The following is a 144,179-nucleotide window of genomic DNA, read 5'->3' as shown; positions in this document are numbered from 1 at the left end:
CTACACTTAGCCTGCCCTTACCACAATGGAATGGCTGAAAATGTAAACAGTTTAGGTCTAAGGCAAAGTTGAGATGAACCTTCTCTGGACTTCAAAATGAGGACCAAGGCAAAGTTGAGACGAACCTTCTCTGGACTTCAAAATGAGGACCAAGGCAAAGTTGAGACGAACCTTCTCTGGACTTCAAAATGAGGACCACAGAAACTCAGATAAATCAAACCGCTAATAATCCTATGCTTAAAAAAAGATTAGGAATGGGGGGAAACAGCATAGCTGCCCTGAGAGAGGAGCATAAGTGATAGGTCTTGTTGTACTACAACAGTTTGTGAGCACTTTGAATTTAAGGTCAAAGTTCGACTCATCCTCAACCAATTGCTGGCCATAATACTGAAAAGCTTTGACTGGATTTGTCGTCCTCAAGTGAATCCGCGAGCATACAGACACACATCCATACATCTGTGTCAGATTCCCTTTTGTCTGCTCACTGATGAATCCTGATGTGACGTTTCACCCATAGCGTCCATGGCTGTGTTGATGAGGACCTATGCTCTGAGACCTGGGGAGACAAGAAGAGTGACAACACAAATTAATCAAAATGTACTGGGATCAAAGCCGTGTTTTTTTTCCATGTTCAAGTGGGGCTCAACAAGGTCAAGAACAAAATAAAATGTAGCTTTATAACATAATTGTGGACACTATTTGAATCTATGACCGAACCAATAAAACATGCTTATCAAATGCTTATCAAAATGATTTGACATTAAAAGATTCTGTTTTTTTTTAATGAAGGCTTGAATGTATGATGTAATCCTATACTCAAATTGGCTTAAGGGAAGGCAGGCCCACCGGTGGGCGGACGGACCTCTGACATCACGCTCATGTCACCATGACTTAGCCATAACCATATAAGGAAGCCATAACCATATAAGGAGTTCACAATGCAGCGGGGCGGACCTCTGACATCACGCTCATGTCACCATGACTCAGCCGTCACCATGACTCAGGAGTCAAATATGGAGTGCGTTGTCTAACCTCAACAAATCAGTCAGCCCCATATATGGGCATAAATGGGGGTATACCCATATATATATATATATATATATATATATAGGCATATACTGATGACATCATGGATCTCCATATATGGGCATAAAGATACATGGACTGTCAGATACAGAGCTCTCCATATATGGGCATAAAATGGACATGGACTGACAGATACGCTGTCTAACCTCAATGTGTCGTCATGGCATCAGGCGCAAACAAATCAGTCAGCTCCATGGGCACAAAAGGGGGCATGCCTATATATGGGCATATACTGATGACATCAGGGATCTCAATATATGGGCATAAAAGGGACCAGGACTGACAGATACAGAGATCTCCATATATGGGCATATCAGTCAGATTGGTGGTGCGCAGTAGGTGTGAGAGCTAGTGGCTCGAACTCTAGTAATAAAACAAATCAAGTAACGTCTGCCTATGTGTAAGTATAATATACTGACAGACTCTTTCAAGCTGGAGCCAGGATCCTATAAAAGTGTCTGCTCTACTTACAAAATCCTTAATTTGAATAAATTGATTCATCTCATTAAATGGTTTGCCGACACTAAATGTAAAGAAATTAATATTCCGTCTGAAGTCGAGCTGCATCTCTTTACCTTTCTCACATGTCCCGCTCTGCTTCTCCTGGGCGAAGTTCAGTCGGTTCTGCTCCACTGCGGTGCCGTTGGACTCGGGGCTGCTGCTACGAGACGGGCTGCCATCCTCGTTCTGGTAGGCCAGGTCCAGGTGCTGCAGGGCCAGCTTCATGTGCCTCCGCCTCTCCAGCTCTCGTGACGAGGGCTCGTCCCCGAACGACTCGCGGCCAGAATCCGCGAGGTTGTCCTGGAAGGCAATTTTCCCCGACGGGTCCTTCTTTAAGGCCGTGTTGTAACCCGGAGGTGCGGAGGGCTGCCGGCAGACCGACGGCCTCTGGCTGGGCAGGACTGTGTGACGTGGGGTCGGGGGACGAGGGCGCGGTTTGCAGAAGCAGTCACGGATGCCGCTATAACCCAGGTGCAGTATTTCAAGCGCCGTGAACAGCAGACAGAGGGCGCTGACACCGTACATGATGAGCAGAAAGATCGTTTTCTCGGTGGGGCGTGATACAAAGCAGTCCACCGTGTGCGGGCACGGTGAGCGCGTGCACACGTACGACGGTGCCACCTCCAGGCCGTACAGGATGTACTGGCCAAACAGGAAGAGGGCCTCAAACGCGGCCCGCGACAGCAGCGAGAACACGTATACCTTCATGAGGCCGTCGCGCTTGATTTGCCGCCGCCCATCATGCTTCTTGCGCGGCTTCTCCGGTGCCTCCTTCTTCTCTGGCTCGATCTCCTCCAGGATCATGGGATCCTCTTCGCCGTTGTCCTCCGCCTCCTCGTAGTCGCGGTTGGTGCCGCGGCTCACCATGGGCATCTTCTTCCGCGGCCGGTACTCGTCGTCCTCCATGCGGGCGATCTTGTGCATGGCGAAGCCCAGGTACATGATGGTGGGCGTGGTTATCATGATCACCTGGAACACCCAGAAGCGGATGTGCGAGAGGGGTGCAAAGGCATCGTAGCACACGTTTTCACAACCGGGCTGGTTCGTGTTGCAGACAAATTTACTCTGTTCATCATAGTAGATGGATTCCCCACCGACCGCTGTCAGCACGATGCGGAAGACGATGAGGAGAGTGAGCCAGACTTTTCCCACGAAGGTGGAGTGGTTGGAGATCTCGTCCAGCAGACGCGTTAAGAAGCTCCAACTCATTGTGGCTGTGGTTTGACAGGATGAGGCCTCTCAGATCTGCTTGGATAAAAAGAGAGACAACTTTAAGAAACTAGTGGTACATGTTGAAGCTTGATGATGCAGAACACATAGTTGAAGTTGTGATGAGCAGTCAGGATAAGCCTGGGCAATGTGGCCAAGATAATTTAAAAAGAGTTGTTATGCACATCCACCTTGGTCGCTGGTGCGGGACTGAACATGAACATATGAAAATAAAATAAAATAAATATGCTGCTCCAAATGGTTTATTGTGCAACGGTTACCTTTTATTTATTTCCAATATGACCAAGATATCATATTTTTCATATTTGGTGCGACGGTGTAATGCGAATTATGCGACGGGTATTGTAAAAATGCATAGTTTTGTGTGAATTCACAAGCAGAATAAATCCACTATCACTGTCAATAAACTAATAAGAATGCCCCAAAAGGTGCTTTGACAAACACAGTAAACACAGGATTTAATAAAATAATAATTCTAAGACCAGAAACTAAATATCCCTCAGTAGAGCATGCAAGTCCACTTTAATTTTATTATTTTTACTCTGAGCTCATTGAAATTGGAAATTATATCCACTAGGTGGAGACATGGTCCTGCACAGGATTCTATAAAGCTGTTCAACATCTGCCAGATTAGATAGCTAGGTGGCATGACTGGGGGCGCAGAGGTCCACTGGCGGGATTTGAATAGCTGCCAAAGATAGAGCATACAACCATGCGAGGAATGTCATCGAACAGCTGTAAAATCATGGCGTGTTCTCACAAAAGCATTTTGGCTTATCCCTCAAGAAAATATTTAACCGCCTGGAGTCTTACTTGGAAATTATCAGGGAATGTTCTCTAGAACCAGGCAAAGAATTGTGAGAAGTAGCCTACTATATTGCAAACCAGAACACACAAATCCCAGTCAGGTACCATTAAATACCCAGACTAATCACCCAATATGCTCAATGACAGCTCATGTATCCTTAAGTATGTTTCGAATTCTTGACAACTGTGAATTTATGAAGTACATGTAGTCAAGACAACTTTTCCATACTCTAAATCAATGTTCTATATTTTTGTCCAGACCTAGGTAGGAAGGATTCCTGGATTCCTGTTTGTGTGTTAACCACAACCACATAATACACAAGTGATGTTCTATTGCTGGGATGTGCAATAAAATGAGTCGTTGTAATAATCCAAGTCATAGGGCGTATGGAGGACTTGACAAATGGGAACGTTTTACAGGCATTTTAGGGTGGCCATTGCGGTTTCACACCATCTGTGTTTAACGTCTACTCTTGCTAATATCAAAGCAGTAATTGTAGAACTATGCTTCCACAGACTTGTGCCAAACAGATTGTGTGGGACAACGGGGAAATTGCATCACATCTTACAAATATGGAAGTGTCCAGTGATTAATCAGACCAATCAGTTTAGTAAATGTAGTCGATTTAAAAAAATCTATTCAAAATAATCCACCTTGATTCGATTGATCAAAATGTATAGAATAGTAGTTGCAGCCCTACAATAAAACAACAATTAGTAGCTTATTAGAATAGAAACAGGTTTTTCAGATTGCTGTTCATGGCCCTCACTTTGTCCTCACAGAAGTCCACATTCTCAATAACTCAAGTTGATGAACACTTGGAACGCAAGCGAATAATTAACTAAATACAAGTTCAAAACAGTAAGGGAAAAGGTGAGAGTAAAGCACCCCTGTCCCTCCCTTAACAGGTATAGTAAGGGATGTATTGAACTAAGGCACTGACAGCACCTGTGAATTGCGTAAGTGTAATTGTATGTGAAACCAGTACACTGCCTTACATGTCCTTAGCAAAGGTTAAAATGAAAAGCCCTTCAAATAATACTGCAGCAATTAAGTTCTAGTCACTAAGTGCTGCCTAATGAATGGCTTACTTTATTAAGGCAGACTTGCAGAGGAATATCACTTTCTTGATTGGTTAAGTGGCTACTCTATCAGATTTGTATATAATGGCTTATTGATTTTAAGTCTGTGGATGGCCACGGTTAAGACTTCATGCCAACAACACCATCATCGTAGTGAATCAAAGTACAAAACAACAATGTAAGCTATACCCATTTAACCTAGGCCTATACGATATATTGTCCTCAAGTGCTATCTGCACTTTACATTCTGTTGTAAATATTCTGTGACGGTATGTAAGGAATAGTATACTGCAGTGGTTCTCAGTCTTTTGAATTTCAAGGACCCCCCCAGTTTTATATTGCCCCCCATTTCTAAAAGATTATGGGACCCTTAGCGGTCCATTACAACTCAAGTTACAGACCTGTAATGGTCCATTTGGTTGGTAACCATCAATCATTAACTGGGGATCCCCCTCAAAAGGACTCCTTATGGTCCCTAAACCCCACGTTGAGGACCGCTGTTATAGTGGCCTGCATCTGATTCACTTTCCCCCCTAAACAACAGACATGATTGTGATTTGACGTTCCCTGGCTAGCTGACACAGGAACCACCTGTGTGTCTTTTTTTGTGGCACAAAAAGGAGGCTTTCTGCCTCTGCAGTGATGCTGCTTCGCTGCTCAACACCTGGAAGCCACAGAGCTCAACAGCAGCAACAGTTCTCACAGGTTAGTAGGATGAGATATGCTTCAGTTGTTCTCCAACAAGAGCCTGTGGTTCCGAGTTGCACATGCTGCCAGAGGCAGTGTGTGCAACTCGGAACCACAGGTTCACCAACCAACTACTCAACTCAAGTATTTTTGTTATTAAAAAAATAGATAGTTTAGAGTCACTACACCATGCTGGTAATTTCACCCAAACTATGGTCGACAGAATGCCCAGTAAATCATAAATGGGCCAAATGCCTCAAATGTAAATGTTAAATAAATATCACGCTGCAGGAAATGTGGGGGAGGAATATAATCCAACAGCCTACTCAGACATTAATGCAGCCCAACAGTCAGGCATTGCCTCAAGCAAAGACCCACTGATAGGCTAACACAGAAGTGCCATGAGAAAAGTAGTCCACAGACAAGCTTCTTATCGCGGCGTGCGTGCGTGAGAGAGACACTGTGGTTTGAGAGCCCCCCTCAACCTGTCTGAGGCATCAAAATCAGCAACATTTGTATGTAGAATAGTTTCCCACTTGCATCCATACTAGACAGTGATTGTACCTGAATATTAGCACTCAAATGGTGAAAACAGATGTATCCAATTGAGGCAATTTAATTAAATAAATACTGACACATTGCACTTCAAACATCATCACTGTGATGATTGGTGGACATATTGCACATTGTTCTCTAAAAAAACAAAACAAGACGGTAATTTTGAATGAGACCTAAACATACAAGAAACTGATATGACTTGTTTGGGTGTTTTGATGTCCTATCTTCAATGGGCTCTGGCCTCTCTTTTATCAGAGGCACTTCTAAAACAAACCCCAGAAATATGTAAAGCTGGACTAGGGAAAGGGCTGGCAGCCAGTCACAACACTCTTAACCCCCCCTCCAGAACAGAGAGGCTTTGTGGCCCTCACATCTGGGAGACTAGTTAGTCTACCACTGCTCGTGCTCGTCTGGTCTGCTCCATCCCAGGCCATCAGGCATCCAGGGAGGGGGATGATCACGACCACAATATCAGTCCTACTTGGGAGCGATTTATGCAACAGTTTCTAAATGTATTTGGGATGTAGTTATGTAAAAGAGGAAAAAAGTGGGGAGGGAGATTAATATGATCTCAGAGCGATGATAAAATAAAAAAAATAGGCCCACTCAAACAAGACGTTTCTCTAAATATCACTCGAGATAAATAACGGGATTAAAAGACTGGACAAAGAAAAATGGGCTGAAGAGAGAAAAGTAGGTATAGGCTAGAAGAAAAACAAACCTGGTTTCTAAAGCAGGTTTTTAAAGACAATAATCAGCTCATGATACAAAAAAAAAGGTAGCTAGGCTATGATCCACTACTTTTGCCCAAAGGGAACCCAAAAGGCTGAGGAGAGCCCCACGGTACCATGCGATGGAAAAGCACCATTTAAAGAATGCAAATCATCCGTTCCGCTTAATTGGCCATAAAGTGCTGAACAACAGCCCTGATGCACCTAGAAGAATGTGAGCAGTTCAACATTAACAGCGTATATAGACTCGAAGACTGTGATCATAGTTTATAAACAGACTCTGGGTCTGATTTCCCCCGGAAAAACAGATTAACCCCCATGCATGCGTTTAGTCTCTCCTCCATCGCCATGGGGTGACATAGCTAGCCTACTAACCGTTTACACATTATATGTAAATATAAGCATCAATGAATAAGATTCAATTGGCCTAATGATTGCTTTTTTAATAAGATATCGTTGATTGAACCACGCGCGGACACGCATGCTTAGTGGCTCCGCGCGGCGCGCCTTGCATTTAAAGTTAGCATTTTAAACTAGCCCCGTTTGGAACCTCACTCGCCACGATAGCTTCTAGGTCAGGTCCCGCTTCGTAGGCTGCCGGCAGAGTGCGACGCCGGGCCAATACGGTTGATGCTTACCTTTTTACGCAAATCGTATCCAAAAAGTAAAAGGTATTCCCCCATGCTCTCAGGTGTTTTAAATGTTAGCGGTGAAGATTTTTTTACCAACGGGTTAAAACAAGCGTTTAAATAGCTTTTTTTGTCAGCCTGTGCCATATTTTCCCGATGCAACCTTAACGGGAGCAATACTGCCCATGCGCACGGGGGTTGACTGGCCACAGGCTGACTAAATAAGCAATTTAAACGCTTGTTTCAACCCGTCGGTAAAAATGTCTTGACCGCTAAAATGTAAACATCTGAGAGCAGAGGAAAATACCTTTACTTTTTGGATACGCTGTGCGGAAAAAGCTAAGAATCGACTATATTTGCCACCGTTCGCCAGTGTCGCGCTCTGCCGGGGACCCTACGCAGCGGGACCTGCATCGCGGAGCTACAGCGGAGGTAGAGGTTCCGATCGGAGCTACATTTAACCCTGCGTTTTGCACAGGTTTCGGCCCCGAGAACCACCACGTCGGCACGACTTCCAACACTGTGGAACAGAATTGTAGCCTCGAACACTGCAGATTTAAGTTAGAAACGGAGCTACCGTTGATTTAGCAAGCAGAGATATCCCGTTAATGCGATCCTGTGTGATGCTTGCTGGCTGGGCTTTGTTTGGGAGCTGGTCTGATCATTTACCTTCAAGTAGAATGTGTAGTTCCTTCCTCTCTGCTCCAAAAAAGTCCCCCTTAATCTCTTAATATAGTTTCGTTTATTTCCCTCCGATCGTCTTGAAAACAAAAAAAAAAGAGCACCCCTCTGTTCGTCAAGCCATTCAGTTTTGATGAGAGGCTCCTCGTCTGTCTGGCTGCTGATCCAAGTCTCGGGGTAGTTATAATGCGGGGTGAGGACAAAGAGTCTTCCCAAACCCAGCTCCCCCCCTTTTCTCTCCTCCCCGTTTCGAGCGAGTACCCCACCCCCGATCTTCGGATCAACTTCAACAACATTCCTCATGCAGTCCTCCTTTCTTTGCCAGCCTCTTTTTGTTCATTTCTATCTTTTACCATTGGTGTAAAGTAAACTAAGTACATTTACTCAAGTACTGTACTTTCTGGAGTATTTCCAATACTTTTACTTCTACTCCACTACATCTCAGAGGCAAATGTTATTTAATTTTTTACTCCACTACAATTATTTGAAAACTGTTATTTTTGTATTTATTATTTAATCACTTCCAATTTCACTATCCTGTATGAATTCTCTCTCCTGATTGTTTATGCTAATCAAGAGCTAGAGAGATGAGGAGACCCCTGTTACACACACACACACACACACACACACACACACACACACACACACACACACACACACACACACACACGCACAGGTTTTAAGTACCACTATACTATGAAATAAAGTTTGTCATTACTTTTTACTTTTAACCATATTTAAATTAGTTGCTGTTAGCTAGTTCATTGTTTGAAGGCTTTGCGTGGTTGTGAAATATTATTATATTAATTATTATTTTTTATAGCTGTCCCTTTTGTCTATTCAATGGATTTATACTGTATGCTAAAGTTTATGCATTTCTATATAGGCTTTGTGTAGCAAAAGCAGGTCACTGAATTCTTTAGGTGGTTTCAGAGAGTTATGAGGTTCTATACATGCATACAGTATGATATTAAAAAGAAAATGCACTATTCAATAGTAGTTTCTAAAGCAAGTATACTACGTTACTTTAACTCAAGTAAAAACTTGACTGAGCAACTTCCACTTGTAGTGGAAAATACTAATATTTGACCAGGAGTATTTTGACTAAATAATGGGACTTGTACACCAGTCCACCATTGATTAAAACTATTACATTTGTGTGACAAAAAAATTACATCACCAACAATCTACAAGGATACTTGTTTTTATAATCAGGTATATGGCATGTTGTCCTTAACATTTAGCTTGCTTAAGTTACCCTTCCTTTCAACAAATCAGGACACACAGACTGTCACAAAAAGAGTCTGTGTGCTTTGTCTGTCTCTAAACTGTTCGGCAGCACCTCTGTCACTGCTTTGTCTTTGTAGGTGTGAAACAACACACCCTTCACTGAAAGTGCCACCGTGGGCGCCTTCTTCCTGCCCAGGCGGACATTCGGAAGTTGTTGCTATTTGAGACCCTTCCTCCTCACACACTTTCCTTGGTAGCATCAGTGTGCAGGGGTTTTTATATATACTTTTCCTCAGTCCTCCATGGCTTATCCATTGTTTTCAATACGGTTACAGTAGTGGTCCAGTGCAGTGGACATTTCCAGACAGTAGTGGCCACGCTCCAGAGGATGTGTGCGCACTTGAATGGATTGTTGCTCTGTGATTCATGTCCTTTCTTTAAGAAGCAAAAGCTGCACCAGTAGGGTCATGAATTAATTGGCACGCTTCCCGAATGAATCATGCCCACTTGATAGTCTGAACTCAGAGAGTGGAGATGCTAAATTGCAGATACCTAGTGTGTAAATGTGAGCTATTTAGCATTGACACCGTGATATTTGTCTCTACTGGAATTCCAGTAGACTTAAACTTTAACTTTGCACTTTTACTTAGCTCTTTGTCGTAACAATTTGTGCAGTTTGTTGGTTGGTGGCAGTGTGTATGTACTGTATGTGTACATTATGTCATTGTATTTTGATACTGTTATGTGTCCAAGATAAATTCCCTTATGAATGTCTTTAAATATATCTTATCTTTACTCTATGAAATGCTGGCAAGCAAATCTGTCAACATGTTACACATGGCTTGTGAAATGACTTAGGGTTAGATGACCACGTTTTGCTTCATCCTCTTTGATATCTAGCCAAGGCTTCTGCCAGCTTATACAAGCTCCTCTAATTGTTTAATATTGGTTGTAAACAGGAGATCAGTGGAGGAATGTGATGCCCTTCCCCCTCTCCTTGGGGATGAGGGAACCTCCATTGTGAGCCACAAGTGTGCTTTCATTCATGGTTTAATATGGGGTGCCCTGGTTAACCACAGCACACTCCAACCCCTAGTTCTCTACAGAGACATACTATAGGCTATAGATTCGGAGTTCTGAACTACAAAAAACGTGTGTTCTTTTTGCCTCAGTCATTTCTGCATCATCTCGCCTAATGTCTGTTGGCCTGCATTTCCTCACATGAAAGAGATAGAACCGTGCCAAAAATGACCATGTGAGTGATGACTTGACTTACTCACATTTGTTACACATTTCCTGGTTTCCCCGCGGTGGCTGAAGATTGTGACTGCCAAGCTGGTAGACTCCAAAGATACAACAAATCCAATCCAAACCAGCTTAATATGAAAAAATATTAAAACAATTATAATCAATTAAAAATATGTAAGAAAAAAAAGGTTGTATAATACGAACAGAATCATCCTTTGGAAAAAGTTTTTAAATTGTTTTGACTTGAGGACTGCTGAGTCACAATGAGCCTATAAGGCCTTATTATGAAAGTTTGATATTATTACTACTGATACTGTTTATCAATTTATGTCTGAGCAAGTTGATAATGCTTATGCGCCTCATTTTTTTGCTCCTAATATTAAAAAAAAAATTAAACCTATATAAATGTCATACATTTTTCTTTTTTTCCTTTTCTTTTCAACAAGGTGAAAGGGCTTTGCTCAAGAGTTGCCTGTATAATGTGGCATAGAACCTGACCCACAGTGAATCATCCCCTCGTGATGTTTGCCTAACTGTCACACAAAGAGAGTTACCCTACAACTGGTTTGTGCCTGAATGCTTGTGCAAGGAGAAACATCACATTTCCTCTTCAGGCAGCCTTGGTCAGCTTTTTTCCTCTGTGAAAGTTTTGTAATGAATGAGAATGTTATGAATAAAAGGAGAAATGGTGACCAGACACATCTAGACTATCTCTGATATGTGTGATAACAGAACAAGGAATCAACTTGTTTCATGAACATATGACACACATATGTGTGTGAACATGCGTGTGTACATGTGTGTGCACATTCATGTGGCCCGAGATCATATTTAGCTCTTGCATTACAAATCAGGAAAGTGGATGCTTGGCACGTACAGTATTCTGGCTGGTTCCAATCTTTCCTGAGGTAGTCTCCTTGCCAACACACAGGAGTATGTGCAGGGGCTACAATAATTATCTTGAATGGAATTTTGTACAAGGTTCACTTGGCAGCAGTCCAAAATTACTAGTCAATTCATAGCAGTTGGCCAGGGTGGGATTTGTCTTGCAGATTGATTGTTGTGAAATTCTTCTATAAACAGCGAGAATAACACTCAGGATTTTACTACCACCAACTTGTTTTCTCTTTATATTCTCTAGATTTAATCCTCCTATATTGTTCATCGGAACCTCTGCGGACATGATAAGTCCAGATGAATGTAGGAACTCGTTAAATTCTCTTAGAATGTCTTTCATTATGTCAGGTAGCAAATATTAGTCGCACCTGTAAACCTTCTGGCAATTACACCCAAGGACATTTCAGAGTAATTAAGTTTAGCAGTAAATTTAGCCCACCCTGTTACGTTTTCATTCACTGTAGGCTACTACGGGAAAGTTGAGTTTGCTGCCAGCAAAGCTAATGTTTTCCATCTGTGTATTGTTTAGTAGTGTATCATGAACAGTGCCTCGAAGTTCATGGCACAGTTCAGAATCACTTTAATGTCCAATTCTAATAGATGTGAAGGAATCTGACTAGTGACAAAGGTGCAGTGACAAGACCCATTTTTATAGTATATATCACTACTGACACATGGTGCAAGGACCATGGGACCTCAACATAAAATACCATGCACTGTCACTGTGGCCTACAACTGGCAGTACATCTATCACTCTACATTTACACAGTAAACATCCCGTTCAATATACAATATAATGTATAGATAAAAGAGCTTGTAACACAGGAAAACAAATCTGCCATAAGGTGTTGCTATGGTTTACAGTGAAAACCACAACTTTGGACAGATTTAAGTGCAGTGTACTGCTGTTTGTTTAAATACGACAACAAATCATCTTAGTCAATAAAGAAAAACACATGGCCCTGTAAAGCCCTATGTTTCCAGATCAGCGTGTGTTCATTAGTGGATCTGAAACCCATATAGTTTGCTTGCTTTCTCAAACGCCAGTATTCTGCACATCAGACCAAATGTTTGTTATGTCTGGTGAGAACTGTCACTAAAGATTGATATTCAATACCGCTGAAGCGCCCTTGAGCAAGGCATTGAACCCCCAACTACTCTACTCTAAGTGGCCACTGTGTTTGTACTGGCCAGTGGGCAGCTACCAGGTTTTAATGTGTGTGTGTGTGTGTGTGTGTGTGTGTGTGTGTGTGTGTGTGTGTGTGTGTGTGTGTGTGTGTGTGTGTGTGTGTGTGTGTGTGTGTGTGTGTGTGTGTGTGTGTGTGTGTGAAGCAGGGTGTTGCCGAAAAAGATAACTCAAATCTCAGCATACCTACCCTCGGTAAATTAAGATAAAATAATAATAATAAAAGTTCATTTTTTTATATACAGGGTAATGACATTCAGAATCTTGTGCCTGTCATGCACCATATTTGCCCCTTTCCTTCCTGGAGTATAGTATTATAGTTTACTAATATGTTAACGGCTACCCTCTTGCTGCAACAACTGACAAAAAAATGCGCCACTTTCCTTCCCGCCAGTACCCCTATGCTCTGGGACAGTGGTTGACCAGGCTTAAAGGGGGATGGGGAGGCTTAATTTGCTAGGTCACCTTATTTAGCATGGGGGAGGGGGACTGCTTCTCAGTAGTGGGGTGTGTGTGCACATGCGCTTTTGTGTCGTTGCTGCACAATTGGGTATACGGGGCAATCTCATTTTTCAATCATCCCTGAATAGTATTGTGGTAGGGAGCGCTTTCTATCGGGTCTAGATACTATTGGGCAACCAAGTCCAGGTCCTTGGTGCTTGTGTCATGCCCCCCCCCCCCCCCCCCCCCCCCTCCGGGGAACAAAACACCAGTCAGTCTTTAGTGGTATGGTCGGGTTACAGTCTCAAACACTGCACGTGGGGCACAAAAGAACCCCCAGTGCTTTTAGGGAGGAGGGGCGCAGAGTAACCATGGAAACAGACAGCCTTACCCCTGGAACAGATGGTGGGGGGTGGTGAGGGTATCGGGGGTTGAGTGCGTAGCGATGGTAATTATCACATACAGGTTTCCCTCCTAAACAACAGTTCCTGTGTGTCTGTGACAACAGACTGGGGTTGGGAGGATATAGGTTAATTGACGGGAATTTAATTGAGTGTTCTTAGGTGATTAATCAAGTTCTTTATTCACTTATTCAAGTTCTGCCAGCTAGATAAACATATCATATTGATACATTGAGCACTTTGTTAAGATATGATCAATGAGCTCTGTTCTTCAATAATGCATTACATTGATTGTGATGGTTTTTGTTGGGATCTATTGGCTGATTTGCATCTAAAGTAAGCCACTTTTGGCTTTGTGCATTTTTAATGAATAGATGTAATCACATCATTTGTCTCTGTGTTTGCAGAATTATATACTCTGAACCTTCACTGACTTTTCAGATCTTTAGACATTCCCGACCTACTCATAATCCCCCTTTTTTCTATAGTTTTTTTTTACCTTTGAACTATTTCTTCCCCCCTAATAAAGTTATTTTCATTCTGTTTCTGTAAAGCGACTTTGAGCACCTAGAAAAGTGCTATATACATTGTATATGTATTATTATTATCATAAGATCTACAGAAACCAGGATCAATTTCAGTCGTGAAGGACAATAAATGTACAGGAATTTGTTTTCCTTTCTGACTTTGGTACAGTGATGCATCGACACCTTCAAAAGTTCTATACTGTACATACTGAGTCAAGGGCAACCGATAGAGTAAGGACAAAAGATAGGGGTCCAATGTTTAATTCTTCAGAGTGCAAAAGCAAATAATGTGTGTACATGGAACAAAAGAACAAAGGCAGAGCTATGCACAAAGAAGAAAGAGGACACTTCAAGGCACAGGAAACTTGTGGTTATTAAAGATGACCTCGCTTGGTGCCCTGCTGCCCCCACTGCTAACAACACACACCTCTTTTTCAGGGTGGAAATGTCATATGCCATAGCACTTCCATCCCCCTTTAAACTTTTAAAATTGTTTGAGAAAATGATAATCAATGTTAAACTCACTTAGTACATGAGGAGTTATAGGCTATATAAGGAATTGTCAAGATGTGAAAGAACAGAATGTTCCAAAAACATTTCACGTATTTAATTAAAAATCAGGTTGAAGAAGTTGAGGAAACATGTTATTGCGGTTAAATTGGACAACTTTCTGGCAGTCAATCCTTGTTACCATAAATTAACAACAAAATATTCACCTACTCTAAACATGGTGAAGTATTCACCTTGTCATTCTGTTATTCCCTGAAAGCAGTTTCTAGCTCACATCACTGACATAAACAACAAAAAAATATGGTCCCAGTGAACCACTTAATTCCTGTGACACCAATGTGGGAGTATTATGTTCTGTTCTGCAATTCCCCTGACCACGTGCACGCTATCTCTCCACACTCTCCATGTGTGGCTCAAAAGCAACAGCTGCTTGCATCTGGAGTCAAGGTTTCAAAACTCACTTCTCCATTGCTCTGGGTCAAATTACATACATTTAATTAAATGTAGTCAGTTACTGAAATTACATGAAAATTTGTGTCACTAGTAACGTAGTCCCTACGTAGACACATTTTGGATTACGGTACTGCAAAATCAAACAAAAAAAGTGAGTTACACAAATATTGTGTTGTTTGTTTAAATAATAAAAAAAAATGTCAATGCAAATAAAGCAAATCTATCCGCAAGTATTGCAAGGATAAACAATAGAATAGAGTGTGTTAAAAATGGCCATGCCATGGCCTCTTCACTCCATGACATTGTTTACAGGTGAAAAGGGTTGCTGTGTGGTGGTGCCACCTCTTCAGTGGTAAACCCCCCACATCCTATCACAATCACTGACCCATCAGAGCTTTCCTCTATAGTAAATCTATTGGGGGATGTGAAGTGCACGGCGAGAGTTCAAAATCTGTCGGACGGACGGTTCTTGAGATACGTGAACATTTATCAGACGGAAGTAGATTAACGATTTACAAATTCCTTCGGAAGTATGTAAGTCATGGTTTAAAGTCATCCCCAGCTGGGTTTGCCTACAGGGGTAAATAAGTTAAGCATTAGCCTACATGATTTGACATTATGCTGGACTGCTGCAGATAACAGGAACTAATAATTTAATTAAATTAAATTCACAATTCATTGACTTCAAGTTATAGGGAGATATAGTTTACAGAAAACAAAATGTTGAATTGAATTAATATCATGTTGCCATTAAGCCACATGATATAATTATAATGATTTGTAAATGTGCTTACAATGTAAACTTGGTCAAATGTGTTTGTTACTATATTAAAAATACATTAACTAATGGTTCATGATTTCAATAAGGGTACCAACAATTCTACTGAACTCTTGGCTAAGACATTGGCTTGTTGCACTCACTGTAAGAAGCAATTCTGGTCAAGTAATTGCCTTGAACGTGAGCATAAATGCCTTTACTTCACGGTTTAGCAGACTCCTCCATCTTTTTGTCATTAACACACTGCTCTGGTGATGTCAGCATGACTGTGCCCAGCAGAGCCATAAATGCGTCACAGACTTGGCAGCCATGTTGACAGAGGTTGGGTAGTGACGAATTATGGATTGACTAAAAGTGCGTGGATCACCATTGATTCAGCAAGTACTGCTCTGTGGGATGATGGGAAAAATGAAATACTCTGCCACTCGGGGCAGAGGAGAGGGTGATTTGTGACCATGTGCAGTGAAATTTAAGAGATAGGTTATCATTCAGCCAGAGCCAGAGTGAAAAGCCTGTATTGGAAAAAGCTGATTGGACAATTTAAACAACACCAGTGGACATTGTTTGAGTTTGTCCCGGGCACAGGTACAGTATGCTTACTGTGGAGCACCACAGGCTGGTTTGCGATTCAGTGCCTTGCTCAAGGGCAGGTATAGCTCCACTGATCTCGTCCAACCCAGATTCGGCACAAACATGGGGTTAAATTTGTTCTACTGCTATGCCACCAAAATGTGGATTGCCCTACCAACAGACATTAAAAAGTGTGACTGACTCCTTACCCTCCTTCAAAACCGCCATAAAAGAGCATCTGCAATTTTTAACTGGTCCAAGTAAAGTCCTAGCCTGGCATTGCCATACTGATAACGTGGATTCACTCACAAGTTCCTCCTCCACGGTATCGTGAGAGTGAATCCTCGTTATGAGTCTGGCCAATGTCAGGCTAGTAAAGTCCAAGCCTAACACCAGAAATTACCCTCTCACCCCCCCCCAACTGTTTACTGTACACGTTTTATTGCTACTAGCAATGATGATGTCCTGTACATCATTACATATTATTGTCTCCATTTAAATGTCTCCACAAATTGAATACACAGTACCACAATGGAAACAAGGGCTTTTTGTGTTAACCTTTTAGCACCATTGTATAATCGTACCACTGTACTATTTGCAAACTGTTGATAAAGTATTCAATCAAAGCTCACAATAGTTGGTGCTGAGAGTAGACCATGTGATCACGGTCAACATGTGAAATACGCCCTCCTGTTATAGCGATGTGATATAAGGAAATCAAAGTCACAGAAGGTTATGACTAAACATGCCAGCTATCAACAGAACAAACTCACATATGAATGCACTCAGTGCCAGGGACTGAATCAACAGCCTTGTAGCGGTGCGTGAGCATCTATGACAAGGTCAACCTGCCAGCCGAGATCTCAGCTGTGTTAACTCTAGTAGCTTAAGGGGAAACAACAGATCTGTCGTTATTTCCCCACAGTCAAACCAATGACTCTGTGTCAATCTAAATGATGCACTGACTGGGGTCAACAGTGAAAGTGCAAGTGCATGCACTGACCTTTCACCCTGATATTTGGACAATTCCATGTAGTAGTAATTGAGGGCATTGCAAAGAAGTATCCAGTTTCAAAACACTGTGAGCATGGTGAAGGGAAGCACTATTGTGACTGTGAGCATGTGTGAGTGTGTGTGCGTGTGCGTAGAGTTATTTACTCCATCTGGATCAGCTCTCTCGTGTCTAAACGGTGATGTCACTATAACACAACCCCTCCACCCCATGTGGCCTCCAGAGGCTTCTTGGTAAACCATAAAATTACAGTTCAGGTAAAAGTTGATTTGAGGGTCGCAAAATTAGCCATACATTTACTTTGATGAATTTGCACCAGCGTGACTACTAGCTGCCCTATGACTAACAGTACTGTATGAGTCCCATTTTTCTTGTATATCTGGTAAGATGACCCATCCAAACCACAGCATCTGTATATGGGAATATTGTTTCCATCTGCTGGAGGATGTGGTGGGTTATAGTGTGGTGTTTGAGCGGACAGTTGGGATCTGCACGTGCCGATTTGAAGCCAAGGCTGACAAGGCTGGAATGAATGAAACCAGATAAGACTCAATGTCGTGATGTTATCAAGTCATGATACATACCTCCCTGTACTTCTCTACTGACTACAAGAGACTGGGTTGTTGGTTCTGAACAAGAGTTAAAAAATAAAAATAAAAAGTTTTATAACATGTGGACATGTTATAAAAGGCGATCATTCAGGACAAATAGCAGATCTACAAGCTCACAATTCGTCACATCGTGGCATGTTGTGAGCTTGTAGATCGGCTATTTTTTATCATAGATAGATAGATAGATAGATAGATAGATAGATAGATAGATAGATAGATAGATAGATAGATAGATAGACCTTTATTGATCAGAAGAGTTTTGATATAGAGAGAAAATAGAAGAGGGTGGTGTCATAGATGTGGACAGTAGTCTAAAGAGTAAAAGGAGGAATATACAATCTAACCACGGCGAAAACAATTTATTTTAAGCAGTTGCCTTAGCAGGCCACTATGATGGCATTGAAAACCCAGTAGTCCTAGTGCAAATAGCATCAGAGTCATTAATCCAAGGACAAGGAGGCACGCCTGGTAGTGGAGCATCCAGTGGTATCATAGCATCATGGCTTGAATTTGGTCAAATCTGTCAAGCATAAGAAGGCTGGACTGTGAATGTTCCAAAATTCTATATATTCATTTACAAAATTGTTACCTGAAGTTCATTATGAAATAGCTGAAAAATGTGACTTTTTTATTCTTTATTTGTTTTTTTTAAACAATTGGTCTTTTGTCAATAACATAATAACATCCCATAATAAATTTCAGTGGACATTAGTTTTGGAATGAAACCATACAAACATTTTATTACTTCAATACAAAAACGTATTCTTATATCGAGTTCCATGCCAAACAAGAACAGCATGACTTTGAGTATGGGCAGGAATGTGAGATGAGGTTTATAGATGCTTTATTTATGGCATGTCTGACCTTGTTTTCAGCCTATTGTCTAAGGTTGACAGGCGAATACTTCCAAAAGGAGGTCTGACTCTGCTCTTTTAGACTCGACTCATAGTTAAGTTTTATGCCCTGACAACAGAAACTGCACGGCAACAGATGGACAGTGCTGTGTATGCTGATTGGCTGGGCAACCTTCTCTGACCTCAGCATAAGAGTTTTTGTCACTGGACAATTATATCAATGTTGGCTGCTCCAGCTGCTTCAAAAGTATAATTGCCACCTGTCACCACTTTTTAAAGATTCAGAGTTAATTGTGGATGGTGTTCAAGCTATCACTGATGAAAAAGTGAATAGACTGAACAAAAGTTTTTATATTGGGTTGAACAAAAGGCTTGACTTGAGTGTGAAGTCTGCACATTTATAGATGTGCTGGAAATGAAACAAAACAAAACGACCTCAGACAAACATGTCTGGAGGCGACCAAAACAGTTAAAATCAACCAAACAATCAGTTAAGCTATATCGACAACAACAATCAAACTGCAGGAAACAGACCTTGGCATTTGGCTGCTATCACCATGCCTGCTGCAGACCACAGCACATTCCATCAGATCCATCTCAACTTGGTCTAGACTTGCCCCGTTACTGAAGTGCAGAAACATAACATGATAATGTGATTGCCGTCTCATTTATTTATACGGTTGAAAGGTTAGAGCTGACAACGTCTCATGGGAATTTTTGAGGTATTTGAGGCAGGTCACAGAGTTTTGAAGATAAATGTGTATGACATTACAATTATATAACATTTTGCAGATACCAAAAGAATGACCCAGAATGACAAAAATGCAATACTGACTTATCGGAAATGTGATAGGTTTCATCAGTTGATAGTAACATGGCAAAATAAGGAATCTATTATTTAGAAAAAGGTTTGCCGGTCTGAAAGAACATATTATTTATGTTACTTGTTTGACACTTTCTTGGATTTTAACCACACTGCTAACTGTTCATTCTGTCAGTTCCATTTAAATTACACATGTTATGTGCTTTGCTGACATGGAATTCAGAGGGATTTATGATTTAACAGTTGAATCACTTTAAATTCCTAAGCATTATGGTGAAAGTCCTAGTGATCACAAAACACAAAAGTGCCATGCAAAGAAATAATGGCCTAGATTAAAATGTTTTGGATTTATGTACTTTTCCCCCACCAAAATACTGTATAAGAGACTTTCCCACTCACCTGCCCGCAATGTGACGCGTTGTGAGCTTGTAGATCAGCTATCTTCAGTGCATGGCACTGTCATTCCACAAAGTATAAATTGGGCTTTTAAAGGGCTGCTCTGCGTTTCATCACCAATTAAGATAGGCTGGGGCTAGTCAGTGCATGTTACCACAATACACCCTGTGCACTCTTCAGGTCTCTGTATGTTTTATTCTCTTGTGATCCCTCCCACACACGCAGGGTTATCACAGACACTCAAATGGTGGGAAAACGTGTTGGTAAGTCTGGAATTTCTGCTAACCACTTAGAGCTAAGTGGTTACTGGTTAGCAGTTAGAGTTAGCTCTTTGACGCACTTATGGGGTCATATAGCTAACTTCCTTTCAAAAGTATCTTGCAATCCAACAAATCATACTGGCAGTTGAACTTCTAAGTCCACTTGACATTGGCCTGTTGATGACCACGTCTAAAAACCACGTTAATGGCCCCTAGCCCCCTAAAATGTACTTTGTTAAGCATTGTTTCAGCCTCTTAATATTCACAAATGAGTAGGAAGACTAGGCTTAAATCATGGTCCATGCAAGTATGTGAATGCAGACGTGTCAAGCTACTCAAAATCGATTTTTAATGCATCGTTGTGTTCTGGAATGTGTCCCCTGAAAATCAATATGCAACACAAGCGTGAGTGGCAGTCTGAGCGCTGCAGCTAGAGGGGTGCTGGGTTCACTTCTGCTCAAAACCTTATATGACCAGTTTGACAATGCTCTAGCTGAACTAGTGAACATGGTTGTATGTATTTCATTTATTTATGACACCTCTTCATTCTGACAGGAATACAATTGAAAATGCTATGAATGAACTGGCACAGATTTATGTTTGTTTACTACTGAGGTCATAGAAATGCTCTGATTAGCTCTATATCGCCCCCTTGAGGACTGACGTATGTTACCTCCACCTTGTGTGGACTATGTTTCAGGCCTTAACATCTAATGTTTTCCATAACAACATGATCTGCCTTGTGAATACAGAAGGTTCAACAGGATTTCACAGTAAGGCCAAAACAAAAAACCAAAGGCCTGGACCAAGACAATCAAAACCATCTGGACAACCTTTAAAATGTGTCTGCATGAGCCTCTGTCGAAAGCCATACATCTTGGTGGGGCCCTATAGGAGGTCAATGGAATGTCCTGTCTGAATGCTGTGTACAAGGGTTTCTTGTTTACCTGGAGCATGTTCTCTTATCTGGGGGGCATGCCCTGATAGGACTGCAAACTCTGAGCACAAACATCCGGTGTGCAAAACAGATTTATTGCCACATCACAATGCATGAAAATGCATTAACCCGATTTGTCAGGATTGCCCACCAAGGTGTTCTCCGAGGTATACTGATAGGTACGAATACAAGAATGCTCGCCCCAAAACACGCTCGGCCTAGGTCAAATCCGGCGACCTCGGAACGGTCGCCACCAGGTATTCCTAAACGTACCCTCAGTAAAACTATGCCTAAACCTGACCTTATTCCTAAAAATACTCTCAGTAAAACTATGCCAAAACCTAACCTTATTCCTAAACGTAACCTCAGTAAAACTATGCCAAAACCTAACCTTATTCCTAAACGTAACCTCAGTAAAACTATGCCAAAACCTAACCGTAACCTCAGTAAAACTATGGATCACCCTAAACTTATTCCTAACCTTATCCTCAGTAAAACGAATACAAGACTACAAGAACCGCTGGGGGCGAGCGGTCTGCAAAATAAATTACGTTGAGTGTGTTTTGGGGCGAGCGTACCATAGGTGCGTCCCAGGTGAGTCCTGATAGGGAGTCTCCCAGCTAACCTCCCCCATTTACAAAATAATGTTGTCTACATATATTTTTTTTAAGGTTACATCACATTACACACTGTGGCTGGAGAGTCACTGGGAGAAAGTCTATTTTTCAACCTACAGATTCCCCGAGTGTTATTCAGTATGTCCTCCCAACCTTTTCTTATCTCCAAGGAGAAAAGCCTGGTAACGACTTAATGCAGAGTGTGTCTATAGGGCAGGACTTATGTTGTATTCTTTGACCAATCACAACACAGGTTTCATGCAGGGGTACTAGAAAACAGATCTGCAAAGCATCAACGTAACTTCCTGGGGTGGTACTTCCAGTTAGACACTCTCAGTAGCAGGTCTCGCCCAGGATGAGGTTAGTCCATCTATCACTGGCTTGCCATAATCTCTTCATAGACTGCATGACGGGGGTGGGTGGAATCTTGCAATCTGTTTTGTCAGTTTGTCTGCCTAATGCCTTTCAAACTGCCCACCACCCATATGCCTCTGTACCTTTCAAGCCCATTAATCTCCAGGAGTTTTTTGTTTTGTTTTTAGCTGTGCTCACACTGCATGCTAATATAAGCCACAGGTCAGTTTGTCTAAACTCTTCAAGCACAAACCAAGAATTGGACACAGCTTATCACAGCTCCCCACAACCTCAGCTGAACTGGTGCCCCATAACATTATCATGGTCAAGAACAGATATCCTCTCCTTCTAGCCTTCACTTTTGAGCATGTGTGGCTCCAACCTCTAGTTGGACCTGCGTTATGCTTACAGCTGTGTATGGTTCCAGGAGGGAGGACAGCATATTGAAGAAGCATTATTAATATTTGGTTTATGCCCATCGGTCTAGTAAATGCCTCTGCTGTCTTCCATACCCCGGTAAACTACATGAACTATGTGATATGCTGGATCGATTCATCTCCGTTTACCTGGATGACATCCTCATCTACTCCCGAATCAGCCCACGCAGTGCCCTCTAGGACTCCTCTCCCAACTGTAAGTCTCCTTGTTTCCGACGGGGGGGCCCAGTTGTAGCCAAGTTTGAGGAGGGATTCAGCTCATTGCTAGGGGTGTCTGCCAGTTTGTTTTCTGGGTTTCACCCACAGTCAAATGGGCAGACTACCTGCCACTCAGAGTGGTGAAGTGCAAGTTGGCCTCCGACATGTGTTGGACTGTTTGAGGTGGAGAGGTAGTTTCCACCTTGGCATGCAGTCCTGAGGGCACTCAGGACTGCATGCCAAGGTGCAGTCCGACCTTCTGATACTGGGCCTGGCAGCCACCCAGGAGTTGTCCAAGGAACTCACAGTTTGGCCAATCTTTTCTGGTTATTGCTTTCGCGTGTTTGCTACACTTGCCAAAAGGTTCACGCCAGTCAAAGTCTTCAAGTTATCAGTCAGCCATCTTAGTTTACTCAAGCTGTAAGACAGCTGTCAGCCTTCTTAAGTTCAGCCATAGTCTTTAGTTTGGTTGTGGTTGTTTCCCCTGTGGTCCGTGTGGAGGCCAGTTATAAGCTTATGAAGTACTGTTGGCTTTAATGTTTGTTATTCTCCTTGTAATCGGTCAATAAATAACCACATGCATATTAAAATACAGCTTGCACTTTGGTTCAAACAACACCTTGCACTTCAACAAACAGTAAGTCCAGTGAAGAAACACAATATCAGGCGTTCCCAAAGTTGACCAAACCTTTTCAGCTTGAGACACAAAAGAGACATTTTGTGTCTCCCTGGGTCCCAAACATTCAAAAATACATTATGAATAGTTTACTTAAGTGCCGCATCACAATACATTGTGGTCTTGTCGGGGCAGCAGCGTAGGATGGGAACCGCGAGGTTCCCAGTTCGCTCCCCCAGAGTTAGTGTCGAAGAGTCCTTGAGCAAGACACTGAACCCCTAATTGCTCCCGATAAGCAGGTTGGTGCCTTGCATGGTTTCCTCCGCCACCGGTGTATGAATGTGTGTGTGAATGGGTGAATGTAATGCACAATCTACTGTATGTAAAGCGCTTTGGATAAAAGCGCTATATAAATGCACCATTTACCATTTTGTAGATCGGCTATTTTCGGCTATATTTTCGGCTATAGTCCCGGGGGGGGGGGGGACTGCAATAGGTTATACTCAATGTGTCACACTCCAGTTATTGCATGATCATTTTAAGAATTTAGCTGATCTATTGTATAGGAATTTACAATAATCCAACAGGAGACAAGACTAAACATGCATTCCTAGAGTGCATGTTTACAATTGACAAGAAATATCTGCTCATTTATGAGAGGTTGTCATCTGATTATTTCCATTAAGCTGATAATGTCCCAATAGTTAAAAGGCTCTTGTCACAAAACTAGAATAATGTTTGAGACAAGATAGTTTGAAAGATCAATAATTGATAATAATGATGTGATTATCGTATGATCATCCAAAATCAGCCTTGTGGATATGTTATTATAATGCAGTATAGAATGACTTGAGAACAACTGCTGAAAAGGAGTTGTTCTTCCTACATCACATCTGTCTGTTTACTCATGGCGGCTCTGTTGTTTTGGCGAATGGAAGAAAAATGAAGGATGTCACAGCTGTGGAGCCAGTTCCACAAGAGCTCCAACTGTCCAAACAAGAACCCACCTTCTCACGCGACGAGACATGAACACAGTGGACCCTGTATGTGAGCTCTCTATCTATCTATTCATCTACACAATACATTAAATTAATACATTAATTTAATTCTGAGTGTGTAAAAATTGACTCAAACTGATGGGTCCATTGGGTAAATTTTTTACAGTTGTACCTATATATTTCGTTACCGGGGTCCCCCAGGAGTCTATACTTAGTTGGCCCCTCCTCTTTTCCCTCTAAATCGCTTGCTGAAAATGGCAGATCTACAAGTCCACAACGCAAATGCAGCGCATTGTGAGCTTGTCGATCTGCTATTGACATGCCCAGAATAGGGCCGCTGTGGTAATGAATTTGGATATCTATTTATGTTCATCCATGTCATGTATTTGTGTCTTATTAATTACATATTAGACCAGATCAGAATGTTTGAATGTTTGTAAACAAATGTTTTTTTCTGGGTAGAATGTCTATGGATATTTACACAATATAAAAGAAAGAGTCCAGAACATTAGCTATGTCTAGTTTGTCGACCTATGGACCTTTAGAACAAAATTATACATTTCAAATGGTCAATAACAACATCACAAATGTCCTGTTCTTCCAGAAATAATATAATAATTAATTATACTTCTCCAAAGTGACGCTGCCAGCATTATCTACCCGGAATTGTTTTTTAGGTTGCGGTGATGTCATGATGATTCAGTCTATATATAATAATAATACTACAATATAAATGCAATAAAAAAGCTTGAAAAGTTGATTACAGCAAAACCTTGCATACTTTTTTCCAAAGACTGTTGTAGATTTATGATGTGAGACTAACAGAAACAGCTGTTTCCCTTCCACCCCAAATCATCAGCCCTTCACATATTCTCTATGGTCAAGCTGAGTCATTTGCTGCATCTCAGGCCTATTGCTGCAGTCAAAAATATATAATACAATTAAATAAAAGCATAACCAATCAAATTGAATTTGTTTGGAAAATAAATATAACTTAATTTCGAGTTGTCTTTACTATTTTACAGTAAATCTCAGTTGTGTCACAACTAACAACTTACACAGTCCGTATTTTGTTTTCTTCCACCTCCAACAGCTATCCTAAGTAACGGATACAGAAAATGAATATAATTTCCATAACTGAAAGACAGAGGCCCACTTTATAAAACAAACAAAATGTAGGATCAGCAGGTGGCTGAAGAACCGTTTCAGTTCAGGGGGCAGTTAGGGGTTAAGTGTCTTGCTCAGGGACACCTCGCCAGGAGGCAAACCGGTGACCCTCTGATTAAAAGTCATGCCTCTCCAATGGAAATACATAGAAATTGAGGAGGCAAGGCAAGTTGTCAGGGTCACAGCCTCAGCCCCCCTCCAGTGTGTCCTGTTGTCGCCCCATACCTTTCCTTTCCCCTCTCCAGTTTTGCCTAGATTCCCCTCTGCCACTCTCCTGCAGTGCCCTGCACTACCTGCCCTGATTGCCCTGATCGGACTCACCTCACCTAGCTGTGCCCAGTTAGCTTATACGAGCTCCAGAGACTTAAAGGGGTAGTTCACCCCCAAAATAACTTTTTTTCTATGTATTCCTCACCACCTGGAGCCTTGAATTCATAGATATTTTTTTGTTTTTGTCACATTCCTAAGCCAATAATTTGATTATAATAAATGTGTCCCCATTGATTCCGGTAGGAGACACAAATGCATTTGTGTCTCCTACCGGAATCAATGGGGCTAAATTTATTATAATCAAATAATAAAGGAAGGAATGCGACGAAAACAAAAAAATATCCATGAATTCAAGGCTCCATGGGGTGAGTAATCCATAGAAAAAAAGTTATTTTGGGGGTGAACTACCCCTTTAACCCATTAAGACCGGGAAAGTATGTCATTTTTAAGACTTCTTTGGCTATTCAAAAATAGCAGATATACAAGCTCATGTGCCGTGCTATGAGCTTGTAGATCTGCTATTTTGGAAAAAATCATGAAAATGTGTGCAAATCTTTGAATATATATGTTTTAAAGAAAACATGTAACTCAAGTCTTTGCTTCGTGGGTGGGGGTGGGGGTGTGTGTCCTGTGTCCCTGGAACAACATATTTTGAGATGGGGGGTCCGCATCTGCATCACAAGGTCCCCCAAAATGATGTGTTTGGCCACCGACCCCCATCAAAATATGTTGTTCCAGGGACCCCCCCAGAAGCAAAGACTTGAGTAATTTCTTTTTTTCAAAAACAATATATGTATTCAAAGATTTGCAGAAATGTTCAAGAATTTTCTAAAATAGCAGATCTACAAGCTCGTATATTTGCTATTTTTGAATAGCCAAAGTATAAAATAATGGTTATAGCTATAAAATCTAAAATGACACAGCTGCGTTCCCGGATCGAGTGGCCATGAGAGATCACTGCCATGAGTGTTTATTCCTTGCTGGATCATTGTCTTGGTTTTGTTTGTCAGAGTTTACTCTAGTTCTAGTTAAGAGTTCAGTGTTCTTGTATTGTTAGTCTAGTGTTGTGATTGTAGTGTGTGAGGTTGTGAACTTTGTGCGACCGTGTTCTATGTTCTGTACCGTTAAGTATTTTCAGTAAAGTCTTTGTTAAATGTCCTTTTTACCTCCTGGTTTGGGGTTTTGAGTTCCTGCTTTTGGGTACTGCCTTTAAGTTCGAGAGTCATTCCTGAGTCCTGACACAAGTTTATTTGTATAGCACATTTCAACAACAACAAGGCAATTCAATGTGCTTTACATAAAACATTAAGTATAAGACAGAGAGCATCAAGGGAGTTGCAATAAAACAACAGTAGCAGACCTGTCCCAGACGACCTGAGAGGTCTTGATGGTTCATGACGATATCACAAGATCAGAAATATATTTGGGCCCTAAACCATATGCTTTATTAACCAACAGTAGTATTTTGAAATCAATTCTTGGAGAAGAATTCTCCCAAGTGAACCGAAGATGGAAATAAAGAAGCTTAGTCCAGGACATATGCAGTGAAAAAAAGACCTCTAGAATGACTGACTCTATAATTATGTGACTCATAGTGACTCAATTCATCTCCTATTTAAAGAGACAGCCTCCCAACTACTCTCACTTGCACACTTACAGTTTGCCAAACATGTTTCCAAGTGCTCCGATCGATCATCCAATGTTGGAGCAGAGAGATCTTAAATTGTGAACAGGGCTCATGGATGTACTAGTTTGCCAGGCAGGATCACTTATACACTGAATAAATACTTAACGTCTTCTCACTCAGAGCTGTCATGTGAAAAACGTTGCTGTGGATGGAGAATATCCTTCATGACTTGGATGTAAACTAATAAGTGCTTCTCTGACATCTACTACAGTGGTTCACAACCTTTTTTCCTTGGAGCCCCCTTATCGCTCGCACGCACGCACACACTTTATTTTTTCAGACATGTTTACTAATTGAGCCCTATATGGGTCTATTTTGACGAATAGCGAAAATAGCGGATATACAATATAATGACATACCCAAAATAGGGATGCCTCATGCCAGGTTGAAAGTTGTTAAAATGTGTAATAATATTATGATCGTGCTTCACATTGATGTTACATCGTGGGAGTTAGCCATGTTAAAGTTAACATTCACAGAACGCAGTCTTCATAGTCGGGAACCACTGACAGCTAGCGCGGGACCAGACGAATCTGCCAGTGCAAAAAGAAAATTGCCCTCTGTGATCTGGGTCTGGCCCCGCTCCATTGTGAATTCATTTCCTCCTCCCGAAGTCTGGGGTGACCAATCAGGGCCCAGTATTCAAATATGGGAGACTGTAATTGGTAGTTGGTTCGCGTCCCAGAGCCAGGAGAAAAAAACTTCCTCATAGAAGCACCAGACTCATATCCACGCAGTGATATAGTCTGTCCACGCGAGGCTAACCTGACAGCAGCCATACATTATGATACAGTACATTGATCCAACAGACAGCAGGCATACCTTTCTCATGTTTAGAAAGCAGTGGTTCTCAAAGTGGGGTCCAGGGAACCTCAGCGTTTTTTTTTTAGGTGGTTCCAAATGGACCCTTATACAGCTCTCGCAGTACACAGATGGAACCAAATGGACCCTCCATCTGTACATTCTCTGAGTTACGGGGGTCTTTGAAATTTGAAAGTTTTGAGAACCGCCGCTATAAAGTAATGATGCTTTTCCTCAACTGTTCCGTCTGTCTTTATACCTCCATTTTGCAATGTGGATTTTAGTACACCCTGTCACGGAAATTTACTCTTGGTTATGTAATAGCAGCCTCAAGTGATTGCACAACAATCTGTTTTTGTTTTGGGGTGCAGGGATATGGATACCCCTGTCTTTTTGTGTGTCTGTGGTGTGCGACTGTGCGTGCGTGCATGCACGTGTGCGTACGTGCGTGCGTGAGAGAGAGAGAGAGAGTTAGGGAGCAGCAGGGAGAAATGGCAAGGTTAGGCTACTATTCTTTGTCTGTGCAGCGGTGCTGTACACCGCATCCTATTAAGGCCTTTAATTGAGAGACAAAGACATCGGTATCGCGCGCAACAATTCCGAGTGTAATGCCTCTAACCATGACTCGAAGTGAATAGGTGGCAATGAAATACACATAGGCTACACCACACGTCAACAGTGTCCAGCTGAATACATTGAGACATCAGAATTGCAACCAAATGGTTGATGAGTCACCAGTGTGTGACGTGAGACAGGCAACTTTGAATGACTCTTCCATTCACCGAATACAATCAGTGCGATCTCCTACGGTTTCACTGTGCAAACCTTCATGCTAACTTCCGTGTTATTATGAAGCTGTCAATATGTTTCTCTGCCAGCACAAATAATAATAATAATAATAATGATAATAATCCTTACACCCTGTTCTGGCCATGTCATAGCCTAATAGGTGAACAATTGGGGGAAAATAGGCAAACATTTGGCGAAAATAGCAGATCGACAAGCTCACAACGTTTCTGACATACAACGAAGTAGGGTTCAAGTGGTTAAAGCAATTCAGAATCCTGCAGTATATGACCAATGTGTATTTATGAAGGGAATGAGCCACGCTCAATGAGCCACAAGGAACCTGATATGTTGTTGACTGAATCCCATAGTTCTTTGTTGTGTGGCCCGTTTCTTTCTAGTTGTTTCCCCATCTCCTCAGGCAGTGTTACTGCTCAGAAATTACGTGCATGGCCTACCTTTTGAGAAAGAAAGACTAATCTCAACCCAATACCACCTTGCCAATACATTTGTCCTCGACTGCTGCCTCACAGTACCCAGCCTTATAATTTTGGCATCTTTTCAAAAGATGCTGAAACTTTAGGATGTAGTTTCGGTTAAGGGGTAAAAAAATAAGAGGGGGGGGGTAAAGTGTTTTAAAGGGCAGCCTGAGAAACTAGATAGAAAACGACTTTGACAGCTGGAGGGGGAAATGATTCCGTAACAATGAAGGCCCTTGTCTTCGTGTCATAGTACCAGTGGTAGGAGAGATATAGCGTAAGGTCAAAGGCACCGGGTCATTACAGAGATTTTTCCACTTGTGTCACAGTGTGGTAAAAGGGACTGAGATGGAAACCAGCAGGATCCATGAGAGAGCCCATACAGAAAAGAGCCGTATTATACAACATTTAACAGACTATGGTGCATTCACATTCAAATAGTACATAGTGTAAAACTAAGTGGAAGCATATGTCATAGAAGCAAAAAATATGCTCTTGAAGGAAAGAGACTTAAATATCACTTGCAAAATCTGATCAAATAAAAGTTAAATTAAGCACTTTGCGCCCTCAGAAAACGTCAAAGTTGTATTTGTTGCATTTGCCATTGTAACTGGGACATCCTCTTTCAGAATATATACTACTAGAGGTTCGGGCCGCCATGCGGCCCTCACACCTACGTCGCACTGCTGATCTAACTGGTATGCCCATATATGGAGATCTCTGTATCTTGTGCCTTTAATGCCCATATATGGAGATCCCTGATGTCATCGTCAGTATATGTATTGTTCCGCGGTTGTTGCCGCTGCCGGAGAATGCACTCGCTCCTTCTGCCCTCATTGGCGGAACCCTCTAATACAAGCAAGGCTCTGGCCTATACAAATATTATTTGTAATAAGGCTATTTTCAAATTGATGCACAGTGCATCAGATTTGCACGAACCCACCTACTGTAACACAATGAAGCTCAGTTGAGGAATGCTGAAATTCCGCTGCTCAGGGTGGATTACACCTTCTCAATCTCATTCCACCTGTATCGTTCCCAGGGGGAAATAAACACCTTACCTAGAATGAGACTCCACCCCTCACACAGTCTCGCCTAGATGTTTTGAGTAGTTGTGTAAAAGGCCACATGTGAGTTACTTTCCTGACACCTGAGACATGAGGTTTAATGCATCATCTTGCTACAGTAAACCTGTTTTACCTTTGTTTGCTGAACCTGATATAGGAGTGATCTGAAGCCCTTAGCATGAGACAAAAGGGAACAGCCCTGGTACAACACAGTCACACCAGCCAGAAATTCCCTGTAAATCCCACGTAAAATGTTGAGTTACGTAACCGCAGTAGCAGTGTCTAGATTTTCCGGAACCACAGGAGTCAGTGCATAGTGAATGTTTTCACATATTAGACACACCTTTAGTGAAGTGTATTTTGCAATGCACATGGTTCACAGTTCCATTCTGAAATGTCATATTTTTTCTAGATCTTGAGTTCTTTAGTGGTCATTGAAGATTTCGGATAGTGTTCAATATGTATTGTGATACTTCCTGGGCCACAGGGCTGTCGACACACTCCACTCCACTAAACCCACTCACCACGTCAAATCTTCAAACCAAATGACAAACAAAAATACATTTGTCTATTGCAAATCCTCTGCCATGCCGCTATAATCCTAGTCTTTCACAACATTGTATACAATTGCTAGCGTGTCTTAAAACTCTTCACTTATAATTTGAGTGATGAGGCAACACCTGGTGCAATTCAAATGGTACAAGTTCATAGAGAAGTATTTGTTATTGCAGTGCAGTTGTAATGTAACAACCTATATTATTCATGAACTTATAGATTTGTGTGGACTAGTGGTATTATTAAGTTGTTACATAACACACACAAATCACTCTGTATGTTTGGGCACGCACTGGGAGTGGCCGGAACTATTTCAAGGGTGTGTATACACGGTAAAATCCCGAGAGTGTCAAAATTGACCCAAATGGACCCTATTCCACTGTTGACTGTTGTGAATGGGCCCAGTGAAGTGGAGGAGGGACTGTAGCAGAAACAGAGAGTTCACATTCCAAGTAAAGGGTCACTGTGTGTTAAAGAAACCTGGGGATTCTGTGCCTTTCTCAGCCACACAGCTACCCCTCTGTGTGGGCGAAACATTCACCTCTACTGTGAGAGTCAATGGATCCCTCCTGTTCTATGAGGAAAAAAAACAAGCATGTTATTTTAGACTTGACTTAGATGTTTAAAAATACGTTAACTGGCAGTGTGGTAGACCTTGACTAAATCTACTTTCGGTCATAGGGACTTGGTTTTGGACTGTACTCACTGTGGTTAGAGTTTTTGGGAATCATATGTAATGGGAACCTTGAAGTTAAACCAAATGTCTCTGGCTCCTCATGCAATGACCAATAGAGAAGCTTTCAAATGAATTTACAAACTCTGGATGGGGGTGTGCCATTGTGCCACAACAATTTAAGATAGATGAAGGGTTCCTGTATGCTCCCAAAGCTGACACAAACCTGATTATAGAGCACTTGAGGCCTATTAAGGCTTGTAAATTAAATGTCAGCTACTGTACATGGAGATATAATCATCTGCATTTTGCTTCACTCCTTCCAAATAAACCTGAGGCACCACATAAAAGCAAGATAGAACAAAAGGGAGGCTGTCTGTGTTTCCTCAGCCCTGTGTTCCATCCAGCCTTCCATCAACCCTATCTTCCCTCAACCCTATGTTCCCTCAGCCCTATTTTCCATCATGCTTTAGGCATAATTTTGCTTCTTGGGCAGGAACCACATGCTAACGCACAGGGAACCCTTTCGCTCACCACGTCGACTTCATGTGGAAACTGTGCAATTTCCAAATAGATTATAACTGATTCCCACTGTATCGGTATGCAACTCAGTCTGCACTGAGTCGACAGTATGGTCATCACACCACTTGGTGTGGGTACTCACTCAGCCTGGTTTTCAATGCCAACATTTTAAATGAGTCGACATGGTCTGCAGGCTGGCTCTGATACTGAGGGAACATAGGACCTAAACTAACCCCACTGTGGTTACGTCCACAGATTCACCCAACAAAGGTTGTGACGTTTGGGTATGATCTCAGGTATTAGTTTGCCTAAATCCTGCAAAAAATAATAGTGAAATGAGGAACACTTCTTACTTTCATTTTCTATCTTACTTTGCCTAAACAGCATGCAAACAGGAGCACTTCTTTCATTGGGTTTCTATTCATGCGCTCTGGCATGCATTAATCTGTAACATTTTGTGCTCGTAAACATATAGGCATTGACAGTGGTCAAACTCGTAGCGTAGCAAATGTTGACTTGAATTATAAATTGAAAGTGGCACATTGTCTGCTTATGAGGAACAGACCTTGGTGAACCCATGACTCTGCTTTTACTCTGTCTGTCTGTCTGTCTGTCTGTCTCTCTTTCTTGCTCTCTCGGAACTCAAAATGAGTGCCATTCATTTTCTTTAATTCATTCATATCTTTAGACTGTTGTTAATGCTGAACTATAGCGTCTTGCATTTTAGTTATTACATTTATTACTTTTTTGGCATGTATCCCATTTAAATACACACTAGACCATACCCGGTGAAGGGCGCAGACGAAAGTAGTTGCAAACTTGGGGTTATTGCACGTCCTGTAGCGCGGTCCCCCCGCGGGTCCCCCCGCGGCACCCCCCGCGGTCACCCCTCCCCACGGGCAACCCCCCCCCCCCCCCACGGGCAACCCCCCACACACCCCCCCGTCGCGGAACCCCCCGGGTCCCGTCGCAAACACACACACACACGCAACGTTTAGTGCGAGTCGTCTCGTGCGCGCACACGCACACACAGAGCCAGCGTGTGCGCACACACACACGGGCAACAGTGTGTCGCGGCTGGATTGGATGTGACGCATGCGCAGTTTGATCGGGCACAGACCAAGACACGACCCACCGAAGACGGACGGACAGACAGAGGTTACTGAAATTATAGGAGGATAAACACAGTAGGAAAAGTAGGAAGATGGGCATGTTTGATGCTTAGCTCAAGGGAGGCCCACTGTCTCAGACATCGCAAACTCCCGCTGTAGTTAATTTGAGTGGTTCGGGATAGTCTCGTTGTAACAGGTGACGCTATACAGTATCAGAACAGTTTCACAGGTGATATCTTCTCAAGTTTGCTGCCTCGCTGGCTGTCAGGAAATGATCTAATAACAAATACATTAGAAATACCTTGTATACTTCAAAACGTACCAATCTCCATGCAAAACAATTTGAGAATTAAAAAAAGAAAACGGGTAATGATAAGTATTGTGTCACCAACACTCAAGGTTGAGATGTGTGCTTTAGAATTATGGCCTAATTTGGGATGGGAAAAATAGTTCATGAGGGGACATACTGCATAGCTGAGGGAAAATAGTGCCTAATTTGGAAGGTGTTGAGAGGATATAGGCCTGACCCCAAACAGGGATCAGAAAGGGCCCAAGGAGTTGAAACGGAAAACAAGCGTGAGCAGAAATTTTAGGACACAATATATAGATGAGCTCTGGACTATGCTGATCAAAGAGAATGGTTTATAAGCATTTTAACTGCCAGCTGTTGTCTATAAAGGAATTAATTACCAAAGAAGTGGAGAAAATGTACAAATGTATAGTAAATGATATGAAACCAAAGGATGTTCTCTACAAAACAGATTAACTTTAAAGAAAGTGACAAACAACAAAGACGCAACTACTTTTGGATAACTGCGACTATAGAGAAAATCCATAAATGATAAATCATATAACCTTGCTTTGGTACACCCACACATCTGGCCAGGGATCCACACTAAAAGGCAACATAGTAACTAACGGTTACATAACATAACATAGCATTGCACCATAACTATTGTGGAAGGGAGCTAGAAGAGAGATTTGAATCCCAGTTCAATCCCAGTGACTTTACAGACTGGGCTGGGCCAAACACACAGTGAGTCAGCATGTGTCTGACAGAAGAACTCAGTGGTGTAAAGTAACTAGTACATGTACTCAAGTACTGTACTTAAGTACAATTTTTTTCTTGACTTGAGTATTTTCGATTTTCAATACTTCATACGGCCATTACATCTCAGAGGGAAATATTGTACTTTTTACACCACTACAATTATTTGAAGACTTTTCTAGTTACTTTGTAGATTTAGTTTATTATTACAAAACATACATTAACCACTTAAGCACTATTTAAACTTTGGCTATTTGAAAATAGCCGATCTACAAGCTCACAACGCGTTGCGATGCGACACGTTGTGAACTTGTAGATCTGCTATTTTCAAAATATTTATACACATTTTGAACTAGTGAAATGGGACATTCTGCACGGGTACTTTACTTTTACTACATTAAGTACATTACTCAAGTAAATTGTGAACACCAAACTTTTACTTATAACAGAGAATTTTGTACATTGCAGTATTGATACTTTTACATAAGTAAAAAATGTGCACCACTGAATCCCAGGGACTTTACGACTGGGCTGGGCCAAACACATACTGTACACCATGAGTCAGCATGTATCTGACAGTAGGACTCATTACAACATGCAGCAGCAGGCCGCTTCAGGGGAGGCGGACATAATATTATGATTACTGGAAACTTGTTAACATGATTTGTTATCACTCCTCCGTATCCATGTCATTCACGATAAGTTTATAATTGCACGCACACACGCACGCACACGCACACGCACACACACACACACACACACACACACACACAGACGCACAAGCACACACACGCACACAAGCACGCACACGCATGCACACACAAGCACACGCACAAGCACACGCACGCACTCGTATGAGTGTACAATTACAAATACTAGACTGATTCCCATTGGGAACGCATGCCCCTCCAGTTATGCATACCCGTTGTGCCCATTGAAGTATTTCTGATCCTATTTCTCAGCACTTTCTCAATCAGTAATTTTAGTTTTCCAAGGGCATATTCCAAGAGCTAGAACATGATCACCTGATACCGGTGAACATCAGTTTGAAGCAAAGCCAATGAGAGCCATCAGGTGCACGTTGACACCCAATCCAGATGCTTGTGTCGTGTGGCCATACTACCAAGTTAGCCCGGACTCATAACATTGAGAGCCATGTATCTTTGATATGATTATATATATATAAAACTTTTTTTTTAAAGCATTTCAGAAAACCTGGCTTCAAATAATTAAAGCTTGAAATGAGTTTTTTTTTCCCCCACTTGAAAACAACAACGTGAGGCAATGAGGATTTTATCTGCTTCACTGAGCACTGCTCTGACAGTTTGGCCGTGACTGCCAAGCGTTTGAGTCAGTGTTCAGGTCATGGGTTGGCTTTTTAAAGGCACAGTTGCATGGTGTCTTGGTCTCTGGTATCTGAGACAGGAAACTCTGGCCTCCTCGATGGCCAACTGTCTTTCTGTAATCTATCTCAAAACACACTTGTGTTTGTAGCTAAATGTGACATTTTAGCTATGGAGTAATGTGTTCGATGTCCCTTAATTTGATATTTTTGGTTGGATGTTGACTCAAATAATCGAATGCCTGAGGTTAACTCTGAATGTTTTGGTAGGAATGTTGTCATTCTTGGAAAAGTGGATTTCATAATATTTAGCCACTTAATATACCTCGTCATTCCTCCTGTTACAGACAGCAAAAGCTTATGTAAAAGACAATGTAATGTATGTTAATCTGTTGCACAGGGAAATTCTAGTCTGGTTACTAAGTTGCTATCTTTTCTTTCAACCTGAGCTAACATTTACTTCTTTTAAGATAACTAGCTGTGTCCATTTACACAGACATTGGTTGTGCACTTTTTGTATAGGCTATCCTTTGTTTCCAGAAACTTTAAGAGAATATTGTGAAACACTTTAGTATGTTGGTCACCTCTCTGGCACCAAGAACCTGGCATTTGCTCTTGCAAAGTCAAATACACAGAGAGAGACGTAAGAAGGTGGAAGGTTCCCAGTTTGATTCCCGGCTTCCCCTGGCTTAGTGTCGATCTCGAAGTGTCCTTGTGCAAGATAACAGCTCCCGATAAGCAGTTGATGCCTTGCATGGTTTCCTCCATTGTCGGTGTGTGAATGGGTAAATGTAGCCTACTGCACATTGTAAAATGCTTTGGAAAAAGGTGCTATATGCATCATCAATATATTGTCCCAGGATACAGCTTAATGAATGGTTTCCATATGCTTAATTTATACATTGTCATACAATGGTGTCACACAGCAAACGTTTTCTATTTTCAGCATGCAACATTGTTGAAACAAGTATAAATCAGGCTTCATGCTATCTTATTTTACTTTGCGGGACACAGCTTAGCATATAGACAAGCAGATCTACAAGCTCACAAATCTTGTAGATCGGCTATTTAATGCAGAGCCAAAACAGAAAATACACTAGTATAAAGCCCTGAGGGACTCCAGTCAACCAAATAGGGTTTAAGTGGTTAAATATGTGGAGTTACAAAATGAACAGAATATTAGCAAACACAAGAGTGTACCGAACATTTAGAAGAAACAGAGGCGACGTGGCTTCCCTGTGCAAACTGTAGATATGTATAGAAAGTAAATAGGTGTCAGTTTGTGAACAGAGCGCCAATGATGCGTGAGATGAGCTGTGATTGGCATAGCTGTTTCAGCTGAGCTGTGGTTCACTGTAATCTGTCTATTATTGTGGGGACATACAGACATGGCCTACAGTTATAAAGACAGACAGACAGACAGACAGACAGACAGACAGACAGACAGACAGACCAAACCTGTTCCAGACCACTGGGCCCTTCAGCGCCACACCATAAACAATTCTGAGCTTTGAGCATTACTGAATTTCTATATCTTAAGATCTTTAACTGTAAACGACCGAGAATAACAGATTTTTAACTGACAGATGACAAGCGACACAGACACAATGAGGTCTAGATGAGACTTTTGTCTGTGGCTGGCTGCACAGATACTGACAACCAGAAGTGTGCTGCGTACTTTGGCTACTGTTTGCTCATCAAACTGCACACCCTGCACCCAAGGAAATGCCCTGTAGATCCCTGTGGTGTGTCTACAAGCTAATCTCCGGGCCAGCGGGCAGACAAAAGCAAAAGCAAACACTGCAGCCTGGATTGAGGGTCAGGGTGGTCCACTTCAAACAGACAGTAGAGTAAACAAATATACTCCTTTGTGCCATGCCTTTCCATTAACTAATGCACTGGACGCAACGTAGTAAACGGAATTAAACTAGGAGGATGGTCTACAGTACGTGCAAGTCTAATTGGAATATTCAATGCACATATCATTTCAGGTGATTATATGGGTGCTGTCCTTTGCGGATGTCTGATTTAATTATGCCTAAATGAAACCTCCGATGTACAGTATGTCTATAGGCTTTAACTTTATTCAAGCCAATAGTTAGTCACCTTTTAGACTTTTTTGTTCCACAAGGGGAAATTCCTTTGCACAGCACTGAACTTTATTAGACAATAACAATGCAGACTCATGCAGGCCTGTTCAGCACCTGTTGTTTAAGGCCTCTATGAGAGCAGGTACCAAGCCATGAATGTTCTGTACCAGCAGGGCATAAGGGCTGTGTAGGCCTATCATGATCTGACAAACAATAATAATATTAGTATATAATTTTGTCAAGAAGAGGAAAGAATGCATTCATGGAAAAAGTAGTTATAGTATACCTTTGTCCTTCCTTACACGCTTTACTTTATTTGATATTTGTAATGACGGCGGTCTGGAAATTAAATCTCATTATACTTAACCTACGTAACCAGGTGAAGTTTTAATGTGTCATGTATTTTGTTCCTTCTGGTGTCTATGTGTGGTTGTGTCTGTGTCATTGACACCAACTGACTAATTGCTTGTGTCATTGATTGCAGGTGTTTGTGGGTGTGGTACAGTGCTCTTTGAAACCAGAGAGTTTTGGTTGCTGCTGATCATGTTTCTTATTTATTGTCTCCGCCAGGCCGAAGGCGTGGCCTAGATGTTTTGCACCCTGTCCGTCTGTCCGTCCATCTGTGAACAGTTAATCTCCGGCACTGTTGTCCCGATCGACATGAAACTGTGCACACATACTCCCTGGATAACCCTTTTTCACATAAGCCTGTTATAGTGCCAAATATCACGCAAACCGGTACACATTATCTCTATAGTCAGGTGATCAACATGGATCTGTCCGATTTTTCATATTCCATCCTTATTGGCGAATTCCGAACATTGCTGTCGCACAATAATCTACCTGACCTGGCGGAGACCTGTGCTCCGAGAAGCACTTTTCCTAGTTTAATCGTGTAACTTTGAAACCCAATGATTAATTCGATTGTTGGTTTTAGGCCTCCTTTTAGGCCATATCTAATTGAAGATTGCAGTAATTCTGTAACCCCTGTTCGGCCATTTGGTCACATACTGTTGCACATATTGTAACTCATACAGGATAAGAGAAGGAGACAAAGTGGCACAAATATAAACTTTATGGACCACTTGAGTATGGCACGCACAAAGAGACAGTTTATTGAGCAGACTAATGACAAGGCGCAGCCATTTTATGTGAGCTATCAGTCATGGTGATTTATAGCCGCTACTGTTGACCCCTTCACCTATACAAAACATTCTTTGTAAGGTTTCAGGCCATTACCAGGGTAGTTACATGTACAATACAAGCTTTGTCATGCCTGTTTCTGAAATAGGGAATCCAAAATGTCTAATCACTTGACTTAAGTGATAGTTACATATATACTGTGTTTAGGCCTATGACTACAGGTCACCTGAGAAGTCTGTGTATTTTTTCCAAAATGTGAATAAGCAGAGAATAAAACTAAAAGTATGATTTGGAACATGGTCTGAAATAATGCAAAGTATACATGATGTGAACATGCAAGGGTATACATTAACCTAAACTGACCCTTCAATTTATTGTTCATGCCATAATGACTGACTATCCACTGAGTTTTGTAGCAATTTGTAGCAACTGTAGAAATATTAGGCCTTAAAGGGATACTTCACTTTCGGGCCGGGGACACATTTAAAAAAAATATTAAAAATAAATGAAAAAAGTTATGGAAAATTCATGGCCCCCTCACACATTAGTAGGACACTCTAATGCGTGAGGGGGCCATGAATTTTCCATAACTTTTTTCATTTATTTTTAATATTTTTTTTAAATGTGTCCCCGGCCCTAAAGTGAAGTATCCCTTTAAATGTCAAATGTTCAAATCATGTATACTTTAGGTATACTTTAACCTATATAAATGCCAATTTAACATTGAGGTGCCCATACTTCTCAGGTGCCCACTCTTCCGGTTACCGGCCTGGATATGCACAGTTCTTTTGCCCTGTGTGGGAGGTCCTGCTGTCATGTTCTGTGTGTCAGAATGTCCTGCATCTATATGAAGGACTTTTTGTAGACTTTTTTTTTGAAGGCTTAATATTGTACTTAACATTTCTCTTACTTAAAGGCATACTAGGTAACGTTTTCAACAAAACTAAAGTTAAATTGTATATCTTTTGTGAGTGGCAAAAGTTTCACAACACCCACTCCATGAATTTCACCCCCGGAAGCCTTTTATTTATATATTTTATATTGAACGTGGACTGGGGGGACTTTCCCGGGGAAATGACGTCATCTGGCCGGAAAACGGAGGTGGAAATGCACTGGTTTCCTGTTTGGCCAGGAACTACCGCAACGGTTTCCTGTTTGGCCAGGAACTATCGCGCTAATAACAAAAAGGAACCTCACGCTGATTTTAAGAGAATGTAGGATTAGAAGATCGAAAAAGAACAGAAAAAGAAAGCACAGCTCATGGTAACTAATGCTCCACTGGCTAAGAGAAACGATCCGTAGATAGTATAAAACAATTAAAAGATCGCTTTTTGAAACGCTTCCGGCTTCCGGTGAAAACGAATGGAATTCTGGGTAATCGAGGACCACGGAAATTGTATGCAGTGACGGTAGTGACCAGCAGAGGTTGCTAAAAATCGTTAGTTGTGAATTTGCATTGTACAACTTTAACATTTCTCTTCTTACTAAACTAAACCTACAAAAACATTTACTAATACCTATAATTTATTTTCGTTTTTCATTGTGAATTAGCAACATACAGCAGTTAATAACATTTATCTTGCTCTATAAATAAATGTATTACCCAAAGGATAGCCCCACGATGAGAGGATGACATTCTGGCTAGACTGTGATGATTACAGCGGTTTAAATGTTTCTGCGTCACTATGACAAGGAGACATTCTTGTACAACAGAGCCAACCAAATATTCCACTTCTGTTTTGTGGGGAAATTCAAAACTACAAAATAGAGGATGAAGTTGGTCAAAAATGGACTTCAGTCTCATGCTTTCCTTTAGAAAGAAATTTCATTTGTTTGGATTTTGTGTCATGAATCCTTTTGCAAAAACACTTTGTTGGAAAGTGTGGATATCTTGCATTGGATCAGTCTCCTGGTAAGTGTTTCTGATTCTAATGAAAAGGGGAGAACGAATGACTGGGGTTGCGGGTTAGGGCAGAGAATGACCTTTACCTGGTCTTTTTGGCTTGAACTTGCAGCCCACAGGTCTATGAAAAGAAAATGACAACAGGCCTGTTCTCTTTAACCACTTAAAACCTTAGTGTACTTAGTTGCATGTCAAATAATGAAAATAGCATTGAGCTTGTAGATGTAGAGCGACCATTTTCCATGTGTCACGTTATTTTCGTACTATCAAGTGTAAATTATGCTTTATTGTCAAGTAGAAGGCAGGCAGCGGCTCTGGGACACTAGATTCATTAAGGAGCCTTCTGGAAGGACAAATTCAATGCAACATCTGTGATGGGAGGTGCCGATTTGACAGCCTCTCAGTAAACCCTACTTTTCTCTAACATCAGAAAGGAAAGCAATGAAGTAGCCTGCCTTTTGAGACTATAGTCTAGTATCACGAGTGGTGTGTGCATGAGTAATATAGTCTAGTGAAGTCACTATAGGTGAATCACACTCATCGCCTTCCCTGGTTTATTGTCTGCTCCCATAGACATTCAAGTTTCATCCATGTCTAAAACAGTGACAAAAGGAGTGAGTGAGAGACAGAAACAGAGAGAGACAGAGCCTGGAAGATAAATTACTAATCTGACCTGAAAATGTTTGATGAAAAGATGATATACTACATAAGATGATATATCACGACTCTCGAGTCAGATACGTTGACGTTTTATCTAATTTGTGCTGTTTTTTTTTAACAAACATGTGTATTTATTGTGTTCATAACTATGTTTTTATTGTCCATAATTTGTGTGATGCACTTTGCAACTTTCCTTGAGAAATACAGTACATATTCACTTATAATCAAACCTGTGACTGCTGCCCTCTGGTGGGCAAATATTGAAAATACTGTCATGAACATTGCATGAAAGGTGAGAAATCACAGTTTGAGAGCTGTATTGAGACTATGAAATGTTTAATAATACTAAAAATAATGATATATAATAATACATTATTATTATCATCATTACATTGATCTTACCAAATAGGTTCACAGATTGTCCTTGACCATAGATTTCTCTTAATAAAACTTTGTGTGCTTTCATAATTTACATACTTTCAGATTAGTTTGCTTATTTATTCAGTTTAAAAGCAGTCTCAGGGCAAGTCTTATTTAAGTGCCAAAAATGTAATAATATAAAAAATTAACAAATGCAACACTGTAAAAAAAAAAGAAGAAGCGTTCATCCAATGAGAGTGGGATCAGACGATGAAACTGAAAAACAACGAACTATAAGGGTTCTCCTTATTATAAGAAGGTTAGAGAAGCTTATTATCGGTATCGGCCGAGAACGCAGGAGTCTGTCTCCATTTCAATGTGCTAGACCCCTGGGAGATGGATTGCTGAGGTGGAGCGCAAGTTGCGCAACACCTACCATCAGCGCCCATACAGTACTTACCACACAACTTGCCAAACCTAAGCTGTGCTACTCATACGCTGAGTGTGCTCTAGGCTAGCAAGTAGCAACTGAGCTACTCAGACACAAACACAAATGATCCTCCTAATGCTTCATTTGTTCTGTCGCCGGAAACGGCAAGCTCACAACGCTGTGTGCAACACCGTCATACGACAAAGGCCTGATTCTTTTGCCACAGGTCTCTCAGTAAGTTCAAACATACATACGTAGATTGAGGAGGGGCCAGCCTGATGAATCAAGCCATTCACTTGCCTCCACCATAACGTAGCCTACTTTTGCGTACTCACTCACACTCACATCTGGTGATAAAAATGTCATAATGTGCACACGGACATTAACACATACATATATTCTTTTATAGGAGAGGAAGACTTAAGCCCTACAGGGTTTCCTTCCTTACAGTACATAGTCTCTATTCTGTTTCATAGTACATGCTGTACTATTCCATTGCAAATCGGACAATAACGTCTCAGAACGTACCAGTAACTTGTAAGCTGATTGTATGACGTTCTGTATAGTAGTGTGCATATCTGTCTGTCTCTTATATGTCATCATGATTTGTGTGCGTGGCGTGGGGATCTCATTTTAAACAAGCTTAGTGCTTTATGAGCCTTCCAGTTCAGTAGACCTTGTATTGTGAATTTGTACTTATACTGTTGTTCTCATGTCTGACTAAATAAAGTACATCAAACAATCAATCAGGATGCTGAGCATGTTTCAAGATGTGTGATTGTGTGACTGTGTGGTAGAGCACCATGTGGTTAAAACGTATGTCTATATATGTCTATCTGATCCTTCAAGCAGGTGAAAATCAACACTAAAACCTATTGCATAGTAACCTCCTACTTGACTTCACATAGCCATTCACATACTGTTTACTGTTGCCTAAACAAAGACTGGCTCGCGAGGCTTAATGTTGCCAAACATCTAACTACAAAAGGCCATATTCATCTCATGATTTGCAGCCTATTAAGCTCTTCAAATGGGACCAAAACGTAGGCATATGCCAAGATTGTCTAGCCAAGGCTGAGACAATCATCAAGGACACCACAATCTTTTCACACTGCTTCTCTGACCACAGCCAGGCAAGAGATAGCAGAAGCCATGACACCTGACTTCTGAACAGTTTTTAGTTTTACCTATAGCAACCATCAGGCTGCTGAATAAGCACTAAGACTTGTCGCCATGTGGTAGGTAGTCCCATAGCCATGCATATGAAGAGTGTGATTTTATACCCAATGCGCTTTTTATATTTGACTTTTAACCATGCACATGACACTGCGATTTTATAACCCAGCAGATATTTTTTATGCATTCTTTTGTGTTCCTTCGTCTCTTTTCTATTCTCTCTTCACTTTTAAATTCTTCCTTTAACGGCAACTTGAGAGCTCACATAAAGAAACATTTCACACACTCTATCACATTATAACCGTGTGATGTGAAAATAAATGAGTTTGACTTTTGAAAGCAGATAAGATGGTGATCACAACCTGGATCAGCTAAGCCTCCGAAAAGGGCGTGGTTGAGCTATGCTACGCTTCTGGGGTGTAGCTTTAGTTCAATTTCTGAGGATGAAAAACACTTGTTCTCACGGCTCTCTACAGATCATATCTGTGGGTTAGCAAACATCCTGTGTAACAATAATTGATAACATTGCTCTGCTCTTCTGCACATATCTTAACCAACAAGATTTCCTGTGACCACATTTGTCTCATATAAAGTGGCTCGCTTTTGATTCCATCAGTATTCATTTCAAGAAAAGAGGAGACATAACCTTTACTTCATTCATTTATCAGAATACTCCAGGTAATCATTTGTTTCTATTAGAATACGGCATAGAGGATATAGTAGATATGGAGTACACATATTATAATGTTACTCCTGGAATTACAAATGATATATTCCATATATTATCATCTATAATGCATTTATTAAGATACATGATGCTTTGCAGAACAAGCGTGTTTTGTCAGCCCTCAGTGGTACCAAAATACTAATAGGCTAGTACCATTAACATAATATCTACTGTTATTAATTATACTGCTGTTACTACTGCTACATTCAATATTGCATTTATTTTATTCTAAGGAAGTTTCTGCCAATGGGCTCGGAGGAATACGAGTTTGACTACTTCATCTTCGATGAACCGTCCAATGCGACCTATTCACCTGCAGGGGAATTGTATGCCCCCTGTGACCTGTCCATTTGGGGTTTGAGCAGCTTGGCCCTGATGATCACCTACATTGTGGTGTTTGTCCTCAGCATGCTAGGAAACAGTCTGGTTGTGTATGTGGTCTGCTACATGGGGGAACGTAGAACCTCCACAGATATCTACCTGATGCACCTGGCTCTGGCTGACCTCCTATTCTGCCTAACACTCCCTTTCTGGGCCGTCGATGTTCGCTCTGGCTGGATTTTCGGCAACGTCCTATGCAAGCTCCTGACAGGCCTCCAGGAAGCTTCGATCTACGGGGGTGTCTTTTTGCTGGCTTGCATCAGCGTGGACCGCTACTTTGCTATCGTGAAAGCAACACGGTTCCTGTCTTCAAGGCGTCATTTGGTGGGACTGGTTTGTGGCGTGGTATGGCTGGTGGCTGGCATGCTCTCCTTGCCAGTGGCACTTCAGAGGGAGGTCATGTCGGAGCCGGAGGGGCATCAGAAATGCTATGAAAACCTCACTGGTGCAAGCAACGATCGGTGGCGAATTAGTGTGCGTGTCATGCGTCACACGCTGGGTTTCTTCCTGCCGCTGGTGGTGATGGTTTTCTGCTACGGCAACACGGTGGGAGCACTGCTTCACGCGCGCAACATGCAAAAGCAGAAGGCTATGCGTGTCATTCTAGTGGTGGTGCTGGCGTTTGTTCTGTGCTGGCTCCCACACAACATCACCGTCCTGATAGACACGCTCATGCGGGGAGGATCACTTGGGTTGGAGTCGTGCGACATTCAGAACAAAGTAGACGTGGTCCTGCATGTGACACAGGTGGTGGCCTTCACACATTGTGCGGTGAACCCTGTGCTGTATGCCTTCGTCGGCCAGAAATTCCGGAACCAGCTGCTGGTGGCTCTCTGCAAACATGGCCTGATCAGCAAGAGGCTACTGATGGCTTATAAGAAGGGCTCTGTGGGGAGCACAGGAAGCCTCAGGTCTAGGAACACATCTGTTACACTGTAAATGACCAGTTAGTTGATGGGCATCTTTTGCTTGTACATTAGGCTATCCATTGCGCAACCCTAGCTTTTGTTGCATATTAAATATATGAATCACTATGTTGATTCATTGTTCTGAACTGGTTTTGCACTGGCGTGTGGAATTGTGACAAAATGTGCAAAATAATTAAAAGAAAGGAATGAGTTGCACACTTGTTATCTTAATTAAAAAATATATGTATATATGGTTTCGTTTGCTTATCCTTCACTGGAGGTCTTCCTATAAGTGTGCGGCACATTCTTTTAGTTTCTGACTTTTGCTGTGGCCACTGGCCAGCATCTCATCAACACAGGCTGTGTGCCCTGCCTCCTCCTTTAGAAGGTTAAATAGCAATTATGCTGATCTGGTTTTTGTTTTTGTAAACATGTAGCATTCAAGATTCACGATATCTTGTGTATGTATTATGAGTACAATAATAAACAATAACAAAGAAAATTATGATCAATAAAAGAATATCAGCAATAGTAATACAGGATAAAGTTTGTACATTGCTTCTAGCACAATTGAGGTACTTGAAGGTGCTGTGTTCAAGGTTCCTACTCCGGAAGTTGTAAAAATATATTTGTATGTTCTTCTAGAAAACTAAGAGAATGTGAAATTGCCATGTGAGCATTTTTTTGTCAAATGTGAATTAATTATCGAGATATAATTAACTGGTAGTTAAAATACCATATAAATTCCTCCATAACCTTTCTGTACATACGTACTTCTGCAAACATGAGTTCATGTCACTCAGGTCATTTATCACTGTGGAAAACAGTTTTTTGTCTTTCTTTTCGAGCAATAATCAGATTACTTTACTCTCAAATCAAGGAAGTGGTAAAGTTGACTTCTCTCTATGCTCACAAATGGCTGCATGCCTACAGTCCCTTTTGTAAAGGTTTTTACAATAGGATTTGCTTAAGTGTATGGTGTAAAATTATGCACATGTTTTTTATGGAAAGGTGTCGACTGGACAGTTGTGGGAAGACAGAATTGTTCAGTCCAAACACAAATAATAATTCAAATAAACCCAATAGAAATCAAATCATATACTGTCATTTCTACCACACCTCAGGCTCAATGTAGTGTCTACCATTAGAAAGTGTCTACTATTTTTCCAACCTGCACCTATAGAGGGCGCTGCAGGCCTGCAGCTACTCTGTTTTGTTTTATTAGAATACCATTGTTGTGGCATTCTTCTCTATTTCAGTAGTAAGCCTACCCCCTTCCATTTAATAATATGCCTATAGTTCCTTCACACTACATCTTAGGTTGTTTTTGCGAAAGGAACGCAAAGGTAATATAGCCTACTTATTTTATTACTTACTTTTAGTATTACACCAGAGGTAGCCCTACTGATTTTAAGCCCTGCCTTTTTTTTCTTTTTTTTTTTTACAGCAATATGGGAAACATATCTTTCCTATCCTCGGCAGCAGTTCAGTGGAATGATTTACCTTCCTTTAAATTTGCCTTAAAAAAGGCAGGTGGTTGGCCATTAAATAATATGACTTAAATTTGAAACCAAGTACTGATCAATTACGTACTGAGTACAATTTTTTTAATTTGTTGTTTTGTATTTGTAATGGGGCTCCCTGCCCCCCTTTCACAAAAGGGAGGGGGGCATGGCAAAAAAAAGAAACAGTAAGGTATTTCGTTTTTTGTCCTTGTTTTGTATTTGTAATGTATTGTTGCTCCCTGCCCCCCCTTCCCCAAAAGGACCACAATGGAAACAAGCCTATACGGGCTTTCTTGTGTATTTATCCTTTTGAATTCATTTTCAATTTGCTCAATCAATCAAAAGCATACCGCATAAACGTAATAACGGTACTTTGACCAGTCTATGGTTTGACCTATGGGGTTGACTCTTTGACATAATGACCCCACCAGTGGGCGTCGCTAGAAATCGCAATCTTATGTTACCATAGTAACAGTAAAGCCTGTGTTGTTTGGCTAAAGAAAGCTACATATACGTTTAAGTGGAACCGACCCGCTGTTCTTAACGTAATTTGTTATAACTAATCGAGTGGATCTGACTTCAAACCCATTAAGGTAATAACTGCAAAGATATTGAAATGCTGCTTTTGTGCGCTAGGGTTAACAGTGTGTAGTTGGTAGCGGCCAAAGGCTAGGTTGAGCTAGTAGCTATAGCCCTGAAACATGACAGTCATGGATGAATTTCCACCTGGTGTTTGCACTTTCAAAATTTTTGGCCCGTACATCTACAAAAAAATTCACATTTCAAATCTAAAGTGCTTATGCCATGGCCACGGATGTTGCAATTCTGTTCGGACCCGCATAAGTATCTGTATCTGCCGTATTGTTCAATAAAGAGCATTTTAATCCGATTGGTGGCCATTTTTCTCGTTAATTTCAACTAAGCGACCCTATTGGTTGGGAGGTGTACTGCACTCTGATACATCATAACTCTATGAGAAAATGCCCACCGATAGGATTACAATGCGTTTTATTGAACAATACGGAAGATACGGGTACTTCTGAGGGCCCGTACACAATTGTAACATCCGTGGCCATGGGTTAAGCACTTTATATTTGAAATGTGAACGTTTATGTAGATGTGCGGGCCAAAAAGGGAGAAAGTGTAAACACCAGGTTGAAGTTCATCCATGACGGTTGTGACAGACGACCGTCGTGTGATCCATGGCTACTAGTAGCAAGTAAGTAGAACCTTGGTAAACACGGCAGTGTCCGAGTTCAGGGCTTTCAAAAATAAAAGTACCAACTGCGCTGATCTGCAGCTACTTACTTCATTTTTTGTGTAAAACACGGACACCGGAAAGTGTGTGGCGGGCCAAGGGTGCCTGATGCTGCCAGACCTGACGAAATCTCTGCGCATTAATCCTTTCGATTCAAACATAAGTTAGCTTTTTTTTACTCCCTTTTAACTTGACCAACCTTACATACCTACTCTAGATACTAAGCTAAAGTAGCCTCTGCTGTCGAGGACGGGTTGGATTTATAGTGAAAGGCACTAAAATTGACTAAATACAACAACAACATCAACCAGCGTTGTTAAATAGGACGGCTTACCATGGAATTAACGAATAGCCAGTCTTGCATTGTTAAATCAACTAGTTGATGTGCACAGTGGTGTAAAGTAACTAAGTATATTTACTCAAGTACTGTACAAAAGTACAATTTTTATTTTTATTTTTTATTTTTTTTACTTTACTGGAGTATTTCCAATTTTCAATACTTTTACTCCTACTCCACTACATCTCAGAGGCAAATATTGTACTTTTACTCCACTACAATTATTTGAAAACTTTAGTTACTTTGCAGATTTTTATTATATTTACAAAACACATATTTACATTAATCACTTCAGCCCATTTCAGCCATTTGAAAATAGCAGACCTACAAGCTCACAATGCTTTGCATCAAAGATTTTTATACAATTTAATTTATACATTTGAAACTTGTGAAATGGGACATTCTGCATAATGAGTACTTTCTACTTTTGGTACATTAAGTACATTTTTGATACCAGTACTTTTGAACTTTTACTCAAGTACATTTTGAATTCCGGACTTTTACTTGTAACAGAGTATTTCTACATTGCAGTATTGATACTTTTACTTAAAGGTAGGGTAAGTGATTTGCGTTGGTTAAAATAATGTTAAATAGCTCTATATTCTGATAGTACTCATTGATATAGAGTGTTTGTTCAGTATTAGGAGTCTCCTTGTCTCTCCACCTCTTTATTAAACAGAAAATGCATTTTTGTTTCAGTTTCAGTTTCATTTCCAATATCCAACCAGGACAGAGAACTCAATCAGGATACAGATTAAACAAGTGAAATTGGAAGTGATGACACTAAGAAATGAGCAGACAAAATTGGAACTGGAACACTATACAAATTAAGCTTAAAAATTGGTACTTTCTCCTGATTGGTTGAGATTTTGACACCTACCGAAAAATGTATTTTCTGTTTATTAAAGAGCTGGAGAGACAGGGAGACATCTGTTACTGAACAAACACTCTATAGCCATGATCACTATCAGAATATAGTGCTTTAATCTTTTAACAAAATACTTTTTGTTTTAACCAAAAAATATCACTTACTCTACCTTTTTAAGTAAAAAAAAAAGTGAATACTTTTCCCACCACTGTCAACCAGTTGTTGTGTGCGTGTCTGGTGTCTATACCCAAGCAGGTGTTGGAGGGCTCGGGATGTCAAACGACCTGGTTGGCGTGTGGGAGGTGGCGCTGAGTGACGGGGTGCATCGGATAGAGTTTGAACATGGCACCACCACTGGGAAGAGGGTCATCCATGTTGATGGAAAGGTACATCGTCTTCAATAAGTTGTCAAACCATTGCTTGAGTCAGTCTCATATGTGCCAGTAGCCTATGATGGACCACAGAGTCTCTTGTGTCGAGTTAAAGGTGCTGTGTGTGATTTCTTGGTTAAAAGTTTATTTTTGTTAAAAGCTTAAAGCTCTATATTTAGGTAATAATTGCTATTGTTTGTTCAGCAGCAGTGGTTTCCCTAGCTCTGGTTCCATAGAGAGAACTCCTTCTAACGCTATGGACCAGAACGAGGGTTTTCCTAGCTCTGGTTCCATAGAGAGAACTCCTTCTAACGCTATGGACCAGAGCTAGGGGCTTGTCCTTCCTGTAAGAGTTCTCTCTCTGTTTGGATGAAGTTGATATCCCGACCTGAACATGTATTTTCTATTTACTACACTCTATAGCAATGATTACTTAAATATCACTTAATATCACAAAATATATCAATTACAGGTAGCACCTTTTAATTATTCTATTCCTAGATCAGTTATCTTTTTCATTTGACTAAACCTCATAAGCCTAGTATACACTTCGCCAGTTCGCCATACAACAAATAACAAAAATGCTGATCTACAAGCTCACAATGCAATTTGCATCACAATGCCCAGGTGTGCCAATTCTCAAAATGTTTTGCAGGTATTTGAAACATTTGCCTATAATGACATGCCCAAAATAATTATGCCAGGTTGAAAGTGGTTATTGGTTAAATGTGCTCCCATCATGTACAGAGGGATACACAGTATATAGCCTAATGTTTGTTTTTTGTTAAAATGCCACCTTAACAAAAGCTTTGGGCTACATTGATGTCATGTAACAGGAACTCATTCGGAGGGACTGGATGTTCAAACTTGTGGGTAAGGAGACCTTCAACGTGGGCAACGCAGACACCAAGGCAACCATCAACATAGATGCGGTGAGCGGCTTTGCATACGAATACACCCTGGAGATCAACGGGAAAAGCCTGAAGAAGTACATGGAGAACCGGTCAAAGGTCACCAGCACCTGGGTGCTCAACTTGGACGGTACCGACTGTAGGGTGGTCCTGGGTAAGCACGTCTGGGTTTGTATGTTCATTCTCCACATTTCATTCTCCCATCATGCACACCTGGGCTGTTTTTCCACCGAATGGGGAACAGAGTAAGGATACATCCAGCTACTGAGAGACATGGTTTTGACTTGAGTCGGTAGCCGTAGGGACTGGATTTAGTCATTCAAAACATATGAATCAGTGTTAGATGTGTACAGCAGTGGTTCTCAAAGTGGGGTCCCAGGACCCCCAGTGATCCATGAGGGGGTTCCAGGGGGGTCTCCAGCAACATGAGGAACATTTTAACCACTTTAACCCTATTTTATAAATCAGCTTTAACCCTATTTTCAGTATTTTGTAGATCAGCTATTAGAAAATAGCTGATCTACAAGCTTACAGCACATTGAAAACATGAAAATGTTTCAAACCACTGGAGTAGAGAACCTGCTAAGTGATGACTACCCACTGATGTTGGCAGTCAATGTTGAGGCTAATCTCTTTAGCAGCTTAAAGCCCAGGCCTTTACCATGTTCACCTTGGTTCAGTCCCTTTGCTTATAGTAACAGACATTATACACTACAGATGATCTGATCACATAACACCTGGCTACTAATACAAAGACTTATATGACTGAGCTAAATTGATCTACAGTAATGACCAGTGTAATGGCTTCTGTGTAGCCTGTATGTACAGTACTATGATAAGCTCATTGTCGGATGCACTGGCAGTGGACACAATCAAATATCACTATATTTTTGACCAAATACCTTGAACAATACACAATATTGTGAGGATGACTATTGGTGCTTTCACAAAAAAAAATCACAATGAGATTTTTGATAAGTAATAATCATTAATACCTACATGTACACGTATACTAAATATGTGGGTAAAGGCACATAATAGAACAGCTAGTGCAGCCTATAAAATCAGGATTGCATTTTCATGCAGGCACCTTCAGTGACAGATGATGGAATATTCCACCTGATTCGGATGCTTTCAATGCATTGAATGGGACATTATCACCTTTTATTAGACCATTGAATGGGCGAAGTAGGCGACATACTGACCTACCTGCGATTTATCAGACCATTCATTGGGTGTTATCAAGACATACTGACCTACCAACGGAGATGACTTAAATAGTTCAGTTTCGGTTTTGGTTTTGGTTTCGGACCATGACGGAGGCACGCAGTCTCAGGCGAACTGGAACCCCGTGAAGGACCACCGAGGGAGCTAAAGCGACCAAGTTGCCGTCCTGAACGGTGTGACGCCCAATGAATGGTCTGACAAATCACGGGTAGGTCAGTATATCGCCTACTCGTCGCCTACTCGCCCATTCAATGGTCTGATAAAACGTGATAATCTCCCATTCAATGCATTGATAATATTCACGTATTGCTTGCTTGCCTGCACAGCATCTGTCAGGGAATGCTTCCAGAGACATCCTGCTGTTAAGTTGGTAATGTCTGTTGATGCCTCAAAGAGCAGACCTTTTGCACATCTACAGATCGACAGGTGTGTTGCAGAAGACCATTGGCCGACCATGCAGAAGAAAGGACTCCCACATAACCTGATGACAGTCTGCGTATCTAAATGTTGTTCAAGATTTTTATTTGCAAGTGAAGAAGATGGTGTTCGTGAGTCCTTTCTTCTGCATAAGTATGCCACAAGTGATACAAGATACAGAACACAAAACTATTACGAGACTCACATTGACAGACCTTAAGATATTTATTTACATATGTAAGAATGGCAATTCTGAGTTATGATCAGTGCTCAGCATCTTGGGAAGCCACAATTAGAAATAGGCTGCCAAAATATTACTCTTACTAATATAAGTGGATGACGTTCAAGTCTATTATGTCCATGCCAAAGTCTCAGTGCATGAATCACTTGAATTTTTATGTTGTGTAAATATCCTGTGTTGTGCTTCGTTACTGTCACTAACAATTATCATGATGTGTTCTCATTTTCAGTCGTCTATTATTAACTGAATTTCTCTTTTTCTTTTCACAGAGAAAGATACTATGGATATTTGGTGTAATGGTCAAAAGATGGAGACTGCGGTATGTGTGATACTTAGACTTTTATGTTTTCCTGGTACTTCTGTGTAATTGTCAGTTTAGGAATTCGTACATTTTATTCCTACAGCATGCCATGGTTACGACAAAATCAGGCTCTGCTGATCTGGAGCTGGAAATAAAAGACTCCAGAGTACTTGGTATTAGGGAGAATACTATCTGAAGTTAATTTTGTCAAACCTTACTTTTTCTTACCCGTTTCTAAAGGGGGAGTTTGTGGAAGACGGCACTGAGACGCACTTCACCCTCGGCGACCACGACTGCTGCATCAAGGCTGTCAGCAGTGGAAAGAGGCGAGACGGCATCATCCAGACAATGCTTGTAGATGGCACGGAGATAGCTGAATGCACAGAGTGACAGTGGGTGTGTGTGTGTGTGTGTGTAGTCTGCGTACATGTGCCCATGCATGTATGTTTACGTTCATGCAAAAGAAGGCACTGGTTTGTGTGAATGTGTATGTATGTGTTTCAAGACCTCGTTTGAATCGGGGACCAAGCTGACTAAAAGACTGTTCTCCCAAGTTGGGTATTCTGCAGAAGTAAGGGCAGCCAATAGACCAGTAAAGGGTTGCTATTATATTTAATATTCCAGTATCTGCTGCTCCGGTGGCACAGTCTTGGGATATACAATCAAATCCACTGCGGTGCTTCCGTCTTGGCTGAGCATCTATAGACGAACACAATTGGCCATAGGGTTAATTTTTATCATTGCACTAGACACTCCAGCGGGCTGGAGTGCTTGTCAGCGTGTTGAATGGAGGACAGAGGCACATCTGGGCGGGCTCTTCACTGGCCTGTGCACCAGTAGTACAATAGCAGTGTAAACAGAAATGTGTGGGGAGGGTTAGTTAAATTGGCATTTAACTAAACTGGGAGAAAAAAGGGTGAAAAATAATAAGCTACCGTTAAAAAAATAATTATATATACGGTATATAGGGCAGGACCTGCATGTTTCATGAGGCGGGCCAGACTCATTTTATAGTTTCAGATCTGACAGCCTAGTTCAATACACTGCTTTAAACTGGAGTGACCCTTGTACAGCAAGCACCATGTTGACACGTGTAATGTATTTTTGTATGATTAATTTAGCTTTTTGTAGGCAGCTGCAGGTGTGGTAGGTGCATCAAAACATGTTCCTGAGAGTGCATAGTCTGTAATTTTACAGATGCTCAAGTCAAAACGTGTTGTCATCCAACAGTTTGACAGAATGTCAGACTCTTTCTGACAGCAATGGCAGGTATACACCCTACACACCACCAAAGTAAAAAACTGAAAAGGAATCCCTTGCCATTTCAAAACACATTCAGATACCCTGTCACCACTGGAAGCATCCTTGGTATTCTGTTATGTTTAAATTATTAAAATCTCATTTTGTCTTTGATGGAGCTGGTCATATGAGAAAAAAACTAGACTACTTGATCATGAATTGACCTAATAGAACATTTCAAAAGAAAAAAACAGTTGTGGTAACAACGTTGCTGACAGAAAATTGAGGATGTCTCTTGCATTGATGTCTCAAATTCTTGGTTTACATTTCACACTGGGATGACGGACAGTGGCACTATTCATAAATTGACTGTAGTGAGATTTCTTAAAGTTTTGGACATGTTAAATTGCATTGTAGTTTTCCACAGAAAATGAGAGTAGAGTGTATACATTTTATATCCAAGTGCTTAATGTTTATGTACACGTATGTATATTTTACTTTGTCGGACATTGTTTGTAAAAATGTATAGTGTTGACCTTGGTCAAATGTTATTTTATTAAAAGTATACAGATCTCCGATCAGATGATTTCAATGACCAGTTGATAGCTTTGCATAATACTTAAATAACTGACTGCAATACCAGTTTAGTTGGTGTATGCATTTTAGATCAGATTTTCTTTACATTTTCAGTCCACTCATTAACACATGCGGTGCTGTTACCAACTACTCAAACCCTTGAACATTAGTGGAAAAGCTAGGTTTTTTGTAGTTGTGATAATGCTGCTGAAATGATTGTGGTATAAAATACCATAGGGTAATATTGTGTCATTGTGACACTTGGAGCTAATGGGGTTTTGTTTTCATCAACAGCAGTGGTTGTCAGATCTGTTGAGAGAGAATGTTACTGCATTTTCTTTGGACTGGTTATTCTACATTCTTGAAACAAAGAGCCAAACTGACATTCAAACTTTTATTTTTGATTTCAGTGTCTCACACAGTTTCACTTACTCACGTCTTCAGTTTGGTACACAAATGTCAGCATGTTACAACACATTTAGTCATTGTCTTGCATTAATTATGCTCTGTTACACCCGCAGTATGTCATACTCTTAACAAAAACCCAACCAAAATCACTTCTATAATTTCAGAAAACAAAGTTATTGCCTTTTAAAGGAAAAGAAAGAAAAACTTATGGAGAAAACTTAGATGCATTACAGAGTACTACTGAATCAGTAGATTTTACATATTGATAAGGATTTACTTGTGTAGCATACCAGGACAATCTTCTAAATCAAACCCATAACCTAAAAGTGTATATAACAAGATGTATAACGTAGTGCCTTTCTGCCAGTGGCTCGATAGGATGGTTAGCCAGAAACCAATAATTAAAGTAAATGATTTAACTATCACTACCTCAGAAGCATAGTACAAGATCACAGAAATCTGATTATACTTTTTATTTAACAAAAGAAAGAATGGGGTAAAAAATAAATCCCCAACATATTCTGTTCCTTAGTTAGTATATACTGAGAATTTTCAGTGCTTTTCGCAGATAATGATGTACTCTGGCAAAGCTTGATGACCATTGAAAATGACAGATATACCGGTATACCTTCCTCCACTTAGACTGTCGTAGCGAAGGAGTGGATCATCTCTGATAGGAGGTGGCACAATCAAACCTGGTGTACCAGGGGTAGAGGTCCCTGTCAACACCTGGGCCTCCACAAAGTACAGATACTTCTCTTCTCCCGAGTGTTTCCATACTTTCATGGCCTCATCCACTTTGCCAGTGAAGTAAATGCCATCTCCATACTGTGGGTCTGTGCATGGAAGAAATGGATTTTCCTTCTTTTTTACCCCATCCGTTTCTTTTTTATCCATCATTTCACACTACATTACTACATGACAGGTTATTACAAAAATGTACTGAATAATTATGTCACCTATGTTATGTAATTTGTAAAAGGTTCATAAACATACCATCAGGTGGTGCATACTCCCTCTGGAATCCAACATGGCTGACCATGTTGCAGAACTGCACGCGTATGCGTTGGTACATTCGTTGAGGAGAGTTTGTAGACGGTAGCTGTTTTCTCTTCAGGTCAAAGAGCTCCTTCAGAGCCCGGTTCTCCACTCGGTCAACCTAACACCATCACAGAATTTTAAAAAAAATCAAAACTTTGGAGTCATACAGATAGTTCCCAAAACACTAAATCAATTAAATATATCTTCTGTAGAGTACATTTTTTTTCTCCCCCCAAATGATGGCTGGAATGAAATACAGACTGACATATGTTTTGTTGACATCTCTTACCCTGACCACTTTCAGCCCACCAGAGCGCATCTCATTATCTCTGTGACGGAACTCCTGACTGGTCTTCTCACATGGCTTTCTTTCATAGGACACCCTGGGAGTGGCCGTCAGGGGCATCAAACCCACTTCCTCGTCGACAAAGTCCTTCTGGACTTTGCAGAGCATGGCTTCCACTTGCAACGCAACAACTGTGACATCTTCATTTGATTCCCCTTTTACCACTATGCCAGCACAACCTTTCTCAAAGAACTCCTCAATAGAGACACCCTGTTTGGCTTCACGGTGCAACTGTTGGAATTCCTGCTCCCCAAAGAACTGGAGGAAGTTGTTGTGCACAATGATAGACCCAGCGGAATAGAAGAGAAGGTGCTCCAGCCATAGTTTTGCTTCCTGAGTTGCTTCATCAGATGTACTGGTCAGTCTGATCTGTGGACTAGGAGGCACGGTAGCGTGTGCCTGACTGACATTGCTGTGCTCAAATCCTGATCAAAAGCAAACATGGAAAAGACACTTACTTCTGCATGTTGGAATTGTCATTTACTTCCCAAAATGGCATATGGCACAATATGAAATGTTAATTTCAACATCTTGTTCTTACCTTGTGAAGAGCTAGGGGGAGAATCAGATGTCCTGCCTTGGAGAGATCTCAGCTGAGCCTCAAAAGCCTAGAAAGAGGGTTATATATTTTCTATTAGACATTTAATAATTAAATGGAATGGAATTGAATGTAGCTTTGTTTAACTCGTGTCTGCTATTATAACTGATTTATTGCTTTTGTGACATACAAAATACGGTACCTTAAATGTGTCATTGTCAGAAGGAAAAATGACAATGTGAATGTCCAGGTTAACAAATGGGTGTTTTTGGGCAAATTCACCCATTACACCTGTCATGATCTTGGCGACCTCATTATTACTGAACCCCAGGTTACCAGTACCAATGGCTGGAAAAGCGATTGATCTGTGGTGTCTTGCGGCTGCCTGGCATAAGCATTCACGTATTGCTTGGCCAAGAATCTGAAATGGAGTTTATAAATGATAACAAATTAATAAACAGGGAGACAAGCTAGATTGCTAGGTATGCCATGATGCACACAGTAATGTGATGTTATGTGAATTTACTTATAGCATTTAATGCCAGTTGCAATAAAATGAAAGAAACTTTAATTCATGCTGTACCTTTTGTGCTGATACATTGTGATTAAAAGCACACAATGTGTGATACACCTCTTTACAGTGTAGCTTGTATCCTTGTGTCGTTAGGACACTATGTTTCTGGGAAGAGTTTCTATATGTGTCGATTTCATTTTGGATTTTGTAGCCAGCTTTTTGTAAAATAGCTTGGGAGATCTGACCATCTGACAGACTGAGCGATGTTGATGCAGTGTTCACGATAACATCTGTCTGAAAGGAGAGAGACACATAAAATATAGAGGAATTATTAAAAGCATCATTCTCTTACACTGATGGCTCTCTTTAAAAAGGTACTGCAAGTGATATTGTTTGGTTAAAATAAAAAAAAGTTAAAGTTAAATCTTTATATTCTGAATGATAGTAATCAATGATCAGTAACAGGGGTCTTCTCGTCTCTGCAGCTCTTTAATGAAGAGAAAATAAATGTTCAGGAGGGCTGCCAATTTCATCCTGATCGAGAGAGATTTATTAGCTTGTTTTTATTAACTTGTTTTTTCTTTAATCACTTCCAATTTAACTCGTTTATGCTGTATCCTGTATCCCAATTGGATAACATTAATATCCTGGCCTGATTTTTTTTTCCTGTTTACTAAAAAGCTGGAGAAAAGGGGAAATACCTGTTACTGATCAAACACTCTATACAGCTATTTAACTCTTATTTAAATACCACTTAACTGTAAGTTCTAAACTACTAAATCATCATCATATCAAAGGAAAACTCAAACTTCCACACCAATATTAGTTGATGCTTAATGTTTTATGCAAAATAGAATATTTGTGTATTCTTACCTGCTGTTCCTCAATTTTACCCTTCTTCAGGGTAATGCTGACATTGTTTACTTGAATAGTGGTTGTTGAGACGTTGGGGGCAGCTTTTCTATGGCTCCCAGCTGCGTGGCTGTATGATGTAATTGTGGAGGCAAGGGTCTGACAGGCTCTTTGCATTTCCCAGACAGAAGGATCGTCATGGTTCACCAGGTGGATCTCACGTAGTGAATAATTCTGTTGGTATTTCTTGTCATGGTATTTTTTCAGTGTTGACACTATTACGTCTGCACATCGTGGCAGGGGGAAGTTGAACAGGCCAGAACTCAGAGCAGGAATTGCCACAGACTGCAGAGCGTGCATCTCAACTTGATCAAGGATGCTCATCACTGCCTTTTCCAGTTTGGGCTCAACCTGAGAAACCATGGCTGGAGTTGGATTTGGTTGTAGACATGGGCCCACGGCATGAATGATCTTTTTGCATTGCAGGGCTCCACCAGCATTAGTGACAACTGCTTCACCTGTTTGCAATTTACCCTTCTGGTGAATGTAGTTATCACTCTCTCTTTGGAACTCTGGGCCACCGGCTGTGGACAGAGCACGTGCAAGGCCACCAAAATGTTGAAGTTGGTCATTCGCGGCATTGACCACAGCATCCACTGGGAAGCTGGTGAGGTCGGCTTTCCAAACAGACACCTTCAGGCCCTTGTGCAGCTCAACAGAAAACTTCTTCTCAGGGACAATGGTTGGTTTCCTATTGCCTGGATTCATAATTGAATCCACACCACAGAATTCAGCATTGCATCCAAATTTGCTTTGGACTATATCTCTCAGATTAGATCCATAATTTTTCACAATGCGAATTGAGTCTCCATGAAGTTGAACATTTAATTGGCAGGCCATGGCTTCATCCAGGCAATCAATCTATGGAGAAATGCAGTGTATCGGTCAATAAGGTAATCATAAATATGCAAAAGTACCATGTTGAAAGTAGAGGTGTTATGTCTGATGCTTGACCTCAAAACACATCCACACAAAAATCAGAAACAAAAGTGAAAGCATCCTCTACTTGTATTATCCCTGTCAGTCGTGTTATGATTAAAAGCACATTGTAAAACATAAGGAGTAGCCTGCCCTTTTTGTTTATAACTTTAAATTCCCTTTTTTATGTTTACATGTATCATTTTACAGCAGTGGAGGCAATTTGCAGTCTACACTGCTGAATTATTTGCAGCTACATGGTACCTTGTTACACCAGTAGATGGCGCCAGAGACCAAGTCCGATAGGCAAGTAGCTGGTCGCGAAAACAATTCCTCATTGTGACTGCAAGTGTTGCCATGTCCGCTTATTATAAGCAACTTTTGGCTTATTCTACCTGTAAAGTTGCTTGCTTGTAAATATCGGTAGTTGGGGGTTATGTAGTTTATTTGTTTCTTAAGTGTGTAGTTACTTATTTGGGCTTGTTATATTTCCTATGTTGTTTAAGCCAGTTATATTTCCTATGTTGTTTAAGCCAGTGGTTCTCAAACATTTTCATGGCAAGGATCCCCAAATTAATATATATTTGTAGACCCAAACTTCTGAAAATATTTTGTGCCAGATCGAGGCCCCCATACAAGATTTTGTGGATTTGAAATTATTCCTAAATTTTCACTTTTTTTCCAACATCTTTCTTTGAAAATAGCAAATCTATCCACAAGTTTCCTAGGGCGTTGTGGGCATCACTTCCTGTCGATTTGATCAGGTAAATCAGGGATCAAATCGACAGGAAGTGATGCCCACAACGCCCTAGGAAACTTGTGGATAAGCTCACAACTTGTGAGCTTGTAGGGTCGGCTATTTTCAAATAGCCAAGTGCTCATGCCTCATGTGGCTTCTTTTGGGCTTGTTTTCATAGACCTGGTTGCTTATTTATCTCACACAATCTGGCAACACTGGTGACTGCCTAATCCTAATGTTTTAAATTTACAACAGAGGACAGTGTTGTTAATCTGCCCACAAACAGTCTGCTGCCCGAGTCCCTACCTACAGGATGTTCGCAGTGGTGGAAAGTAACTACATTTACTCAAGTAGGCTACTAAGTAAAATGTTAGGTAACCTATTATTTTACATTAATGGAGTATTTCCTATTTTCCATATTTTTTACTTCTACTCCACTACATCTCAGAGATAGCTGTAGAAAACAACTCTCGTAGACGTATTTATGATTCTGACGTTTTCAATCTACGAGAGTTGTAGGGTTCACCCCCCATGGACACAGGGACAGCACTATACCCCGTAGACACTCCAAACATGTACAAATTGAAAATAAAGGTGCTTACCCCCACGCCCCAAATGTTAACTCTCGCTACGGGGTAGTAGTTTAATGTAATAATCCATATCTTTCAATTAAGAAGTGTTTTAATGCCGTCTGTGGCCGAACGCCATTTTTCACCCTCGTTTACTTCCTGTTTACATTGAGTGTAATTCCGGGTTTAACCAGATGGGCGCGTCAATACCGCCCATTGGGACCTTCCGACAGAATCGGCCAAGTATATTTTGATGCCAATACTTTTGTACTTTTACTCAAGTAAATTTTGATTACCGGACTTTTACTTGTAACAGAGTATTGAACTACATTGCGGTATTATTGATACTTTTTTTTAAAAATTTGAGTACTTTTTCCACCACTGCCTTCCTACCTACATGATGTTCGTGTGTGCGTGTGTGTGTAAACAAAGACAGAATTCAACTGAAGTTCCTGTAAACGACGTTAGCAGCGAATAGTTATTGTTTTCTGCCCCCTAACCCGCCGTCGGGCTTTACAATAAGCTAACAGTGAATAGATTAAACGATGTATTTTGCACTTACCACCGTCTGAGTGCACAGCAGCTCCCTGCTTGTCCCGATGCACGCGAAAACGAAAGTTACTGAACAGTGTTGCCATGTCCGCTTATTATAAGCGACTTTGGGCTTGTTTTTCTGTAAACAGGACAGGTGGGCACCAAAACCATCTGGGCACTAGGGACAACTGGGCACCAAAACCATCTGGGCACTAGGGACAACTGGGCACCAAAACCATCTGGGCACTAGGGACATGTTGGGCACCTGGACGAGTGGGCGCTTAGGGGTGGAGATAACTGGGCACCTGGATGAGAGGGCATCTGGAGAGGTGGGCACCAAAACCATCTGGGCACTAGGGACATGTTGGGGCACCTGGACGAGTGGGCACTTAGGGGTGGACATAACTGGGCACCTGGATGAGTGGGTATCTGGAGAGGTGGGCACCAGGACAACTGGGCACCAAAACTATCTGGGCACTAGTACATGTGGGCACCTGAATTAGGATTCATGTTTTTTGTTATTACTTTACATAGCATGCTGCTTTGTTGTTGTTGGTAAGTGATATTTAACCCACTGTTCTTTAAACCCCCAAACACGACACAACAACGAAGTCAAAAGTACAATATAAGAGTTTATTTGCCAAAATAGTAGGCCTACTGAGGTCAAAAGTACATTATAACAGAGTTTCAAAGTACAATATAAGAGTGTATTTGCCAAAATAGAAGTACTGTTAAAAATAGAACAAATTGGGAAAATGGAAAAATACTAAAAATAATTAAGGATACCAACAAATGGTCAAATGATCAATGTTATGTTAAGATAGAGGAAAACATAGCTTATAGTACACTATAAAATGATACAAAAATATATAGTAGCCTACTGTTAAAAAAATTGATACAAATGAGTAGCCTACTTTTACCTATATTAAAAATATGGTGCCCAGATGTCCCTAGTGCCCACCTGTCTTGTATTCGTTGGGGGCTGTGGTTTTTGGGCTTGTTTCTAAAGTGTAGTTGCTTATTTGGGCTATAATAATGTTGTTTAAATCAGTGGTTCTCAAACATGTTCATGTCAAGGACCCCCACATTAATATGTATTTGTCCACGGACCTGCATCTGAAAATATTTTGTGCCAGGGACCCCCATACAAGATTCGTGTTGTTAAAAAAATAGCAGATCTACAAGCTCGACGCGTTGTGAGCTTGTAGATCTGCTATTTTCAAATAGCCGTAGTAGCATAGTCCACTTCCTTTGGGCTTGTTTTCATAGACCTGGTTGCTCATTTCTCTCGCAAAGTCTGACAACGCTGGTACTGAGATGAGACGCACCTTTTGTGGCAAATATTTACTACGCGCTGATAAAGTGCATTTATCTTTTTTACTTGCACGATTTATAATACCACTTCACAGACCAGGATCAGATGGATCAGTGGATGACACCTTGATACTTTGGAACGGGGCAGGCTATCGAAAACGCCTGGTTTATAAGCAGTGGTGTAAAGTAACTGTCATGATTTATGACCTTTATCTGCTTGACCCAGTACACATATGGGGTCATCGATTTGTCCGTACGTGGACAAATGTGTCCGTGGCAAGACCTGTCCATGTCTGTGGCAAATTGTTGATTAAAACTCTATACTTTGCTTGAGTTTATCATTCATCACAACATTTACTTCAATACATTTAAAATAAGAAAGTTATGCTTTTACTCCAGTACATTATCATTGGACACTTTGTAACTCAAATAAAATCTGAATATAATTGCCAGTCTCTCATCATCATGATATTGAATTATTCAGTCTGTTCATATTCACATGAGAACAAGACAAGTTGCCTGGTGTCCATTGTTGTGTGGACAATTATAGGGACTTATTAGTGCCTGTTTCATATATTGCATTTACAGTACGCATTTTGATGTTTGATAGAATAAATTATGTTGCACAGGCTTTGATTTTGACGTTGACATTCCAGTGTGTGTTCTTGGGGCCTGGCACAGAAGAGTAGTGGAGACAGGCTGGCATGTTGAAAGTATTTCCATATTCGTATATTCGTAAAGTTTTGTTTGTTGTTCCTGTTCTAATGGAGTGTTTGTTCTTCCATGAAATAATTAGTTGAGAGGTATATCAGTCAGCCCGGGGAACTATTGAGTGGAGAATTCTTTCTTTGGTGTGATGGACAGAATCCACTTAAAACTAAAACATACGACTGTGTTAACGCTACGAGTGGTTGAATATGGAGATTTTTTTCTTTGGTATGATGGACAAAATCCACTCAAAACTCAAACATAGCTGGATGGAGATGAAGAATTCTCCATTTGATGTGCACTCAAACTGCCCCTTTTGTACTTTTATGTTGATGTGGCCCTGAATATGTAGTGATGTAGCTTTTGTCAAGCTACCCATTGGTGAAAATCTAGGCACAACCTACTTGGAAATAAGCTAGTACGTAGCCCAAAACTAACATGTGAGATCATTCACCTGAAAGAATAGTACTGGGACAAATTATCCAGTGTCTTAAATTACTTAAATTACATTTTCAAAAAGTTCAAATCAGATCATAATAAAGTGGAGAGAGAGAGAGAGAGAGAGAGAGAGAGAGAGAGAGAGAGAGAGAGAGAGAGTACTTGTAAAGTGAGCTACTTTAACACTTTGACTGAAGTGATTTTCTTATGTGACTAACTTGACTGGCGTCACTTTCAAAACACATCTTTACTTTAACTCAAGTATGGCTTTCAAGAACTTTATGTACCACTGACACATACAGTACTATCATTGTAAAATGTGTAGCATATTGGCATGGGCATTAGGAGTCCAGTAGTACACATTTAGGGCCAAGCCTATGTGTTTCTGGTAATATTATTGGCAGCTCATTTTGTATGTATGTGGCAAAAAACTAAGTTTGACGAAAATGTCCTTCTCAACCCGGCATGGTGATGACCCCTGACATATGTGGTGAATCACTCATCTGCTTAAGCATAATTGATACCATTGATACGATGACCAGCAACTACTTTATCTGAGTCTGAGCGGCGGACTGGCCGTTTGGCGTACCGGGCAAATGCCCGGTGGGCCGCTGGGCCAGTGGGCCACTGGGCCAAAAAAAAATTAAAAAAAAAAAAGTTTTTTTTTTTTTCAAAAAATATTTTCGCTCCCGTTTTAGGATTATTACGGTCATTTCAGGGTTGCGTGGCCCATTTATTAGTTACGTTAATGTTTGGGCTGAGATGCTTTCCAGCAGGGGCCTCAGTGCAGCTGCAGAGTTCATGTGCAGGGCTGGGCTGAAACAGTGAAACGCCCCCCCCCCCCCCGTTGACAAAACGGCCCGGGGGTTGGTGGGCCGGTCCGAACCAAAATGCCAGGGCTGAATTTTGGTCCCAGTCCGGCCCTGAGTCTGACTGACGTCTGTGCACAATGATATGAGATGCATGTTCTATTCTATATTCTGTTCTTGTATTCAGGGCAGGATTAACCCTTCGTGGTGCCCAGTACTACTGTACAATCCGTTCTGGTGCCCCTTTTTCCAGCAGGACTTGGCACGAGGGCTGGCAACTACCTGAAATTCAAATAAGGGACACAGTTCCGCGCATCCCTTATTTCCAAGAAAAATAAGGGTTGTCAAAGCGACCTGAGCAGTGCTGCAGGCTGATCACCTCCCTGCCTCCATTGATGCAGTAATTTGTGTAAAAGAAGCCCCCATGCCGAGTATTGAGTGCATCATGAATGAACATACTTTTCACAAGGTTGATATTTTGATATTACAAATAAAACATTTGATTGGTCTTTCAATATTTTGAGATACTGGATGTTTGATTTTCATGAGCCTCATGCCATAATAATTAAGATTAAATGAAAAAAGGCTTGAAATATTTCACTTTGTGTAATTATGTATTATATTTAATTAGCAGATGTATAAACACACATAGCATGGTGTGCAACACATTTATGACATGCGCTTTACAGCAGACCAAGTGACTTCCAGTAAATGACTCTCTAGACACAAGTCAAAGTGAAAGTTGGCAGCTGTCTGCCTTATATCTGCTTTACAGCAGATCAGGCCATTTCCAGTAAATGACTCTCGACACAACAAAAAGTCAAAGTATGCAGATGTTACTAACACAATGTACACAAAGTATAGGCTAGATACTCCGGATCAAATATTACTTCTCTCCAAGTAAAAGTACTGGAGTACTTACTTAAAATATTTAGGTATTCAAAAGTAATAGTTTTAGTATCAATGAAGTGCTGTATTGATAATGCAGTTACTTATTAACTCTGGGAAACCACCTACTGACTGGCTTTTAGAATGCCTATAAAGAAAATACAGTCGAATCAACAAAACAGCATGGCCATGTTCTGATAAAGCTGTGTGTGTGTGTGTGTGTGTGTGTGTGTGTGTGTGTGTGTGTGTGTGTGTGTGTGTGTGTGTGTGCGTCTGTGTGTGTGTGTGTGTGTGTTGTGTGTGTGTGTGTGTGTGTGTGTGTGTGTGTGTGTGTGTGTGTGTGTGCGTGCGTGCGTGCGTGCGTGCGTGCGTGCGTGCGTGCGTGCGTGCGTGCGTGCGTGCGTGCGTGTTTGTTTGTGCGTGCGTGCGTGTGTGTGTGTGTGCGTGCGTGCGTGTGTGTGTGCGTGCGCGCACGTGTGCCTAGTGCAGATCATCAGGCCATTTCTCAGAAAAGGTTCCCACCACAAATGAAATGAAAGTGAAAGTATGCAGCTGTCTGCATTGTTACTTGGACAATACAATGTTCAGTATTCATTAATCATTACACAACCTCAGTTGAGTCAAAGGTTCAAGATTCATTATCTGGTCGGCCGAAGGCCAGAAAAGATTTTTCCGTCAGTGTGTCTCCGTCTGTAATCTCTGGCACAGCTGGACCGATTGTTGTGAAACTTTGCACACACACTCCAAGTAGGCCATGGAAGAATAACTGCGGACCGCAAAAAAACAACAAAAAAACAGGGGAGAAACATTTAAAAGCCACAAATATATATTGATTAGCCAAAAAAAAACTAAACTAAACTGATGGGATGTGAGGATCAGTAAAATCAGTAATGTAGTGCTTGTGTGTATTCAAGGGCGGATTAACCCTTCGTGGTGCCCGGTGCCACGACCCATTTTGGTGCCGGGTCTTTCGTGGACCAGCGGTTCTTGTATTCTTGTATTTGTTTTACTGAGGATAAGATTAGAAATAAGTTTAGGGTTAGGCATAGTTTTACTTAGGTTAAGTTTAGGCACCATTTTACTGAGGTTACGTTTAGGAATAAGGTTAGGTATAGGCATAGTTTACTGAGGTTACGTTTAGGAAGCCAATCTGCTCATCGGGAGCAATTAGGGGTTCAGCGTCTTGCTCAAGGACACTTCGACACTTAACTCTGGGGAAGCCCGGGATCGAATTGGGAACCTCGCGGTTGCCCTCCGGCCGCTCTACCAGCCACTCTACCCCTGAGCCACTGCCGCCCCTGTGTGTTCGGCCGAGCTTTTGGTATTCGTCCAATACTGCATATTTCTCTATGTGTGTATTAAACTTGAGAGCTTGTCCTCCTGTGATACTGTCTGGGGTGGGGTCATCCTGTTCTCTGCGCACGCAACTCAACTGAAACATCACTCACCACCCTTGGAGACAGGTGGACGCATACTCCACTTTTAGGTGACCACCCTCTCACCTCTGTGGTTGGAAAACACAACATGACGTCACTAAGCCGCGGTGATAATTAAGCGTCTCACCGCTCACCTCGGCACATCTAGCTGTTTTTACTAACCGAAATCACCCCTGGGGAGAGACCTCTGTGATAAATTCACCACGGCAGGTCTCAGATTGTTTGCCCGGAAAAGAAGTGATGCAGGCGGGAAGGCCCATTCAGACCAGAGCGATTATTTGGGACAGAATTTGTCCCCCTCTGGTGACCATCTATAAATACAAACTGTCGATAATAGCAACACATCATTTATTTAATTGCGTTTTTTTGTGTATTTGTTTGGTTTTTAGACAAAATAGGAATCACCCTGGTTGGCAGTAAAATTAGTATGAGGGCCTATTTTCGAAAAGGAACTTTAGGTGAAAACGTTTCCACCAATAAGGTGAAAGGGTGATCACGATCTTGGTAGCATGCAGCCACTAAAGGGACCATGCAGGTTGGTCAACCGAAATCACAACAGTTACTAAGTACATTTACTCAAGTACTGTACTTAAGTAAAAATTTGAGGATTTTTTACTTTACTGGAGTACTTCCATTTTTCTATACTTTTATTTCTACTCCACTACATCTCAGAAACAAATATTATAGCCTACTTTTACTCCACTACAATTATTTGAAATTTTTGTTTCTAGTTATTTTTTTATTGTGATTATTATTACAAAACATACATTTACCACATTTAAACTTTGGCTATTTGAAAATAGTAGATCTACAATCTCACAAATGCATGCATTGAGAACTTGTATCTACTACTTTCAAAAGACATTTTAGACGGGACATTCTGCATTACTTTTGATACTTTAAGTATATTTTGATGCCAATACTTTTGTACTTTAACTCAAGTAAACTTGTATTATCGGACTTTTACTTGTAACAGAGTATTTCTGCATTGCAGTATTGATACTTTTACTTAAGTAAACAATTTGAGTACTTTTCCCACCACTCTTAAACTACTTCACCGTCGTTTTTCGTCTCCAAGTGAACAACAGACAGCAGGATCAGGTGGATGACTCATCATGACTGAGTGACACCTTGCCTACTTTGGAACGGGGCTGCACTTATTCTGGATTTGTACCCACACTAACAAGTTTTGGAAGGATGTATACTGTATATTGTTGATAATGTTGACTCTGACTTAGTCTTTACAGGCAAAATGTACTGTTTGGCTTTGATAATAATAGTAAGAAGAAGAAAAATGAGGTATTCATAATTAATTTGATCATTATTCTAGCTACATTTCATATACATAAATCCAAATGTAGTCATTCCAATCCAAACCCTCATTCATTGTATTTGAGATTGAAGCCATGCAGTACATTAAAACAATGTATGACTCAAAAAATAAGAAAGCTGCAAGAACTGTCTTTAATGTTTTCTGTAGCCTAAATCCCCCTGGCTCTGATGATGTTGTATTGATAACTTCTTTGTTTGTGTATGTATGTTGTTTGTGTTTGTTTTGTATTGTGTTGCATTTCATGAGATTATAAATAAAGATTTATAAAAAAAGAAAACAAACTTTGGAACGGGGCAGGCTGATCATAAACGCCTGGTTTATAAGTCGTCGTACGAGGGTGTTGCTCACCGAAAACAGCCGACCCACAAGCTCACACTGTGAGCATATTGATAGGCTATTTTCGGTCCTTTAAAAGTCAAAAGTGAAAGCATTCTTCCCACTCCATTTCTTTGAGCAGCCACCATGGCCGACGACGCATACACGTACGTGTTGCTCGCCGAGTTCGATGACAATAAGATCCCCAAACTGAGAAACAAACTAGTGAAATACTTTCAAAGTAAGAAGCAATCCAACGGTGGAGACTGTCTGGTAGAATGTGACGAGCTTCATAGAACCGCAGTGCTTCGGTTCCGAACAGAGGAGGGTACGTTTTATAAATATATCTGTTAATATATTTATGGACATGTTATTTAACTCAGTGGTTCCCAAACTTTTGAGCTTGAGACCCAAAAGAGAAAAGTGCTTTCGGAAATGCGCACCGGCGCGCACTCGCCTATTAGTTTGTATTGGCCAGTGCGCTCAGTGTTATATTCCCGAACGCACTCGGTCCCCAAGAAACCAAAAGTGAAAATAGTCTTTTTAAACATTTATTTTCTAATTTAGGTAATTTCTTTATATTATTTTTATTTTATTTATGAAATTCTTTTGAAACATGTTTGAATTTGTTTTTAATTCGTGAACATTTGTGAACTGTGGACATTTTTTGAAAAGATTTTGAAATAATAATAATTGAAAATATATATATAGGTAATGTAAAATAAATGGACCCGCGACCCAAACGGGCCCAAGCCATTGTTTGGGGAAACTCTGATTTAACTAACACATGACGCGTTGACATAGTAGGCCTAGATCTATTATTATTGAAATACAGTGTATTTTTCTTTACAGACAGACAAAAAGTTCTAGGGAAAGAGGCACATGAAATCCGTTTGGATCATGGTGTGCTGAAGATAACTGTCCGTATACCTGGTGATGAGAGTTCAACTTCACCAAAACAGGTTAGTGACTATTATTGGGTAAACAACAACAAAATGGTACAAACTTCAGTGACTGATGCAGGCAGTGATGGTGAACGTTTAAATGTGTTACACTGGCATTCGTGGCGTACCGAATTATGTGACTCAAGTATGGTACTTTAGGCAAAGGCAAGTGACCTGGCGAGTTTTGGTTGGCGTTTGAAGTCGATTCTTCTTGTAGTAATACTACGAATGTCCAAATCACTTAATGTGATGGCAGTTTTGTATAAAGTTAACTACTACAAGTCAACTACAGACTGTCTGGAACATGCCGAGAGTGCAGAACAACGACCCCTGGAGTCACGCAATTCGGTAGGTTATTAATGTTGGTGCATCCCGTCAGTGGATCGTTTGGCGAGAGGCAGTTCAAAAAACGCCACACAAAATTGGTAATCAATCAAAACAAATAACCAATGACCAAAGTGTTCTCTTTGCCTTCTAGAAAGCACCTGCTGATGGCACTAACAAGACATGTAAGTAGCTATTTATAAAAATAATAAGGGCTGCCTGCCAACATTGGACTGTCATAATCCAGGAGGGGGGGGGGGGTCACATTCCAGTGCAGTGAGTGAACCTAGCATCGGCCTACTTTACAGACAGACAGACACTGTCGCAAGGGGGGGAGAGCAAAGTTTCAATCACAAGTTAACTGTTTGGCTGAACATCCAAAGCAAAGGCCTACCTACTGCTACTACATGCCATGTAATGGAGAGGTTCAGATTGGAGCTAGTCATGTAATAGTTTAAGGGGAGATGCCCATGCATGTGCTTCTGACCAGCTCAGACACTGGAGTGACAGCATAACCTTTGCGCAGTGCACTAGCCTGTGTAATTAAATATTTGGAAGCACCTGTATGATTCCAATAGTATAAACATTTTAAATGGCTTTCATATACTCATAACATTTTCTTAATAAAAGAAAAATGAAAACTAGACATGTACTTGTTCTTTTTTTAATAATTCGTTTTTCTGTCTTTTTCTTCTTCTATGCAGTTTTTGTGTTTTTATTTCTTTATTGTACTGCTGGTCCCCTTGTAAGGTTTTATTATTTTGTATTGTCCTTATTGAACTTTAAATGTATGCTATTTAATGACCCCTTCCATTAAGGAAAGGTTTAGGCATAAAAGGAAAAGGCATAAAATAATAAAAGTCAAAGTACAATTACAGTATACCTTTCTACTGGCCACTTTATTTTTGCTTGTACACTATCAGTAATAACTCACTCATCAGGAGTATTGTGTGTAAGAGCCTTAACCTGTTCCTGTTCAGCCACTGGCTGAACATAATGTGAGGTTCCCCAAAACCCTCTGAACAGAATTTATGGGGGTCCCAGACACAAATATATTACTAAATACACTAAATGTATTCACTAAAATGTTGCCCAGATGTTGCAGTGTCCCCATGAATATAATAACACCCTGATTGGAGTCTCAGGAACCCCCTTTCTCTTTAAATCTCAGTGGCACACAGTGTGTGCACCTTCCATTATTCAGGGCAACCTAACTGGACGGGTTATTTCAGTTTAGATTTCCTTTTCTTTCTGATAATATATTTCTTGAAGATTATCTAATACTGTGATAAATGTTTCAATAACAGCTGATGCTGCCGTACAGAAGAAACAAATACACGAAGGCCGGCCCATTCCTGTTGCTGATCAGTCACAGGCAGACAGCAGAGAAGACCAGAGAGATGATGAAGAAGAGCTGTGCTCCACTTCTGCTGTCATAGGCAATATTCCCCAGGAAGTGGACCAGGAGGTTTTAGAGATGCTGGTAGAGAACATCTTAAAGCATTCAGAGTCCTCTGCTACATCCCAAAACTTCAGTTTGGAGATCCTGCCCGACAAATCATCTGCTGTGGTGACTTTCCAGAGTGGAAAAGGTAGTTATTATTTAGTCGTTATGATCATTTATTTATCAAGAACAAATTCAAAACACAGTGAAAATTGACAGACATTACAAAACGTATAAGTTATAGAGTACTGAAGTCCTGACGTCACTCGTTCATCCCCTGGTTCATAAAGTAATTTCGCTATGGAGAATAACATTGGGTCATCATAGAATCGTCTCATATAAGAATTGGGGTCCAAAAATAAACAAACTGTCTCGGCGATATTGTCATGGACGAGGCTCTGTATCATTTATGATAGTCAGTCACTCATATTTGATACAGTCTGTTTCTGGCGAAAATTGAACTAATTTGGCGGAAGTAACATTAGCGTTTTCTCACCGTCAGTTGATGCTTCATATCCATATGAGTAAAACCGCCGGGGTCATTCACTTCTATGGGAATTCAGAGCGGGGTGGGGAAACCGCGACCCAGGTAGGATGTGTAAATTACGTCAGACTTCGGTGCTCTATAACGTGACCTTTAAAGACACAGAGTCGTAATTTGCCATCTTTTATGTTTATTAGTCATCTAGCATCGAGCAACAAGCATATACAGAAATTGTTGTAGACCAGGATTTCTCAAAGTGGGTGCCATGACGCCAGTCCAGGGGTGCTGCAGAATAATTTGACAATATTTGGAATTTAAAAATATAAATTATAAAATTATTACAGTACAACGTTACATTTAATCAGTTCTAACCAAAATGGATAATCCCTCAACACATCTCGGAGGAAATAATTTACGTATCCCTGAACATATGCTTTCAACTATCTGCGTACACTTCAAACTTCAACTTCAAATTACTGTATTTTCCTTTTGGGTGGTTTTGGTCACCATAATAATAATACCAATAATCATTATAATGATACAAATATGTATAGTAGAGCCTATCATGCTAAATGTAAAACAGGAAGATTTTGTGCCTTCAACTTTTCTTCCTGTGATTAAATAATTATTATTACAATTATTATCAAGTAGGAAATAGGCCTATGGCATGGACTTAAAGTAATTGACGTTATAGTAATTAATTGTCATTGTATCACTGTTTCCATTTTCCAATTTCTTTTTCCCTCCAACCATTTATTCTTTCTGAGATACACTTTCCACTGTTACATGAACGTTCTTAAAGTATAATTTGATGAGTGTTTTGAACTTTAATGCTTTGTATGGACCTTGTGGTCCGGTTAATAAATGGATGCATAACTGATGTCCAAATGGATTATCAAAACTCTTTTGCTGTTAGTAATTGAATTTTACTTGCGGTCTCATTTTCCATTCCTAACTGACAGAAAACACAGATTTCATTACAAACTGCCCCAGAAACAAGATGTTCAAGAAGAAAGCACTATCTGTCTGTCCTCTTGAAGTCACAGCCAAAGTCATAACTGAAGACATACCAGATGTTAAGTCTGACCTCCTCATCCTTTGTTGTGAGAGGGAAGGCGTGGAAGTGGAAAATGTCACACTTAATGAAGAGGAACAGGGTGTCATCATCACCTTAAATAACCCCAAAGGTATATATATAGTATACTAATATTACACAGCTATACATTTATAGATTTGAATTAAATTAACAAAATCACAGTTAGAGGCTCCTAAAGGCCATACTGCCCTTACATCCATGGACATTGGCCTAAAGTAAGGGTGATGCTAGGCTAAAAGCCATGGTGTTACCAGAATCAGTAGGGTTCTTGCTAAGAGCATTACATTTTATAGCAATCAGTCCATTACATTTTGAGATATTATTTGTGCAATTGTAAATTCAAACCTAAGGGTGATGATACAACAAAGGCCATTGGGGCACCCAAATCAGTAGGGACCATCCTCTCTGGAGCATTTATGTGCTTTTCTCTTACATAATGCAAAGGACAAAAAGTAAAATTTCCCCCCAAATCCAGTGTAGATGGTTTTATATGATTTTTTTGTTAATGATCATATGTAATGCACATGGTACTAAAATGATGAATATTTTTTTTTGTAGCTGTTTCCAAATTAATTGAGAAGAAGCTCCGCATCAAACAGCAACTGGTCAAAGTCTTTCCATTTTATGATTCTTTGGGCACGGCACTTTATGGCAAAGATAGACCCACACTGAAACTCCCTGCTGCCTTCAGTGAGAGCATTGATCAATCTATATGGAGATACCTTAACAACCACAAGGCTGCAGAGACCTTCCACAGTGATCTGGCGAAGCACTTTTGCAAAGCAGACCTCGAAGATCAATCATCTGTATGTTTAAGGCCCCTACCGTCACTACTGCAGCAAAAGGACGTCAAAGCCAAAGACATCACAGAGTGGGCACATGCAGCAAAGATGGCCTTTGAACAAGCTTTGTCCAGGTTCAGATCTCTGAAGCTTCAGCTTCAGCCAATGGCATGGGAAGAGTCTGAAGGGAAGATTAGAGAGGCAGTGTTGAATGAGGCTGTAGTAGTAGTCCCTGATAAAGACAGTGGCGTCTTAGCAGTGGTTGGCCCTTTGGATGATGTAAACAGACTGGAACAGACTCTTAATGAGATACTGGACAGTACTGCCAAAAGGATTCAGAGAGCAAAGTCCAGCATAACTGAGAAGATCAAATTGACACCATCTATTTTCCATATCCTCTCTCAAGATGGCCTTCAGGATAAGCTGTTAGATCAATATCCAGAGCTAAAAATAACCTACAACGGGGAGAGCCAGGAGTTGTCATTTTATGGTTTAAACGATGAGATTTTGGCCGCACACGCAACGGTAGGGAAAGAAAACATAGCATTAAAACGAAAGGTGTTAGAGTTAGATCAGTTTGTGCTTGAGTTTTTGAAGGACGAAGATCAAGAAAACCTTACAAGCTCACTTTTCACATCAAACGGAAAAATCAATGCAGCGCTTGAGCTAAGTGCAAAGGCAGTGCGGCTCCTTGCTGTTTCAGACAGTAATCTGAGTGAAGCTGAGGATCAACTGAAAATGGTCTTGGTATCCCAGTGCATAACAGTTGAAGACATTAATGTTCTTGAGATGCCTCAGTGGCGGGAACTGGTCACTCGTTTGGAGAGTAACACCAACAGTTCATCCAGGAAAATTCAGATTCAGACATCTGGCTCTCACTCACCTCAGGTCGTAGCAGTGTCAGGCTACAAGGACAGTGTATTACCAGTTCACAGTGAACTTCAAGATTTCTTACACCAGAATGCTGAAGTTGAAGAAATTGTTACAGTGAAACCTGAAATCATCGCCAGATATATTGAAGAAAATGGCAAAAAGGCTTGGTCAGAGCAAGTGAAAGGCAAGGTAGTTGTTTCTTTCAGGAACGAAGCCATCTCCCTAAGAGGTTCCAGATGTAATGTGTCAGATTGCAAGCCCATCATTGAAGACTTGGTCTCGTCACTATGCTTTGATACTTTGACAGTCTCTGAGCCAGGAGTGAAGAAGTTCTTCCAGGAGAAAGAAACTATGTATGTTGCATCAGTCAAGAATGAAACCGGTTGCTTGGTCCAGATGGTAGATGGGGCAGATGGTGGACAGGACCTCAGCCCTGGACAAGTGCCAAACCCCACATACCAGGTTGAGACCACTGATGGAGTAGAAATTGCTGTTTGTAAGGCTGATATGTGCAGTTACCCAGTAAGTGCAGTCATAAATTCATCTAATCAGGATTTGAAACATATAGGAGGTCTTTCAGGAGCGCTCTTGGATGCTGCTGGCCCTCAGTTGCAGGATGAATGTGACAGGCTAATTACACAGAAGGGACAGCTCAAACATGGAGATTGTGTCATGACTGGTGCAGGAGGAAGGCTGATGTGCAAAAATATCATCCACACAGTGGGGCCTGGATTCGACCAAGCTTACCGTGATAAGGCTGTGGGACAGTTGAGAAGAGCCATTAAAAAGAGTCTGGAACTCGCTGAAGAGCGTGGGTGTATCTCTGTGGCATTGCCTGCTATCAGCGTAAACTCAGGATTTCCCCTCAACTTGTGTGCAGACACAATTGTCAAAGCAGTGAAAGACTATTGTCAAGACACGTACGGTGACAACACCCTGAAGAAAATTCATTTGGTGAACAAAGATGACAACACTGTTCAGGCTATGGAGACAGCTGTCAGGAAGGAGTTTGGAGACCACGGTGTTAGTCATTCTCAACAGAAGCATCCTAGCACATCAACCAAAGCTCTAGGTGCTCTTAGTCATTGTCAACAGAAGCCTCCTAGCACACCCACCAACACACCAGGTGTTCTACGCGTTCAGTGCACGAGTAACTCAGATCAAGTTGTGACTAATGAGGGGCTGACCATCATGTTGACTAAAGGGAATATCCAGGATGCTACGGTAATCAATTTTCATTATTATTTCCCTTCTAGTTTGGATTGGTGTAGATTAGTCTTTTAATAGCTTTTGACACTGTAATCTGAGTTTTTAGTGGTGAACTCATAATACAATTCTTAACACTATGTTGTCCATGAAACTGAAAATACTTTCCTTACATGTTAGACTGACGTGGTCGTGAACACTATTGGTAAAGAACTTGCTCTGGATCAAGGAGCAGTCTCAAAAGCCATACTTGGTGCAGCTGGACACAATCTTCAGACACTGGTACATGCACAGAAATCCAGTGGAAAGTTTGGTGATGTCATTGTTACTAATGGCTGCAACCTGAAGTGCAACAAGGTCTTCCATGTTGTCGCACCTCAGTGGGACAATGGGCATGGCACTGCTGAGAAGGTAAAGTATGCAATTTACCTTCTTTATTTTACTTAATTTTATCTGTCTGTCTTTCTGTCTGACAATGTTCAGCTTTGTTCATAGAAATGAAACGAAATGCTTCTACATGGCATGTCTTACAGATGCTGAAAGGGATTTTGAAGGATTGCTTGAGCCAGACTGAGAGCAGCGGTCTGACCTCAATAACCTTCCCAGCCATTGGCACGGGGAACCTAGGTTTCCCTAAAGATCTTGTTGCTTCTCTACTGCTGAATGAAGTCATGAAGTTTAGCAGTAGCAAACAGCCAAAACACCTGAAGACAATAGTGATCGTCCTTCATCCGAGTGATGCATCCACAATCCAGGTAAACAAAACAATTGCATGAATTGTTTTTTATGAGAAGTCAAGAATGGTGTAGTTAAGAGGCTTTGTTTGCTAGATTAGTCAATGTCCGATGCTTTTAATTACCAAAACAAAACTTGGCTGCATGAAAAACCCTGCTGGGTTGAAACCTATGTGGTGCTAATAATGTATGTATATATATACAGACACCTTTTTGTTATTGTGAGCTGCTGATAATGACTGGTATCTCTCTGCTTGCTCTCCCCAGGCGTTCAATGATGAATTGAAGAGACTCACCCATTCAGGTAGTTCACAGCCAACTACACATAGTACAGGTAGGCTGCAACATATGGTTTGAATGACTGTAGGCAAGAATTGAAAGTTCACCAATGGATACTATTAATATTATGTATTTTAAGAAAGGAAATGCGCATAGACCAGCAACATTGTTTCAAAAGTAACTATCTGTGTTATTGAAAATTTGACTTGCCAAACATTCTTCCCAAAATACATAAATACGTAGCACTTTGGAATAAATCAAATAGTTTGTGTGCCTCATGAATCAAAAATGTTGCTGTTTGGTGAGTGTTTGCTCTGCTGTTTATCAATTTTTTTGTTTGTTTACTCATGCAAGGTCCCTTTTCCAAAATCATCTCAAGCTCAGGAATGCTTGAGACCAAAATAGGAAGTGTGGACATACAGGTTGTCACAGGAGACATAACTAAGGAGACGACTGATGTTATCGTCAACTCTTCTAATGAAAGTTTCTCTCTGAAGTCAGGTAAATCACAAATTAGCTTAAAGAGAGGGCATGATGAAAATTATCTCTGGAATATCAATTTATTCTCGTAAAACATGGGTCTTCAACAGTGGATCCGAGACCACTTTACCAGAGTTACAACAGAAGGGGTACCAAACGTTTTTGTTTTATTTTGTTTTCTTCACATGAACTTGAATCCAGCATATTATCGGCAAGATAATGTGTAAGCAAACAAACATAAACAAAAAAAATATGCAACACTGATGATAGTGCTGTCAAATGAATCCATCAAAGCTGCAGCATCACCTTGGAGACAACCCTTGGGCACTTAAAAGGAAAACTTAGTCTCAAATCTCTCAACAGACATTGTCGAGACGATCAGCTAAATGTGGTGAGCTAGCTTTGAAAACCTCTTCAAGTTGCACGGAAGGCTTTCTCAAAGGTTTTTGTGATGGATGGGCTCTCAACAGCTATTTACTCTTGAGTGAGCCCCTAACGCCTACATTTACTGGGTAACTCTGGGTTATGTATTTTTAACTATAGGACTGTGTACTAAGTAAGTAAGGAAGGTATTGCAGGAAAAAAGAAAGTGCACAGTTATAGTACTGCAACATACCATAGGAAAATAATAATTATTCATTCCTGTTATTCCTTTCTTTGTTGTATTCTGTCTTTCACTACTCCAGGAGTGTCCAAGGCCATTCTGGAGGCCGCTGGTCAGAATGTTGAAGACGAATGCAAAGAGCTTGGTAAGAACCTTTTTATATTTTAACCACGTTATCCCTATAGCGTCCTTATTCTGGGGGCGAACATTTGGCAAAAATAGCAGATCTACAGGCTCTCAACGGATCGTGCAGCATTGCGTTGTGAGCTCATAGATTGGCTATTACAGTATCTGCAAAATGATTTGGTGTAGAGCGAAATACTAGTGCACCTAGTATAGTGCACTTGGGGACCACAGTCTAAGTATATATGGTTTAAGTGGTTAAGTCATTTAGCTGACAATCTTATTCGTGGCTTATTTGCCACAATCATTAAGTATATGCATATGATCATTCTGAAAGTTCAACTATTTATTAAGGTTACAGTCACAACAATTCACATTTATTGTTGTATTCTTTTGCAATTTTGAGTGTTATAATGTGCCTTATTGGATATATTTTATGGCACCAAATGTTTGAATCAAGATTGACCTGTTCCACCCACCCACCTATAAACACGCGCACGCACACACACGCACACACACGGTCAGTGTGACTTTTTAAAAGTTTTTGCAACATTGCACATAAAGTAACCATTATGATGCTTTCATTCTTAAGTAAAAGAAAACAAACAAACAAAAACATTGTCCCTATATTCAGGTGCTCAAGGAAAGCAAGGCATGCTAATGACCCAGCCAGGTAATTTAAAATGCAAGATGATCCTCCACCTGGTCGTACAGTCGGCCCCTGTGAAGATTAACAAGGCTGTGAAAGATGCTCTTCAGATGTGTATGAAAAACTCCTACACCTCCATTTCCTTTCCTGCTCTTGGTACAGGTGAGACATAACTGTAGAATATGGAATACATGGGGGGAAAGTGTCCATGGTCTGGTGTAACTCAGTGTGTAAAGCATGGCATTATCACTGCCAAGGGTAGGAATTTGGTCCCGGTGAGGCACAGTCATGCTAAAGATGTATGGACTTCTGGTAATGTAGAGTGATTTGTGTTGAAATCTAATGCATTTTTAGTCCCGCTTGTGGCAGTTCTGTAAAGACCTGGGCACACCAGCATATTATATAATATAATATCAGATTGATACTTCACTCTAAATTCAGGTCATTTCAACAAAATAGTTGTGATCTCTTCCTTCGCTTTCGGAGAACTATTAATGATCACATAGAGTTCAATTGTTGTGAATTTTGACATGTGTATTCACAACATTGACCAATAACAACACTGTCTGACTCTGTTAGCCTTGGAGAGGGTGGGGGCAGGAGCATTGGGGAGGAAGCTGACCTATCATTTTAGCTTTTATCACATAATAAATTAACATTGTTTTAACAGGTATTCTGCTTATAAGTAACACTAACGGTTTATATTTACGTATCAGGCCCATCAGAAATCTCATTGAACTAACGTTTATTTTTTATTTTTTAGTTGAACCCACAAGGGAGATCCTTTGATATTTTCTGTGTAGGAATTTTGCTGTTTTCCTTGTAACAAAGCCCACTATGTGTTGTGCGGTTTTAGGCCAAGGCAACATACAGGCAACTGAGGTGGCAGATGCTATGTTGGACGCAGTGGTGGATGAGTTGAGTCAGAGCAGTCAGAACTCTCTGAAGACTATCAGGATAGTTATCTTTCAGTCACAAATGCTGAAAGAATTCCACAGCAGTATGCAGAAGAAAGAAGGCACAGACCAGAAGGACAAAGGTACACACCAGAAGGACAAAGGCGCAGACCAGAAGAACAAAGGCACACACCAGAAGGACAAAGGGTCTTCATCCTGGAGCTGGAGCAACATTTCCTCCGTAGTAAAAGGTAGTTGACAGCTTTTCTCAAGCCTGTCATTAGAGTATGTATTTGTATGTATTTTAGATACATTTTCTGACCATGTTAAATAATGTGCTTATCTGACATTCTGAACTAATTCCTCCAGCATTCTTCGTGGGAGGAAGTGCTAGCAGCCCACAGAAAGAAGAAGACTTTGTCATTGAAGAAATGGAAGTGGACCGTGTTTGCTTCCACATCTGTGGAGAGTCGCGGGCCAAAGTTCACTCAGCCAAACAGTGTATCAGTGACCTGATATCCAAGGAGCAAGTCGTTCACCTCATTGAGGACAATTTAGTCCTCAGCTTCTCTGACGCAGACCATCAGCGCATCATCACCATGCAGTCTACAATGGCCGTGGGGATAAAGATAGAACGCAAGAAGGGCGAAGCCTCTCTCACCATCAAGGGACGCAGCAATGATGTGGTAAAAGCCACTGGTGAGATCCAGAATATGATGAAGAGGGCCAGAGAAAAGGAGGCTTTTAGGAGAAATGTAGAATTGGCTGCCGAAAAGGCAGACTGGCAGTACAAGGCTCAGGGGCTTCAGTTCCAGAGCTTCGACCCCACCGCCAACTACTACCTTGAGCAGGCGCTGAATGATGATCAGCCTATTGTAGAAGTCACTGTCCTGGGTCAAATGTACTTTATCACAATGCCAAATGGACCTGCAACAGATAAGCAAGGCACAAGTCTGGAAATCAAGCGCATTGACAACCTGAATGGTAAGTTGTGTAAGAAAATGTAACTACTAGTATTTTTGGTATGCAGTATTTAATTACATCTTTTATGTAGAGAGCCATAGGGAGCCAGTGTTGAACTATATTCAATCCAAATCTATGTAGGTCATATTATACTTTAAGTTTGATCTTAGAGTTTGTTCGAGTTTGAATCGACTTGAGCGCCATCTCAGTGTGGTTTGCCACAAGTTCATATACAATGCAGTGTGTTCTAGGAAGCTCAGACAATAACAGGAACATAAATGTGTGGATTGCAAGTTATGTATAGCTTAACCCTGTCTAATTTCCTGGTGTGGCAAACCCCACAATCTGGTAAACCCAGTTGATTAAAACTAATGAGTTGCTTGCAAGTACTAAATGGCCTGATTGACCTCTGTAATGAGTTTTAATGCTTTGAACTCTACATACAGATGCTAACAATATGCCTCAGAACTGGGATGTCATGACAGCCAACAACCCATGCCAAACCTTCACCGTCCAGCCTGGAATCCAAGAGTACAATGAAGTCCTGAATCTGTTCAGTGACTCATGTAACCAAATGGTTATTAAGGTAGTAAATATGTTTACATGTACTGTAACCCTAGCTTGCTATGCAACAACTCCCTTAGGCTGGAGTTGTGCTTATTTTACCTATGGGTTAAATAAGGGTTAAAGACATTTTCAGTAAAACGTTTGCAAAATACTGTATGCTATTTGTATCAATTCACTCAAAGTCAAGAGCCATGTTTTAATGCAATCATTATGCAGACTGCAGAATAGTATCTGTAATACTAGTGTACCAATGCTACTGAAAATATCCTGGATTCACCTCAATGATCAAGATATTGTGTTATACACATTCACACAAGCATTGAGAACGATAAAAGTCGAGAGAGAGATTAAAGTAAAATGTCTAATGCTTCTCAGTGTGATTGCTGCCTTCCTTTCCCCATACTATAGCTTTGTATAAGCTTTACACAAATGTAAATATAATTCATACATGCACAGATTAAAAAAAGCACCCTGCACCTCGTGTGCAAATATGCACTGTGGCACAGGCTAATTAGCTGTAGCTACTAAGGGAGATACGCATAGAAAAGGAGCCAGTAAACCATATAACAATCTCTGTACTGTCTATATATAAATTATGAACTGTAATGTCATCCATACATTACAATGACAAACACTTCACGTAAGGACACTTCAGCCATACATTACAATGGCAATCACTTGAAGTAAGGACGCATGTCATGCAGTAAACTAAACACTACGATGGCTTAGTGCTCATATATGAGTCTACAGGCAGCCAACAAACAAACGCAGAGATGAGAGTAACCCACCTCAATTGTAGACTGTATCGCTTGGTGGCTTGGCAATAACAGTCATTAAAATATAACCAGACACAGAAGAGGAACAACCAAGTATTTTTTATTCTCCCCCAGATTGAGAGGATACAGAACCCAAGCTTGTGGAAGAGCATCCAACTCAAGAAGCAGGACATGGATCAGAGAAACGGCCATAATAACAACGAGAGACGCCTCTTCCATGGCACCTGCCCAACCACTATTGACAAAATTAACAATGGAGGCTTCAACAGGAGTTATGCTGGGAAGAATGGTGAGAGTTAACCCTGTAAAATTAGTAGAATAGGGTGCACATTGTCATGGAATTCTGGACCATCAAAGTAATTGATGAGGCAATAGGAGTCAAGACAATATTCTAGATGATGGTATGCTTTAATGTGCATGATATCAAGGGGAGAAGTATGTTAGGCACACAGTCTGACACAGATCGGTGGTAAGGTAGTTCTGCCAACAAGCTCAGGGCTTAGACCATAGTTATACTAGCTGCTCCAAGGACAAGCTGAACCATAACAGACAGTCTTTAAGAAAAACAATAGCTATCAGGCCTAGTGGAGACTTCTTGGCTCCTACAGCCTATCAAATATCACGTCATATCATAATGTATTATATTAGTGATGGTAAAATATAAAGGTTAGATATAAACAACCGTACAAAATATATAGTATAATGTATAATTCTTCCTCAACATCCAACCAAAATCGAGTATAGATGCATGGTAAAATCATCAACCACAAATAGAAAAAATAAAATAAATCTCCACATGCTGACAGCACGGTCTTCGTTAGGCAAAGACTGAGCTGGTCGAAACATTGCAATAATAACTTTTATGCAGGTTGAATTCAGTGTGTGGAGATTGTTTTCTGGTTCTGAAATGTGTCTAGACCATCTTAATGTGAGAATTGCTGGGTGAGAGATTCAAGAAAATGTATGCAACACTGTCGAGTGGATCAATTGAGGTGACCGTGTGCACTGTGCACACACCACCTTGTCCAACAACATTACTTAGGCATACCAAACTGTCGTTGTGAGGGTTCGTCTTGGCAATAGCGTAACCGCAAGCATTTGGACAGTTGCCAACAAACTGCGACCTCACTCTGCCTGTAGAAAGCTAAATGCAGCATGTGTGTTTTGATAGCCAGGTGTGGTAGTTCAGTGAGCTGAAGTGTGAAAAGAATGAGGAATGCGGTCAGTCAATACCAGGGCTTATGAGTGCTTTCTCTGGGAGAGTCTCTCAGTTATTGGCCAATCATTGACCTGTTAAGGCACAAATTAGCTTCTAGCTAAATCCGGCATGTTTACATGAGATCGTGATCAGCTTATTAATTTCACTTGCATGTATGGAATGTTCATTAATGTGCATTGTCCCATCTAAATAAATAAGAAAGAAAGAAAGATGATTCTTTCTTCAGCCTGCCTGTTGACTAGGGTTCATGCCATTTACTCTCATTTCACTCTGGATAAGAACTTGCTGCTATATACCTACATAGGAAGTTGTTTAGTTGGAAAGGAAGGCTAAATTCAGAACACATACTTAAACTGTTCTTGTGTAAACAATTGTCTTCATGGCCTTTTTGCCATGAAGTACCATGGCTAAACGCACTTTGTTCTTCTCTCTATTTTCAGCTGCTGTGCATGGCAATGGCACCTACTTTGCTGTAAGAGCCAAATATTCCGCCCAGAACACTTATTCTAAGCCGGATCCTCAGGGGCAGAAGTTTATGTATCTCTGTCGTGTCTTGACTGGAGACTTCACTCTGGGGCAGCAGGGCATGATCGTGGCACCAGCCAAGAGCTCCAACTCCCCTGTGTCTTTTGACAGTGTCGTGGACAACATGCAAAGCCCAACCATGTTTGTCATCTTCCACGACTCTATGGCTTATCCTGAATACTTAATTACATTTAAGTAAAGCACGTAGAGAGAGGGCATGGAAATAAGGTGCCGTAAATTTTTCCTAGCTTACTAATTAATACCATCATGTTTAATAACCATTAGTGATTCTTTAAAAAAAAATTATTGCCATTCATATTCATTGACAGGCAATTTATATGTGATTTTATTCAAATAATACACTAAAGAAAAAACAACAACACACAGAAAAAGTTACATTAAAGAAACAAAAATAATATAATTAAATAAGTAAATAGACAGACATTTATAAAAAAACAAAAAAACAACAACATTTGCCTTGAGAGTCCATTTAGGTGAGGTCCATTTAACCCCTTCCATCAGAGATAACAGCTTCTAGGTATAGAGACCCTACACAACTCTGCCTACATCCTCTGTGTCCAAATATTCATCCACTGATAACCATCTCTTTTTAAAAGTAGGAAGCTTTAATTGTTACTAGGCCGTCATATGTTCCATCTTGTATATCTGCTTACATTTTTGTAACCACTGGTCGATTGTAGGAGGGCTAGGCTTCATCCAATGAATATTTATAATTTTTCTTGCAACCATCATCAGGACATGCATTATATAGCACTGGTCATTAGTAAACAATTGTTCTTGTATAATATCCAATAAAATCGACCGTGGATCCATGAGAATATCCATTTTGAAGATTTTGTCCAGTTCTACTATTAGTGAATCTAAAGATCAACCGATGTTTAAATGGTCATTTTGGGCTACATTTATTTGACATGTTAAGAGCTGTTGATCATATGCCCTTCATTAATCGTTCTAGTTAAATATAATTGTATACTGCACATTTATTCATGGTGCTGAAGTTTTGAATATGGCAAGGGCTGATGTTCATATCCTGTCTACTGTATACTGTACTGTATGTTTCCCCCAGATTCTTCTGTAGTCTTCAAGCATAGATAGTACATTCCAGATAACACTGAACACTTTTATCAGACTATAACAACAGCATGATACAAAACTGGGATTATATAATGGATAATGTTAAACTAATAGAAAGTATCAGAAGTCAGATTTCTATTCAGTGAAACACAATCAGACATCTATTTTTTCATTGTTCACAAATGACACTAACTAGCATGAAACAAGTGTCTAATGTGTTATTTGAACTGTGGACTATTATGAATCCATGTACCTTTCTTATTATGCCACCGTTCCTGCTGAATCTCTAAAAGCTTGAGTAAAAGTATGGTGCAATGTTGCTGGAATGTATAGCAGGTGTTAAATTTTTCTCAAGGACCTAATGTATAAGTAGATCAATGTACATTTAATAACACCATCATATGAGGAATTAAGGATTGACAATTACATTTCAAATGCTGTGTTACTCATTTGATTGCATTATAAATAATTAAAATCGACTCCCAAGTCAATTAGATAGACAGTTAGACCTTTATTGATCCCACAAGAGAAATTCAATTTCATGTGTCTGGAATTTCCACTCTGATACACACTGGAAACATGCAGTACAGTTAATAATTTGTACTATTTATCTTTGGAACACTACCACATTATGTCGTGCTATGGAAATTAACTACACCCTACAATGGAAGTCAATGAGGATCTATTTTTGGATTATTCATTTCTAATCAACTGAGCAACAGTTGGACTAGTTCCATCATCACATGGTAATTACACAAACCAAACTCCTACCAAAGTGTCCTATTGCTTTAAGCTTGATAAATCCAAATGACTGATAACTGATTGATGACAAACAAATAAAAGATTAAACTTCCAAATATCTGTTTAAGGATCACTGATTTTTTTAAGCATGTATTCATTATTCATTAAAACTTTCACAGTGAGTTGAACCTAAAATGGTGGATAAAATTAAATTAAGAAAATGTGTGGAGTCAGCAAGACCTACTCCTTGTTACTTTTTCCACTAGCAGAACTTGTAAAATAAAATAAACAAGATACTTTTTATTTTCAACAACATGCCTACCATCAACAGACACTGAACCGCATAGGCCACCTTTGTATGCCTTTGCCTTGATACCTTCTGTAGGTCCATGTTTGACACAGCCAGATGTGTAATTGCACGCACGCACACGCGCACGCGCACACGCACACGCACGCACGCGCGCGTGCCTGGCCTGCTTGTATGCAGATCAGCTGTGCCATTCCATTCAGATGATTGGAAGGGTAACCTCCTGTCCAGCTTCTGATTGGTGGGGTAACTTCCAGGGTTCCAAGCTCCTGAGTGGCTTATCACTGAGGAGGTTTCCTATAAAACAAGACCCAAACCACCTAGTGGTGCACGCAGGGGGCATATCCCATCTCCCTCCTCTCTCAACCAGCCACCACCTTTGCTTTAGTTAGTTATTTGATAGACCATGAGTTTGATTTAAGATGTTAAATCTATGTTACTTTAGATCTGTTTTTTTTATTATTGTGTATGTTAGGGAGGTAAGTTGTTGTTTTTTGGTTCCTTTATTCTGGATAGGGAAGATTCATTTAATTAAACTATCTTTTTGTTTGTTTCCTCAAGTCATCCTTAGTTCTCAACTTTATGTTCACTATTCTGTTGTTTATGGTTTTTACCTTTCTGTTTTTTGTTGTTGTTTTTTTTAGTCATTATGGCTGCTTGGGACCTGGGGGAGATGGGCACTTTCATGTTGTGTTTTTAGGCACCCCTAGACTGGGGCATAACAAAATTGTTCCTGTCATAATGTTGTATGTTAACCACATGAACCCTAGCATCCCTATTCTGGGACAAACATTCACGGAAATGCACACAATGTGTCGCAACATTGTGAGCTTGTAGATCAGCTAATTTCACAAAGAGATTTGGTGTCAACTAGGGTTTAAGTGGTTAATACTGTTTTAATTGGGATATGTCTATATGGTAGCAGTTTTCAAAATACAATAACTCCCTCCACACCATGCTATATATTGTCATATCACACCTAAAGGGTTAGCCGTGAGATTTCTTAACAGTTTGTAAAGTATTGACTGGGGGTTGTCCTCGACAGTCAGCTGTCCTTCAAGGCACTCATTGCTGTGTGTTTCCTTTTTGTATGACATCAAAAGCCCAAAAGGTTGCAAACCAATGGATTCATGTGTTATAACATGGTAAATGGTGCATTTATATCGCGCCTTAATCCAAAGCGCTTTACAATGTGCATTACATTCACCTATTCACACACACATTCACTCACCGATGATAGAAGAAACCATGAATGGTGCCAACCTGCTCATCTGGAGCATTTAGGGGTTCAGTGTCTTGCTCAAGGTCACTTCAATAGTAACCCAGGGGAACATTCCCGAACATTCCGACATTACATTAACACTCTCCATCTTAGTCATGGCCATTTTAAAGTGCACAAAGCGTTTAAAGCGTCAACTGTGAGCCGGTGGAGAGGGTGGATAATTCAATTCAATTTCAATTCAATCTTTATTTCAGACCCAGGAAGATCCATATCACAATTAAAAAAACAACACAATAGCTTCAAGTACCTCGGTGTGCACATCACCAAGGGCCTGACCTGGAGTATGCACACAGAGGCTGTGGCAAAGAAAGTGAGGCAGCGTCTGTACCACATGAGACAGTTGAAAATATTCAAGGCGTAACAAAAGATTTTAAAAAATCCTTCTGCCTCGCCACAACTCAGCATCCTGGCAGGGGGCATGACCATATGGTATGGGCAGAGCTCTTATCAGGATCTACGACCACATCCAAAGATGGTGAGGTCTGTGGAACGTACCACTGGATGCTCTCATCCGTCTCTGCAGGACATTTATGAGAGTAGGAACTTGGGCAGGGCAAAAAGGATTATGAAGGACAAACATCATCCAAGCAACAAACTGTGAAGGTAAACGCCTGAGATGCCTAAACAGCCAAGGGCTCTAGGCTTCCTAGAATTGTTTTCCCTGGCAGCTGTTCGAGCACTAAATGTGGACAAACAAAAAAGGAAAACATTAGACAATAAGTGTTAGTATCACACTGTCTCTATGCTTGATCACTTTGCACATTTGGGTGAAAATTACTGTTTTGATCAGAAATTGACTGCACACAGAACCACTGCTAGTTACTGTGCCTGTCTAAGTCAGACAAGTTCAAGTATTAGTGTTTTGTCCTATCACTGTGTATTTGTATATATTCTTATTATTGTCATTCTATATCTTTATTTTCTTGCTTTAATATATTTTTTTGTTTATGTAGCACAATCCCAACAACATTTTGCTGCATGTACCTGTATAAGTCAAAATTGACAAAAAAAAACGACTTGTTGAATCTTGTATAAACCATTGCATGACAGTGTCGTGTTGTGTCATTTGTTGAACTGAACATCAGTTCTTCTTGGCAAGTGACACTGACCTACTTACTATGGAGTATAAATAAGGGTTAATGCTACACCGACAAAACTGGTCCCAAGATGTTGCTGAAGGTATCGGTCATTATGCAATCATTGTCTGTGCTGAATCTCCGGTTTGACAAGTTCAAGAACACTGACATTGTGTTGTTAACCATTTAACACCCTGGCATTCCAAGTGTGGGCATGTCATTATAAGCGAGGGGAAAAAAGGAAAGATTCTGACATACTGTTTTGGCATTTTGCCACACTCTGTCAAGTCTGTTCAGTTAACTGACTGGATGTTGCTCCTTTTCTGTACTAGGCCAACTAGTCCTCTGCATTTACAAGCAGTTAGCTATTAATACGGCAGCCAGGGAGCAGATAGGGGTTAAATGTCTTGGTCAAGGACACTTTTGACCAGGGGTCATCACCATGCCAGCTTGTGATGGACATTTTCATTGATGTTTTATTTTTGCCACAGACATACAAAATAAATGATGAATATAATGTTTTACTAGAAATACATAACTAACTCCTAATGTGCCATATTGTCTATGCCAATGTACTACACATTTTACAATGATAGTATACCTGCATTAACCACTGAGCCACAAATATATATAAGCCATTGTTTTAAAAGTCGATCTACATCAAGCTCACAACACGTTACATCATGACATGTTGAGAGATTGTGGATCTGGTATTTTTGAAACATTTCAGAAATGTTTCTAGTTATTGTCTCCGCCAGGCCGAAAGGCATGGCGAGAGAGTATGTTTTACCCTCCGTCCGTTTGTCCGTCCGTCCGTCCGTCCGTCCGTGTGTGTGTGTGTCCGTCTGTGAGCAGCTAATCTCCGCCACCGTTGGCTTGATCGCAGCGAAACTGTGCACACACACTCCCTGGATGCCAATTCCGAACTTCTGCCCCAAGTTTTTCACATGGGCCTTTTATAGTTTCAACAGGAGGCCGATTTGTGCAAAACATATTTTTTGACAGTACTCCTACAAATCGGTACACAGTATCTCTATAGTCATTAAACGAAACAGGTCTTTCAGATTTTTCATATTCCATCCTGATTGGCTCAAAATGGCTTCCAAAGTTTGCAGGAGTGCTCCGTTTTCAACAAAATGCCTCAAATCATGAACACAGCATGCAATTTCCGTGAAACTTTGCACGCACATTCCCACTATGCCGAGAAATAAATGCCATTGGAAATGTTCAAATCAGCCTCATGGTGGCGCTATAACAGGCCGATTCATGTTTTTACCTAACTGCACCGATCTGTGTAAAACTTTGTATGCGCACTCCCTAGAGGTAAAAGAAAAACCTTTGCCCTGCATTTTTCACATCTGCCTTTTATAGCGCCACCAGGAGGCCGACTTATGTAAAACATTTTTTTTTATATTACTCCTTCCAATTTTATCCAAATTTCACGCAAATCGGTACTCATGATCTCCATAGTCATGTGATCAAGACGGATGTGTTTGATTTTTCATATTCCATCCTCATTGGCTAAGATTGACATCTAAAGTTTGCTGTAGTGGCTTGTTTTGAACAAAATTCCGCAAATCATGAACGCACCGTCCGATTGCGGTCAAACTTTGCACGCACATTCACACTATGTTAGGAACTAATGTCACCCTTTTAACATTGGCCTGTTATAGCGCCACCAGCAGAATTTAGCAAAACTTTTTTTTGCACAAAATGCCTCAAACCATGAATGCAGTGTCCGATTGCCGTGCAAGGCCCAAGAACAAATGGCACCCTTTAAACATTGGCCTATTATAGCGCCACCAGGAGGCCACAATAACCTACCTGACCTGGCGGAGACCTGTGCTCCGAGGAGCACTTTTTCTAGTTTATTTATGTACTTGGCCTATAATGACATGCCCAACATGGGGATGCCAGGGTTAAAGAGGTTACCTATTCTGAAGAAAACCTTAAGACTGCCAGGAGGCTAAGACAGGCATTAAATGTGGCATGATGGAAGTCTATTCCGTATGTGGGATTTCAATAATTGGGTCTTATCGGTACAGTTAGTGCTTCCATCGCACATGACATGAGCAAAGAGTCATTTAGGTGCAGAGGTGAGTGGGTGCGTGTCATATGGTTATTATAGAGATTGCTGGCTTTTCAGAGGACAGTGACAGTGTTAGTTTAGGAGATCAAGTTCTACCAGTTCTACCGTATCAATACAAAACAATTTTTTGGGATTGGTATGGTAGCTTCGATAGTTTCTTTCCATTACGGTGAAGTCTTGATGAGAAATCTTCTATCATGATGAGAAAGTCTTAGACCTTGCATAGTTGTGATGTAAGATATGTGGAACAATGGAAAAAGAAAGGTCAGAGTCAAAGACATCATGCACCTGTATGTACTGTACATGATGAGTGATTAGATCATGATAAAGGGCATGACTTGATTTAAAGGAATGCAGTGTCACAACTACGTTCATGCAAGGGCTCCTAACTTTAATCAGAGGTGAGCAAACGTCTAAGCTGGAGGTCTGATGGTGATTGTGGACCCCAGGCTGTGGATGAAGGGTTTCCACTGATTATGATTGTGGAGTGTTATTATAGTCATATATTGTTATTTTTGGACACTTTGAAACACTTTCTCTCAACGGTGAAAATCTTTTTCAACAAGCTTTACTTGTCCAGTTCTGCCCTCCTTTGCTTTTGTAGCAAATGGATCCTTCTGAACAGATGTGTTTATGATATTTTTCTTACAGTATAATTGTCTGACCACACCACATATGAATCCATTGTCCAACAAAGGATTAAACACACATCTAGCTATTTTCAGGGCTATTATCAAACGTTACTTCTAGCTGTCTTGTCCTCACCTGATGCAATCATGTACAGTACCATGTACTATATATATAGTATCACAAATCTCCTAAAACATATTAATGAGCATGTCATCCCGACACTTTACGATAAAATAGAAATAAAATAAAATAAAATGGGCCACGGACATAGACAAGTCTTGCCACGGACATATTTGTCCGTATACGGACATGTTGATGATCCCTGCTTTTGACACATACAGTATGTGTCCAAATTCAGTAGCCGTGTCCTTCGAAGGAAAATAATTTGTGCTAGGACCCCCATATGAGAAGATTGTTGTCTATACTCTATACTGTAGGTGGGGACATAACAGTGGAGGGAGTGAAACCTCTGATGTGTAATCCTTATACATTCTCTCTTGGCTAACTTCTAGCTGCTGAAATTAAACTGGGGTCCCAGGGCCCCAGTTTGAGAACCACTGTTATAAAGTATAGTCGTCTGTAACTCAATAACGTTAGCTAGTGGTCCTGCTGTAACACTTTGCTTCTGTTTGACACTACTTAACATGCACCCCTAACCCCCCTAATTACCCTTAATAATTATCATTCTTATGATTGTATTCATTCACTTGTTTTATAGCCAGGATCACAGTCCATGGAGTTGAGTCAGCAGCAGTCCAGACTGTCATCTGAGGAGGAAAATACATGATTACTGGGAGCATGGTGCTGTCCTGCTCCTCATCTCGCTGTAGGAAGAGCAGCACTGTGAGAACTTTCCTTCCACAAAGATGACCAAATGCTGAAGGTCTACAAGGTGACACTGGCACATAACATGCAGAGTCTTCTGCTGGCAGAGCTACTTGTCCTTACTTACTATGTCCCATAGATGCTCTGCTGCACAAATATCCCAGCAGCATGAGTGGTTTTAAGACACCAGCCACCATCACTGCATCTCTGTCTAACCTTCTGCCTCTGTTCAACACCACCACCGGCGGCCATAGCTGAGTGGTTAGTGAGCCCGCCTAGGGAACCAGCTGGCCCTGGTTGCCCCAGGTTCGATTCCAGGCTATCCCAGCATATGTGCCGATGATATGAAATTTGTCCCTGAGCAAGACTCTTAACCCCAATTGCTCACAGGTTCTCATTGGAAACAAGACCGCAAGGACTTTCATGAACGACCTGTTAAAAGGAATTATCCTTATCCTTACCACCTTCCTACCTTCACCCACTACCATCACACCACCTCCCACCGGAACAGATGAACAAGAGAGAATCAAACATTTAAACGCAAAAGTGCAGAGGAGCTCACTTGCTTACAAGGAGTATAGAAATGAAACAATGGAAAGAGAGGCTTCTGCTCAGATTAGGAAACTTATTTAGAACCTATTTATTTTACATTTACACAACATTCACATTGAATTACTGAATGACATTTGTCACTGTTAGGTGGGAACCTCATATGTAGTTGTTCAGTCCCAAGCTCTTTCATACTTTTCATTGGTCAAATATTTATAAAACCAACACAGACGTAACCACTTTTACATAATTAGAAAAGATCTACAAGCTCATCGGCTATTTTTGCTACTGTTGTGCGACACTGTAGTATGCATGGAATAAAGCAAAAATAAAATCTCACTGAAACCTTTTGTCAGGTCAAGTCTTTAATCTGTGATTTGTGAAACAGCATGAAAGGAGTCCCCTCCACACAAGCGCTCTGTTTCCTAAACAATTAGCACATCATGATGTTTAGGCATTATCGTTCTACACCTATATGTTCTTGCTGTTCTACATACAGCCAACCAGGAGAAATAATTTGCAGATTGAGGCTTTAACCTTAATTTGCTTCTATGGAATATCCGAGACCATTGGGGTTTATGGAAGATGCTTCTTAACATGTATTATATTGCTAGTTTGACCACTTCAAATACTATTTAATCTTAAAATAGCCAAATGACTGAAATCAGTCATGGCGACATAGAACTTTAATCCATGAGTATGACGAAGTGGGGCATTAATAAATGCTTGGTGTAATGAAATTATAACTGGAGTGAGTATGTAGGCGATGTAGCTCCTCTTCTGAATAGCAACTGGCCCTGCAGCTCCCGGTTGGGTCCAGATGTTCCTCCTGTGGTGGCTCCTCCTGCCCAGCCTGTGTAGTAGATTTGTGTTAGGATTGCACTTGCATAAGGGATGTTGTACACTGTGTATGCAAAAAGGACACCTATCTGTTTTCCATAAAACTGCTGCCACATGGTTGTGACACAAAAAATCTCCTGTAACCCATTTTGGGCGGGAACACCTATTTGTAACTATACCTTTCAAGACAGGAACCCGTTTGGGGTTCTTGTTGCTATGTTCAGTATATAGCAACATACATTTTTTGTAATTTTTTAACACATATTTGAAGTTTTTCAGAAAACTTAGGTCAGGATTTAGAAGGCCTCAGGTCTAACCGATTATCTCCCCAATGTGACTCCTGTCATGTGAATTATCAAGAAAGTCAGTAGTTACTTATGGCAGTGGTTCCCAAACTAGGGGTCCCCAAATAATTTTGGGGGGTCCCCAGATGATTAGCTTAACTCTCTCAGTGCCACGCCCCGACATATCCCGAGTTTTTCCCGAGTACCCTCAGTGCCAGCACGAGAAATCCCGAGTTTTTACTTTTGACTGTGGTCGCGCTATTCTGTATATTTTTCATGATCACTTTCGCTTCCTGACTACATCAGACTCACCCGGAGCCGGATGTAAAAAAAAAAAATAATTTCCGGGTCACGTTGTTTTTCTCCGGTGATTTTCGGCCAGAATAGGGAAAGTCACGGTTTTTTCACACGGTATAAAAAGCGAACGGAGAGGTCCACGTCTACTCTCTTTGGTCTTGGTGACGATCAGTCATCGTAGTCGTGTATCGCATCGTAATTTAGCCTGATCAACGATTGTCAAAAATGTCAACATCCGGTTAGGACCGGATATGACGTCAGCCTGTTTGGGAGGGGGTGAGTGAGCCAGCGAGGTCATCAATGTGTCGATTTGTTGCTCTCTACTGGTAGAACTGTATTATGGGTTTAAAACCCCAATCAGATCATTTATTTGAATGAAAAATTACAAAATTTAAAAATTTAAAAAAACGCAAATTCCTGGCAGTTTGGGAGTACTTTATGAAAATACTCTTGGCACTGAAAGAGTTAATGTGCAACATTGTTTTCTCACTCAACAGTAAATACATACAACCAACATACAGTATGTATGTATGTAGTAAGTGTATACTAGGGTATCTGCACATTTCTAACTTAACAATTTAATGCCTTTTAAGGCCTTTTTAATACCAAATTGGCCATATTACGTAAGAAAGAGGCAAACACTAGCCGATCTACAAGTTCACAACGCCTCACAAGTTTGGCTATTTTCACAATATTTATCTGTGGAGCCGAGTCAAACTAAATGTAATGCCTACCATTCCAAGTGCTTGCCAGGGTGGGGGGTCCCCAGTTCAAATATGATTATTTTGGGGGGGTCGTGGCCGGGAAAGTTTGGGAACCCTTCACTTATGGCATACCTGGATCATGTCCTCCACACCCTCATTGGCTAGACACGGGTTATGAAGAACGCAGCCGGCCATGATAGAACGGGATCCTCTGAAAAGTGCAAAAAGAAGGACAACCATAAGTTGCTGTGTATGCAGCAAGCAACATATAACACGTTTATTTGTATGGCACATTTTAACAAGGGAACTTCAAAGTGCTTTACATTACATTAAAATTAAGACAGGAAAAACATAAAAGCCTAAGGACATGTCAAGGACCTGTTAGGATTCTGAAAGTTGTGTTTGTCATCCTGAAGTGCATTTTTAAGTTGTCCTCTATGTACTAGTCTCGTGTAGCCAGACAACTATTCCACAATCTCTGAATGCTATATAGAGTCTGGAACTACAACTCCCAAAATCCGAGAGAGGAAACTGGCATTTCCGTTCACGAAAATATATTTTTAAATATCTTTACACTTTACTTTTTAATTTCCATTTCTGCTAAGCAGCAAGCTATGTATACTTGATTTAGATGATTTGTATTTATATTAGGATACATTTGCGTGACTGTAAAGACTAAACGGAAATGGAGAGGAGGCTCCACATCCGGTTTATATTTTAATCATGATCAGAGCTTCCGAGTCCCAGACTGTATGCCGGAAACATTTGAAAATTGAGGCAACAGTCTGGTAACGCGAGACTATCTATGTACAGACATGATACTGACCATGATACTGACATGATACTGACTGTCAGTATCATGTCAGTATCATGGTCAGTATCATACTGACCACGATACTGACCATGATACAGGCATGATACTGACCACGATACTGATCACGATACTGACCACGATACTGACCATAATACTGCCATGATAGTGACATGATACTGACTGTGATACTGACAGGATACTGACTGTGATACTAACAGGATACTGACATACTGACCATTATACTGACTGTGATACTGACAGCATACTGACCATGATACTGACTGTGATACTGACAGGATACTGACAGGATAACTTCTCTTCATATGCAGATCTTTGTTCTCTGTTGTAATTGTTGCGCAGGGGCTGCCATTAAATGCTGGGAAAGTAGCATAATCAGGTCATTAGCCAGATTCAAGAGATGTATTTGTCACTCACTCATACAAGTAGGCCTATGCAGTGGGAAATATAGGTGTATGCTCTGCTCTGCTGACTATACACACTTGGGAGTGCTGATTAGTTAATTGTCTCTCCCCTTGTACCACTGTTGATAAACTCAGACTAGTAGCATTCTTCTTCCCTGGGTAGAAGCTGTGTTAAGCCCCCTTGTTTAAACCTACCACCCATCGTCCTTTTCATAAACATGAAGCTATTCTGACTTGCATTCTTGCTCTGGTCCATAGCGTTAGGACTTAGGAGTTCTCCCAACGCTATGGACCAACAACTATCTGTTGAGTCTGTTAAGTTGAGTTTCTATAACTGTAAAGTGTTGCTTACATTCTCAACTTCGCTGTCGCCAGATACATTGTGGTTGTGGCGACTGCATCTTCCATATTAGCTTTGTTCGAAGCTGTTGTTTCAGCCGTGAAACATGACTGTCACACCATGACAGTCATGGCGCTATTTGTTCCTGTTTTTTGTTTTTTACAACCAGTACATCTACAGAAACGTTCAGATTTCAAATATAAAGTGCTGACCCGACCACGGATGTTACAAGTTAAAGCGCACACGTCAAAGTACCGGTATCTTCCGTATTCTTTTTCTGGCATTCTACTGTTTATTGTCTTGATGTGAAGCACTTTGGGTTGCAATTTTGTATGAAAGGTGCTATACAAATAAAGTTATTATTATTGTTCAATACAAAGCTTTTTAATCTAATCGCCAACCATTTTCATTGAATTTTCTCCATATTCTTTCAACTACACGCCCCTATGGGTTGAGAGGTGTATTGCACTCTGATACATTATACAAAAACTTAAATACAATTTTAAAAATGGCCACCAATCGGATTAAAATGCTTTGCGCACACGCACACAGACAGACAGACAGACAGACAGACACACAGACAGACACACAGACAGACATACACACCCTTCCAACAAAAGATGACAAAAATACGACCCTAGTTGTAACAATTTCTTCAAGAAAGTAGTCCCTGACTGTCAACACAAATGTGGCGGTAGCATTTTCTATTTGTTCTTCAAGTTCATCAGTGTCATTGTGCAGCACTGCCTGTCGTCCTTTGGTGTTTCTGATACTGGCATACAAATCTGGCAAGATATCTTTAAACCATATGTATCACTGATGCTAGGTGAAGATTTAAAACTACACCTTTTTCCTCACATCAGTCATCAGATGACTGGGATGTGGATGCCAAGGTTAAAGTGGTTGAAGGTGTTTGCTTCTCACCCCCACCCAGTCAAATCCACAGTTACAAATGGATTAATTAACACATTACTGTGCAGTCTTAGCTTAGCTTGTTTATTAGCGCAGTATGTATAGCGTGCGTTTGTGAGTGTGTGTGCGCGTGTGCAATTCCACATCTGGCTGTGTCAAACATGGACCTACAGAAGGTATCAAGGTAAAGGCATACAAAGGTTCAGTGTCTGTTGATGGTAGGCATGTTGTTAAAAATAAAAAGTATCTTGTTTATTTCATTTTTCAAGTTCTGCTAGTGGACAAAGTAACAAGGAGTAGGTCTTGCTGACTCCACACATTTTCTTAATTTAATTGTATCCACCATCTTTGGTTCAACTCACTGTGAAAGTTTTAATGAATAATGAATACATGCTTAAAACATCAGTGATCCTTAAACATATATTTGGACGTTTCATATTTTATTTATTTGTCATCAATCAGTTATCAGTCATTTGGATTTATCAAGCTTAAAGCAATAGGACACTTGGTAGGGGTTTGGTTTGTGTAATTACTATGTGATGATGAACTAGTCCAACTGTTGCTCTGTTGATTAGAAATGAATAATCCAAAAATAGATCCTCATTGACTTCCATTGTATGGTGTAGTTAATTTCCATGGTACTACATAATGTGGTAGTGTTCCAAAGATGAATAGTACACATTATTAACTGCACTGCATGTTTCCAGTTTGTATCAGAGTGGAAATTCCAGACACATGAAATTGAATTTCTCTTGTGGGATCAATAAAGTCTTGTCTATCTAATTGCCTTGGGAGTCGATTTTAATTGATTTATAATGCAATCAAATTAGTATGTAGCATGGCATTTGAAATTCAATTGTCAATCCTTAATTCCTCATATGATGGTGTTATTAAATGTGCATTGATCTACTTATACATTAGGTCCTTGAGAAAAATGCAATACATTCCAGCAACATTGCACCATACTTTTACACAAGCTTTAAGAGATTCAGCAGGAACAGTGGCATAATAAGAAAGGTACATGGATTCATAATAGTCCACAGTTCAAATAACACATTAGACACTTGTTTCATGCTAGTAAGTGTCATTTGTGAACAATGAAAACATTGATATACAGTTGTCTGATTGTGTTTCACTGAATAGAAATGTTACTTCTGATACTTTCCATTAGTTTAAGTATCATGCTTTTGTTATAGTCTGATAAAGGTGTTCAGTGTTATCTGGAATGTACTATCTATGCTTGAAGACTACAGAAGTCTGGGGGAAACATACAGTACAGTATACAGTAGACAGGATATGAACATCAGCCTTTGCCATATTCAAAACTTCAGCACCATGAATAAATGTGCAGTATACAATTATATGCAACTAGAACGATTAACGAAGGGCATATGATCAACAGCTCTTAACATGTCAAATAAATTTAGCCAAATATGACCATTTAAACATCGGTTGATCCTTAGATTCACTAATGGTAGAACTGGACAAAATCTTCAAAATGGATATTCTCATGGATCCACTGTAAATTTTATTGGATATTATACAAGAACAATTGTTTACTAATGACCATTGCTATATAATGCATGTCCTGATGATGGTTGCAAGAAAAATTATAACTATTAATTGTATGAAGCCTAGCCCTCCTACAATCGACCAGTGGTTACAAAAGGTTAAGCAGATATATTGATTGATTGATTGAAATTTTTATTAGGCAAAAGAATGTAAAACAACACAGATACATTTATAATGCTTTTGTCTAAAAGGTCCGGCCAAAAAAGACCTTGCGGACTTGTTTCCGTTGGGGTCCTTGAATTAATTTCATAGACATATATAGTAGCAACCAAACAGTTCAAAAATCAACATGAAAATACAAGATGGAACATATGACGGCCCAGTTACAATTAAAAAAATTAAAAAGAGATGGTTATCAGTGGATGAATATTTGGACACAGAGGATGTAGGCAGAGTTGTGTAGGTTCTCTATAACTAGAAGCTGTTATCTCCGATGGAAGGGGTTAAATGGACCCCACTCTCTCTCAAGGCAAATGTTTAAAATTGTATTTATTTTTCAAATTTGTATAAATGTCTGTCTATTTACTTATTTAATTATATTATTTTTGTTTCTTTAATGTAACTTTTTCTGTGTGTTGTTTTTTCTTTAGTGTATTATTTGAAAAATTCATAACATTTTCTGCAATATGATATATAAATTACCTGTCGAATGGCAATAAAAAAGGTTTAAAAAAAAGAATCACTAATGGTTATTAAACATTATGGTATTAATTATTAATTTAGGAAACATTTACGGCACCTTATTTCCATGCCCTCTCTCTACATGCTTTACTTAAATGTAATTAAGTATTCAGGATAAGCCATAGAGTCGTGGAAGATGACAAACATGTTTGGGCTTTGCATGTTGTCCACGACACTGTCATAAGACACAGTGGGGTTGGAGCTCTTGACTGGTGCCACGATAATGCCATGCTTCCCCAGAGTGAAGTCTCCAGTCAAGACTCGACAGAGATACATAAACTTCAGGCCCTGAGGATCCGGCATGGAATAAGTGTTCTGGGCGGAATAATTGGCATGTACGGCAAAGTAGGTGCCATTGCCTATCGCGGCAGCTGAAAATAGAGAGAAGAAGAAGTTTAGCCATGGTATCTTCATGTATCTTCAAAGGCCATGAAGAAAATTGTTTACACAAGAACAGTTACAGTATGTGTTCTGAATTTAGCCTTCCTTTCCAACTGAACGACTTCCAATGTAGGTATATGACGGATGTTCTTATCCAGAGCGAAATGAGAGTAAATGGCATGAACTATTTTACCCTGCACCTGTACTAAATTTGGGTTGGATGTTGAGGAAGAATTATACATTATACTATATATATTGTTATGGTTGTTTATATCTAACCTTTATATTTTACCATCACTTATATAATACATTATGATATGACATGATATTTGATAGGCTGTAGGAGCCAAGAAGTCTTGCTAGGCCTGATAGCTATTGTTTTTGTTAAAGACTGTCTTTTATGGTTCAGCTTGTCCTAGGAGCAGCTACTATAGCTATGGTCTGAGCCCTGTGCTCGTTGGCAGAACTACGTTTGTCAGACTGTGTGTCTAACGTACTTATCCCCATGATATCATGCACATTAAAGCATACCATCACCAACTACAATATTGTCTTCACTCCTATTGCCTCATCAATTACTTATTGGTCCAGAATTCCATCACAATGTGCATTCTACTCATTTTACAAGGTATAACTCTCACAATTCTTCCCAGCAAAGGCCCTGTTGAAGCCTCCATTGTTGATTTTGTCAATGGTGTCTGTGCTGGTGCCATGGAAGAGGCGTCTCTCGTTGTTATTTTGGCCGTTTCTCTGATCCATGTCCTGCTTCTTGAGTTGGACGCTCTTCCACAAGATTGGGTTCTGTATCCTCTCAATCTGGGGGAGAATAAAAATACTTGGTTGTTCCTCTTCTGTGTCTGGTTATATAATATTTTAATGACTGTTATTGCCAAGCCACCAAGCGGGACAGTCTACAATTGATGTGGGTTACTCTGGGTTATATCTCTGCGTTTGTTTGTTAGCTGCCTGCAGACTCAGATATGAGCACTAAGCCACCGTAGTGTTTAGTTTACTGCATGAAAAGTGTCCTTACTTCAAGTGATCGACATTGTAATGTATGGATGAAGCGTCCTTACTTGAAGTGTTTGTCATTGTAATGTATGGACATTACAGTTCATAATTTATATATAGACACAGTACAGAGATTGTTATATGGTTTACTGGCTCCTTTTCTATGCTTATCTCCCTTATTAGCTACAGCTAATTAGCCTGTGCCACATTGCATATTTGCCCACGAGGTGCAGGGTGCTTTTTAAAATATGTATGAATTATACTGTATTTTCATTTGTGTAAAGTAAAGCTTATACAAAGCTATAGTATGGGGAAAGGCAGGCAGCAATCACACTGAGAAGCATTGCTACAGACATTTTACTTTAATCTCTCTCTCGACTTTTATCGTTCTCAATGCTTGTGTGAATGTGTATGACACCTATCTGTCACAGTCTCTGTCTGTGTCCTTGTGTTGTCTATGTGTTGGTGTCTGTGTCTTTAATAGTGGGCGTGTGTGTGGGCGTAGGCTTGGCTCCAGCTCCCAGCTTGGCACACCTGTTTCTAGTTTCCTCATCCAACTCACCTGCTTGCCATCAGCTCATCACCTCCAGTCTATAAAGCCATGGTCTTCTCTCCACGCGATGCCAGATCGTTTCACATCCTCACGTGTGTGGTAACGCTTTTTGCCAGCTACTGTATTGAGTCCTAGATTTTCCTAGTGCCTTAGTTAGTTTCTCAACCTGTATTTTGTACTCCTTGTGACTCACTCCTTTCTCCTGTCCTACAGTGACCTCCCTCACCTGCCTCGCCTGTCTGCCTGCTGTGCCTGCCTGCTCCCATCGTCCACTCCAAATCGACACCACCAACCTCCACTATTCATCCTTTGGTTCAATAAACACCCTTGGACTTTGACTTTGTGTTGTGTCTGCATTTGGGTCCGCCAGTTGAACTAATCGTGACAGAACGATCTGGCCAGAATGGACCCAGCAGAAATTGTCAGGGTGAAGGAGGCCCTTATTCATCAGGGACAGCGCCTGGCGAGCCACGAGCAGCTGCTTCAAAAACTTACCGATCAGTTGACACAGGTCTCCAGCCAGCTGACTGCCTTCACCAATGCGCAGCAGCAGCCAGTGCAACCACCTGAAGTCGCCGCTCCTGAACCTCCCGCTGTTCGTGCTGCAGAGCCACGCATCCCTCCACCTGCCAAATATTCCGGAAATCCAAACACCTGTCGTGAGTTCTTAACTCAGATTCAGCTTGCTTTTGAGGCTCAGCCATCTCACTATTGCCGCGAGGCAGCCAAGATCGCTTATGTAGCTAATCTGCTACAAGGGCCTCCCTTGAGTTATTTCAATGCCCTCCGTGAGCAAGGATCCCCCTCAGTCCAGTCCTTTTCTGTGCTATCCGCTGAACTGAAGCGAGTCTACGACCACCCCATTCGAGGACAGCAGGCAGGTCAGCAGTTGCTGAGACTCCGTCAGGGGAAGCGCTCAGTAAGAGAGTTTGCCTGCGAATTCCGGTCCCTTGCAGTGGAGTGTGGTTGGAATGACCTCGCCCTACTCTCCGCTTTCCAGAGTGGCCTCAGTCGGACCATTGGGAGGGAGATTGCTCTTAGGAAGGAGCAGCTCTCCCTAGACGAAGCAATTACAACAGCTATCAACATCTCCGACCAGATGGCCCAGTGGCAGGCTGACCCAGTTCCCCCTAGGTCGTGGGAACCCCCCATCGGGGGAAGCTACAGAACCCTGCCAGCCGAGCCCAGATTCCCTATGCCCGCAGTCTCAACCTCCAGTCCCCCTGATGAGGAGCCCATGCAGGTGGGTCGGGCCCACCTTACTCGTGAAGAGCGCCTTCGCCGGGTGAAGACTGGGGTGTGTGTCTATTGTGGGCAACCCGGCCATTTCCGTGACGCCTGTCCTTTGCGACCAAAAGAGCAGGCTCACCAGTAACAGTGGGAGTTCTGGTGAGCCGAGCTGTCTCCTCCCCCAAACCCCCATGCCGAATGCAGTTCTCTGCTACCCTTCGTTGGCAATCCCAGTCCCTGTCACTGCTCGCCCTGGTGGACTCGGGGGCGGATGAGAATTTCTTGGACGCTGATGTCGCCTTCCGGATGAACATTACCATCAAGCCTCTTCCCTCACCTCTGCAGGCCAATGCCTTGACTGGTCGGCTCCTCGCCCGAGTCACTCACCGCTCCGAACCTGTGCACCTCCTTGTCTCAGGTAATCATCTTGAACAAATACAATTCCACATCATCTCCTCCCCTAATGCTCCTGTAGTCCTTGGCCAGCCCTGGTTAAGACTTCACAATCCCCATATTGACTGGGCTGCGGTCAAAGTACTGAGCTGGAGTCCCTACTGTCTCTCCACCTGCCTACGGTCCGCTCGCTCTCCTGCTGAGGGCACAGTCTCCCCTGTTATCCCTGAGCCCCCAGATCTGTCCAATGTCCCCTCTGTCTACCATGACTTTGAACAGGCCTTCAGCAAGCAACATGCTCTGTCACTTCCTCCGCACCGCCCTTATGACTGTGCCATTGACCTGCTTTCTGGAGCCCCCATGCCTGCCAGCCGGTTATACAATGTGTCCCGTCCTGAGAGAGAGGCTATGGAGAAGTACATCCACGACTCCTTGGCTGCAGGCATCATTCGACCCTCCTCTTCCCAACTCGGTGCAGGATTTTTCTTCGTGGGTAAGAAAGATGGCTCTTTACGTCCCTGTATAGATTTTCGAGGGTTGAATGATATCACCATAAAGAACAAATACCCACTGCCTTTGCTTGCATCTGCTTTTGAACCCATTCAAGGAGCTACTGTGTTTTCCAAGTTAGACCTTCGCAATGCTTATCACTTAATTCGAATCCGAGCTGGTGACGAATGGAAGACAGCTTTTAAGACACCTCTTGGTCATTTCGAGTACTTGGTTATGCCCTTTGGCTTAACAAATGCCCCAGCAGTTTTTCAAACCCTTGTGAACGATGTTCTCCGGGACCTACTTAACCGCTCTGTTTTTGTATACTTAGATGATATCCTGATCTTCTCCCGCAACCTGGAGGAACATGTGGTTCATGTCAGACAGGTGCTCCAGCGCCTTCTCGAGAACAAGCTCTACATTAAAGCAGAGAAATGCGAGTTCCATGTGCAGTCCACAAGGTTCCTCGGTTTCATCGTTGAGAGCGGCCAGATGAAGGCAGACCCCGAGAAGGTGCGGGCAGTGGTGGATTGGCCTCAACCAACCTCTGTTAAACGTCTCCAAGGCTTCCTGGGGTTCGCAAACTTTTATCGCCGGTTCATAAGGAACTACAGTCGAGTGGTTGCACCCCTCACCAGACTCACCTCTCCTTCCATCCCTTTCTCTTGGACTGCAGAGGCTGATGCTGCCTTCAAGGAGCTTAAGAGACTTTTTACCACAGCCCCTGTCCTCATTCACCCTGACTCCTCTCGCCAGTTCGTCGTGGAAGTCGATGCCTCAGAGTCCGGAGTGGGGGCTGTCCTGTCCCAGCGCTCTGCCGAAGACCAGAAGCTCCACCCTTGTGCGTTCTTCTCCGGTCGGTTAGATGCTGCGGAGCGCAATTACGACGTGGGTAATCGGGAGCTGCTGGCTGTCAAACTCGCTCTAGAAGAATGGAGGCACTGGCTTGAGGGGGCGGAACACCCCTTCATCATCTGGACAGACCATAAGAACCTAACCTACATCCAATCTGCCAAGCGCCTCAATTCCCGTCAGGCCCGGTGGGCACTGTTCTTTGGTCGGTTTCGCTTCACGCTGACCTACCGTCCAGGATCCCGCAACATCAAACCGGATGCCCTGTCACGTCAGTTCACTTCAGAGAGTCCCACCAGTCCTGAGCCCATCCTTCCATCGTCCTGTGTGGTGGCCGCTGTGACATGGGAGGTTGAGTCGCTGGTTCGAGGGGCTCAGCAGGACCAACCAGACCCAGGCAATGGCCCTGTTAACCGCCTCTTTGTGCCTGACTCCGTCCGCTCTCAGGTCCTTCTCTGGGCACACACGTCCCGGTTTGCTTGCCACCCAGGAGTTGGCCGCACCCTGTCCCTCCTGAAGCGACACTTCTGGTGGCCTACCATGGATGCTGACACCCGTGCCTTTGTGTCTGCCTGTGCTGTGTGTGCCCGTGGGAAATCCTCCAATCGGCCACCTGCGGGTCTACTCCATCCCTTGCCGGTACCAAGTCGCCCCTGGTCCCATATTGCATTGGACTTTGTTACTGGCCTTCCTCCTTCTCAGGGTAATTCCGTAATTCTTACCATAGTGGACAGATTCTCCAAATCAGTACATTTCGTGGCTCTCCCTAAACTCCCCACAGCCCTGGAAACAGCCGACCTCCTAGTACACCATGTATTCCGTCTTCATGGCATCCCTTTGGACATTGTTTCCGATAGAGGACCCCAGTTCATATCGGAGGTCTGGAAGGCTTTCTGTCGGGCCCTTGGGGCTTCGGTGAGCTTAACATCTGGTTATCATCCTCAGTCTAATGGACAAACGGAACGAGCTAACCAAGACCTGGAAGCAGCTCTCCGATGTGTCGCCGCCAAGAACCCCTCCTCCTGGAGCACCCACCTTGTGTGGGTTGAGTATGCCCACAACTCCTTGCCCTGTGCAGCCACGGGGGTGTCGCCGTTCGAGGGGTCCTTTGGTTACCAACCACCACTGTTTCCTGCTGAGGAAGTTGACGTCGGCGTACCTTCGGTCCAGGCGCATCTGCGGCGCTGTCATAAGGTGTGGAAGGATGCTCGTACAGCCCTGCTCAGCTCGGTGGACCGGAATAGACGCTACGCTGATCGCCGCCGAACCCCGGCTCCTGTGTACCAGCCAGGTCAGCGGGTTTGGCTTTCCTCCAGAGACCTCCCCCTGAAGGTGGAGTCCAAGAAGCTTTCGCCGCGGTATGTTGGCCCGTATGAAGTCGCCTCCGTCATCAATCCAACTGTGGTTAAGCTTAAGTTGCCCCCTCGCTGGAGAGTCCATCCCACCTTCCATGTCTCCCAGTTGAAGCCTGTCTCGACCAGCCCGCTGTGCCCTCCTGATCCGCCCCCCCCGCCCCCCCGTGTCATTGACGACCACCCAGCCTACACCGTCCGGCGGCTGCTGGATGTGCGCCGTCAAGGTAGAGGGTTTCAGTACCTGGTGGACTGGAAGGGGTATGGTCCTGAGGAGCGTTGCTGGGTGCCACGCCGCTTCATCCTGGATCCTTCCCTTGTCTCTGACTTCCGCCGCCGTCACCCAGGCAAGCCTGGTGGATCGCCTGGAGGCGTTCCTTGACGGGGGGGCACTGTCACAGTCTCTGTCTGTGTCCTTGTGTTGTCTATGTGTTGGTGTCTGTGTCTTTAATAGTGGGCGTGTGTGTGGGCGTAGGCTTGGCTCCAGCTCCCAGCTTGGCACACCTGTTTCTAGTTTCCTCATCCAACTCACCTGCTTGCCATCAGCTCATCACCTCCAGTCTATAAAGCCATGGTCTTCTCTCCACGCGATGCCAGATCGTTTCACATCCTCACGTGTGTGGTAACGCTTTTTGCCAGCTACTGTATTGAGTCCTAGATTTTCCTAGTGCCTTAGTTAGTTTCTCAACCTGTATTTTGTACTCCTTGTGACTCACTCCTTTCTCCTGTCCTACAGTGACCTCCCTCACCTGCCTCGCCTGTCTGCCTGCTGTGCCTGCCTGCTCCCATCGTCCACTCCAAATCGACACCACCAACCTCCACTATTCATCCTTTGGTTCAATAAACACCCTTGGACTTTGACTTTGTGTTGTGTCTGCATTTGGGTCCGCCAGTTGAACTAATCGTGACACTATCTTGATCATTGAGGTGAATCTGGGACATTCTCAGTAGCATTGGTACACTAGTATTACAGATGCTATTCTGCAGTCTGCATAATGATTGCATTAAAACATGGCTCTGGATACAAATAGCATACAATATTTTGCAAATGTTTTACTGAAAATGTCTTTAACCCTTACACATTTAAGTAAAGTATAAGCACAACTCCAGCCTAAGGGAGTTGTTGCATAGCAAGCTAGGGTTACAGTATAAACAAATTTACTACCTTAATAACCGTTTGGTCACATGAGGTACTGAACAGACTCAGGACTTCATTGTGCTCTTGGATTCCAGGCTGGACGGTGAAGGTTTGGCATGGGGTGTTGGCTGTCATGACATCCCAGTTCTGAGGCAGATTTTTAGCATCTGTATGTAGAGTTCAAAGCATTAAAACTCATTACAGAGGTCAATCAGGCCATTTAGTACTTGCAAGCAACTCATTAACTTTAATCAACTGGGGTTACCAGATTGTGGGGTTTGCCACACCAGGAAATTAGACAGGGTTAAGCTATACATAACTTGCAATCCACACATTTTCCTGTTATTGTCTCATTTGTCTGAGCTTCCTGGAACACACTATATTGTACATGAACTTGTGGCAAACCACACTGAGATGGTGCTTAAGTCGATTCAAACTCGAACAAACTCTAAGATCAAACTTAAAGTATAATTTGACCTACATAGATCTGGTTTGGATATAGTTCAACACTGGCTCCCTATGGATCTCTACATAACAAATCTTATTAAATACTGCATACCAAAAATACAAGTTACATTTTCACAACTTACCATTCAATTTGTCAATGCGCTTGATTTCCAAACTTGTGCCTTGCTTATCTGTTCCAGGTCCATTTGGCAGTGTGATATGGTACATTTGACCCTGGACAGTGACTTCTAAAAGAGGCATTTTATCATTCAGTGCCTGCTCAAGGTAGAAGTTGGCGGTGGAGTCGAAGCTCTGGAACTGAAGACCCTGAAACTTGTACTGCCAGTCTGCCTTTGTGCCAGCCAATTCTACAGCTCTCCTAAATTCCTCCTTTTCTCTGGCCCTCTTCGTCATCTCCTGGATCTCACCAGTGGCTTTTACCACATCCCTGCTGCGTCCCTTGATGGTGAGAGAGGCTTCGCCCTTCTTGCGTTCTATCTTTATCCCCACGGCCATTGTAGACTGCATGTTGATGATGCGCTGATGGTCTGCTTCAGAGAAGCAGAGGACTACATTGTCCTCAATGGAGTGAACGACCTGCTCCAGGGATATCATGTCACTGATACACTGTTTGGCTGAGTGAACTTTGGCCCGCGACTCTCCACAGATGTGGAAGCAAACACGGTCCACTTCCATTTCTTCAATGACAAAGTCTTCTTCTTTTTGTGGGCTGCTATCACTTTCTCCCGCGAAGAATGCTGGAGGAATTAATTCAGAATGTCAGATAAACACATTATTTAACACGGTCAGAAAATGTATCTAAAATACATACAAATTGTTAGACACCGGAGAACAGAATTGTGACCTTTTATGTAAAACCTTACTTAATGCATACTTAATGCATATTTAGCTCCAGCAGTATCAGGAACCAGGTCAAGAGGTTTTGAAAATTCAAACAGATCCTTGTTTAAGCAATGAGCAGCTCTAATGACAGGCTTGAGAAAAGCTGTCAACTACCTTTTATTATGGAGGGAAGGTTCTTCCAGCTCCAGGATGAAGAACCGTTGTCCTTCTGGTGTGTGCCTTTGTTCTTCTGGTCTGCGCCTTTGTCCTTCTGGTGTGTACCTTTGTCCTTCTGGTCTGTGCCTTCTTTCTTCTGCATACTGCTGTGGAATTCTTTCAGCATTTGTGACTGAAAGATAACTATCCTGATAGTCTTCAGAGAGTTCTGACTGCTCTGACTCAACTCATCCACCACTGCGTCCAACATAGCATCTGCCACCTCAGTTGCCTGTATGTTGCCTTGACCTAAAACCGCACAACACATATTGGGCTTTGTTACAAGGAAAACAGCAAAATTCCTACACAGAAAATATCAAAGGATCTCCCTTGTGGGTTCAACCAAAACAGCACAAAAAACGTTAGTTCAATGAGATTTCTGATGGGCCTGATACGTAAATGTAAACCGTTAGCGTTACTTATAAGCAGAATACCTGTTAAAACAATGTTAATTTATTATGTGATAAAAGCTAAAATGATAGGTCAGCTTCCTCCCCAATGCTCCTGCCCCAACACTCTCCAAGGCTAACAGAGTCAGACAGTGTTGTTATTGGTCAATGTTGTGAATACACATGTCAAAATTCACAACAATTGAACTGAATTCAGAGTGAAATATCAATCTGATATTATATTATATTATATTATATAATATGCTGGTGTGCCCAGGTCTTTACAGAACTGCCACAAGCGGGACTAAAAATGTATTAGATTTCAACACAAATCACTCTACATTACCAGAAGTCCATACATCTTTAGCATGACTGTGCCTCACCGGGACCAAATCCCTACCCATGGCAGTGATAATGCTATGCTTTACACACTGAGTTACACCAGACCATGGACACTTCCCCCCATGTATTCCATATTCAACAGTTATGTCTCACCTGTACCAAGAGCAGGAAAGGAAATGGAGGTGTAGGAGTATTTCATACACATCTGAAGAGCATCTTTCACAGCCTTGTTGATCTTCACAGGGGCCGACTGTACGACTAGGTGGAGGATCGACTTGCATTTTAAATTACCTGGCTGGGTCATTATCATGCCATGCTTTCCTTGAGCACCTGAATATAGGGACAATGTTTTTGTTTGTTTGTTTTCTTTTACTTAAGAATTAAAACATCATAATGGTTACTTTATGTGCAATGTTGCAAAAACGTTTAAAAAGTCACACTGACGTGTGTGCGTGTGTACGTGTGTGTGTGCGTGTGTGCGTGTGTGTGTGTGTTTGTGTGTGTGTGTGTGTGTGTGTGTGTGTGTGTGTGTGTGTGTGAGCGACCGTGTTTATAGGTGGGTGGGTGTAACAGGTCAATCTTGATTCAAACATTTGGTGCCATAAAATATATCCAGTATAAAGGCACATTATAACACAAAAAATTGCAAAAGAATACAACAATAAATGTGAATTGTTGTGACTGTAACCTTGATCAATAGTTGAACTTTCAGAATGATCACATGCAATAAATACCATGTCTCTTTCATACAATATAAATCTGATGACACAGGTATACATTACAGTAGTTGTACATAACCTTTACACTTCTTATTAATGACTGCTTGTAATGTTTATCTGGCAATTTAAACCTTTTCTACTGCTATACTTAATGATTTTGGCAAATAAGCCACGAATAAGATTGTCAGCTAAATGACTTAACCACTTAAACCATATATACTTAGACTGTGGTCCCTAAGTGCACTATACTAGGTAAACTAGTATTTCGCTCTACACCAAATCATTTTGCAGATAATAGCCAATCTATGAGTTCACAATGCAATGCTGCACGATCCGTTGAGAGCCTGTAGATCTGCTATTTTCACCAAATGTTTGCCCCCAGAATAAGGACGCTAGGGATAACGTGGTTAAAATATAAATATAAAAGGTTCTTACCAAGCTCTTTGCATTTGTCTTCAACATTCTGACCAGCGGCCTCCAGAATGGCCTTGGACACTCCTGGAGTAGTGAAAGACAGAATACAACAAAGAAAGGAATAACAGGAATGAATAACTATTATTTTCCTATGGTATGTTGCAGTACTATAACTGTGCACTTTCTTTTTTCCTGCAATACCTTCCTTACTTACTTAGTACACAGTCCTATAGTTAAAATACATAACCCAGAGTTACCCAGTAAATGTAGGTGTTAGGGGCTCACTCAAGAGTAAATAGCTGTTGAGAGCCCATACTGTACATCACAAAAGCTTTTGAGAAAGCCTTCCGTGCAACTTGAAGAGGTTTTCAAAGCTAGCTCACCACATTTAGCTGATCGTCTCGACAATGTCTGTTGAGAAATTTGAGACTAAGTTTTCCTTTTAAGTGCCCAAGGGTTGTCTCCAAGTGATGCATGCAGCTTTGATGGATTCATTTGACATATTTGTTTATGTTTGTTTGCTTACACATTATCTTTGCTGATAATATGCTGGATTCAAGTTCATGTGAAGAAAACAAAATAAAACAAAAACGTTTGGTACCCCTTCTGTTGTAACTCTGGTAAAGTGGTCTCGGATCCACTGTTGAAGACCCATGTTTTACGAGAATAAATTGATATTCCAGAGATAATTTTCATCGTGCCCTCTCTCTAAGCTAATTTGTGATTTACCTGACTTCAGAGTGAAGCTTTCATTAGAAGAGTTGACGATAACATCAGTCGTCTCCTTAGTTATGTCTCCTGTGACAACCTGTATGTCCACACTTCCCATTTTGGTCTCAAGCATTCCTGAGCTTGAGATGATTTTGGAAAAGGGACCTTGCATGAGTAAACAAACAAAAATTTGATAAACAGCAGAGCAAACACTCACCAAACAGATACATTTTTGATTCATGAGGTACACAAACTATTTGATTTATTCCAAAGTGCTGCGTATTTATGCATTTTGGGAAGAATGTCTGGCAAGTCAAATTTTCAGTAACACAGATAGTTACTTTTGAAACAATGTTGCTGGTCTATGCGCATTTCCTTTCTTAAAATACATAATATTAATAGTATCCATTAGTGAACATTAGTGAATAGTTGAACTTTCAGAATGATCACATGCAATAAATACCTTGTCTCTTTCATACAATATAAATCTGATGACACAGGTATACATTACAGTAGTTGTACATAACCTTTAAACTTCTTATTAATGACTGCTTGTAATGTTTATCTGCACACAGTATAGTAGTAATAATATTAATAGTATCCATTAGTGAACTTTCAATTCTTGCCTACAATCATTGAAACCATATCTTGCAGCCTACCTGTACTATGTGTAGTTGGCTGTGAACTACCTGAATGGGTGAGTCTCTTCAATTCATCATAGAATGCCTGGGGAGAGCAAGCAGAGATATACCAGTCATTATCAGCAGCTCACAATAACACAAAGGTGTATGTATATATATATACATACATTATTAGCACCACATAGGTTTCAACCCAGCAGGGTTTTTCATGCAGCAAGTTTTGTTTTGGTAATTAAAAGCATCGGACATTCACATTGACTAATCCAGTGTCTATCAACCTTTTTTGTGCCAAGGCACACCTGGCATAGCCAAAAAATCCCAGGGCACACCTAGATATACGGTATATATAAATATATATATATATAAACGGTATATCTATATACACACACTAGGGGTGTGCCGATTTTCACATTTCACGAAACGATACGATACGATATTGGGCACACAACTTCGATACGATACGCACTTTTTTATCATGAAAATATATGGGGGAGAAAAAAAGCAAATGCAAACAAATATTTCTGTTTTTGCATTATTCAGACATGCAAACTTGTAGCTTTTCAGCTTCCACTGGACTAATCTACCAATCAAAGCCTCTTAACTACACCATTCTTGACTTCTCATAAAAAACTATTCATGCAATTGTTTTGTTTACCTGGATTGTGGATGCATCACTCGGATGAAGGATGATCACTATTGTCTTCAGGTGTTTTGGCTGTTTGCTACTGCTAAAATTCATGACTTCATTCAGCAGTAGAGAAGCAACACGATCTTTAGGGAAGCCTAGGTTCCCCGTGCCAATGGCTGGGAAGGTTATTGAGGTCAGACCGCTGCTCTCAGTCTGGCTCAAGCAATCGTTCAAAATCCCTTTCAGCATCTGTAAGACATACCATGTAGAAGCATTTCGTTTCATTTCTATGAACAAAGCTGAACATTGTCAGATAGACAGACAGATACAATTAACTAAATAAAGTAGGTAAGTTGCATACTTTACCTTCTCAGCAGTGCCATGCCCATTGTCCCACTGAGGTGCGACAGCATGGAAGACTTTGTTGCACTTCAGGTTGCAGCCATTAGTAACAATGACATCACCAACTTTTCCACTGGATTTCTGTGCATGTACCAGTATCTGAAGATTGTGTCCAGCTGCACCAAGAATGGCTTTTGAGACTGCTCCTTGATCCAGAGCAAGTTCTTTACCAATAGTGTTCACGACCACGTCAGTCTAACATGTAAGGAAAGTATTTTCAGTTTCATGGACAACGTAGTGTTAAGAATTGTATTATGAGTTCACCACTAAAAACTCAGGTGACAGTGTCAAAAGCTAATCTACACCAATCCAAACTAGAAGGGAAATAATAAAGAAAATTGATTACCGTAGCATCCTGGATATTCCCTTTAGTCAACATGATGGTCAGCCCCTCATTAGTCACAACTTGATCTGAGTTACTCGTGCTCTGAACGCGTAGAACACTTGGAGACTTGATGGGTGTGCAAGGAGGCTTCTGTTGAGAATGACTAAGAGCACCTACAGTCTTGGTGGGTGTGCTAGGATGCTTCTGTTGAGAATGACTAACACAGTGGTTTCCAAACTCCTTCCTGACAGCCGTCTCCATAGCCTGAACAGTGTTGTCATCTGCGTTCACCAAATGAATTTTCTTCAGGGTGTTGTCACCGTACGTGTCTTGACAATATTCTTTCACTGCTTTGACAATTGTGTCTGCGCACAAGTTCAGGGGAAATCCTGAGTTTACGCTGATAGCAGGCAATGCCACAGAGATACACCCACGCTTTTCAGCAAGCTCCAGACTCTTTTTAACGGCTCTTCTCAACTGTCCCACAGCCCTATCACGGTAAGCTTGGTCGAATCCAGGCCCCACTGCGTGGATGATATTTTTGCACATCAGCCTTCCTCCTGCACCAGTCATGACACAATCTCCAGGTTTGAGCTGTCCATTCTGGGTAATTAGCCTGTCACATTCATCCTGCAACTGAGGGCCAGCAGCATCCAAGAGCGCTCCTGAAAGACCTCCTATATGTTTCAAATCCTGATTAGATGAATTTATGACTGCACTTACTGGGTAACTGCACATATCAGCCTTGCAAACAGCAATTTCTACTCCATCAGTGGTCTCAACCTGGTATGTGGGGGTTGGCACTTGTCCAGGGCTGAGGTCCTGTCCTCCATCTGCCCCATCTACCATCTGGACCAAGCAACCGGTTTCATTCTTGACTGATGCAACATACATAGCTTCTTTCTCCTGGAAGAACTTCTTCACTCCTGGCTCAGAGACTGTCAAAGTATCAAAGCATAGTGAAGAGACCAAGTCTTCAATGATGGGCTTGCAATCTGACACATTACATCTGGAACCTATTAGGGAGATGGCTTCGTTCCTGAAAGAAACAACTACCTTGCCTTTCACTTGCTCTGACCAATCCTTTTTGCCATGCTCTTTAATATATCTGCCGATGATGTCAGGCTTCACTGTAACAGTTTCTTCAACTTCAGCATTCTGGTGTAAGAAATCTTGAAGTTCACTGTGAACTGGTAATACACTGTCCTTGTAGCCTGACACTGCTACGACCTGAGGTGAGTGAGAGCGAGATGTGTGAATCTGGATTTTCCTGGATGAGCTGTTGGTGTTACTCTCCAAACGAGTGACTAGTTCCCGCCACTGAGGCATCTCAAGAACATTAACGTCTTCAACCGTGATGCACTGGGATACCAGGACCATTTTTAGTTGATCCTCAGCTTCACTCAGATTACTGTCTGAAACAGCAAGGAGATTCACGGTCTTTGCACTTAGCTCAAGCGCTGCATTGATTCGGTTTGGTGTGAAAAGTGAGCTTGTAAGGTTTTCTTGATCTTCGTCCTTCAAAAACTCAAGTACAAACGGATCTAACTTTAACACCTTTCGTTTTAATGCTACGTTTTCTTGCAGTATCATTGTGCTTGCACCCAAAACCTCATCGTTTAAACCATTAAATGACAACTCCTGGCTCTCCCCGTTGTAGGTTATTTTCAGCTCTGGATATTGATCTAACAGCTTATCCAAAAGGCCATCTTGAGAGAAGATATGGAAAATAGATGGTGTCAATTTGATCTTCTCAGTTGTGCTGGACTTTGCTCTCTGAATCCTTTTGGCAGTACTGTCCATTATCTCATTAAGAGTCTGTTCCAGTCTGTTTACATCATCCAAAAGGCCAACCACTGCTAAGACACCACTGTCTTTATCAGGGACTACTACTACAGCCTCATTCAACACTGCCTCTCTAATCTTCCCTTCAGACTCTTCCCATGCCATTGGCTGAATCTGAAGCTTCAGAGATTTGAACCTGGACAAAGCTTGTTCAAAGGCCATCTTTGCTGCATGTGCCCACTCTGTGATGTCTTTGGCTTTGACGTCCTTTTGCTGCAGTAGTGACGGTAGGGGCCTTAAACGTACAGATGATTGATCTTCGAGGTCTGCTTTGCAAAAGTGCTTCGCCAGATCACTGTGGAAGGTCTCTGCAGCCTTGTGGTTCTTAAGGTATCTCCATATAGATTGATCAATGCTCTCACTGAAGGCAGCAGGGAGTTTTAGTGTGGGTCTATCTTTGCCATAAAGTGCCGTGCCCAAAGTGTCATAAAATGGAAAGACTTTGACCAGTTGCTGTTTGATGCGGAGCTTCTTCTCAATTACTTTGGAAACAGCTACAAGAAAAAAAATATGAATAATTTTACCATTAGTACCATGTGCATTACATTTTGATCATTAATTAAAATTCATATAAAACCATCTACACTGGATTTGCATTATGTAAAAGAAAAGTGCATACATGCTCCACAGAGGATGGTCCCTACTGATTCAGGTGCCACCCTTAGGTATTAATTTATAATTGCACAAGCAATATCTCTAAATGCAATGGGCAGATTGCTATAAAACGTAATTCTCTCAGCAAGAACCCTCCTGATTTCGATAACACCCTAGCCCTAGCATCACCCTTACTTTAGGCCAATTTCCATGGAAGTAAAGGCAGTATGGACTCTAGGAGGAGTCAAATCTTGTTTTGTTTTTTCTCTCTCTCTCTCTCTCTCTCTCTCTCTCTCTCTCTCTCTCTCTCTCTCTCTCTCTCTCTCTTTCTTCATGTATGAATTTAGAATTAAAATCTATACATTAGCTGTGTAATATTGGTATAAATACCTTTCGGGGTTTTAAAGGTGATAATGGCAAACTGTTCCTCTTCATTACGTTTGACATTTTCCACTTCCACGCCTTCTTTCTCAAAATAAAGGATGAGGAGGTCAGAACTAACATCTGGTATGTCTTCAGTTATGACTTTGGCTGTGACTTCAAGAGGGCAGACGGACAACGCTTTCTTCTTGAAAATCTTGTTTCTGGGGCAGTTTGTAATGAAATCTGTGTTTTCTGTCAGTTAGGAATAGAAAATGAGACGGTAAGTAAAATACAATAACAAATAAAATAAAAATTCTGATAATCCATTTGGACACCAGTTATATCATTTATTAACCAGACCACAAAGGTCCATACAAAACATTTAAGTTCAAAACACTCATCAAATTATACTTTAGGAACATTCATGTAACAACAGTTACTTAAGAAAGTGTATCTCAGAAAGAAAAAATGTTTTAAACAATGACACAATGACAATCAATTACTGTAATGTCAATTACTTAAAGTCCCAATGCTATTTCTTACTTCCTATAATTGTTGGCTATTATTTACTCACAGGAAGACATTTCTTCCTGTTTGAAGTTTAGCATACAAGTATGATAGGCTCTACTACACATATTTGTATCATTATAATGATTATTGGTATTCTAAGGATCCCCTCGAAAACTAGATAATACATCTCAAGGTTATCCTTTCAATAAAGTATATATTATTATTATTATTATTATTATTATTATTATTATTATTATTATTATTATTATTATTACACTTATCATTATTATTATTATTATTATTATTATTATTATTATGGTGACCACAACCACAACCACCACCTTCTTTTCCAAAAGGAAAATAAAGTAATTTGAAGTTAAAGTTTGAAGTGAACGTACGCAGTACGCACACAGTTGAATGCATATGTTCAGGGATACAGTACGTAAATGCGTAAATTCTTTCCTAAGAAATATGTCACAAGGAAAACTTGTGTTGAGAGATTATTCTGTTTTGGTTAGAACTGATTAAAAGTAACGTTGTACTTAACCCTAAACCCTGGACTGACGTCATGGCACCCACTTTGGGAAATTTTGGTCTACAACAATATTGTATATGCTCTAATAGATGATTAATAGACTTAAAAGATGGCAAATTACGACTCTGGGTCTTTAAAGGTCCAGTTTCTTAACATTAAGAAATTATTGATAAAATGATCAGAACTACTAAAATAATACAACTACCTTTTCCACTCTGGAAAGTCACCACAGCAGATGATTTGTCGGGCAGGATCTCCAAACTGAAGATTTGGGATGTAGCAGAGGACTCTGAATGCTTTAAGATGTTCTCTACCAGCATCTCTAAGTACTCCTGGCCCACGTCCTGGGGAATATTGCCTATGACAGCAGAAGTGGAGCACAGCTCTTCTTCATCGTCTCTCTGGTCATCTCTGCTGTCTGCCTGCGACTGATGTTCAGCAACAGGTATGGGCCGGCCTTTGTGTATTTGTTTCTTCTGTACGGCAGCATCAGCTGTTATTGAAACATTTATCACAGTATTAGATGATCTTCAAGAAATACATCATCAGAAAGAAAAGCAAAACTATACTGAAATAACCCGTCCAGTTAGGTTGCCCTGAATAATGAAAGGTGCACACACACTGTGTGTCACACAGACATTTAAAGAGAAAGGGGGTTCTGAGACTCAAATGGGTGTTATTAAAGGCATATTTCACTTTCAAAAAAACTTTGGGTCAATTTATCGTCTACTCAGGCTTTTGTCAGCCCCCCAGACCGTTTTTAAGTTGCTTGATTTAGTATTTATCCATCCATCCATCCATCCATCTTCAACCGCTTATCCGGAGTCGGGTCGCGGGGGCAACAGTTCCAGCAGAGAGCTCCAGACCTTCCTCTCCTGAGCAACATTAGCAACTTCCTCCTGGGGGATCCCGAGGCGTTCCCAGGCCAGTGTGGAGATGTAATCCGCCCATCTGGTCCTTGGTCTGCCCCGGGGTCTCCTCCCAGTGGGACGTGCAGCGAGGACCTCCCTAGGGAGACGCTCGGGAGGCATCCGTACTAGATGCCCGAACCACCTAAGCTGGCTCCTTTCCAAGCGAAGGAGCAGCGACTCTACTCCGAGTCTCTCCCGGGTGACCGAACTTCTCACCCTATCTCTAAGGGAGATGCCAGCCACCCGTCTGAGAAAACTCATTTCGGCCGCTTGTACCCGCGACCTTATTCTTTCGGTCATGACCCACACTTCATGACCATAGGTGAGAGTAGGAACGAAGATTGCTCGGAAGACCGAGAGCTTTGCCTTCTGGCTCAGCTCTCTTTTCGTCACCACAGTGCGGTACAGCGACTGCAATACCGCTCCTGCTGCTCCGATTCTCCGGCTGATCTCCTGCTCCGTCCTCCCCTCACTCGTGAACAAGACCCCGAGATACTTAAACTCCTTCACCTGGGGCAAAGCCTCATTCCCTACCCGGACTGCACAATCCACCGGTTTCCTGCTGAGAACCATGGCCTCAGATTTGGAGATGCTGATTTTCATCCCAGCCGACGCACACTCGACTGCGAACCGATCCAGTGAGAGCTGAAGGTCCCGGACCGATGGTGCCATCAGGACCACATCATCCGCAAAAAGCAGTGACGCAACCCTTAGCTCACCGAACCGTATACCCTCTCCGCCACGACTTCGCCTCGAGATCCTGTCCATGAAAATCACAAACAGGATAGGTGACAAGGCGCAGCCCTGTCTGAGACCAACCCCCACTGGAAAATAATCCGACTTACTGCCGAGCACACGGACACAGCTCTCGCTTTGGGCGTACAGAGATTGGATGGCCCTCAACAAGGTCCCCCTCACCCCATATTCCCGCAGCACCTCCCACAGAAACTCCCGGGGGACCCGGTCATATGCCTTCTCCAAATCCACAAAACACATGTAGACCGGATATGCATACTCCCAGGCCCTCTCCAGGATCCCTGCCAGAGTAAAGAGTTGGTCAGTTGTTCCACGACCAGGACGGAAACCACATTGCTCCTCTTGAATCTGAGGTTCGACTATCGGCCGGACCCTCCTTTCCAGTACCTTGGCATAAACTTTCCCAGGGAGGCTGAGTAATGTGATACCTCTGTAATTGGCACACAACCTCTGGTCCCCCTTTTTGAAAAGTGGGACCACCACCCCAGTCTGCCACTCCCTCGGTACTGTCCCAGACTTCCACGCGATGTTGCAAAGACGTATCAACCAAGACAGCCCCTCAACACCCAGAGCCTTCAGCATTTCTGGACGAATCTCATCAACCCCCGGAGCTTTGCCACTGTGGAGTTGTTTAACTACCTCAGTGACTTCCTTCCGGGAGATTGACGCCGATCCCCCATCATCCTCAGGCTCTGCTCCTGTCAGGGAGGGTGGGTCTGATGTCATTGGGTTTAGGAGTTCCTCAAAGTGTTCCTTCCACCTCCCTACGACTTCCTCACTTGAAGTCAGCAGAGCCCCATCCTTGCTGTATACAGCTTGGATGGTTCCCCGCTTTCCCCTCCTGAGGTGCCGTATGGTCGTCCAGAACAACTTTGGTGCCGCCCGAAAGTCCTTCTCCATGGATTCCCCGAACTCCTCCCACACCCGCTGCTTAGCCTCCGTCACAGCTGTGGCTGCCGCCCTTCGGGCCTGTCGGTACCTTGCAACTGCCTCTGGAGTCCCCTGGGATATCATACCCCGATAGGCCTCCTTCTTCAGTCGGACGGCTTCCCTGACCACCGCTGTCCACCAGGGTGTTCGAGGGTTACCGCCCCTTGAGGCACCTAAGACCTTCTGACCACAGCTCACAGCCGCAGCTTTAGCAATAGAGGCTTTGAACATTGCCCATTCCTGTTCAATGCCCCCAACCTCCACAGGGATGCCAGAGAAGTCCCGCCGGAGGTGGGAGTTAAATTCCTTCCGAACAGAGGTCTCCTCCAAACGTTCCCAGTTCACCCGCACTACACGCTTGGGTTTGCCAGGTCTGTCCAGAGGCTTCCCCCGCCATCTGAACCAACTCACCACCAGATGGTGATCAGTTGACAGTTCCGCCCCTCTCTTCACCCGAGTGTCCAGAACATGCGGCCTCAGATCAGCTGATACGATTACAAAATCGATCATTGATCTTTGGCCTAGGGTACTCTGGTACCAAGTACACTTATGAGCATCCTTATGTTTGAACATGGTGTTTGTTATTGTCAGTCCATGACTAGCACAGAAATCCAATAACAAGCCACCACTCAGGTTCAGATCAGGGAGACCGTTCCTCCCAATCACGCCAGTCCAAGTATCCCCGTCATTGCCCACGTGTGCGTTGAAGTCCCCCAGCAAGACTATGGAATCCCCCACCGGAGCCCCATGCAGGACCCCATGCAGGGTATCCAAAAAGGCCGAATACTCTGAACTCTTGTTTGGCGCATACGCACAGACAACAGTCAGAGTTTTCCCCCCATCAACCCTTAGGCGGAGGGAGGCGACTCTCTTGTCCACCGGGGTGAACCCCAACGTGATGGCACTCAGCCGGGGGCTTGTGAGTATCCCCACACCCGCCTGAGACCTCACACCCTGAGCAACTCCAGAATAAAACAAGGTCCACCCCTTGTCCAGGAGTTTGGTTCCAGAGTCCTTGCTATGTGTGGAGGCAAGCCCCACCAGGTCTAACCGGTAGCGCTCTGCCTCCCGCACCAGCTCAGGCTCCTTCCCCACCAGCGTAGTTACGTTCCACGTCCCAAAAGTCAGCCTCTGCTGCCCCTGATTGGTCCGTCTGGAACCTCTGCTGTCACTGCCACCCATCTGACAGTGCACCCGACCCCACTGGTTCCGATCGCGGGTGGTGGGCCCACGTGGCGGCGAAGATCTGCCCACGTTCCTTCTTCGGGCTGTGCCCGGCCGGGCTCCGTGGTTAGCCCGGCCACCAGGCGCTCGCTGACGAGCCCTTCCTCCGGGCCTGGCTCCAGAGGAGGGCCCCGGGCTTCCTCCGGGCCGGGTCGCATCACTTCGTCTTGAATTGTCCATGAAGTGTTTGGTGAACCATTCTTAGTCTGGCCCCTCCCCCGAGACCACTTTGCCATGGGAGACCCTACCAGGAGCACTAGGCTCCCGACAACACAGCTCCCAGGTTCATTGGGGCACACAAACCTCTCCACCACGGTAAGGTGATGATTCATTGGAGAGGCTTAGTATTTAGATATTTAATAATCATTTTATCAGACACGCCCCCTTCCTATACAAACCCATTATAACTTCAGACTCCATTTTTAACATGCTAGATTCATCAAAAACACCCGTCCTTGGTTCTGCTGACTCACCCTGCCCTCCGAATACGTTTTTTAATAAATGAAAAAAGTAATCGAAAAAACACGGCCCCCTCGCGTATTAGGAGGGCAGGATGAGTCACCAGAACCAAGGACGGGTGTTTTTGATGAATCTAACATGTTAAAAATGGAGTTTGAAGTTATAATGGGTTTGTATAGGAAGGGGGCGTGTCTGATAAAATGATTATCAAATATCTAAATACTGAATCAAGCAACTTAAAAACGGTCTGGGGGGCTGACAAAAGCCTGAGTAGACGATAAAATGACCAAACTTTTTTTTGAAAGTGAAATATCCCTTTAAGTATTCATGGGGACACTGCGACATCTTGGCAACATTTTAGTAAATACATTTAGGGAATATATTTGTGTCTGGGACCCCCATAAGCTCTGTTCAGAGGGGTTTGGGGAACCCCACATATGTTCAGCCACATGATGGTGGCAGAACAGAAAGACAATAGTCCTCATGAGTGGGTTTATTGCTGATATAATACAAGTACAAATAAAGTGGCCTAGTAGAAAGGTATACAATTGCACTTTGACTTTTATTATTTTATGCCTTTATTTTTTATTTCTCAATTGTATTCCTTCTACTCTTTTTATGGCGTAAAGCACTTTGAATTGGTGTATTAAATGTGCTATACAAATAAATGTGTCCTGCCTTGCCTATATCTAAAATGATATAATGTGCAGTGGTCAGATGTGATGAATGAATTACTGTAGAATGTACATGATGTACGTTTTAACCAAACAGACTATTAGACATCCGACTTTTTATTTTTTATAAATACTTACAAGTCTTGTTAGTGTCATCAGAGGGTGCTTTCTAGAAGAAAAAGAGAAAACTTTGGTCATTGGTAAGTAGCTTTTTTGTTTGTTTGTTTGTTTGTTTACCAATTTTGCGTGGCATTTTTTAAATCTGCCCCTCACAGTAACAGGATAGGTGGGCAATAGGGTCATCTGGGCACCTGCACCTCAATGTAAAATTGGCTATTTTGTCCAAAATGTTAAGAAAAATATATATTTGGAAAATGTAAAGTAGGCCTAAAGTATGCATAGAATATGCTTAAACATTCGACAATCAAGGTCTAATATTTCTACAATTGCTACAAATTGTTACAAAACCTGTATATCCAGTCATTTTGGGGCATAAACAAGAAGTTGAAGGATAACGTTAAGTCTGATAATAATGTACCTTCATGTTCATATCATGTATAGTTATATTTAAAAAAAATGTATCAACATTTTGGACAAAATAGCCAATTTTACTTAGTGGTGCCCAGATGTCCCTAGTGCCCACATAGAATTAAAAATAAGAGTGCCCACCTATCCTGTATGTCCCCTCTCACCACCAAGAGGCACCAACCAAGAAGCCGGTCAATCACCAGCCATGCACTGACGGAAGGCAGCAGTTGCACCGACATTAGTAACCTACCGAATTACGTGACTCCAGAGGTCGTTGTTCTGCACTCTCGGCATGTTCCAGTCTGTACTGCACCATTATCCAAAGGTGATCTAAACATAATTATCACTACAACAGTCGACTTCTACGAACGCCAAAACCAAAACATTCCCGATTCCTGTCCATCCTTGAGTCACACAATTCGATACGTCACGAATGCCAGTGTAACACACTTAAACGTTCACCACATGAGTTCACCGTCGCCTTTGCATCAGGTTATCCCCGTCTATCAATCATCAGTCTTGCAAGTTTGCACCATTTTGTTGTTGTTTACTCAATAATAACCAGTAGCCACTAACCTGTTTTGGTGAACTCTCATCACCATCAGGTATACGGACAGTTATCTTCAGCACACCATGATCCAAACGGATTTCATGTGCATCTTTCCCTACAACTTTGTGTCTGTCTGTAAAGAAAAAGACACTGTATTGTCAATAACAATAGATCTACCATGTCAACACATTACATGTAAGTTAAATAACATTTCCATAAATATATTAATAGTCATAATCAGTGCAGGAAAGTAAGTACATTTACAATAAGTACTGGAGTATTTCCAAGTTTCAGTACTTTACTTCTACTCCACTCCACTACATCTCAGACGCAAATATTGTACTTTTACTCCACTGCAATTATTTGAAAACTTTAGTTACTAGTTACTTTGCAAATATAAATGATGATATTATACAACATACATTAATCACTTCAGCCATATTTTATACATAGGCTATTTTCAAACATTTTGGTACTTTATACTTATATTTTGAGGCCAATACTTTTGTGCTTTTACTCAAGTAACATTTTGAACACTACTTGTAACAGAGTCGTTTTATATTGTGGTATTCTACTTTTACTTATGTAAAACATGTGAGTACTTCTTCCACCACTGGTCATAATTAGAAAACATACCCTCCTCTGTTCGGAACCGAAGCACTGCGGTTCGATGAAGATCGTCATATTCAACCAGACAGTCTCCACCATTGGATTGCTTCTTACTTTGAAAGTATTTCACTAGTTTGTTTCTCAGTTTGGGGATTTTATTGTCATCGAACTTGGCGAGCAACACATACGTGTATGCGTCGTCGGCCATGGCTGTTGTTCAAAGACACGAAAGACACTGTCTCTGACTTTAGGACCGAAAAGGGCAATTATCTAGCCAGTCACGTAATGCAACTAATTAGATCTCCCCTTGTAAAGGGTATTGGAGCAACCGAGTTAGCGGACACAACTCAGACCTGTGTCTTTTATGATTTTATTATACTAACATTACAATACAAACATACTCTAACACTTCTACAGTAGGCCAATAGGTTATAAACCTAGGAAAGGAAACATAAACAACAACACAACAACAAATTACTGACATGAAATATACACACAAAACTGTGAAACATATCAGAAATACATACATTTATCGTTGTGTAAACACTCTCAATTCTTACCGTCAGTCTCTCGGAGCTCGCAATGGAAAGTGACGAACGCAGCAATAACACCCTGTCAACTAGTAACGCTGATGCCTGCAGGACACTTCGTACTGACTAGTGAGCATCCACTCTATTTATATGGGTTTGGTCTACCCATGTTGGTGAAACCTTCTATTGATTAATCATGTGACTTGGTACTGTCTTAAATGACGCAACTCAGGCTGCAGCACTGTTCTCTAACAGTGGCTACTGTCCTTATCTGATCTAATCAATCAACACTCTCCTGTTTCTCTCATGCAACCCCCACGTCACATCCTCTGCTTTGGACTTTGGATCCGAGGCCACAGGCCAGAGCCGTGGCCCCCACAATCTGCATATGTTTTTACCTTTTCTACTAAACTTTAGTTTATACAATTTTAAGTAAGCAGAAAAATACACACATATAACATGGCAATATTTATACGCAAACTTCCCTGCTGAAAAACTTGGATAATTCTACAACAAGCTCACAGTGGGCCGTTGAGCAACAGTGACTGGTGGTGTAAAGTAACATTTACTCAAGTACTGTACTTAAGGTACTTTTTATTGCTATCTTTTACTTTCCAGTTTTCAGTTATTTTACTTCTACCCAAGACGGAAATAGCCAGACATGCCGGGTGCGTTCGGATATAGTAGGCTAGTGACAATGGCTCCAAAACAAATTGATACCCCTCCCGGAGGTAGGACCAAACACAACATAGTTTTTCCTCATCTCTAATGCCTCCCATACATGAAATGGATTGTTGTATAAAATATTTTACTGCAAAAGTGGTGAAATTGATACAAACTTGGAATACTTGAAGCCAGGACTTCCTTCTACATTCCAGAAAAGACCAAATGTCAATATCTGAATGTGAATAGGAGATACAGTCATTTGAACACATACTTACAATAGGCGGAAATGTAAATCTCAAGAAATGTTTTCTTTACTTTGTAGTGACTCTGACATGGATTGTCATAGCAAGACATATGTCTTGTTGGAAAGGTGTGGTTCTACTGAATCCAGCAATACCAATTGTGTAAAAGTAGCTTTGATACTCATGGAGCTATGCCTCTAAACGTAGCCTATATGGTGTCCCAAATGGGGAAAACATGAAACTATCAATCACACTGATTAGTTAGTTAGTCATTCAGTTATGTAGAGTTTATATAATTTAACATATTTGGTTACAGTAAAGTTATACTACAGTATTGGTCCAATACTCCACCTGCTCTATATTATTGCCTACATGGGCTTCTTCATAAACTGACAGGTAAATCATTGCAAATATTTTGGAATGTGAAAAGATGAGAAGGACCTTGCCAAATCAAGTAGTTAATCAGCTAGTTGAAGAGTGACCTATAGCTTAACGTTTCATTTAGTGTTACAGAGCATGTAATTGACCCATGAACATTGACAATAGCAGCACCCTGACTCTGTTTCACAAGAATGGAACAGAGCCTTAATTAGTATCACTGGCAACAATATGGTTACTGTACATAGAGCCTAACAGACAGTAGTGTATGTACAACATAGATGTTGTGCAAATTCTGAAGTGTATCTTTTTTAATTTTACCGGAATGGAGTGTGATGTACAAACATTGGATCCAAATCTTCGTATCATCTGTGGTAAAGATTTAGAAAAAGGAAAGAAACAAGACCCATATGTCAAAAAGCCCACAGCAGAAGGCCTTCAATAATGTTGCTCAACAGAGAGATGATGACGTTCATACAACCCTGTCTCCATATACAGATGATAAACTTTCCTTCAAAATAAAGGTAGTATATCTTATCATCTATACTACAATCCGCAAACTGGCTGTACGAACGAAGTGGGAAGAAAAAACACAAAACTGCTCACTGCGCATGCGTATGCACCGCTGTTGCCAGATCGTGCGCGAGCAACAAGCAACCAGCTTCATGAAAAAACACAAAGCTGCGCACTGCGCATGCGTCGGACGCACTTTCTCTAACCAATTTACACCCACTTCACGCTTACAACACCTGGACATGGCAACCCAACAGCGTCGTCGCTCATCGTTCTGTGATTGACAGCAAAAGTTGGCCAATCAGGTGGCGAGTTCGAGTGAGCCCGAATGGCTCCGAGTGCAGCCGACAAAAGACGAACGGCAGCCATTGTTGTTTGTGCGAGTCAGGGTGCGAGTGCCTTCACTTCTTACTTTAGCTTATAAAACGCTCTCAAACTTCTTCTTTGAGGCACGGAATTCACTTATAACATATCGTTTGGATAGAATTTAGTTGTTTCACTTCATATGTGTGGTCAATTAATCATGACAGAGCCTATTTAAAAATAAAAATTCAGAGAACCGGCAGGGGCGGCCAGTCACACGCATGTATCCGAATAAGTCAACCTATTTTGGGCATGGCCATCTCAAAACACACAGGGAGAGAGGGGGAGAGAGAGGGAGGGTGGGAGAGAGAGAATAGTTAGCCAAACACAGCGAGAGAATTTTCGCTGACGGACAGAGAGAGACAGAGAGACATAGAGGGAGAGAGAGAGAGAGGAAGAGAGGGAGGGAGGGAAAGAGAGAGAGAGGGAACGAGGGAGGGAGAGAGAGAGAGGAAGACAGGGAGAGAGAGAGGGCCAGAGGGGAGAGAGAGAGAGCCAGAGGGGAGAGAGAGAGAGAGAGACAAGGAGATGGAGAGAGAGGAAGGACGGCAGGACGCGATGCGCTGTTAAAAATTTTAAAACTTTTTTGGGGGAAATTTTTATCCCACGATTTTTGAACCCCAAAATAAGCGAGCCCTCGCTTATTTTTGCGCGGACGTAATTTGTTTGTCATTGTGGTGAATGTTGTGTGTGCTGCTGATGTTTGTTGTGTGAAGCTTAATGTCAGAGTGTTTGTGTTGGAGCGCCTCAGTGCGGCTGCAGAGTTCATGTGCAACATCTTGCATGCGTGGCTGTGGCTTCACAGTTTTCCTTCGCCGTGTCTGTAGGTCACGGCCTGGAGACCCCAGGGACCCCTAAGGGGGGGGGGGGGGCGACCCTCTGGGTTTTTATTTTTTTATTTTTTATCCCATGATTTTGTACCCCCAAACGACATTTTCTTTGGGGGGGTTAGGGGGGGGGGGGGTAGGGGGGGGTACTAGAATTCTGCCCGCGTAGCGGGCAGAACTTCTAGTGTATCATAATAGAGAAAACTACTCCAGTAAGACCAACAATAATGAGCAGTTGCGAATGTTGATAGTGAGAGCATTTGCAGCATTTCCAGTCTCATCAAGAAGACTGAGTAGGGTTGATACAACATTGTTTAACATACAAAAAGATTGTTTCATTTGTGGAAAGGCCAGTACAAGACCAGAACATCTGATATTCACCATTATGACTGGTACAGGTAAGAGTACCAGAGACAAGGTCCATCATGTAGCATCAGAATGATTGATGAAGTTCTACATCATCGGGTGCTCTCGTATGCAGATCTCTTTGTGTATGATGCCAAATATCATAAAACCTGCCTTAAACACTACATCTCTAAACGAAGAATAGCAGCTTCCAGATGATAAAAGAAAAAGAACAGCAGACCAGTATCAATGACAAAGCTTTTATTAAGCTCACTGAAGTCATTGACAAAACTGTTTTCTCTAAAGAAATTAAAGTGATGACACTAAACTAAGAGTTATGATGACATACTGAAGACACTGAGGTCTGAGGAAGAAGATGAGATGTGCCAACCAACACACTAAATGAAGATAAGATCCTGGCAACTGAAGGAAAAGCTCATACAGCATTACAATTTGTAGAACGAGCTGGAAAGTCTTATGTGGTATGCTCTGAAGGTGTGCCCATCGTACAGTATGCAATGAGAGAAGCTGCACATAAAACACAGGAGACAGAAGACTGTGAAACACAACAGCCCAGTGAAGATCTCTTTGAGAGGCAAATACTACAAGAGCTGCAGATACAGTATATTGAGAAAAGGCATAGACCAGTGTTTTCAGTATGTCATCACAACTCTCAGTCAAGAAGTTTAGTGTCATCACTTTCATTTCTTCAGAGAAAACAGTTTTGTCAATGACTGCAGTGAGCTTAATACAAACTTTGTCAAAGATACTGGTCTGGTGTTCTGATTATTGTCTCCGCCAGGCCGAAAGGCATGGCGAGAGAGTATGTTTTGCCCCCTGTCCGTCCGTCCGTCCGTCCGTCCGTGTGTGTGTGTGTCCGTCCTTCTGTCTGCGACCAGCTAATCTCCGCCACCGTTGACCCGGTCGCTGTGAAACTGCACACACACACTCCCTGGATGCCACAGCAGAACCTCTGCCCCAAATTTTTCAGATCAACCTGTCATAGCGCCACCATGAGGCCGACTTTTGCTAAACACATCTTTTGATATTACTCCTACAGATTTTGTCCAAAAAACACGCAATTCGGTACACAGTATCTCCATAGCCATGTGATCAACACGGATCTGTTTTGATTTTCCATATTCCATCCTGATTGGCTAAAATTGGCTTCCAAAGTTTGCAGGATTGGTTCATTTCGAACAAAATGCCTCAAATCATGAACGCAGCATGCCATTTTCGTGACATTTTCCACGTAGATTCCCACTTGGCCCAGGAAGAAATGCCACTTGAAAACGTTCAAATCAGCCTCATGGTGGCGCTATAACTGGCCGATTCACGTTTTTAGCTATAACTGCACCGATCTGCGTGAAACTTTGCACGCACACTCCTTAGAGGCCAAGGAAAAACATTTGCCGTGCATTTTTCACATATGCCTTTTAGAGCGCCACCAGGAGGCTGAGTTTTGTAAAACACATTTTTTTGCTCTTACTCCTTCAGATTCTGCCCAAAAATCACGTAAATCGGTAAACATTACATTACATTACATTACATTACAGTCATTTAGCAGACGCTTTTATCCAAAGCGACTTACAATAAGTGTATTCAACATAGGTAGGGAACGAAAACTACTAATCACCAGAAGTCTTTAGTGCATTTTCTGCAAAAACAAGCAACCAAGAGTATACCTAGCGCTAAGGTAAAAGTGCAATATATCAGCTACCTATTTCCTTAAACAGATGAGACAAAATAGCTAAATCAAATGAGCATGAGCTAAAACAAATAAGTGTATCGACTAAACAAGATCCAATAAACAATCCAATAATCCAATAAACAATACAGCAATAGAAAACAAGCGTTCGTACAACTAGTTAACAACAAGTAGGTCAGGGAGAGAGGAAGGGTAGTGTTTCCTGAAGAGGTGAGTTTTCAGCCTGCGGCGAAATATGGGCAGTGACTCTGCTGTCCTAACATCAGTGGGAAGTTCATTCCACCACTGTGGGGCCAGAACAGAAAAGAGTCGTGACCGTGTGGATCGGCCAGAAGGACCCTTGAGTGACGAGGCAATCAGTCGCCCCGAGGTGGCAGACCGAAGTGGTCGGGCAGGGGTGTAGGCATCGACCATAGCCCGGAGGTAGGAAGGAGCTGTTCCTTTCACTGCCCTATAGGCTAGCACCAGGGTTTTGAACTGGATGCGAGCCGCTACGGGGAGCCAGTGTAGAGAGCGGAGAAGGATGGTTGTGTGGGAGAACTTGGGGCGGTTGAACACCAGACGAGCCGCAGCTTTCTGAACAAGCTCCAGAGGTTTGATGGCAGATGCCGGAGCACCAGCAAGGAGGGAGTTGCAGTAGTCCAGGCGGGAGATGACGAGAGCCTGGATGAGCACCTGGGCTGCCTTCTCCGTGAGGAAGGGGCGAATCCTCCTGATGTTGTAGAGCAGGAATCTGCAGGACCTCGTCACTGATGCGATGTTTGCCGAGAACGTCAGTTGATCGTCCAGGGTCACACCCAGATTCTTCGCAGTCCGAGTTGAGGTCACCACAGCATTATCAATGGTGATGGCCATGTCTCGGTGCGGACAGCCCTTCCCCGGGAGGAACATCAGCTCGGTCTTGTCCAGGTTGAGCTTCAGGTGGTTTGTCGACATCCACTCCGAGATGTCAGCCAGACAAGCAGCAATGCGTGTCTCCACCTGGGTATCAGAGGGGGGGAATGAGAGGATTAGCTGGGTGTCATCGGCATAGCAGTGGTAGGAAAAGCCATGGGAGTGGATGACAGCACCCAGAGATGTAGTGTAGAGAGAGAAAAGAGAAAAGAACTACACAGTATCTCTATAGTCATGTGATCAAGATGGATGTGTCCGATATTTCATATTCCATCCAACTTTTGCAGGATAGGTCCGTTTTGAACAAAATTCCTCAAATCATGAACGCAGTGCGAGATTTCCGTGAAATTTTGCACGCACATTCCCACTAGGCCGAGGAAGAAATGCCACCCTTTTCACATTGTTCTGTTATAGTGCCACCAGCAGGTCTAATTTAGCAAACCACATTTTTTGAACAAAATGCCTCAAATCATGAATGCAGTGTCCGATTGCCGTGCAAGGCCTAAGAAGAAATGGCACCCTTTTCACATTGGCCTATTATAGCGCCACCAGGAGGCCACAATAAACTACCTGGCCTGGCGGAGACTTGTGCTCCGAGGAGCACTTTTTCTAGTTTATTTGTATTTTCGTCTGGCAGCTGCTATATTTCGTTTAGAGATGTAGTGTTTTAAGGCAGCTTTGTGATATTTGGCATCATACACAAAGGGATTCGGGTATGAGAGCACTTCATCAACCTTTCTGATGTTGCATGACGGACCTCGTCTCTGGCACTCTTACCTGTACCAGTCATAATGGTTGTCAGATGTTCTGGTCTTGTACTGGCCTTCCCACACATGAAACAATCTTTCCATATGTTAAACAATGTTGTACGAACCCTACTCAGTCTTCTTGATGAGATGGTGCAGGTATTGTTTGATCTACATGATGCATGATAAGATATGCTACCTTTATTGTTGAAGGAAAGTATGTAATCTGTATATAAAGACAGGGTTTTATGAACATCATCGTTTGTCTGTTGAGCAACATTTAGTATGAATTGAAGGTCTTCTGCTATGGGTATTACCACAGATGATACAACAATTTGGATCCAATGTTTGTTCATCACACTACATTCTGTAAAAAAAAAAGGAGGAAAACAAGAAGAATATACACTTCAGAATGTGTACAGTATCTATGTTGTACGTACACTACTGTTAGGCTCTACAGTAACCATATTGTTGCCAGTGATACTAATTAAGAGCCGTTTCACACTCAGGTCCCGGGAGCGCACTCCAGACCGCTTGGCTAGTGTGAATGTAGCGAATCGACCCGCGAAACGGGTAACCGTTCCGTTCCCGAAACCACCTCGGGAGGCAGTTTCGGATCCGGATCATGCGTTTTCGGGTACGGTAGCTGCAATGTGAAAGCAAGCGTACCGTTAGACGGAAGTGGCCCGCTATTTGGAATAGGTGACGGTATATAAACTCGACAAAAACAGCCAACAAAAACACGTCGCAGATCAATCCACAGGGGTTCAACCATGGCCGTAACATATCCACACCAAGCAGTAGCACAGCAGAGCAGTGCTCTCTGTAGGCTGGAATCCAACCGTTGCGGCATCCATCCGTTGGATGCCGCATGTGTTGGACGCCTGTATGTTGGATGCCGTCTGTCAGCGCAGCACCGGTTTGAAAAAAAGAAAAAAGACACACCGACATTCCATAGGCTAAATCAATGCATTTTGTGATCGCATCGCACAACTAATAGCCTACTAAAACTAACGGGGAATACCAGAAAATAATAATATTTTGACATACGGGAGAAACGGTTGGTGCGGATATTTAAATTGGATCTCTACTACATATCTTTGCTGTTAGGAAGAAACCCTGTATCCCATATTGCAACTTTTAATGCTTTTTCATCATAAATGAATGCCCTATTGTCATACAGTGTCACACAAAAGTAGCAAAAATAGCCAAGCTACAAGCTGAAAATGCGGTGCAATGCGACACATTGAGCTTGTTGATCCACTATTTTTGATATTACAATATAGAGCAGATAACCACACTGATCTTGCATTGGAAAATATAATTTTTATTTTAAATATGAACAAAGGCAGGAGATGCACGTCCCCACAGTTCTTTTTTACACACAGTGCTGGACCCACAAATCATAAATAAATAAAAATAAAAAGGTGAGTCTGCACATAAACTGCTCTAGTCTTTTTAAATTATAACCAAAGCTCTAAAGTTAACGTTTCTCCCATGTAGGGCTAATAAATTAATACATAAAATAAGGAAACTCTTTTTAAATAACCAAAAGTGAACTTTCTCTTATTATTATTATTACTTTAGAGACTATGGCAAGCGCGATCCTATCGCACACCTTCCTACATGACCAGCTATGGCTTTGCAGTCCAGAGGATGAGATTAAACAACAGACAGGCAGCGTTGCGGAATGCGTTTGTGTCAACTGTACTTGTACTTTTCTTCATAGAGAAAAAGAAGAGCACAGGGCGCATATATATATATATATATATATATATATATATATATATATATATATATATCATTCAGTCCGACTTCACTGTAGGCTACTATAGTTGCCTTTTCATTTTGTACTTAAGCTGTCGTGAAAGTTTATAATATTTAGAGAAATTTAAAGTTTCAAATGCAAAAGTAGTAGTAGTTGTGAAGGTTAGTAAACTGTACATTTAGACTGAATGTTTCCTGTATCCTCATCTTGCGCTAATGCACACAAGTGTTTCACCAGGTTTTGAAACCCTATATTAATGCGAGCCCAGCACAAACATTGTCGCAGAGTTGATGACGTCTGTGTCCACAGAAGAAACACTATGTGCATGCCGCCACCTATAGGATCGGGGGTATATATGCATGTGTTCTCTGGCGCGATTGGATCTTGGCCAATGTGAATGCAGGCCACTGAGGCCAGCATTCGAACTGGGAAACGTTTTCAATTAAAACGGATCCAGTGTGAAACCGCCCTAAGGCTCTGTTCCATTCTGGTGAAACAGAGTCAGGGTAATGCAATTGCCAACGTAGGCTACTGGACAGGCTCTGTTACTCTAAATGGAACTTTGAAGAAATAGTTCACCCACAAAATGACTTTGTTTCTATCAATTACACACCCCATGAAGCCTTGATTTTTTTGTTTTTGACGCATTCCGGGAATCAATGACTGGAAACAAGTCCGCAAGGACTTTTATGAACGGACCTGTTAGACAAAGTATTTTAAATGTAACAGTGCTGTTTTACATTTTTTGCCTAATAAAATATTCAATCAAATCAAATTATTGGCTCAGGAATGCGTCAAAAACAAAGACATCTCCTTGAATTCAATGCTTCATGGGGTGTGTAATTGATAGAGAAGTAATTTTGTGGGTGAACTACTCCTTTAAGCTAGGTCACTCTCCAGCTAGCTAATACTTGATTTGGCAAGGTCCTTCTCATCTTAAAATATTTGCAATAATACCTGTCAGTTTATGAAGAAACCCATAGGCAATAAATAACCAAATATGTTAAATGATATACAGTAAACTCTACAGAATTGAATTACTTGCTGTTATAAGGATAACTTTGAGCATCAAATGGTTGGAGCTTGGCTTCCCTCAGCCAGGTTTGCTAAATAATTGTTAGTAGTTCTACTGTAGGCTTGCATTTTTCCCTGCATTGTTGAAGTTGCATATATATTTATATATGCAGTACGCCTCGGAAAACAAATGAAAAAAAAAATAATAATCGCCCCAAAACACACTCGCCCCCCATTCTACATACTGCCGATTTGCCAGTAATACCGCCGGATTTGCCCCGGGGCGACTGTGTTTTGGGGCGAGCGTTTTGCTATTTCCCCCGTTGTTGCCTCGGAAAACAAATGACCAAATGAAAAAAAACTCGCCCCAAAACACACTCGCCCCCCATTCTATATACTGCCGATTTGCCTCTAATACCGCCGGATTTGCCCCGGGGCGACTGTGTTTTGGGGCGAGCGTTTTGCTATTTCCCCCGTTGTTCACCCACGCTAAACAACGACTGTAGAGGATCAAATACAATCACTTTTCGGTTATTGCATCGTCTATTTCTCACTTCAAATGTTTTCAAAAACATTCTTGAGCGCAACGTTTAGTTGTAAATGACATTGGTTGTTTGTTTACATGGCTGTCATGTTGGATAAAGCATACAACCAAGCACCTTAGGTTACATCTCCACACACACACTATGATCTTCACCCAGCCAGCAACAACAACAAAACAATATTATGGCCTACCTTTCTTTGAGGTCAACTGTGAAGAATAACATTGCAAAAATAGTTCCAATCCAGTGCGTAACACACAAACAAAAACACCTCATTTTGAGTCACGAGCGCCGTGAAGAAAAAGTTGAAGCTTTTAATGTGTGTGCGTCTGTGCGACATGTGTGTGTGTGTGTGTGTGTGTGTGTGTGTGTGTGTGTGTGTGTGTGTGTGTGTGTGTTGTTGTCACGTGACTACTAATAGCCAACCAACAGCCTGGAACACACTGTGTGTGTGTGTGTGTGTGTGTGTGTGTGTGTGTGTGTGTGTGTGTGTGTGTGTGTGTGTGTGTGTGTGTGTGTGTGACTGTGTGTGTGTGTGTGTGTGTGTGTGTGTGTGTGTGTGTGTGTGTGTGTGTGTGTGTGTGTGTGACTGTGTGTGTGTGTGTGTGTGTGTGTGTGTGTGTGTGTGTGCCAGATTGTGCGCGATATTACTATCCAGCGACCCTCCGCTTGTAGATCTGCTGATTTTAATACATTTGAAAACTTGTGAAATGGGTAGCCTACTTCTACTTTTGGTACTTTCAGTACATTTTCACAATTCCCCTAGACACTGTTTGAGGTTCTGTTCTCAAGGTCCATATTGGGTGAAACACTTCTATTCTTTTTATTTTTATTATTCAATAAAACCATGACCAGATCATCATTACTTGAGGATGCAGACTCCATTGTTTCTCAGCAGCGTAGGTGATATATTAGTATTCGATATCGAATTAATTAAAGTGGGCGATTGTAAAATATTTCTTATCAGGGCCATTGTATCGGTCAGTCCATTCGTGTTTCCGTTCCCCGCCATGCTGCCTTTGTCTTCTCCTTCTCTCTGGAAGTTTCTTCCTGATGTGCGCGCGCAGGTCTTTACCTGCCTGTGCCTTCCGGTGTTACTGAAACCACTTCCATATGCTACTGAGATTTCTTGTATGCATACATGTGAAATTATTGTATACATAATAGTTAAATGATCTATACATGCTATTGTAATGATTTACATATACTATCAAAAATACTTATATACATCACTGATATTACTTGTATGAATACATGTGAAATGATCTGTACATGCTTTTAAAATTGTGTATATTGTAATAAATGTGGGTTTTCCATGGTTACTACAAATTGTAGATATAATGTCAGAACCTGAAAGCACAACAGACAAAGGATATAAATATATAATAGAGTGATCTTTATTAAAGTAAATACTCAGTGGGCTACATAATAATAAAAGGGTCAGGCAAAACAGTGTAACACAACAGGTCATTTCATAAGCACTAAACACTATAAAATACTCTATAAAATACAGGCCTATATGTGCACACACAATATATACAACAAGTACTTAACTCGCCCCTAGTGGCGCGACCCCCTGGGGTCTGAGCTGTGACGTCGTCCAACTCCCCAGGGAATAACTTCGCTGGACGGCGTGCTGTGCTGACAACGCTTGGCTATGTCAGCTGTCGGCGGAGCGAGGCGGACGACACTCCACTAATTTCCCAGCCCTATCTTACTACAGGAGACCTTTAGTGTAGCCTCCCCTCCTGCTACGTAAACAGCTAGCTCCCCCTAACTATCTTTTTTTTTTTATCCCACGATTTTGTAACCCTATTTTTTACACCCAGTGCCAATTGTCTATGTAATCCTGGGCACTACCTTCCCTCTACCAACCTAGGGAGGCCAGGGCCGAGCTCATGCCTCCTTCAATGCATGAGAGCCAACTGACCTTCTTGTCACCTTACATGGGAGAGTTTCCCTGGTTGGACGTAGCGCGTGGAAGGAACACGTTATTCCAACCAGTTCCCTTCCCCTCCATCAGGCGCCCCGGCTGGCCAGGGGGAGGCAGTATAGTGACCAGGATTACTGCATGTTTTTGTGAGGGTACCTACCCTAGGAGACACGGGGAGAACATGCAAACTCCACACAGAAAGGCCCTTTCGCCAACCCCACCTAGGGTATGGGCACTGATGACGCGGAGGAGAGAACCCCCCAGCGCCCACAGCGTCCCCTGCGGGAATCGAACCCAGGACCTTCTAGCTGTGAGGCGACAGCGCTACCGACTGCGCCACCGTGCCCCCACCTCGTCCTGACTATCTGTCTTCTCCGTCGGCAGGACTAAAACCAGCGAACAGACCCTCCCGTCCCCAGAGTGCCGTACCGCAAGACTTGGTGCTCCGATCCCCTACCCATGTCCAACTGAAGGTTTTATAGTGTCAGCGTCCTCTCCCCACCTGAAACCAATGCAGTCAATCACTGAGTCCCTGCTCATCTTCCACACCTGAATTCAACAGCATCAATCACCGAGTCTGTGTTCATCCATATTCATCACAATATTATATACACTATTGAAATCATTTATACATACTACTTAGATCACTTGTATGAATACATGTGAAACTCTTTTATACATTATACTGAACTCACTTATACATAACACTGACATTATGTGTATACTTATTATTGAATTTATTTATACATACTACTGAAATTACTCGTATGAATACATGTGAAAGGCCTGCACATGCATCTAAAGTTTTCATTTTAGTTTGTAATAATATACAAGAAATTCAGTTGTAAATGTACAAGTGTTCAGCAATATACATGCACCCTTTTCACATGTGCATGTGTGAGTGTTTCAGATATAAATGTATAAATGTTTAACTTGTATGCGTGCAAGCATTTCGTATGCATGTGTATATGACACAGAAGTATATATGTATACGTATGTGTTTCTTATATGTATGCGTAAGTATTCAGATGAGTATGTATAAAGTTTCATATGAACGTGCATAGATTTACAAAGTATGTATGTATGTATGTGAGTGTTTCAGTAGTGAGTGTGCAAGTGTTTCAATATTGAACGTATAGTATTTCAGTAGGATATGTAAGAGCGTTTTTGATTGATTGATACTTTATTTAGTAAGACATGAGAACATCAGTACATGGAAGTACAAATTCACAATACAAGGTCTACTAAACTGGGAGTCTCATTAAGCACTAAGCTTGTTTAAGATGAGATCCCCTAGCGATGAGATCCCATCAGCGCGTGTGAAAGTGTCTCAAAATTGAATGTAAAAGCATTGCAGTAGTAAGTATAAGACTGTCTCGTTAGTGTGTGTGAAAGTGTTTCGTTATTTTTGGCCTAAACGGCCCCTCATATATAGGCACTGAACGTAGCCTGGGCAGCATTCCTTTTCGGGTATATGATCCGGTCGGGAGCGGAAGTAGCCCTACATCACCGGGCGCGTATTCCGCGTCATCAGCCGACCGGATCGCGACAATCCGGAAAGACGTCACCCCAAAATAGGTCCGTCCTAATAAAATCCTTGATGCGGCATAGTTTAGCTTATTTTTTAAATATAAATGTGAATGTACTTTCCGGAGACTATTTAGCGTCTGTATTATCCGTATTATCCCACGGGGAAATTCGATTCCATTTAAATAGGGATTGGGGAACCAAAACAAAGCGGCACCGCAAAACCGGATCGCGACAATCCGGAAAGAGGATTCTTTTTTCTTTTTTCTTTTTAAGTAGGCGTGGCCTAGACCGGATCATATGGGTCTTTAGTAACGCATACCAGGCTTTCCTCCGAGGTGGAAAGACTGGTGATGCGAGGTTACACTGAACGCACTGCTCAGTTTTAGCCCTGGGCCCTATTCCACGAAAGGTGAATTAAATAAGCCTGGCCTTAAGTCAAATCCAGGCTTGACAAAGTCGGGTCCGTATAGCCTGGTTTATTCCGTTCCATGAACGCCAAGCCAGGCTGAAAAGGAGCGAATTTGTCGAGCTAGGCCTTGTCAAGCCAGGCTGTGTCGAGCCAGGATAATGAAGCCAGGCTTCACGTATTTCTATAAAAGACCATGAAAGTCGATAGCAGAATCCTTGAACTTGGACATGCAATAACCCCACATTTGCAAGACCACTTTGGTAGAGGTTTGGGTTGTGTAGTTACCTTGCCATCATGATGTAACTCCAAGGGTGGACAACAAATAAAAAATAATTTCTCCATTGACTATATATATATATATACATTTTTTTATAATATTATATATTAAAAAAAAAATCTGTAATATATTATCAAACATCTAACAACAATATGAACTATGGTGTTAACAGAGTGACAATGACATATCACATGAGTCATTGTGAAACAATTATGATTCATGGTCACACACTATTTCAGTAATATAATTAATTTGATTATATCGTATTGTATTGATTTCATTTTATTTGAATGCAGGGTCATTCAAATGATGAGTCCATATACAAACACATGTGTTGAATTAACTGTGGAAAAACTTGAAGAACAAAGGCACTGGATTAAGTAAGCTTGGCTGTTAGCCTGCTCCTGACCAGGCTAACTTCACAGCTAAATTGCCATGGTAACTAAGGTAGGCTTGCTTCAATTCTCTTTCGTGGAATCGAGTCATGGCTAAACTTAGCCAGGGTGAACTGGCTAAACTAATCTTCAAGATAATTCAGCTTTCATGGAACCGATTCATCCCTAATCCTGGCTAAATTAAGCCAGGATAGGTGTTAAAGCCAGGCTTTAGCTCTAATTCACCTTTCGTGGAATAGGGCCCTGGTCGGCTCCAGACGGAAATTATATTATTTACTCCACTGCGCCCTTTACAGATATGGTCTATATAAATTACCATTGACCATATCTGTAGAGGGCGCAGTGGAGTAAATAACATAATTTCCATCTGGCGGTCAGATTTTATGTTCTGCCCAAAAAGTGTATTATACAGAGAAGATGGGGTGCTGAGAGGCTTCCCACCCTAGAGAATAGACTTTCAACAACACAAAACAGCCTTTGTTTCGGTGAGTAGCGAAGTAGTTTGTTTATTGTTACTACAGTTGGAGCCCTCGCAGGGCAGTGGAATTATTTGTCTATAAGCAGAGCCGAGCGCCTGGCAGAGCGTTAGAAAGAACTCACTGGTTTTCTGAGCGCACTCACTGGCGGTGAGTGACAGTGACGTCAGAGCGCCCTGAGTTCATCTGATTTATGAACCATCAGTAAAAACAACACATCTTCCTGTGGGGGGCAGAATTGTGCTTCTCAGCCACAGAATGATAACAACAACAGCCATGGTTCACATGACGATCGTCTGTCACAAGCGTCATGGCGCTACTTTTTCCTGTCTTTTGAAAATTTTACATTTACAACCAGTACATCTACATAAACGTTCAGATTTCAACTATATAGACCCCCCGGCCACGGATGTTACAAGTTAAAGCACACGGGTCTAAGTACCGGGATCTTCCGTATTGTTCAATAAAAAGCATTTTAATCCGATCGGCTGCCATTTTTATTTGTATTTAATTTTTTGTATAATGTATCAGAGTGCAATACACCTCCCAACCGATAGGTGCGCGTAGTTGAAAGCATATGGAGAAAATTCAAAGAAAATGACCGGCGATCGGATTAAAAAGCTTTTTATTGAACAATACGGAAGATACCGGTACTAAGATCCGTGCGCTTTAACTTGTAACATCCGTGGCCGGGGGTCAGCACTTTATATTTGAAATCTGAACGTTTATGTAGATGTACTGGTTGTAAATGTAAACATCTAAAAAAAAAACGGAACAAGTAAGTAGCGCCATGACTGTCATGGTATGACAGATATGTTTCAGGGCTAAAACAACAGCTTCGAACAAAGCTAATATATAAGATGCAGTCGCCACAACCACAATGTATCTAGCGAGAATGTAAGCAACACTTTACACTACAGTTATACAAATGTAAATGTGGAGTCTTTTAAGTTGAGTTTCTCAACTTAACAGACTCAACACAACAGATATTTGTTGGTCCATAGCGTTGGGAGAACTCCTACTATAAGAGTCCTAACGCTATGGACCAGAGCAAGAATGCAAGTCAGAATAGCTTCATGTTTATGAAAGGCGGATGTGTGGTAGTTTTAAACAAGGGGGCTTAACACAACTTCTACCCAGGGAAGAAGAATGCTACTAGTCTGAGAACAGTGGTACAAGGGGAGAGACAGTTAACTAATCAGCACTCCCAAGTGTGTATAGTCTGCAGAGCAGAGCATACACACCTATATTTCCCACTGCATACTTGTATGAGGGAGTGACAAAAACATCTCTTGAATCTGGCTAATGACTTGTTTATGCTACTTTCTCAGCATGTAACTGACCTCCTGCATATGATGGCAGCCCCTGCGCAACAACTACAACAGAGAACAAAGATCTGCATATAAAGAGAAGTTATCATGGTCAGTATCATGGTCAGTATCATGTCAGTATCCTGTCTCACAGTCAGTATCACAGTCAGTATCCTGTCAGTGTGCTGTCAGCATCCTGTCAGTATGTATCACAGTCAGTATCATGGTCAGTATCACAGTCAGTATCAGGTCAGTATCATGTCAGTGTCATGGTCAGTATCATGTCAGTATATAGAGGACAACTTCAAAATGCACTTCAGAATGACAAACACAACATACAGAATCCTAACGGGTCCTTGACATGTCCTTAGGCTTTTATGTTTTTTCATGTCTTAATTTTAACATAGTGTAAAGAACTTTGAATTGCCTTGTTAAAATGAGCTATACAAATAAACTTATCTGGCCTTGCTTAACAGCGCAAATTTAAGAGGAAATTACCAACGAACGCAGAGTTGGGCGAGTGTCCATTCCAGCCTCCAAGCAGATTGTTCTGTGACTATTGGGAAACCAGAGTTATTCAGGTAACTTTTAATATAAGCTTATTGACAGATTATAACTTATCTAGCTATACAGTCATCATAACCAGCCCATTCAAGCCACATGAACTACATACAAAATAGTGTACTTACAAATTGTCACATCTCTTCTTAGGCAAGGGGATTGATGGGTCTGATTTTGTACCATTTTCTTATGGATCTAAAGTGTACCATTTTCCATTTGTATGTGTTAATATGGTTAAAAGTGTCAGTGCCTCTCAGGCAGCCTGCAACATTGTTTTGGTCTGATGGGCCCCTTCAGCTATGTCAACAATATTAGATAGCAGGCTAACCTCGTTGCCACACGGATTTGTTGTTATAAACTGTGCATAAATGATACCCCAACCTTGGTTGCCCAGGAAACTGAGCCATTCAAGACATAACTTACGGCTGACGTGATGACGAAAGGCGTTACCCCACGTTATGTGTATAATTACTCTGTATCTCTGTTTGAACGTCAGAAGAATATATCTGGAACCATGCAATGCATGCATTCCAACGCTTGTAAGATCTCTTCTCTGGAATAAACCCAAAAAATAACCTATTATAACCTTCCTCCGTTTATTGATGTAATTAATTATTATCTGACCGATAGATATGGACCGGTATTTACTAGGAAAAATAAAGCTATCAGGGATAATAATTAATACAATATAATAATAACTAGTACAATAAATAGTACTGTGAAGATAGTGCCAGTTTACTGACTACAGAAAATCAGACAACAGTTTACCCATTGTGAAGGACACATGAACATGCAAATAGCATAATAGCTATCTCTGCAATCCTTCTGGAGTCATAGCCAAGACACTTCTAACATAACCATCACTGCTGTGTTATATGTTGCTTGCTGCATACACAGCAACTTGTGGTTGTCCTTCATTTTGCCATACAGAGCTTTTGCACTTTTCAAAGGATCCCGTTGTTGTATCATGGCCGGCTGCGTTCTTCATAACCTGTGTCTAGCCAATGAGGGTGTGGAGGACATGATCCAGGTATGCCATAAGTGAAGGGTTCCCAAACTTTCCCGACCATGACCCCCCAAAATAATCATATTTGAACTGGGGACCCCCCACCCTTGCAAGTACTTGGAATGGTATGCATTACATTAAGTCTCCACAGATAAATATTGTGAAAATAGCCAAACTTGTGAGGCATTGTGAGCCAGTAGATCGGCCATTTTCACAATGTTTGCCTCTTTCTTACGTAATATTTGGCCAATTTGGCATTAAAAAGGTCTTCAAAGGCATTATATCTACTACACAGGCTGGGCAGGAGGAGCCACCACACACAGGAGGAACATCAGGACCCGACCGGGAGCTGCAGGGCCAGGTGCTACTCAGAAGAGGAGCTACATCGCCTACATACTCACTCCATTTATAATTCATTACACCAAGCATTTTTTAATGCCCCACTTCTTCATACTCATGCATTAAAGTTCTAAGTCGCTACGCCATTTGGCTATTTTAAGATTAGTATCAAATGGTATTTGAAGTGGTCAAACTAGCAATAGAATACCTGTTCAGAAGCATCTTCCATAAACCCCAATGTTCTCGGATATTCCATAAAAGCAAATTAAGGTTAAAGCCTCAATCTGCAAATTTCTTCACCTGGTTGGCTGTATGTAGAACAGCAAGAACATATAGGTGTAGAACGATAATGCCTAAACATCATGATGTGCTAATTGTTTAGGAAACAGAGCGCTTGTGTGGAGGGGACTCCTTTCATGCTGTTTCACAAATCACAGATTAGGACTTGACCTGACAAAAGCTTTCAGTGAGATTTTATTTTGCTTTATTCCATGCATATACAGTGTCGCACAATAGTAGCAAAAATAGCCGATCTTCAAGCTTGCACCATGTCGATGCATTGTGAGCTTAATTGTAGATATTTTTATTATGTAAAAGTGGTTAGGTCTGTGTTGGTTTTATAAATATTTAACCAATGAAAAGCATTAAAGAGCTTGGGACTGAACAACTACATTATGAGGTTCCCACCTAACAGTGACAAATGTCATTCAGTAATTCAATGTGAATGTCGTGTAAATGTAAAATAAATTGGTTCTGAAGTTTCCTCTTCTGAGCAGAGGCGTCTCTTTCCATTGTTTCATTTCTATACTCCTTGTAAGCAAGTGAGTTTCTCTGCACTTTTGCGTTTATATGTTTGATTCTCTTGTTCATCTGTTCCGGTGGTAGGTGGTGGGATGGTAGTGGGTGAAGGTAGGACGGTGATGGTGTTGAACGGAGGCAGAAGGTTGGACAGATGTAGTGATGGTGGCTGGTGTCTTAAAACCACTCATGCTGCTGGGATATTTGTGCAGCAGAGCATCTATGGGACATAGTAAGTAAGGACAAGTAGCTCTGCCAGCATCAGACTCTGCATGTTATGTGCCAGCGTCACCTTGTAGACCTTCAGCATTTGGTCATCTTTGTGGAAGGAAAGTTCTCACAGTGCTGCTCTTCATAGAGCGAGATAAGGAGCAGGACAGCACCATGCTCCCAGACAAATCTTTTCCTCCTCAGATGACAGTCTGGACTGCTGCTGACTCAACTCCATGGACTGTGATCCTGGCTATTAAAACAAGAGAATGAATACAATCATAAGAATGATAATTATTAAGGGTAATTAGGGGGGTTAGGGGTGCATGTTAAGTAGTGTCAAACAGAAGCAGAAGTGTTACAGCAGGACCACTAGCTAACGTTATTGAGTTACAGACGATTATACTTTATAACAGTGGTTCTCAAACTGGGGCCCTGGGACCCCAGTTTAATTTCACCAGCTAGAAGTTAGCCAAGAGAGAGAGAATGTATAAGGATTACACATCAGAGGTTTCACCCCCTCCACTGTTATGTCCCCACCTATAGTATAGAGTATAGACAACAATCTTCTCATATGGGGGTCCTAGTACAAATTATTTTCCTTCGAAGGACACGGCTACTGAATTTGGACACATACTGTATGTGTCAAAAGTGTCCTTGACCAAGACATTTAACCCCTATCTGCTCCCTGGCTGCCGTATTAATAGCTAACTGCTTGTAAATGCAGAGGACTAGTTGTCTAACAACTGGTAAGTAGGCCTAGTACAGAAAAGGAGCAACATCCAGTCAGTTAACTGAACAGACTTGACAGAGTGTGGCAAAATGCCAAAACAGTATGTCAGAGTCTTTCCTTTTTTTCCCTCGCTTATAATGACATGCCCACACATGGAATGCCAGGGTGTTAAATGGTTAACAACATAGTCAGTGTTCTTGAACTTGTCAAACCGGAGATTCAGCACAGACAATGATTGCATAATGACCGATACCTTCAGCAACATCTTGGGACCAGTTTTGTGGGTGTATAACCCTTATTTATACTCCATAGAAAGTAGGTCAGTGTGACTTGCCAAGAAGAACTGATGTTCAGTTCAACAAACGACGCAACACGACACTGAATATATACATATACACAGTGATAGGACTAAACACTAATAATACTTAATACTTGAACTTGTCTGACTTAAGACAGGCACAGTAACTAGCAGTGTTTCTGTGTGCAGTCAATTTGTGATCAAGAAAAATAATTTTCACCCAAATGTGCAAAGTGATCAAGCATAGAGACAATGTGATACTAACACTTATTGTCTCCGCCAGGCCGAAAGGCATAGCGAGAGAGTATGTTTTTCACCCTGTCCGTCC

General features: G+C 41.5%; 6 protein-coding genes and 1 long non-coding RNA gene across 12 annotated transcripts in view; 3 read left to right on the top strand and 4 right to left on the bottom strand.

The window, feature by feature from the left end:
* gjc4b (gap junction protein gamma 4b) overlaps positions 1-8,150 on the bottom strand; it is a 9,352-nt gene extending 1,202 nt beyond the window's left edge. The window contains exons 1-4 of one of the 3 annotated variants that reach the window (XR_013932009.1): positions 7,982-8,150; positions 1,662-2,832; positions 172-556; positions 1-125 (exon numbers count right to left, since the gene is read on the bottom strand). The exon at positions 1-125 is cut by the window's left edge and continues 1,202 nt beyond it. Coding sequence is in view for 2 of the 3 variants with exons in the window: in XM_080412539.1 (XP_080268665.1) it covers positions 543-556; positions 1,662-2,796 (1,149 nt within the window). In the remaining variant the exon portion in view is untranslated. Of the gene's footprint in view, positions 557-1,661; positions 2,836-7,981 lie in introns of all 3 variants that reach the window. The other 2 variants (XM_080412539.1, XM_080412538.1) reach the window with 2 other exon arrangements.
* Positions 8,151-44,255: 36,105 nt separating this feature from the next.
* faima (Fas apoptotic inhibitory molecule a) lies at positions 44,256-54,881 on the top strand. 3 transcript variants are annotated; one of them, XM_080412453.1, is made up of 5 exons: positions 44,256-44,296; positions 49,858-49,988; positions 50,810-51,038; positions 53,039-53,088; positions 53,311-54,881. In XM_080412453.1, exons 2-5 carry the CDS (start codon positions 49,875-49,877, stop codon positions 53,458-53,460), a joined length of 543 nt encoding a protein of 180 aa, XP_080268579.1. In that variant the 5' UTR covers positions 44,256-44,296; positions 49,858-49,874; the 3' UTR covers positions 53,461-54,881. The 3 variants fall into 3 exon arrangements, with proteins under 3 accessions (XP_080268579.1, XP_080268577.1, XP_080268578.1); XM_080412451.1 differs by lacking the exon at positions 44,256-44,296 and adding an exon at positions 47,616-47,732; XM_080412452.1 differs by lacking the exon at positions 44,256-44,296 and adding an exon at positions 47,618-47,732 and having other exon boundaries at positions 49,855-49,988.
* On the top strand, positions 44,592-45,665 carry cxcr2 (chemokine (C-X-C motif) receptor 2; the record flags this gene model as incomplete). Its single annotated transcript, XM_080457302.1, has 1 exon — positions 44,592-45,665. One exon carries the CDS (start codon positions 44,592-44,594, stop codon positions 45,663-45,665), a length of 1,074 nt encoding a protein of 357 aa, XP_080313428.1.
* Positions 54,882-55,276: 395 nt separating the features above from the next.
* parp9 (poly(ADP-ribose) polymerase family member 9) lies at positions 55,277-61,520 on the bottom strand. Its single transcript, XM_080457242.1, has 8 exons — positions 61,433-61,520; positions 58,606-59,505; positions 57,802-58,026; positions 57,421-57,639; positions 57,222-57,288; positions 56,624-57,105; positions 56,290-56,452; positions 55,277-56,129 (listed from the first exon to the last, which is right to left on the bottom strand). Exons 2-8 carry the CDS (start codon positions 59,482-59,484, stop codon positions 55,846-55,848), a joined length of 2,319 nt encoding a protein of 772 aa, XP_080313368.1. The 5' UTR covers positions 59,485-59,505; positions 61,433-61,520; the 3' UTR covers positions 55,277-55,845.
* Positions 61,521-68,757: 7,237 nt separating this feature from the next.
* Positions 68,758-85,584, top strand: LOC308073577 (protein mono-ADP-ribosyltransferase PARP14-like). 2 transcript variants are annotated; one of them, XM_080412562.1, is made up of 17 exons: positions 68,758-68,973; positions 69,498-69,607; positions 70,068-70,098; positions 71,221-71,505; positions 72,804-73,028; positions 73,496-75,816; positions 75,979-76,209; positions 76,332-76,553; positions 76,800-76,866; positions 77,166-77,312; positions 77,978-78,040; positions 78,653-78,829; positions 79,524-79,814; positions 79,933-80,547; positions 80,973-81,112; positions 81,984-82,158; positions 83,529-85,584. In XM_080412562.1, exons 1-17 carry the CDS (start codon positions 68,793-68,795, stop codon positions 83,810-83,812), a joined length of 5,565 nt encoding a protein of 1,854 aa, XP_080268688.1. In that variant the 5' UTR covers positions 68,758-68,792; the 3' UTR covers positions 83,813-85,584. The 2 variants fall into 2 exon arrangements, with proteins under 2 accessions (XP_080268688.1, XP_080268687.1); XM_080412561.1 differs by having other exon boundaries at positions 77,157-77,312.
* Positions 85,585-93,042: 7,458 nt separating this feature from the next.
* LOC308073638 lies at positions 93,043-133,892 on the bottom strand. Its single transcript, XR_013932019.1, has 3 exons — positions 133,770-133,892; positions 94,465-94,543; positions 93,043-93,060 (listed from the first exon to the last, which is right to left on the bottom strand). It is a non-coding gene; the product is annotated as an uncharacterized lncRNA (long non-coding RNA).
* LOC308073637 (protein mono-ADP-ribosyltransferase PARP14-like) lies at positions 98,496-123,367 on the bottom strand. Its single transcript, XM_080412658.1, has 17 exons — positions 123,068-123,367; positions 122,458-122,564; positions 121,492-121,522; positions 116,605-116,892; positions 115,382-115,606; positions 112,574-114,891; positions 112,192-112,422; positions 111,853-112,074; positions 111,216-111,282; positions 110,575-110,721; positions 109,867-109,929; positions 108,866-109,042; positions 107,940-108,230; positions 107,066-107,680; positions 106,503-106,642; positions 100,096-100,270; positions 98,496-99,444 (listed from the first exon to the last, which is right to left on the bottom strand). The coding sequence occupies exons 1-17, from the start codon at positions 123,246-123,248 to the stop codon at positions 99,161-99,163; spliced, it is 5,562 nt and encodes a 1,853-aa protein (XP_080268784.1). The 5' UTR covers positions 123,249-123,367; the 3' UTR covers positions 98,496-99,160.
* Positions 133,893-144,179: the final 10,287 nt, after the last annotated feature.

This window comes from Gymnoscopelus braueri (genome assembly GCF_963280865.1).
Source record: "Gymnoscopelus braueri genome assembly, chromosome: 18".
Classification (NCBI taxonomy): Eukaryota; Metazoa; Chordata; class Actinopteri; order Myctophiformes; family Myctophidae; genus Gymnoscopelus; species Gymnoscopelus braueri.
The sequence above is the reverse complement of the archived record's forward strand: the minus strand, read 5'-3'. Positions and strand labels throughout refer to the sequence as shown.

Excerpts from the sequence above, each read along its gene's own strand:
- LOC308073577 (XM_080412561.1), top strand. The coding sequence starts at position 68,793 with ATGGCCGACGACGCATACACGTACGTGTTGCTCGCCGAGTTCGATGAC. Across the intron at positions 76,210-76,331 it reads GGCATGGCACTGCTGAGAAG|ATGCTGAAAGGGATTTTGAA; the intron begins GTAAAGTATGCA and ends CATGTCTTACAG. Across the intron at positions 80,548-80,972 it reads GCGCATTGACAACCTGAATG|ATGCTAACAATATGCCTCAG; the intron begins GTAAGTTGTGTA and ends CTCTACATACAG.
- LOC308073637 (XM_080412658.1), bottom strand. The coding sequence starts at position 123,248 with ATGGCCGACGACGCATACACGTATGTGTTGCTCGCCAAGTTCGATGAC. Across the intron at positions 112,423-112,573 it reads GGAATATCCAGGATGCTACG|ACTGACGTGGTCGTGAACAC; the intron begins GTAATCAATTTT and ends CTTACATGTTAG. Across the intron at positions 111,283-111,852 it reads GTGATGCATCCACAATCCAG|GCATTCTATGATGAATTGAA; the intron begins GTAAACAAAACA and ends TGCTCTCCCCAG.
- faima (XM_080412453.1), top strand. The coding sequence starts at position 49,875 with ATGTCAAACGACCTGGTTGGCGTGTGGGAGGTGGCGCTGAGTGACGGG. Across the intron at positions 51,039-53,038 it reads CGACTGTAGGGTGGTCCTGG|AGAAAGATACTATGGATATT; the intron begins GTAAGCACGTCT and ends TTCTTTTCACAG. Across the intron at positions 53,089-53,310 it reads GTCAAAAGATGGAGACTGCG|GGGGAGTTTGTGGAAGACGG; the intron begins GTATGTGTGATA and ends CCGTTTCTAAAG.
- parp9 (XM_080457242.1), bottom strand. The coding sequence starts at position 59,484 with ATGGCCTGCCAATTAAATGTTCAACTTCATGGAGACTCAATTCGCATT. Across the intron at positions 58,027-58,605 it reads GTAAAATTGAGGAACAGCAG|ACAGATGTTATCGTGAACAC; the intron begins GTAAGAATACAC and ends CTCTCCTTTCAG. Across the intron at positions 56,453-56,623 it reads GTGGGCTGAAAGTGGTCAGG|GTTGACCGAGTGGAGAACCG; the intron begins GTAAGAGATGTC and ends TGATGGTGTTAG.